This window comes from Andrographis paniculata, unplaced genomic scaffold (genome assembly GCF_009805555.1).
Source record: "Andrographis paniculata isolate CXL003 unplaced genomic scaffold, ASM980555v1 Contig82END, whole genome shotgun sequence".
Lineage (NCBI taxonomy): Eukaryota > Viridiplantae > Streptophyta > Magnoliopsida > Lamiales > Acanthaceae > Andrographis > Andrographis paniculata.
In genome coordinates, this window is record NW_026137620.1 from 1,139,769 (window position 1) to 1,260,670 (window position 120,902).

General features: G+C 30.1%; 7 protein-coding genes, 3 long non-coding RNA genes and 1 other non-coding gene across 18 annotated transcripts in view; 7 read left to right on the forward strand and 4 right to left on the reverse strand.

The window, feature by feature from the left end:
• LOC127241404 (agamous-like MADS-box protein AGL9 homolog) overlaps positions 1-3,187 on the forward strand; it is a 12,023-nt gene extending 8,836 nt beyond the window's left edge. For all 3 annotated transcript variants that reach the window (XM_051260434.1, XM_051260436.1, XM_051260433.1), the window contains exons 3-8: positions 1,043-1,110; positions 1,204-1,303; positions 1,386-1,427; positions 1,541-1,582; positions 2,557-2,705; positions 2,884-3,187. In XM_051260434.1, coding sequence (XP_051116391.1) covers positions 1,043-1,110; positions 1,204-1,303; positions 1,386-1,427; positions 1,541-1,582; positions 2,557-2,705; positions 2,884-2,965 — 483 coding nt within the window. In that variant the 3' untranslated portion in view covers positions 2,966-3,187. The remainder of the gene's footprint in view (positions 1-1,042; positions 1,111-1,203; positions 1,304-1,385; positions 1,428-1,540; positions 1,583-2,556; positions 2,706-2,883) is intronic.
• A 10,344-nt stretch (positions 3,188-13,531) lies between these two features.
• LOC127241379 (MADS-box protein EJ2-like) lies at positions 13,532-44,690 on the forward strand. Of its 2 annotated transcripts, none has more exons than XM_051260401.1 (7): positions 13,532-13,944; positions 40,380-40,458; positions 41,542-41,597; positions 41,673-41,772; positions 43,091-43,132; positions 44,190-44,231; positions 44,341-44,690. In XM_051260401.1, the coding sequence occupies exons 1-7, from the start codon at positions 13,760-13,762 to the stop codon at positions 44,425-44,427; spliced, it is 591 nt and encodes a 196-aa protein (XP_051116358.1). In that variant the 5' UTR covers positions 13,532-13,759; the 3' UTR covers positions 44,428-44,690. The 2 variants fall into 2 exon arrangements, with proteins under 2 accessions (XP_051116358.1, XP_051116357.1); XM_051260400.1 differs by having other exon boundaries at positions 13,535-13,944; positions 41,536-41,597.
• LOC127241382 (uncharacterized) lies at positions 23,665-34,665 on the forward strand. Its single transcript, XR_007836512.1, has 2 exons — positions 23,665-25,028; positions 25,275-34,665. It is a non-coding gene; the product is annotated as an uncharacterized LOC127241382 (long non-coding RNA).
• On the reverse strand, positions 44,393-66,080 carry LOC127241380 (uncharacterized). 3 transcript variants are annotated; one of them, XR_007836509.1, is made up of 5 exons: positions 65,725-66,080; positions 54,200-54,295; positions 53,379-53,620; positions 53,088-53,186; positions 44,393-44,629 (listed from the first exon to the last, which is right to left on the reverse strand). It is a non-coding gene; the product is annotated as an uncharacterized LOC127241380 (long non-coding RNA). The 3 variants fall into 3 exon arrangements; XR_007836507.1 differs by having other exon boundaries at positions 53,088-53,620; XR_007836508.1 differs by lacking the exons at positions 53,088-53,186; positions 53,379-53,620 and having other exon boundaries at positions 65,725-66,072.
• On the forward strand, positions 54,058-61,725 carry LOC127241381 (uncharacterized). 2 transcript variants are annotated; one of them, XR_007836511.1, is made up of 3 exons: positions 54,058-54,126; positions 54,227-54,326; positions 61,415-61,725. It is a non-coding gene; the product is annotated as an uncharacterized LOC127241381 (long non-coding RNA). The 2 variants fall into 2 exon arrangements; XR_007836510.1 differs by having other exon boundaries at positions 54,064-54,134.
• Positions 66,081-73,762: 7,682 nt separating the features above from the next.
• Positions 73,763-76,314, forward strand: LOC127241166 (uncharacterized). Its single transcript, XM_051260084.1, has 2 exons — positions 73,763-74,453; positions 75,955-76,314. The coding sequence occupies exons 1-2, from the start codon at positions 74,065-74,067 to the stop codon at positions 75,998-76,000; spliced, it is 435 nt and encodes a 144-aa protein (XP_051116041.1). The 5' UTR covers positions 73,763-74,064; the 3' UTR covers positions 76,001-76,314.
• A 13,917-nt stretch (positions 76,315-90,231) lies between these two features.
• LOC127241350 (calmodulin-binding transcription activator 4) lies at positions 90,232-98,562 on the forward strand. Its single transcript, XM_051260360.1, has 12 exons — positions 90,232-90,473; positions 91,119-91,244; positions 91,359-91,474; positions 92,010-92,098; positions 92,341-92,386; positions 92,703-93,093; positions 93,175-93,300; positions 93,385-93,608; positions 94,861-95,501; positions 96,321-96,918; positions 97,835-98,125; positions 98,243-98,562. Exons 1-12 carry the CDS (start codon positions 90,464-90,466, stop codon positions 98,315-98,317), a joined length of 2,733 nt encoding a protein of 910 aa, XP_051116317.1. The 5' UTR covers positions 90,232-90,463; the 3' UTR covers positions 98,318-98,562.
• A 1,048-nt stretch (positions 98,563-99,610) lies between these two features.
• LOC127241509 (nuclear transport factor 2B) lies at positions 99,611-102,161 on the reverse strand. The gene is made up of 2 exons (XM_051260600.1): positions 101,747-102,161; positions 99,611-99,942 (listed from the first exon to the last, which is right to left on the reverse strand). The coding sequence occupies exons 1-2, from the start codon at positions 102,041-102,043 to the stop codon at positions 99,868-99,870; spliced, it is 372 nt and encodes a 123-aa protein (XP_051116557.1). The 5' UTR covers positions 102,044-102,161; the 3' UTR covers positions 99,611-99,867.
• A 157-nt stretch (positions 102,162-102,318) lies between these two features.
• Positions 102,319-102,400, reverse strand: TRNAS-UGA (transfer RNA serine (anticodon UGA)). Its single transcript has one exon. It is a non-coding gene; the product is annotated as a tRNA-Ser (tRNA).
• Positions 102,401-104,190: 1,790 nt separating this feature from the next.
• Positions 104,191-105,677, forward strand: LOC127241328 (uncharacterized). The gene is made up of 3 exons (XM_051260314.1): positions 104,191-104,323; positions 104,955-105,111; positions 105,372-105,677. The coding sequence occupies exons 1-3, from the start codon at positions 104,321-104,323 to the stop codon at positions 105,416-105,418; spliced, it is 207 nt and encodes a 68-aa protein (XP_051116271.1). The 5' UTR covers positions 104,191-104,320; the 3' UTR covers positions 105,419-105,677.
• An 815-nt stretch (positions 105,678-106,492) lies between these two features.
• LOC127241327 (F-box only protein 6) lies at positions 106,493-109,960 on the reverse strand. 2 transcript variants are annotated; one of them, XM_051260313.1, is made up of 2 exons: positions 109,742-109,877; positions 106,493-107,959 (listed from the first exon to the last, which is right to left on the reverse strand). In XM_051260313.1, exon 2 carries the CDS (start codon positions 107,888-107,890, stop codon positions 106,715-106,717), a length of 1,176 nt encoding a protein of 391 aa, XP_051116270.1. In that variant the 5' UTR covers positions 107,891-107,959; positions 109,742-109,877; the 3' UTR covers positions 106,493-106,714. The 2 variants fall into 2 exon arrangements, with proteins under 2 accessions (XP_051116270.1, XP_051116269.1); XM_051260312.1 differs by having other exon boundaries at positions 106,498-107,948; positions 109,742-109,960.
• Between the last annotated feature and the right edge of the window lie 10,942 nt (positions 109,961-120,902).

Below are 120,902 nucleotides of genomic sequence, written 5' to 3' on the forward strand. Positions count from 1 at the left end.
TATATTTATTTAATATTTCAACACTTTTGATGTTTTTTTTTTTTTTTTTAAGATATTTATACTTATTGATGCTAAGCAAAGTCTGCCTTTATTTATGTGTAATGACAATCTGCACGCCTTATGAATTCAATCAAGATAAGTACTTGAGATGCCTAATTAAGGATGTATTTGGACAGAGGTTGAGAGATATAAATAAATATTTAATGTGATATTTTGAATAAAAAAAATTATTTTTAATGTAAATATTTTCTCCGTTTTGTATGTATCTATCCGCTTACTTTTCGTATATAGATTTTAAAATTTTTGTATTTTATACGAAAGTAGTATTTTCTCTGTCCCAAACAAGGTGCTACATTTAAGTTGGGTACGAGATTTTAGGTGAGAAGTATTAAGTACGATAATTGAATAATTAGGTGATGTGATTGAGAGAGAAGTGTATATTTTATTTTTTTATTAAAGTGATGTGATGGGATAAAGTGCGGGGATATAGATTAAATATAATTAATTATTTTCTAATTTAAAAATATTGCAGGGTGTTTGGGATATATCAGAAAGAAAATGTTGCACGGTGTTTGGTGGGGTGGGACGGAGGGAGTACAATTGAAAGATAAAAAGTCAAATTTACTAATAATAATAATAAAAAAAGACAGATTAGTTAAATGAGAATGATGATATTTTTGTAATAATATATAAGTTGCATGATATATATTTTTTTAATACTTTCTAAAGTTGCGTGAGAAGTACAATTCTTAAAAAAATTAAACAAATAGATTGATTTTGGACATATCAAAATGACAATAGAAGAAAAAAAATTATAAGTGTTCGATTTGATATATTTTAAGAAGACCAAAAAAATATGGTTGGATCGAAAACATCTTGGGATGTTTAATTTTATATATTTTTTATAACAAAAACAATAAATAAACTCAAAACAAGAACTGGATATCTTTTATGACAACTAAATAAATCCAAAAGCACTTCATATATGTCTTAATTTATGGTTGGCTTTTTTTTTATGTTGTTATGGTGTTTAATTTTATAGGAACTGAGCAGTCAGCAGGAATACTTGAAGCTGAAGGCGCGCTACGAAGCGCTGCAACGGTCACAAAGGTTTTTAAGACAAACATATCCTCGGAAATGAATCCAAGCAATGCATATGATCAATAACATTCGATCATACATAGGTTGTTTGTTCTTTGACAGGAATCTTCTTGGCGAGGATCTCGGCCCTTTGAACAGCAAGGATCTTGAATCGCTTGAGAGACAACTCGATATGTCCCTCAAGCAGATTAGATCAACACGGGTATTATGTTCTATCCATTACATCAATTGAAATAGAAATTTTATTTTGTAGTAAGTTAAAGAGCTGAGTTTATAATATGCAGACCCAAGCAATGCTGGACACTCTCACCGATCTTCAAAGAAAGGTATATATGTATATAGTTATGTATCTATATATTTTTTTCCTCGACTCTCTTACCACCTTAAATTTCTTCGCAAGTTTCTACATTTACTTATTCCGGTATTTTTACACGGTTAGGAGCACGCCCTTAATGAAGCTAACAAGAGCTTGAAGCAACGGGTATGGAAATACATTCATTCTTTAATATTCCCGTTTGCATAGAAGTTTTTGAAATTTTGAAAATTTTGAAAATAGTAAGAAATAAAGTATGTGATGTAATTTTTTGAAGAAAAAAAGAGTTTTTTTTTTTATGTGATATTTGTTAAGTTAGTATTGATAAACAGTTTTAAATTTTCAACAGTGTCTATATAGGTGTTCTTTTTATTGGTGGTTTTTTTTTTTTTTTTAATGTTTGTGTGTTTTGAGTTTTGATATTTTTTAAATAAAATAATTGATAGGTGTGATATTTTGTAAATCACTAAAAAAAATTATATATTTTTGTAGTGTAAATTAGAGACATATACGTTAGCTACAAATTTTAGAGACGAATAAATTTCATTTTATTTTGTGTTTCTAATATTATTAGTAATGAAAAAATTGGATTTAGAGAGAAAAAAAAAAAATTATCACAAAAATATTATTTTCCTAATGGATGTAGTATTTTCAATTTTTTTTTTTTAAAAAAAGTGATTGTATAGGGAAAAAAATAAATCAAAGAGGGGTGTTCTTGTTTTTGAATTTGAATTTTTTTTTAAAAATGAAATATACATATATATATATAGTGTATACGAAAAAATACTTTTTTTTATTACATGTATAGTGAAAAATATATATTGGAATAGGCATGTAATTGTAATTGGCTATGTGTTTTTGTTTGGGGGTTTGGATTTTGAGTTGGGATTTGAATAGTAAAAACTTTGAATTTGAATAGTTTTATGATGTGATATAAATAAGTGTTGATGTGATGTTTTGAATATAAAATTGATTTTTAGTATAATATAAAAAATAAAAAATAAGTGTTTGATTTGATGTTTTTGGGAAAAAAAAATTGGATGAATAGTATAAATCCAATCCAATCCCCCAAACAAACACACCATTAGAAATGAATTATGAGAAAGTGATTATCTGTTATATATATATATATATGGATGCAGCTGATGGAAGGAAGCCAAATAAGTCTGCAGTGGAACCCAAATGGGCAAGATCATGTTCATGTTGGCTATGGAAGACAACCCACAGCCCAACCCCACCCTGCAGATGGATTCTTCCACCCACTCGAATGTGAACCCACTTTGCAAATTGGGTAAAAAATCATTTATTTATTTTATTGTATTTTATTTTTTTATTCAACAAATTAATTAAACAAGAGTAAGACTACATTATTATTATTATTATTATTATTATTATTATTATTATTATTATTATTATTATTATTATTATTACATTGTAAGAATGATTTTGTGGGTGAATTGAATTTTCAGGTACCATGGAGGTGATCCTATGGCAGTTGGGGGTGGTGCAGGGCCAAGTGTGAATAACTACATATCAGGGTGGCTGCCATGATAATAATGGTAAATAATTTTATTACAGTGGTCGGTAATAAGTAACGTTGTCGCGAACTTCTTAAACTGTTAAAAGTGTTTGATTTGATGATGTTGGTTCTTGTCTTGTTGGTCGTTATATAAACAACTTTCGACTCTCTATGTCATGGAATTTCAATATCGAAACTCTTTCTTTTTATTTTGTGTGTATGTATTTATGTTTGTGTAATGCCATAACATGCTTGTTTTAACTTGATGCTCGGGACTCTTACACGTGGGCACATATTATGCTTGTTTGTCATAATTAAGTACACGATAATAATATACACAATATATGATTGGAATTATAATATGTATCGTGTGTTTTATTACTATATGTTCTATTACATACATTGTATTTTACGTTAACATGGGATGTTCCGAAATTAATCGTGGTAGTTGTTGCATGGATTATTACTATGTGATGTTAGAATTTGTGTTATATTAATATAAAATGCAATTTCGTGCTCAAAGAAATTATAAAAATTATTGTAATATTGTGCTGATTAATCCAAATCAATATTTTAACCTCGTCATGCATATATATAAAGCGGTGGTATTACTAATTATGATGAATTTTTATTTTTTATTTTTATGACAAAATTATGATGATCTTTGGTACTATGTGGTATGGAGTTGATCTTTTGTGTGTTTGTTTTTCGTCCATTTAGAATTAATTTGACTTATAACAACATAATAATAGTTCATAATTGTTAAATAGACAATGAAGCTAGGAAGAGCTTCAAGATGTGCTCGTCTTGTTAGATTGTTGGAAATAATTTTTTTTACGTGATGTATAGAGAATTGTATAGTGAATATAAAAATAAAGAATGAGTATAGTATATTCAATTAAAAAAAAAAAACGTGTAAGAGAAAATTTAGAAAGAACAAAGTTGTAATAACCAAAAAATAAAAATAAAAATAAAAATAATTACTAATGGCGGCGACAAACAAAAGTGTTTTATTTGTCCCTGAAAAAAAAATTATTATTATTTATGTATTTATGAAAAAAATTTGATCTTTAATATTTTTTTCAAACTAAATACCATTTTTAATTAATATCTAATAAAAAAACTTAAATATAAATACAAACCAAATAAAATTTAATATATAATATATATCTTATAGTTATACATACATAAATATATATATATTATGAAAATGGGCTTTCAATAAGTCCCAAAACATTTGGGCCCTGAGTGTGGCCTAGGCTACCCAAGCCCAAGAATGACTTTACTTGAAACGGTTCCAAAATTTAGTACAAAAAAAATTATGTTTGAAGTTGAAAAATTTCAGATTATACTGACCCGGCACGACCAAATGAACAGTGCTGATTCCGGGCCTATGAAGGTTGGGCCGCGCCCGTCCAACTCAGTTTAGTAAAATTAAATATATTTTAAAATAAATACTTTTATAAATATATTAACAAATGGAGGTACGGTTAAAAATATAAATATAGAAATTCTGGGCCGGTCCGAAATTGTCATCTCCACTAGGGGTGGGCAAAAAAATCGAACCGAATCGTCGAACCGTTGAATCGAACTGAATCGAACCGAATTTTCGGTTAATCGAGCAAATTCGGTTCGAATACAAATTCTGCATATTTGATATTTGTTCGGTTCGGTTCGGTTTCGGTTTTTCATATTTTTTTCGGTTCGGTTAACCGAACCGAATATATTTATGTATTTATAATATTATATTTTAAAATTTATATTAATAATTATATACGGTTCGGTTTCGGTTCGGATATTTGAAATATTTGTAAATATTTTTTATTTAATTAAAATTTTAAAATTTTTTTATATATTTTTTCTTAATTTCGGTTCGGTTCGAGTTATTTGCAAATACTACAAATATTTTCGGTTAATTGAAAATTCGGTTAACCGAAATTTTCGGTTCGAATACGGTTCGCGGTTTCGGGTATTTGTTCGGTTCGGTTCGATTATCAAATACCTGCATATTTGCAAATAACCGAACCGTGCCCACCCCTAATCTCCACGTCGAGCAAAAGGAATGTAGGTAAAAGAAGAGGCTAGGACTTGAGGATCAAGACCGACAAAGAGTGGAACATATTAAAAAAATAAAGAACTCCAAAATATATATATATATATATATAATGCTATTTATTTGTATACAATAAAATATAAATAATTAGATAAAATAATTTTGTAGAGCATTTTTAGATGCAAAGTTTTTAATAATAGTATTAATATTAATTTTATCTAAAATTCCTTTTTAATGCGCCTCACACACACACACATAAAAAATTTTAAAAAATTTTAAAAAAATAAAATTGAAAATGAACTCCAAATTTTTAAAGAGTGGATAATATTTTTTCCCAATGTATATACTGCAGTCATAATTAACATAATATTATTGTTAATTTTGGAAAACATATCTCATAAAAATATATATTATTGCATCTAATATGATAACATAATCTTTTTTAATATTTTACAAATATAAAATAAATCTTATATATAAAAATAATATATAATGGTCCTCTGTTTATATTGGATCTTGGATGATGACAATCCTAGATTAGATAAAAAGGTTGAAATTATGCAGAAACATAATGAACTATGAAAGTTTGAACAATAATCAAATTTATATCTTTATTTTTATATTACAAACATCAAAACAAAAGATTTCAATTGAATAGACTTCTAAAGATTAGATAATAAATACAATAGATGCATTTTTATTTTATTTTATTTTATTTGTAATTTTTTATGAAATAATTATTAAATTTGATGTTTCATATAAAAAAATATATATTGTTATTGAAAATAACAAGATTACACAATAAAGAAAAATATTAAAATATAAAAAAATCATAGCCAATATTTTTAAAAGAAAATTTTAGATTATTATAATTTATATAGTCTAAAAAGAATATATATACATATATTTTTTATATTTCAAATACCATTCAAAAATTTTCAAAGTAGAAACCCATTTACAATTTTATATTTGTATATCTCTTAAATAAACATATATATTGAGTCGTTGATGTTTATTTAAAATTTCATAGATATATATATATATATATTTTTATATAAAACTAATTTATATTATCTATAAATATATATATTTGTATTATACTACAAAATAATAAGTAGGAGTGTATGTTAAATATATTTATTTAGGTAAACTTTTTTAAAACACATAAATTTAAGGATTTGTTTGTTCAAAGGATTTGAGGGGATTTACACTATTAATACAAAAGATTTTTCGAAGAAATATAAAATCAAACACTTATTTTTCATTTTTTATATTATATTAAAAATCAATTTTACATTCAAAACATCACATTAACTGTTCTTTTAGTCTCATAACTGGACCCCCTTATCATTTTAGTCTCGTAAGTGGAGCCTGTCGCAAACTAGTTCCATAAGTGAAAAATTTTCGCTGTTTTAGTCCTCCGGCGCCGGAGACGCCCGCGTGGCTCGCCGGAGGTAACTTGTCCGCCAAGTGTCCCGCCAAGTCAGCGACACCTGGCGGACACGTGGATTTTTTTTTTATTATTATTTTTTATTAAAACTTATTTTTATTTTTTATTTGCATTTTTTTATTTTTTTATTTGGTCCAATTAAAAAAATTAAAAAAATTAAAAAATTAAAAAAATAATAATAAATCCACGTGTCCGCCAGATGTCGCTGACCTGGTGGAACACCTGGCGGATACGTCACCTCCGGCGACCCACGCGAGCGTCTCTGGGGCCGGAGGACTAAAACTGCAAAAAATTTTCACTTATGGGACTAGTTTGCGACATGCTCCACTTACGGGACTAAAATGATAAGGGGGTCTAGTTACGGGACTAAAAAACAGTTTACCCTACATATTTATATTACTTAATACAATTATTCCAATTAAAAAAATTTTACTATTCAAATGTCAATCCAAAATCCAAATCCTCAAACAAACACACCCTAAATTTATTTTCTTTCAAAATATCTTATTATACATTAATGTTCATTTGTTTTTATATTATATATACACGATTTATTTTCATTCAAAAATCTAAGGGCGTGTTTGTTTATAGATTTGATTTTTGAGTTTGGCTTTTTGAATAGTAAAAGTTTTGATTTAGGGTATGTTTGTTTGAGGATTGAATTTTAAATATACTATTCATCTCATTTTTTTCACAAAAAAAAATCAAATCAAACACCTATTTTTTATTTTTTATATTATACTAAAAATTAATTTTATATTAAAAATATCACATCAACACCTATTTATATCTCATCATATACCTATTCAAATTCAAAATTTTTACCATTCAAATCCCAACTTAAAATTCAAACCCTCAAACAAATACACCTTTAAATGGTTGTTTGATTTAATATGAATTAATATTTACTCGTAAAATTAATTTTTAATATAATATAAAAATTAAAAAAAATCATTGAATTATATATTTAAAACAAAAAATAAATAGTAAAAATTTTGTAAAAAATCTACAAAGAACGCAGCGTAACATATACCAAGGGTGTGTTTGTTTGGGGGTTTGGATTTTGAGTTGGGATTTGAATAGTAAAAATTTTGAATTTGAATAGTTGTATGATGTGATATAAATAGGTTTTGATGTGATGTTTTGAATGTAAAATTGATTTTTAGTATAATATAAAAAATAAAAAATAGGTGTTTGATTTGATGTTTTTGGGGGGAAAGAATTGGATGAATAGTAGAAATCTTATTAAATCCCCCAAACAAACACAACCCAAGTATATTCAAATAGATTTCAATAGATCAAAAGTCAAAACAAACCTTTAGGTTGCATTTGTTTGAGAGTTTTGATCAAACTTTTTACTCTCCTCTAAGTATCTCATTTACGTTTTGCATCGTTGTACTTAGCATTAAAAGTATCATTAGTAATATAATTTTTGCATAAATATTGTTATAATAATATTATAAGACACTAATAGAAGTATTTTTGCTATTTTTCTCTTAATTTGTACTATATTTTTATATAATTCAAATATCAATATGTAAAAAGTAAACTGAACCCTTAAAACCGGACAAATGTAATACTATTTATTAAAAAAATTCTAAAAACATCAATAGTCCAATCTATTCTAATTTTTCTTTTTAATATATCCGTTAAATTCTTAATACTTTAATTATTACTCGTCATTCAATATTTATTTATTATCATTGTTACTGACTTTATTATATTCACTTTTCATCATCATTAATTACTAATTAAATTTTTAAAAATAATTTCAAATTACCTTTTTGTTTTTTATTTATTTTTTTAATCTTTATATAAGATACAAATAAACTATTTTTACAAAACATAATATACTTTTAAATTATATTAAAAAATTATTTCAATTCAAAATTTTATTTATTTTAACTTCTAAAATTCAACCTTCAATTCCCCGGACAAACACACATTGTGTATGCCTATACTATAATATTAACCACAGTATTAGTTAAATTCAGAGTAACAAAATGAAATCCGCACCACATATTTATCATCAATTTCCTGGAGTGTTTTTGTTTGGTCACGTTTTCAACATGCTATTTTCACTAATTTTCAACAAGAGTATATATATATATATATTTAAAATATTACATCTTACATTTATTTAATACTTAATATACTTTTGTTGATATATTTTTTCAACAAATAAAAAGTAAAATTTAAAGATATGGAAAATATCTTTAAATTTGATAGATGAGTGTTTGAAATTAGGAATGCTATATAATACATAAACAAAATAAAATAAAAGACTGGAAAATAAAGTGGTGATCCCCAAAAGCAATTCTTTTGAATTTGATGTCGATTGAAGATGCTTTTTCAGAACAGACCGGAATCCTTAAATAACCCCTTGAAAAAACGGTTTGAACCGTCGTTTGGTCGGTTGCAGCAACCGCTGTTCAACGGCCCAGAAAATCCTCCTCTGTCAACACGTGTGTTAACCGACTTTCAACCGTTCGCCGGTTGCAATTTCCTCCAACCGCCCCAGAATTGCCTCTCACTACTTGAACCGTTCCAGAAATGCCTTTCGTCCAACCTGCATATCAGCCGACGTCCGTGTCGTCCAACTCAACCGACTGCGGACCGCCCGACCTGCTCAATCGACTTTGGACCATCCGACCTATTTAACCGACTGAGAACCAACCAACCGCAGACCAACCAAATTGGTCCCGACCACAAAACAACCGACTGTGGTCCCGACCACAGAACAATCGACTGTGGTCCCGACCACGAACCAACCGACTGTGGTCCCGACCATAGAACAATCGACTGTGGTCCCAACCACGAACCAACCGACCTCGGTCCCGACTGCAGGCCAACCGAATATGGTCCCGACCACAGAACAACTGACTGTGGTCCCGACCTCGGTCCCGACTGCAGACCAACCAAATGTGGTCCCGACCACAGAACAACCGACTGTGATCCCGACCACAGAACAACCGACCTCGGTCCCGACTGCAAACCAACCAACTGTGGTCCGGACCACAGAGCAACCGACTATGGCCCGACCACAGAGCAACCGACCGGCTCTATTTGCCTTTATCTACTTAGAAGGACAGACTGTCATCTTGACAGACCTCCGCGTCTGTTCATACTTCTTCCTTGCCCGACCTTCCTCTTGACAGACCTTCGTGTCTGTCCATACTTCTTCCTTGCCCGACCTTCCTCTTGATAGACCTCCGCGTCTGTCCGACTTCTTTTTTCCCGACTTCTGGGCCGTTTGGCTTATATCTAGACCCATTCAGAATCCTACTGCTATTATTTATTATTATTGTTATTATTATTATTATTTTTTGTACTCAACAACTTTATTTAAAAATATTTTTATTTTGAAATCACATTAAATATATATATATATTTATATAACATTAAATTATTAGTTCAATATTTTTACTATTATTCCCTCCGTCTCAAAATTATAGTCTTATTGTATTGGAAGCGAGATTTATGAAATATTGATAAAAAGTATGGATAAATGACTTTTTTGTCCTTGTGAGTATATTAGTGTAAAAAGTAGTGGCAATTGTGTAATAATAATAAAAAAGGTAAAAATAATTTTATGGTGATATGATTATTTATGAAAATAGGACTATTGTTTCGAGACATACAAAAATAATAAGTAAGACTATTGTATTGTAATGAAGGGAGTATTATTTTGAAGACATACCAAAGTACAGCGAAACAAACATCATCCCCACATAAGATAGTAGCAAGGCAAACAGAGCCTTGGTGAGCTGTCTGCTTACGTGTACACCCCGACAGAGCAGTACAGTTCCAAAAAACAGAGTTCACAATTCAGAACAGAGCATCTCCAAAGTTTCTTTATAATGATCGCAGAGCGTGTTTATTTGTGGTTTGTATTTATTCGAGTTTTTTGTTTTGGTTTTTCTTTCTTTCTTTTTTTTTTAATAAAATTTAAATAATATTCCAATGTCCCTTTTCAATAATTGCTTTCGAAAATTTATAATAGATTAATAAATAATTATATTTTATTGGTTAATAAAATTATGTAAGAGATTTTGATATTTTTATCTTTAAATTTTATGTATAAAATAATTGTATATGTAATGATATATTTATAATTCAAATAAAATTTTTAAAATATTTTAATATTAATGTATAATTACTTTTATTAAATAAGAAAAATATATTTTGAATGAACGGACGAAAATATTTAAAAATATCATTTGAATGGAGAAGAGTGAGTGAGTAATAATAATATAGTTGATGATTTTTATAGCTTTTGATTTTTTGTTTTTTTCTAAAAAAATTATTAATCAAAGTTTATGTATTTTTAAATAATACTATATCCAAAACAATTGAAACATTTGGAATGGACATTATAATTTAGGAATAAGGAGAAGTTTGGTATAGAAAATGGAATTGCAGATAAATTAGAGTGAAAAATGGAATTGCAGAGAAATTAGAGTAAAAAATGGAATCGGAGAGAAATTGAATTGAGCAGAGAATGTGAATTAATTCTCTGTAAAATAGAGAATTCAGTTAAGAAATATAAAAAAATACAGCTATGTGAATGATCAAACAAAAATAAATGATTAACATGATAAAAAAAGAGTTTTAACAGATGAGAATTCATGAAAAATATTTTTGGTAATTTTGTTTATAAAAATTATAAATTATATAAGATGTTTTTTAAAATTATATTTTAATACAATTTCTTAAAAGATCGTAAAAATTAAATAGTTTAACAATAAATTAAACTTGTTTTTTATAAAATTGAAATAATATAATTTTAAAAAAATTACTATAAAAATTAAATAGTACCAAAAACAGAGAAATAAAAATAGAGAAATGAAAATGATTTATTTCTCAAGTTCCATTTCTCTAATTCGAACAAATAAGAGAAATGATACAATTTACATTTCTATGTTCTCATTTGTCTGTACCAAACACAACTTAATAGTATTACATTAATAGTGAGTGTAGAAATATTTTTAAAATACCAAAATATCTCTGCTTTATGTAATTATTGTGGAATAGTGAGGATAGTTTTATAAAAAGATAAAGAGCTTGTTATGAAAAATAGAAATGAGACTATTGTTTTGGAACAGACAAAAATAACAAATGAAAATATTGTTTTGGAACGAAAAGAGTAATACTTCCTCCGTCCCAAAACAATAGTTTCATTTTGCCATTTTCGTCAGTCCCATAACACTAGTCTCATTTTTATTTTTTTTGTAACAAGCTTTTCACTTTTTTACAAAACTATCCTTACTTTTTTCACATTAATTACACAAAATAGAGATATTTTGATCGTAAGAGTATTTTACTATAATATATCACTTTTTTTGAAAAAATATGTTATTTTTAGAAAAAAATTCGTAAGAGTATTTTAGTATTAATATTATATGATTATTTTTTATTATAATAAAAAATATTCTCTCCGTAGGTTACCATTTTCTATTTTCATCCGTCTCAAAATACGATTAACATTTCCTAATTTAGTAATTGTACTACCTATTTAACATAATAAATACCCTTTCAACTTACAATATATTACACAAATATCATTACTTTTATATTACACCATACTAATAGGGATATTTTTTTTTTTTTTACTATAATCTAATATAATACTAATATTAAAAATCTACGTGCAAAAAGCAAACGCCACCCTTCCAACGGGACGGATGGAGTAAATATTTTTTAATAGAATAAACGAAATGATAAAAAATTTATTTCAAGTAAATTGATGAAATATAATTTAATTTTCTCTTAATCGTGAGAATGCACAGTAAAAAATAAAAAAAGTAATATAAAGTAAAAACAGAAAATATATACTTATTTAAATAGATATGAATTTAAAAGGTAGAAGTAGAGTGTGTTCTTCTATTATTCTCAAAAAATACATTTTTGTAAAAAAAAATTAATATTTTATATACTCATAAAAATATATTTAAAAAATATGTACTCTCTCCGTCCCATATTTATATATCTATTTGCTTTTTGTATGAAATTTTAGAAATATTAGTATTATATTAAGATAAAACAGAAATAAAGGTAAAAAAAATAAATTATCCCAATTATTATTGTATGATATAAACGTAATGATATTTATGTAATATATTGTAAATTGAAAGGGTATTTGTAATGTTAGATAAATTGTACAATTACTAAAAAAAAAATAAAAAATAGATACTTTGTTATAGGCCAAAATAAAAAAAAATAATAAATTATTAAGAAAAGAAGGGAATATTTTTTTTTTAAACAAATGGAGATTAAATAAAATAAATAAATAAAAACTAAAAAAATATACACCAATTATTTGCTGGTCCAACTCATCAAATACTCCCTCCATTCTCGTGACTGTAAATACTAAAATTTAAGGAAATTATAATTAATAAATAATTAAAACATTTATTAGTAAAACTAATTACTATATAATAAAATAATTATAAATTAAAATTAATATAATTAAATTAAAATTAAAAAAATTATAAATTATAAACTTTAAAATTAAATTTAAAATATATAATTATATTTTAAAAAAAATATGACAACATAACATGAAGACGAATAAAAATAAAAAATTATAGACAATTTATAGAAACGGAAGCACTATTAATTTTACTTGTTTACTTTATCATTTACCATTTAAAAAATCAAAATTATTAGTATTATTATTATTATGATTACTTATTTTTGCACCACGTTTACTTTTTCATTTACCATTTATAAATCAGTTAAAAAAATATGTATATATATTCCGGCGAGTGAAGCAGCAGCTTTTGTGGTTCTCCGACGGCGGCCGAGGGTGAGGCGGCGGTGTCAGAGGCTTTAAACCGCCCAAGCAAAGGTAATCTGAACCGTTGAAATTGATCCACGAGTACACAGCGTAGGCGGATGCGTGTCCTGCACTCTCGTTGCGCCACGTGTTCTTCTACCGTTGGTGGGCTACTAGTCGGCAGTTATCCTCCTTTCTCATCCCCACTTATATTATTTATTTAAAAAAAAAGAAACATTTCTAATTATTTAATTAATAATTAAATATATGTATATATATAATATATACAGAGAGTATATATGTGAAGAAATTCATGAAAGGGGCACAGGAATGTTTGTTTGTGTTTTATATATATAACATTTACAGTGCTTACGCTAAGTGTACTTAAAAAGGAAAGGGCGAAATACAGAGAGAGAGAGAATAGCAAATAGCTTCAAACCCACCACAAACCCTGATTCCGATTCTCCTTCGATAGGGACGGCCTCCGCCCGATTCACGCTCTATATATATACATATAGCGGTGGCGAGGAGGATTTGGAGCAAAAATGGGGAGGAGGAAGCTCGAGATTAAGCGAATCGAGGATAAGAGTGCGCGCCAGGTCACTTTTTCAAAGAGGCGGAACGGATTGTTGAAGAAGGCAAGGGAATTGTCGGTGCTCTGCGATGTCGATGTCGGCGTGATTATCTTCTCGAGTCGAGGGAAGCTCTACCACTACTGTAGCACCAACAGGTTGGTCGCTGATTTTTTTTTTTTTTTTTGTTTTTTTCGATTGGTTATTTCTTAATTTTGTTTTGTAAAAAAAAAAAAAAAAAAACATGGCAGAGATCGCATCTCGCGTTTCCCCTTCTTCGTTGACTCATTTTAGGGGAATTTAGAACCCTAATTTTCGTATACCCAAATTAGAAGTTTTCAAAGCGCTGATTTAGTGAATAGAACTCTCTTCCTATCTTCCAATTGCTTTCTCTCGTTTTCTTCTCTTCTATAACAGCAGATTAGCGCCTTCGTATTCGATGTTCGTTGTCCTATGCGTATTTGGTGGTTATCCATTTTAGTTCTTCAAATTAACAAATATGGATGGACATGGCTAAACAATTGAGTTCCATACTTGATTTATAAGAAACGTTTTGGACTGATCTTTGAATTAGCACAGTCTTTAGTGTCAGTTGGTCAGCAGATATTAGTTCCTTCCCATAGAAGGAAAAAAATATTTGTTTGCTTTCTTTTGTCCACACATGACTTTGGCAGAGGCACATAGTTGATTTAAGACGGTGCCGTTTTGAGCTACTTTCTGAGCATATCTCATACCGCATAAATATTTCACACCGTAGCGCTAATACCATAGCAAAAGATTACATCATACTGATATACATATATATATAATCATTATTTAATTAGTTAACACTTTTTATATATTTTTTTAATATTATATTTTTTTGTACTAGTCTCCTATTGGTTGTGTGATTCACCAGACAGGCTTTTAAATGTTTAATGGATAACTGTTGAAATAAGCTAAACTTAGATAACCAACCCAACCCAAGCCCTCATTTCTTGAGGGAGATTCTTGTTTATGTTATTAAATATTCTTTCTTTCTTTATTTTTTAAAATATATGGTATTATTATATGATGTTTGAATTACTGCTGTTGGTTTAACTTAACTGGGCCTGTTACTTGCTTACTTCTTGGTACTATTTCACCTTGAGCTTTTGCATTTTATTTAGTATAATTTTTCATTCACGACTGCTTTTGTATTTTGCTTTTGAGACTATATATTTGCTTTCTATGTTGCTATATTTTATGTTGCCTTTATCTTCGAAGCCGGGCTGTTCTTGACTTCATTACTGACCGAAATTTCGTGCAATTCGTAGATGATTATAAATGAACAGTAACTAATGTCCCTACATGAAATATAACCATTTGTTATATTCTTAGGTGCAAAATCCGAAGATTTAGATCAGTTGTAGTCATGAACTAACTTTCATTGGTCTGTCATAACCTCCTTATATCTATTTGGCTAGAAATTTGGAAGTTTAGCTCATTAATGAGAGATTTAAGTGAGGAGAGTTAATCTTCATCAGTAGGATTTCCCTTTTTAAATTTAACACTTAGCTATTTGATTTTGGGATCATTAACATGTCTTGACACACCCCTTTTATTAACCGCCTAAAATTTGGAGTCTCTTAATTAGACTATGTTTACATACATATTCTTGAAAAATTTGACATTATTTAATCAACAATATATATATTTTTTATTTTTAAAAACATGACATTAAATACTCCATCCGTCCCACCACAATTGACACTTTTCATTTTTGTGTGTCCCGTAACAATTGACACATTTCTATTTTTGGTAAAAATTATTAATTCTAAACATATTTAAAAAATATAAATCAACTTAATTAATTATATAACATATAACATCATAAATGACGTAGGACCCACTCAAAATCCCTTTGTTTCTATCTCTTTTTTCAAAAAAAAATATTTTTATCTATATTTGAAACCACACATTTTTTATAAAATTGATTTATGTTAATTATAAATAAACAAAAATATTTTTTATTTACTTGTATTATAGAAAATTTTATTATCTACAAAATAATATTCATATTACATATATTTTTTAATTGTTATAGAATTTTTAAATATTTAAACATATATTTTGATTTTTTTAATCATATATATTAAATTTACTTTCAAACTATAAATATTATTAATTATATAAAAAATAATATCATAACTAATTATTATTAATTAATTAAATATCCTTACCTTAAATACCGTGTCCCTAATCAAATAATTCAATTTCGATGGGACGGAGGGAGTATTTTAGAATATAACATCCAAAGGTGTGTTTCTTTTCCTTTTTTTTTTTTTTTATTTTTTTTATTTTTTTATTTATTTTTTTCCTTCAATCTTTTCATATTTGAATCCCACATTTATGAAGAAATATATATTTTTTCTCACAATATAATAGATCAAACAATATTTAATAAAAAATCCAAACTTCCAAACCCAATATAGATCGAAAAGAAAACACTTTGAAAGTCTTATCTAGAGGGAGCCTATTGGTTGGTATACTTAACATTTAATCTATATAAATACACACACTCAATCTTACTCCCTCCGTCCCATGTAATATGGGTGTATTACTGTAGACACGGGAATTTAGGTAAAATATAATTAGTAAGTAATTAAGAAATGTATTAGTAAAAATAATTATTATTTAGTAAAAATAATTATAAATTAAGATTAAAATAACTAAATAGTTTAATAAGATTAAAAAAATTTAAATTTTAAATTTTAAAATATAATTAAAGTTTATAATTAATTTTTCAAAAAAGGAAAGGACAAATTATGTGGGACGGACGAAAATAGAAAATATGGACAAATTATGTAGGACGGAGGAAGTAATATTTAATCTATATATATACACACACTAAATCTTAACATTTAATCTATATATATACTCCATCCTTAAATGTGGGGCCAATCTATAGTTCCGACATGTCTTAACTTTGCGTGGCTTCGGGCTGGGTGTCACACTTTTGCTCAAGCTCTGTTGGTTTTGAGTTTACAACCCCTTGCAAAATGTGTGGGGGAAAGGTTGGCTTGTACCTTCTCTCAAACGAAATCCAAGTCAAGATCAAAATGCTTAGTTTGATCATAGTGAGCAGGGTTCCGACTAATGGTGTGGAAGAACCTTGTATGCCCAATTCTGGTAACATATTTTGAATCCATATGATTTTACACAAATATGGCTCACAATATTCTGCTTCAGTAAAGCTCCTTGCTACCACAAATTGTTTATTGGATCTTCAATTGATCAAGCATCCTCACAAAAGATACACAATCCAATCACCGATGGCGATCTCACCGCAAGCTCCACAATCACTATCCGAATTGCTTGTTAACTCCAAGGTTGATCCAGTTGGAAAGGCAATCCTATGCTAGGGTTGCATTTCCAATATCACAACACACACGGGACAACCTGCATGTGTTCACACGATGGTTTATGCAGTCCGTAGAGTGGAATTTGACCTATGTAATATCAACTGTGGTCAAAGTGAGCTAAAAAAGTTCTCTGATGAGTTGGTGATAAGCATAGGTATCTATAGGATTTTACACACATAATCATGTAATAAATTGGATAGATATTAAGTTTACCTAATCAACACTCCAAGTAAGTTCAACACCAATAATAAGTGAGGTTTCCTTAACTGAACTAAGCTTGAAATAGAGAAATAGTATCATCGATACCCTTTTTGCAGTTACCACCAAGAATACGATCATCAACATAAACCAATAGAATAATAAACTTTCCATCATTCAAGGTGCACATGAAACAAAATGCAGCTGTTGAACCTAATTTGTATCAATGCCTCGATAAACTTGACATTCCATTGTCGTGAAGTTTGTTTCAAACAATACAATGCCTTTGTCAACCGAAAAACATTTTTGGAATTTATAGTGTTTCCAGTTAGCCTTTTATATCCTTTAAACACCACCATGTATACTTCATCCAACTTTATTTAGAAAAGCATTGGGAACGCCAAGCTATTCCAACCGCCAATTTTGGGAGGCAACCAACACAAATATAAGATGAACAATAGTATGGTGCACTCCCGGGCGGGAGATTTTATGATAGTCAAAGCCTTCATGTTTATTGTAGCCTTTTGCCACCAGTCGTACCTTATATCATTCAAGTGAACCATCAGCCTGTATCTTTGTTTCAAAAACTCATTTGCAACCAATGGTTGATCGATTATATAACAATGGAATAACCTCCCAAATACTATTGTTATGTAAAGCTTCCAACTTAGCATGCATTGCCTTAATCCATTCAGTGCCATAGTATTCGCAAAGGAACCAGGCTCAGGCAGAGGAAAATGGCAAGAAGCAGAGGAAAATGGCAAGAAATAGTGGCCTTGTGTGAGGCTGATAGGGTACTTGGGAGGTCTAGGATATAATTGGAGAGATGAGAGGGTAGATGTTTGTTTTGGAAGGTATGGTATTGTGAGTGACAGAAGGAAGTGGAGAGCTATGTAAAGGATCATCTGTGAAAGGAATATGCAACACATTATGTTGCTCTTGTAATGGATCAATTTGTGGCGCTTGGTCTGAATTAGAAGGAGATGGATAGTGAGACGAAGATGCAGAGGAATAAATAAATGGATATGTGTAAACTTTGAACAAGAAGAAGAGGGTCAAAACTACAATCATTTGAAGAATATGATTGAAGATAGTGACTAGCGGACTTTGTTCGGTTGTGAAAAGGGATTATATTATATGAAAAAATGACATCCTTGGAAACAACCAAACACCCAACTTCAATGTCATAGAACTTGTACTTTTTTATACCCATTGGATACCATACAAAAACACAAGCACGGTCATGATTGTCGAATTTATTTTTTTGATGATGTAAAATGGTACACACATAAACTAAACAACCGCAAACTCGAAGGTGGTCCTATATGGGTGGAGCATGATGAAGTAAAGTGTATAGGGTGGCATAGTGGATAACTTGACAAGTAAGCCATTGATTAGATGTTCGCTCCAAAGTTTAGGAGGAAGTGAGCCATGGAAAAGCAAAGCACATGCTACAAATGGCCATGCTTGCGTTTAACAATAACATCTTGATGTGGAGTTGCCACACATGAATGCGGGTGAATGATTTTAGTCTCATGATCCTTGATTAAATTTGGCAACCATCATCCGATAATAAGACTAATAATGATTAAACTTGTGTAATGACAAAACGATGGAATTTTGCGATGTGTAGCCTTCGATTGCATCAAATGAGTCCATGTAAAGCGGGAAAAATCATACAATAGTAAGAAAATACTTATGTCCTCATAAATTCTCTTCTCGATAAGGCCCTTTATATATCGACATAAGTAAGCTCGAATGGGTAGTGGTGTTCTTGGCACGCACCAGGAATTCTTTTCTATGTTTAGCCTTGCGATAAGCTTCACATGCCACGGGTGTGGTGTTGGAGATATTTTTTTTTTTTAGGTGGAAGAGTACTTAACCTAGGGCATGACCAAGACGATTACGCCAAATAAGAGAAGAACAAAATAGGCATTGTAGCTAAAGTTGGGAACAAACAAGACATAATCAAGAGTAATGGTGTCAGTGAGGATGATTGTACCTATGTGGGTGACTAGAATGGATGTTCCATTAGGCATGTAACAAAGCAACCAATGATAGCTTAACGATGGAAGAAATAAAGATATATCTTTTGAAATATGGCTTGTGGCTCTAGTATCCACAATCCATATTGGATGTGTCAAGACAATTAAAGAAATTGATGGATTGAAAAGAGAGTAAGTTTGCAGAAATGAGGTACCAAAAAAGACGAGTTAATGTGCTAGAGCCCTTCCTCAGCCATTGCATGTGGTTGTCCCTACTTGGAGCTTGGAAAGTGAGCGGCATATCTCTTATCGAGTACCTACAACAGTGGTTAGTTGTTATGAAGTCATACTAGACTATTTTGATGTTGAGTCCACAATTGTGTTGTTCGCGACATGATTGGTGGCCGAATGAGCATTAGGAGATTTTGTGAACTTCAAATCCTTCGGGAAGCCGACCAAATGATAACACATCTTTAATATGCTCTATTTTCACAATGAAAACAATTCAAGTGCTTGCATGACGAGTTGATGCTCCCATGACTATGGAGTTAATCCATGAAGGTTGTGTAGTGTGTTTATATTGAGACTCATCTCAAATGATAACATTGTAGTGATGAGGGTAGGTGTTGGTCTTTGATTGAGCAACTATGACCTAATGAGCTCGTAATGCTCATGAAGTCCATTCAAATTTGAACAACATATCCTTCTTCTATTGAAGGTGATACGTCCGGAAACACTTCTAATTGCATAAGCCACATTTGCAGTGTGAAGGACTGTAGTGATGAAGTTGTTCTCAAATCATCATCATGTTTGTGTAGTAGACATCAGTTGTTCTTGTACCTTGAGTGAGAAAGAGGACAATTCCCTTCGTATAAGACATTTGATTATCATACGAGACTAAGAAATAAGTCTGAAGCACTGACCATATTTCACTTGTTCTATTGTAGAAAATGGTAAGACACTAAATTTAGTGAGATTGCTTTGGGTAGCCATGCCCCAGTGAGGTTGTTCCATTGGGTCCAAACACTTCGAGCAAGATAAGTGATTTTGGGTTCTAGGATGGAGTTATTAAGGAATCCCCTTTTCTTTCAAATGGATACAACAAGCGAAAATAATCTGCTTCAAGTGTGATAGTTTGAATATGTGAGCTCGGGTTAAATGTCAACTTTGGAATTATTGTCGTTGGGATTTATGTAGAAAGATGAAGCTGAATTTTCATCAAATGCCTTTTTCAACCATTGAAGGTGCCTTAAGCTCTGATATCATGTTAAGTGAATATACAAAAGTTGAGAAGCTTCTGGAAAGCAGCGGAATACAGCGGTTATACCAGAAAAAACTATCAAGGAAAACAAAATCCATAGGCTGCGTTCTTTTGTGAGTTTTACCAATAATTTTTACTATTCAGATTTTCTTTCAAAAGTATCACATCAAACAATTTTTTTTTTTTACATTATACTACAAATTTATTTTACATTCAAAACATCACAATCAACCTCCTTCTATATCACATCAAACAACTATTCAATTCAACTTTTAATTATTAGAAAATTCAAACTTAAAAACTAAAACCCATAAACAAACACCCCTATAGTTTCTTAGGTTGTTGCTTGGACTTCTGCTCCAACTTTGTTGGTTATGCGTGTAACATCCAAAAAGGTCTTTACACACAAGAATATTATAACTATTATTATTTAAATACTACTCCCTCTGTCATGTAAATGTATGCTCATTTGATCAGACACGAATTTTAATAAAAGTGAATAATAATGATTATTTTTTCTTTTTATAGTAAAAGAAAGTACATAAATATAATTATTTTTTATTTAAAAAGAAAACAAGAATATTTTTCAATGACAACCCAAAAAGAAAAGTGGGCATAGATTTGAATGACGGAGGGAGTATTAATTTTGTGCCAAAAAATAATCCTCACCTATTAACCCAACAAATGTATAGTGTTATTTTTCTTTAGTTCTGAGACAATTCAAGTGGGATGGAAGTAGTATATGAAATAATTTAACATTACTACATTAAATAAAAACATATTAAAATGTTCAATTCAAAATATTAGTTGTGTGTGGGGGCCAGCATATACACTACATGGGAAGGTGCTTATTTAGCACCAGCCTGACATTATTCTCCCTTCACGGTGGTCTACTTTATGAGCTTGCAAGCATTCTCTATGAGCACCTTCAGTGCTCATGCTTTAGAGTTGTCTATATTGGCAATTTTTTTATTGTAACTTCTTATACTTTAAAAAACATACGAGTGGGGAGGAGTATAGATTTTTCTACATTTTATTATTTTTTTTTTATTTTATATGTTGAAGAAAGTCACAATGCATTATTATTATTCAAATTACGAAAATACTAGCCATTTCACATACATGAAATATTGTATAATCATTTCGGAACATTCATTTCTTTCGTTTATTATTATTATTTTTCATTTTTCTTTAAATCGTCTTCTGTTTTTCTTTGTTATTTTTTATCTTTTTAAAATAACATATAAGTAGTTTAATTGATGACAAATTAATAAACTAATGCTTGAAGTGATACTTTATAACTTATTGAACACAATTAATTTTAACATAATACTTTCTATTTTCACTTTGGAAAAGAAAATAAAAAAAATCTACTTGATTGTGCATGATACGTGAAAATTTTATTATTTAAATAAATCATTAAACCTTTAATGATAGGATAAAGTAATCTATTCAAACGGTTCCAGAAAATTATATCCCGTTTCTAAAAGCAAAGACGATGCTAGAAAATATTTTCTTTAGTGGATTAGATGGAATGGAATTATTATATTTCATTGATTAGTTTATTACTTATTATTATATTCCGTTAATTAGTTTGCATACATAAAAAAAATTATATTACGTTTAACTGAAATATTTGTTCTTTGCATGTAATTATATCCTTGTACCTTCACCATACTATTAATATACTAATATACTAATTTCTTTAAATTTAGTAAACATGGTCCTTACATATATCAAACAAAAATTGCCACTATACTATTATTTTATTTTACAATTTATCCCTTCTATGTTTAAAGATATTATGCTCAATAATTCTTGCATTCTATCTCGCACTACAGGCAAGATGTAATAAATATACAAGAAAACCACATTATTTTTTTCTCTCCCTTTTCTAATAGTTGCATTAAATAATTGAGGAAATGTTACTGATGAAAATCGGCTTTTGGATGACTAGTGCGTTTTAAGCCGTCGAAAGGCTAATCACATAGGTTCCCGGTTGGCTTAAGAAAGCCTCCCGACAAGTCTCGAGCTAAAACAATTGAATAAACTCGAGCATGGACTAAAATTGATAAAGTAAGGTGCAAAATAAGAATAAAGAATAAAATATAAAAAGAAGGGAGAATAAATGATAAGAGGAACCTTGGGATGTTGTTGGTTGTGTCCTCTTTCTTCCTTATTAATTCTCTTTAAATCCTACATATCATTAAATCATTGAATCCCCTCAATTATTTGCAACCTCTCATTTATCACACACTCATTTGTTAAGTTTGCGGGCTCTTATAGATTTCTTGAGTATTTTGTGGGCCTTCTCTTTGACCTTGAAATAGGACTTCTCAAGGTAGCTTCTTGTCGTCGGAATGAGGCTTCTCACAAAGTAGCCTAGTCTCCTGCTCGACTCATTGGGCAAAACTTCCATTAGACTTCGTCAAACCTTTGTAGATCAAGCGGTGAGACATCCCTCGCTTGAGGGTTGGGTCCCAGGTTCGATCCTGGGTGGATGCGTGTGTGCATGTGTTGGGTGAAATTCTCTTGGGGGTGTGAGTGTGTGCGGTGTGTGTTAAAAAAAAAAACTTCCATTAGACTTCACAGTTGATTAATCGGCTTCAACATTTAGACTAGTGATAACCTAAAGCAATGTAAACTTTCCCTTGAAAACCATCACCACAATTCTTTGCTAAATTTCATAGCATTATGAGTATATATATATACATATAAATTCCCTGCAAACCAGGCCTTACGGGAAAGTCACACTAGGCGAACCATGTGTGGCAGGTGACCTGAGGCGCGGGGGTTTGAACCCATGACCTTACGGTCACAAATCCAACCCCTACACCACCAGGCCGTCCCTTACGAGACTCAATAAGTTCACTATTCAATTAACAAATCTATTCAATTAACAAATGTTAGTTCAAGAGTAATATTTTGATCCAATAAGTTCACTATTCATTGAAGTCATAGCTCAATACACAGATATTTGCACCATTTCTTACTTTTTATCCTTCTATAATACAAGACTGTTGTCAACTAAAATGCTTTAACAAAAGGTAATTATGTTGAGTCAATCTTCATATACCCTATAACTTGATCATGACTTATAATTAGTATACAATATAAGGTAATTCTAACAAAATTGACTTACAATGCCCAACAATATAGACAATTTAGGAAATATCCAATATCATAACCAGGGGCAATAAGACAAACACACCTATTGTTTTAGCTTAACATATTTCATCTTAGGCATTCTTAGTAATCTTGATATCATGAAACATCCAAGTGCCCCAAGATTCTTATTTTCGAAATGTAGAAATAAACATTCTTTTAGCTACCAAATTTCATTCTAATCATTCATAGTAATGACGATATCATCAATGTAGACAAGCGAGGTACAAAACTTGACAAGTGAGTTACAAGATTTCACTTTCTCAACTTATAAATGACCGAAAGTTAATAATTCTATCCCTTCCATTGTAGCAATAAATCATTCATTCATAAATACCGTCTAGATTAACTCACTTGTATTTCTAAATTAGTTGTGTTCTAATTAATTGCCTATTCATGTACTCTATTTATACCTGAGGAATCTTTGTATTCTCCCAATTATTTTCCTATTTTAAGATATAAATGTAACACCAATTTAGTCTTTCCTTCTCCTTCTACTCTCATGGGCGACATAAACATAACGTATTTGCAGCCATTGGTGTTGCTAAGATGTGGAGGTTTGATGTGGTTGCCAATACTCACCGTCCATAATATCACTTTTGCATTATCCACGATCAATGACATGGACATAGAACACAAACAAGAAAATAGAACACAAAGAATTATGTGATTCGACCGATAAAGATTATCGACCTACGTTCGCAAGGGCAACAAAAAAAATTCTTATTTCTACAATATAAAGAGGCACACTTTACAAGTACAAGAGATGGCATTTATAGACTAAAGTTTAAGGTTAATCGCGATTGGGCCCAAACTCCAATAAGCCCATTAGGGTCAATTACCCCTAAAGAAGTCTACACTTAAGAATGGATTCATCAATGGCTTTAAAGTGTATTTATTTTATACTAGCTAGTGTCAGTGTACTAGCCTGCTCCAATTGGACTGTCTTCGTCCTTGTCATCGTTTATCATACCTTCTTAAGATTACTCACTAGTCTATAGAATGTTCGTACAACAATATGACAACACTTGGTATATGGACTTCGGTGTTCCATTCTTACCTTAACACCTTTTATTCTAGTACATTGTCTCGTATATCTTGCTCCACTTGGCTCAAGGGGATATAGCTCAATTGGTATAGCTCCTTGCTTTTTCAGGATAAAAAAGGGTTGAGAAAATGCCTCGAGCTAATGTTTGAGCGCCAGGCGCTGAAGTAACCACACCATACTTATAGGAGAAGTTCGAAAAAAGGTACAAGAATTATCTAAGCGGGTGCCGAGGGCTAGGTATAAAGAGTTCATAATTAGGCTACCATCCGCATATGCAAATGTCTTTTATTTGCCAGCATTTATGGACTCCAGGGGTTGAATATATCGCGTTGGGATATTACACTTGCATGATAGAAGAGAGAACACAGATAGGAAACCAAATTGCACTGCCCTTTTTTTAAGTAGGTGATTCACTATTGGAGCATAATTTTTCACTATGCCCCTGCAGGGATAGTGCAATAGAAGTCTCGAGAATTCAAGAGAAGGTCACGGAGATGGGAGCCGTTTATCATTACAATAGGTGTCAAGTGGAAGTGCATTAATGTATGCAAGAATGAATACACCAAAATAAGTTGAATAGAGTTCCCCAGAGAATGAACTATAGGAAGGCAATCGGAATGACTAAACTATAGGAAGGCAATCGGAATGACTATGAGAAAATAGGCTAAAGTAGTAAAAATAAATGAATGTTAGACACAAGAAAGAAGCTATCGAATCTCATTTAAGTTGGGCCAACCTATCCATACACTACTAATTCTTCTTCTGCTTATAAAAATCAAAAGGTGATCACTCACACTCGGCTAGATAAGAAACTAAAAAAATGATAAACCTTACGGGTTGACGCCACAAATTCGTGATTGTCTGATAATGGGCAGGAATACCCTCTTTTTGCTAAACATGATGTGATGAACTGATAATCCAATATATACTTTTTATGAATGTCAACTAAGTATGCAACACTGTCTCATTTGTCTTGTTCTTCTCATCTTGTCATCTGTGATGGCACACTACCCATCATATGTTCTCCAAGCTTATAAAATGTCCCAAACTTGCAAATTTTGTTTTCGTCCTTAAATCGACAACCGACAATGAATTCCATAAAACTTGACCCTGTTAGTTTATTAAGGATCCCCAAAACACACAATCTTCTTCGCAGCAATAGCTTTGATGATTTGTACCCACTTTGACTACATTTCTCACCATGTGCCATCCTCGTCCAGCCTTACACGATTACTATATGGTTCCGTCTCTTTGGTTGCCCAAATTATTTAACTTGGCATTATCATATTCTCTATTTAAAAGATTGACACCAAAATTTGTCATGCATGTCAACTCGAAGAGTATGTTACTCATTTTCTCCTTTTTTTTCCCACTCGGTATCGATTGACATAATACAATGTAATCTACGGACATTCCCCCTAATATGTGTGCTTTAAATATGATCATGTTTGCTTGGGTAATCACAAGCACACATTACATGGGACATTTTTAACAAAATCAAATTTGAAATTACAAATGCACATTACATTGGACATTTATTAACAAAATCAAATTTGAAACCTTTCAAGACTTCGTAAATTCTCATTCTTAAATTGACTTACATTCACTTCTCTCTCTCTTTCATACAACGTGACAATAATAAAGAATGCAAAAATATTGCTTGAGATTTCTTATTAACACATATCTGCCTTCGTTTCTATGACTCTTGCACATTGCAACAAAATGGCAATGCCAAATGCATCTCCACACCATTAATAACATTATGTGCATTTTACTCTTTCAAGTCAGCCTTTCCTTTCTTTTTGGGTTAAAGCTTTACACATAGCCACAACCCTAAATAGACTCCATATCATTCACAACGAAATCCCTCATTAATCTTTGTGTAGCTCACTGCTAGACTATTCGCATATACATGTTTTCACTTGTTATCTTGTCCATATCTAGCCACAAACTAGCACCACATTCCACCAAATGAACTTTTCTTGTTTATCCAACCAATCACAAAGGTTATTGTTACCTCAAATTTGTCTTTAAAATGTATCATCTTTAGGCATATTTTTATGAAGATTATTTGTTTGATATGCTACTCACTATCTCAGTAGTTGTCCTCTGATAGGTTCCTCTGATAGGTTCCTTGACTATCATATCAGCCATACAGAAAAATATTCTTATCATCGACTTCGTTGGCTGGTTTGGCCACTTTTGACAATGGCATTAACCATCTCGTATGCTCAAATTGCATGGAAGCCAAGCACTGGCAAGCATACCGTGACCTCTACCAATGCAATACCTACATTGCTTCATGCTTTGCTCAATAAGAAAGTTATGTTCTGGTACCCGTTCATTATGTAGATTTATCTCTGATGGATATGCACTAGACTTTCTTCTTCGGTCGATAACTGTCCGTACACCTCGACAATGACTTTGGCTTCCATGGTCAATGCTGCACTTGTTGGCATGTTCTACTAACTGATGGGACACGTCCACCCCAACAATGAGACATCAACTAATGCAAACTCGAGAGAAGGAAGACATTTAAGTTCCCTAGGATTTCCCCGCCTATATAGCCTTAACAACCAATTCTCTTTTATATGCCCAACAACTGACACGACCGGCCACTTGGCCTCGCATGCTGTGAAAGCCAGGATAGCCATCCCTTGTGCGCAACAAGCTTGAGGATTGCTGATAATGAGAGATATATGCAGGACACATAACTATACGAGATATAGGTATATGGACAAGGGTTCACACACATGGAATAGATTATGGCCAAAACTTGGGGCAAATTTGTCAACCCGTGAGAACACTCCCCCACCTCACGCTACAACACCATCGAGCATATTCCCTCCCTAAAAATTTACAATAGAGTTGCATACACAAGGGCAGTATCACGGGCCTTTTGAGTATGTGAGATTATATAGTACCAAATTTCCTTTAACCTATTTAAGAACCTACAAATGTCACTGATTGTTGGGCCCATGGAATCCCGTCAGGACATAATCATGGAAATATCCTCATCCCATGCTTTAATTGTTGGATCATTTTTTATGGTCCAAGTAGGTGATTAGGTATGTGTATTCAATTTGGGACTATTTGACATAGTTCTTCCCACTAAACCTGTTGAATGCCCGGATATTTTGCATTTCCCCAAATTTTTGAACAAAATTAAATTCTTTGAAAGGGTTGGAATTAATAAAGATGGGAGATTTTTGACATTGACTTGGTGAAGAAGAGAAATTCACCGCCTTTAAGAGTTGAACAAAAACACAACAATGAAGGTTGTTTGAAGAAGACCATAAAACCTTTAAAAAATTCTTAGGGTTGTATTCTTTTGTGGATTTTACCCAATTTTTACTATTCAGATTTTTTTTTCCTCAAAAATATTAAATCAAACAATTACTTCTCTTTTATTTATATTATACTACAAATTTATAGTATAATATATTACATCAACTTATATTTATATTACATTAAACAACTATTCAAATTCAACATTTTACTATTAAAAAATCCAAACCCACAATTATTTTAATTGATAATACACAATGTAAAATAGAAAATTTTAAGGAAAAAAAAAACAATTTAAGGGAAAAAAAAACTATTTAAGGGACTACATAATGATTCTATTAACATAATTACAGAGCTATTTACAGCACAATTATTCCTTGACATAGTTCACTAAGCATTATTCTAGTATTTCCTTAACCATTGTCACTTGTTCGAATAATAGTTAGGTGTGTTAGATGTCAGAAATGCAAATAGTTCACGAAGCACTATTTAGTATTTCCTTGACCATTGTCACTTGTTCGAATAATAGTTAGGTGTGTTAGATGTCATAAATGCAAATAGGGTAAGTCCCATATTACTTGTCTGAATTGGAGAAATTTTTATTTTTCATAATTTAAATCCTCAATATGGAAGATGTGACTTTCTGTGTGGTTTCCTTGACCTTTGTCATTGATACCTAGTAAGCGAATGAGGTAGACGTCAACAATGCAAATAGGATAAGTCCTAAGATAATCATCCAAATTGAAGACGGTCTTTATCTTTTCTTAGCTTAAGTCGTTGATTAAGGAAGCATGACTTCAAAAATTGAGGTTTCCTTGAGCCTCGTCACCTGATTGAATAGACAAATGCAATTGAAGATGTCACAAAAGTAAATTGGGTAAATCCCATAATATCTTGATCTTTACACCAATTTATAGGCAAATAAGGTAGAAAACCGAAATGCAAATAGGGTAAAACCCATGACAATTGTCCAAATTGAAGACAATCTTGATTTTTGCACAACATAGTGCTCAATTTAGGTGTCCGTGGTTGATTTTATGCCTATAGAGGAAAATAGCTTACTCCTACATATTGTTAGATAGGTTGAGGAAAATGGACTATAGGAAGATCCGATTGAGCTACCCTAACGTAGAGTTTTAATCTTGATTCGAAAATCCATAATTATAAGGTAGAAAGTTCCCTCAATAGCATAATGATTGATCCCCAAACATTCTAATTCTTGAAAGTGGCCACTAAACCGTCATGATCCCAAAACGAGCAACAAAGAATTCCATGGTTATGTACTTATCTAGAGCATAATTTTGATATGAGATTTAACCAACGATTGTAGCACTTAATTTGCTAATGTTCACAGAATGTGTATATTCTCCAATCACAATTTGGATAGAGGCGCACATTGATTCCCATTAAAGGGTAAGGTAAAAGTGTTGGTAGAAGCCATCCATTCTCCGAGAGAAGTCATACTGGACTAGACTTAAAAGGTTTGGATGCTAGTCAAAGTATCTTAAACATCAGTAAATTGGAAGAACAAATTTACTACTACATAAAAACCACATTGTTTGGTCTTGTTTGGTTATAAAAGAGATTCAACGAATCTGTCATTGTTTGAAGAAGTTTGATAAGGGACTAAGAATGAGAGCCTATCCTCAAGGGTAGTTCGCTGTGAAGTATCCACCAAGAAAGATGATGACCGTGTTAGTCAATGGTGAAAGTTGTTGTAGAGTTTGATAGGCGAAGAGGAAATGAGTGTTAGCCAATAGTGAAAGTTGTTGGAGAGTTTGATAGGCGAAGAGGAAATGAGAACGCATTGTTAAAGAAAGCATTGCATGAAGGGTCAACCCATGGAAGTGACACAACTGATTGTTGACGTGTGTAGAGGTTTCTCCACATCGCAACAAGCTTCTTAAGGACTTAGTAAATTGGGTTTTAAGTTTGATTTAGGGGCTTCTTAACAATTAAATTGATTTCAAAGGGTAGGAAATTTGTGGTGCAACAGCATCCAACCAAGGATTCTTTAACTTACTTTTTTATCTACACTTTATCAAGGTACCTAAGATCTACACATAACAAGAAACATCTCAATGATCAAATTATTTGATCATTTTGTTTCACATAATTATTGCAAGAAATATTTGACTTAGTACCAAAGTCAATTTATAAGAGCTCCGTGTGCCTTGTAGCCATCTCATAAACATGCATGTTTTCAAATTTCAGTAAGAGATCTTTATTAATATGCCGATGAGATCTAAGAATAGTTTCTATTGCATCAAATGGCAAAATAGTGTATAGTGATTTTAGCACTAACATGACATCAGATGGCAAAAATAATGGATAGTGACTTCTTGTAAAAGTTCTATTGCCTTGTGTTTGTTTGGAGGTTTGGATTTTGAGTTGAGATTTGAATAGTAAAAATTTTGAATTTAAATAGTTATATGATGTGATATAAATAGGTGTTGATGTGATGTTTTGAATGTAAAATTGATTTTTAGTATAATATAAAAATGAAAAATAGGTGTTTGATTTGATGTTTTTGGGTGAAAAAAATGGGATGAATAGTGAAAATTAAATCCAATCTCCCAAACAAACACACCCTTAATAGTGAATCACATCAAACACATTATTTTCCGTAGTATTTTCCTATCAACATGTACAATTGTATAGTAAGAACAAAATTTCTAAAATAAGAATTATTACAAACACTTAATCTAGTAATAAGGTAATAAGATCTTTTGAGTCTCTCGTTATGTAGTTAATCCGGTACTTAATCCGGTAATAAGATCTTATGAATCACCGAGTCTCTATGTAGCCCAAAGTTCAACTATAGTAGCCTTTTTCTTGTCAATGTTAACTCCCCCATTTTCTCCATCTATTAGTAATGTACATGTACTTTATTAACACGTGCTAATGAAAGCAATTCAATTACAAATTAAACTTGTTGGAAATGTATAGTTTCAATTGGAATGTTGTTCCTTTAGTTCTATTTCATGTAGCCCCAAGCCAACCATTGTATGAAAAAATATCTAAAAAAAAAAGAAAACCTTCGCATTTTGATAGAGCAGCCATCTCATGTACAAGCCAGGGACACTACACCTTTATTCTTTGTGCATTTTTTTTACAAGATTCTACTATTCAATTTTTATTTTTCAAAAAAATTAAAAATTAATTTTACTTTTAAGATATCACATTACTATCTATTTATTTATATCACATCAAATAACGTTATTCTAATTCAAACTTTTACTATTAAAAAAATTCAAATCCACAAATGCTATTTTCCATGACAAGTATAATAAATAGTCAAATAACAAAAAACATATTTGATTTCAACACATATTTGATTTCAACTATATATTAAACACCCTCTCATGAACAAGCAAACTTTTCTCTACGGGAAAAGAAGGCCAATGTTATTTGGAGACAAGAATTTTATCAACACCAAATTCTTCCATAGTTTGGTTGCAACTTCCCAAGCCTCAAACAAAAATTTCGCTTATTAAATGGGTCATAGGTTAATTCATTTTGAGATGCCAAAATAGGAATGATTTTGTATTTTTTAGTGTATTTTTTGAGTTTCAAAGTCCAATGGTTATCTCTGGTTCGGTTAAGAATCAAGTGGATTCTTCCGAAGAACCGGAAGCGAAGCGCTATGCTGGGGCGGGGGGACGGGAAAAGAAAGGGCTCCGAGATCCCCGAGACAAGTTTGTAGCCTCTTGTTCGGCCTTTTTCCATTGAGAGAGATTAAAAAGGCTCGTTTTATGTTTTGGAGACAACCATTGAAATAGGTAAAAGTTAATTTGGACTTCTTTGAAGCCTTTACGGAGACCTTTAAAGAATGATGCCATTCAATTTTTTGAGATTTTTAAATTTAGACTACTTTATACCCCATGGAGTGGGCGATTTGTTTTTCGTCCTAATAATAGTAAGATCTCATGCCCAAAAAATGCATAATTCTTTCATCCAATATCCGTAATTGACACATATTTAACTCTTAGCCTAGACGCTTTCCAGATGTTCTTAGTTTTATTATTAGCCCCATATAGATTGGTCACACATCATATGCATTGGATAGTGCACTTATTGCTAATAAAGTTGTGAACAACCTTAAGCATAGTAAAAACAAGGGTTTTATTGCCTTTCAGATGCTCTTAGCTTTATTAGTAGCCCCCTCTAGATTGGTCACATATCATATGCATTGGGTGGAGCACTTATTGCTAATAAAGTTGTGAACAATCTTAAGCATAGTAAAAGCAAGGGTTTTATTCTTAAGTTGGGCATTGGAAAAGCTTTTGATATGTAATGGGATGCCTTATTTCTCGTCCTGAGCAAAATGGGTTTCCAAGATAGGGTTTACTCATCTTATATGCAACTTCATTTGTGTGAATCAAATGTGTAGAAAGATGTTACTCACCAGCCAAAACTTAATTTGTCTAAAAATGAAGTTTCGTGGCCTTAGGATGATTTTCCTTGAGTCCTTGAATAAAGAACTTATAAAGTGGGCCGGGTGTTTCCAAGATAACTCAACCCTCTAAAAGGCCATTTTAAACATGACATCTTTGCCAATTCAACTCGGCCTTACCTTTTCTTGGATGTTTCATGCTCTAGTCTTATATTTAGATTCATTTCATTTATGAGATAACCCTTCATTAGTTCTTAAACTCCTTGTTGCACCAATCATCTTAATTCTAAATTAGACACATGGATTATAACTATTATCATGTCATTTTCTGCAAGCACCTGTGAGTGTCAAACCTAGAATTAAAATCATTTAAGTACGGTAATGAGTGAAAAACAGTCATTTTCAAACACGGTTAATTTTAATGATCAAAATGATAAGTGGGGCAATTTGCGGACCAAAATTTATCTTTTTTCTAATAATATAGAATAGCTTGGATAAAAGAAATCCCTTTAATTGCGGCCAACTTTATTTCCATTGGTTTTTAAGTTCTTTTGTTTCATGGGTTATGAGTCGTGCCATGTCTTAAGTTCTACAAAAGTTATATATCTACATATTGCAAACTAGTCTCATTCTACAATGGTAACACTCAGGCCCGCAAGTCACGCAAAGTCGGGCGTGCCGGGATCGTAGACTAACTTCACAGGTCAACACGAGTCATTTTAGCGTGCTTCTGTCTTCGCTGACGCACACTTGATTTTATAGTGTTTTTTTAGTAGATCTACCGGAAAAAAAATATGCACATTGTTGACATGATTCAATCCATTTAACCTTTAATCAACTTTGGATGGTCAAATATCGATTCATCCACATATGATAGTTGGCCAAGCAATGGCCCAACGCTAGGGGTATCACATCCTCCCCCACTTAGAATGCAAGTGCCGCATTGCGCTAAAAAAATCGTCAACTACTAGGCCCGTCAACAGTCCGGTCAAGGACTATGGACTATCGAAGATCGGCTCTAATACCAATTGTGACACCCCGGCTCGCAATCCATACAAAGTCGAGCGTGTTGGGATCATAAACTAGCCCCACAGGTCAACACGGGTTCTTTTAGCACACTTCTAACCTCACTTACGCGCATTCTGAAAAACTTACCAGAGTATCACTCATGTTCAAATTACTTTAAAGTAAGTACGCTTAACTTTAGAGTTCTTTCAGTATAGCTCCCGAAAAAAAATATATACATTGTTGACATGAGTAATCTATTCAAAATTGTTATATTCAAGACGGCATGTGTATATATGATGGCTTAAACGTAGATCTTTCTATTTGGTTAAGATTGGTGTACGATTTTTCCTTGATGTTCTCCTACCTTACGATGATACTATTGCTCATGCAACCAGTCTAGAGTCACAATAGATAAGCCATGCTAGTATGAGCTGGTGATTTTTGGCGAGATGAATTTGCTCTCATGAATAATTTATGACGACTTGTTTGCAAGGATTATCTGCGACCTCTTCCAAATATCAACTATAAACAACAATAGTGGCACGTACAAACATATAATATTGTAAAAGTACTACAAATTATAATGCATTATAAATATTTTCATTAGATCATATAAACATAAATTAAAATATATAAAAGTACCAGAAACTAAAGAACAATACCAGAAACTAAAGAACACAATAAACCAACTTTACACATTCCATATAAATAACTACTATAAATTTTACAATTTGCTAAAGGTTCACATAAAAAGCAAAGCTATTTCCCCTCGCATGGGATTGTAACTTAAATAGTTGAGCTACTCTCATTAGACCCTAGAGGATTGGGGTTCAGTCCACAATTGGATGCGAGTAGAATAATAAATATGACCTCTTAAATGGGAGAGTACTTGAAAGAATTGACCCAAGTTGGGTGACGGTAACTTGTGATCAACATAAATAATGATTTTCTTTATGAGTGACCCCAACTTTTGGAACTTTTGATATCATTCATTTACAGTAACTTTTTTTAAAAATAAAACATCAAATACATTATTTCTCATAAAATATTATTCGGACACTAACTTTTTTACTATTTTCAAATTAAAGCCTAGTTTATTGAGATATGAACAGCTAGGATTGCATTCTATAAACATGCATGTATATAAGCATCACAAATAGAGACAACTTGCTCTCAATGGTTAGTCTTGGCAAAAAGAAAATTGAAAGTAAGGTATAAATGAAAAAAATGAAAAAAAAAAAAACCTCTCCCGTCCCATTCTTGATGAAATATTTTTATGCATGATGAAAACAGTTTCTTTGAACCAAACTAATTGTTACAATAATTGATGCTGGAAATATGTTCACACGTAGTATTTATCAAGGTTTATGTTATACGATGGAACGAGGAACTATCCTAGGCTTCTATCAGTAAATAAAATGTTAATAATTATATTATTAACTTATGATCAATGAGTAGATGTGTTGGGTTTGTTTACTTTATCCTTTTAAGTGTGTTTTTTATAGTAAGTATGAGAAGTTGCGTTGATAATATAAAAAAATAATATTTTGTGTTTAATTGTTAAATTTATATTTTTTTAGAGAAAAAAGTGTATATTATTTATAATATGTGAATGTATGTATATATTGTATTTTTTAATAATATTTATGAAGAATTGTTCCACCTAAAAATATTAGGTGAACAAACTCAAAATTTGAACATTTAACTGCCACAGTCTATAGATCTAAAATTCCACAAATGTAATGTTGATCATAAATGTTTAATGACTTTCTTTGTCCAATCCCTCTTTACAATATATATCTCATTTTTCATTTACTTGTTATGTTTGAAATTCTTGCTGTCACATAAGTCCCCTCTTTCCTCCCTTTTTCATTTCAAATGTGAAACTGTTTAGGTAATTGTGTTTCTTTCTTCCTCAGTAATTATTTTAATGATAATATGGATCTATACTCTCTTTTATGTAACATTGTTGTGTGATATACCTGTTTTTTTTTTTTTTTTTTTAGAAATTCATGAAACATTATTTCTTAAAATGTTTTCTACTTCTGGCGTGACAGCATGAGAACTATGAACTCTGCATCATGCAATTACCTAAATGCTAATGGGGTTACGTAACAAAAGAGTCAAGATGGGCTCCAACACCAAAACCCTCGTGCAGATTCTCTAATTGAATTAAGCATGGTGTATCCGTGGTAGCTGTTTCACTACATTTAAATTTTATGTGTAGAACAAACAATATTAGTAGAAAATAGAGTTAGCAGATTTTGGTTATATGTAGCAACGAGTTAAGGCCTTATATTTTCTATGCAACAATATTACCACTACGCATGACAAATTTTATACAAAAATAGATTTTGTAGATTTTGGTCATTGTAGCAACAATTAAGACCTTATATTTTCTGTGCAACCATATTAACACCTTGATGAAGCATGTATATCTTATTTCATCGTATTATTTTTAGTGAGAATCAATTGTTGTTACATTGAATAAAATTTGTCATGCATAGAGAAAATATAATTAAATTGGACATAAAAATGATGTGTTTTTAGTGTGTGTGTGCTAACACGTGTATGTTAACAAGATTACAAAGTATACACGTATAAATATAATAGCAATGATCATATATTATGAATTTAAGTTAGATTTCTAAATAAATCCATAGCAAGTCACACATTATTTAATGGTAAATCTTTAGATATGTTGTTGCATGCATGGCTTTTGGTTTATAAAGAAAAGGAAAAACGGATAGGCTTGTGCACAAAAAAATTTTTGCTTTCAAGATTTCAAAATTTAGTGAGAAGTTGCGAAGCAACTCTCTCCTACAAAAAAGGTACATTTGTTTTACTATTTTAGTTTATCTACCAAAAATATATTTATACCATGTTTAAAAAAGGAAATTATTTTTCTTTAAATTTCTACCAAATATTTTCCATTTATTTATACCATCATTACTGATGAACCCCACACATTTCTACTCTCAACTAATTTGATCCAAGAATTACATTGTTCACCGTATGAAAATCCATTTTTAACCCTATAAACACCAATTTTCTTGATATTCCTGCCTAATTAAAAATTTTGAGCACACTTCTAAAGATTGAGGGAGTATACTTTTTATGAGTTTCAAGATATTAATGGATATGTATAAGAACCAACAAAAAAAAGAAGTTGCTTGGTGTCACTTTATTTTTTTAGGTAGAAATAATTGTATCGATAGAAAAATGGATGCAAAAAGGTGCAAGGGAAAAAGAGAATAAAAACGAATTGTAGCTAGACAAATAGCTCTACCTTTTTCCTTGCAAAATTATTTATTGCCTTTGAGGGATGCGCTAAAAATAAATACAGGGGAAGGTTTCAATAGCAAGATATAACTTGTTTATGTCGAAACTTCAATTTCATTTGAACAAGGGCAACTTTCTTTCAATTCTTTGATCATTTATATGACAAGGTTTAAAGCCCATGACATAGGTACATCTAGCATTCACTCTTATCTATTGATGGTTGACTATTTTAAGGTAGTGTAGTACGCGGAGATACTCTAGTAACTCGTAAGCAACTTTACCTTAAGCCAGAAGGAAATTTGAAAGTCACGATCACAATTTTAGGAAGGGGGATTTATGTTGATAGAGCTTGTTTATGTAAGAATTCAATTTTGGACCAAGGGCAATTTTCTATCAATTCTTTGGCCATTTATACGCCGAGCTTTAAAGACAATAATGTAAGGACATCTAGTTTAGTGTTCTCTCTATCTATTGGTAGTTTGCTATTTTAAGGCCTTGTAGTATGTGGAAGTACTTTAGTAACTCGAATGCAAAAATTCAAATGAGTCACAAACACCCACAATTGTAGGGGGGTTCATGTTGATTTTGCAAATTTGCATTGAGAGTGCATAATTCAGCCATCTTCAACACCAAAAAAGAATCCTACTACCATTACCCAACCCAAAATCCAATATTTTTGGAAAAGCTGTATTCCAAGATTTGTATGTGTTTGGCCAAGGTACCCAAATGTTCACAGACAAATTATTCCCATATTTTCCACAAATCACGATCTTCCAAAAGGCTGAGTACTCTTGAAGGCTGCACCCATTTAGTAAGAAATGTTCCTCTTAAAGCATAGGGCGAAAATTAGTCTTGAGACCACAACTTTTTTTGAACAATTGATATCTAGTTGATGAGATGCATCTTCCAACAATAGCTCATGTCTATCTAAATAAGACTTGGGAATTACAATATCTAGGTTGTGAATATGTGTTAAGAAGGCAAGTTTGATCGAGCCGACTTAAATGAGTGGCAGGACCACTAAACAACAAGAGTTTGCCTTCCAAACCATAGTCTAAAGTCAACTTGGTCCCGAACAAGTTAGATAGCCTTGGCATGGACTCATCTAACCAAATAGGTTGAAGGAAGCTCCTCAACCAAATAATGGATAGGAAGTGGACCAAATACCTAGATAGATAACTTTTATATGAGAGTTTACAAAGGAGTTTCCCAATAAATAAAGAGGGCAAGAGAGTATCACCTTGTCAAAGACACTTTCAAATATTTAACTTAAGAAGATGGAGATCCATTGATCAGAACAAGGGAAAGTGTTGAGGACATGCAAGCAAATGTCCAAGAGATCCATTTATCATTAAAGCCACTATGCTCATAATGAAAAACAAGGTAGACCAATTACATTATCGAGTGCTTCATTGGCAATGAGAACGCAATCTACTTTTTTTTTCTTTAAGATAAACTAATTTGTTGAGGGCTAATAATATGACAAAAAACTTCCCAAAGGCGGGTTGAGTCTAAGTTAGAAATTTGTGTAAATCTCCAATTAAGATGGGGGATATTGAGCATGAAATCTTTTGGACAAGATTATAAAGATACCTCAAATGGGTAGAGGAATGTACTATTTCATACCTCAGTATTAAAGCTTATGTTAAATTGGCCCTTTGTACATGTGGATGCAACCTATCTACCATATTTGCATAATCCTCTAATGTGCAAAGCTTTTTAAATATTATGGTTTTACTTTTAAAACATATCATATGTCAAGTTGATGGCTATCAATAGCTTTGTCAAGCTTGGTGATTGATAATTAAAGATGTTAAAACCTTAAAAGATTTATTAAGCGCATCTATATGGAATAAATCATTGAGAAAGTTAAGTTGGCATTGCTTTGGAGCAAAAGGGGAACTTCTATGTAAGGACAGAGAGCCATGTCTAATTAAGCATGCTCTAACTTTATACTACACCCTACAAAAGCTCGAGTGTAAAACCCCATACTGCTCCATACCTCTTGTGCAAGACGAGTGTGCTATATGATTGTAGACTTATCCTACATATCAACCATGCTTTGGAGCAAAAGGGGAACTTCTATGTAAGGACAGAGAGCCATGTCTAATTAAGCATGCTCTAACTTTATACTACACCCTACAAAAGCTCGAGTGTAAAACCCCATACTGCTCCATACCTCTTGTGCAAGACGAGTGTGCTATATGATTGTAGACTTATCCTACATATCAACCAAACTTTGCATACTTTATCCTCACTCATGTGCGCCATGAGAAACTGCCCATGAATCATTTATTCCAAGGCCCCAAATGGTTGGATAGATTTGAATTTGATTGTGGATTTTAAATGAATGGATTTGCCTTACTATGAATTTGAAATATTTCAAGGGTGTGTTTGATTTGAAATTGAATTTTCTATTTAAATTTTGGATTAAATACTACTTTGATATGTTTTATAAGAGAAAATATTGTATTTTTATCGGGAACCATATTGGATAATGTTTTTTTTTTCTTTAAACATAAACAAAACACATCCTCAGTTCCATATATGACTAAATAAAATAATAGGATTAACAAAGTTGTACGAGTAAACTTGTGGAAATTTTGATATTTTACATAAGCCAATTGTCTATTTATTTGTTGGAAATGTTCTAGCCATGCTACTCATCTAATAACTAGATATTGACAAGTGTTTTTTCATTTCTACAAGATCCACAAATCCTTTTAAGAATATCTTCAAAGTTTGAGTTTGTTTCTTTAAGTAGTTTTAGGATGCCTAAGTCCTCATGAAATTATCACATACAAAGCATACAAGAAATTTCCAAGTGATTTTTTAGGCTATAGTCTTTGATGTGTAATTCTCTTAAGTGTGTTGTTTGGGGATTTGGATTTTTAGTTGATATTTGACTACTAAAAATTTTGAATTGAAATAGTTGAATGATGTGATATAAATAGATATTGATATGATATTTTGAATGTAAAAATTGAATTTTAGTATAATATTGAAAACGAAAAATAGAAGTTTGATTTGATATTTTTTAGGAAAATTTTTTTGGTGAATAGTAGAAATTTGGAGAAATTTAATAAAGGAAACACACCCTTAGCAATATGCTAGAAAGGTATATAGATAAAGCCAAACTACCTTTTATGCATTTTATCTAGCTATTGTCATATGTTGTGAATGATGATGTTTCATTTTATCCATAGTTAAAGCATATTATTTAATGGAACTGTTGTCAGGGCTTCCAGAGCAGTCCCAGCTCATAACTTGTTTGTGTTACTGTTTGTCACCATCAATTTGGTGTTTTATGTCAGCTACTTGTTTTTGTTACCGTTTGAAACACCACGTTGACTAACCGTCAATTTGGTGTTTTTGTCTGCTACTTCATTTACTTGTGTTGCATTTGTTAGTCAGTAGCATCATCTTCTAGACCTGACCCATGGCTCACAAGTTATATATTGAATGTTCTAAAAGGGAGCAGAGATTGTTTTATATGCCTTCAGAAACACATTTAACCATTATAATTACTGCCATTATGATTTAGTATGGTCACTAACTATTTGTTTCCTTGATATACAGCCTGACTGAGATCGTGCAACAATATCAGAGCCGTGTTGATACAGAATCAGGTGCCTCTAAAGGAGGTTGTGGTACACAGGTAATGTGTTGTAAACACATTAATTTAACTAACATCTCATTTAGTGAGATTTGAACGTTGACATAGTTGTAAATGGCGCACATGGTGTAGACTATAAATACTACTATACTTTTAAGGTACATAATACACATGCCATTAATATCACACATTTTGAGTAAACATCTTATATATATATATATATATATATGCAGAACATAAAAATAATAAAACAATGTTAATGTACTAACCAGAACATAAGAATAATAAAACAATGTTAATGTACTATCGAAGAAAAAAAGCAGAAAAATAAATAAATAAACCGCTTATGTGAATAACTAAAACAGTGGCTGTAAGCTGCATTAGCTTCCATAAGATTTGCAGCTCCATGGGTGACGGATGAGGGGGGGAAAAGATGGAAAACAGGAGGGCAAATGGTAATAATTTAGCATATGTTTTCTATGTAGATTGTAGAATATACCAAAATCCCAGGAATTTTCAAACCAAGTCATGAATTGATTCTTCCAGGTGGTTTGAGTTCTTAGAAATATTGTGCATTTCATATGTTAGCTTGTGGCACTATCATAAACGACAATATTTTACTCTAAACATAAACGTCATTACGGAATAGCCTCTACTTTCTTCAGTGAAAGATGATGTTCCTGATACATACGACAGTAAAGCAAGCAGGTTTTATCATAACCTCCTCCCTACTAAACCAATACTGAAGCACAGCCAAACAAATGTAAATTACTCGGACTCCATTAGTTCTATGATGGGTAAATGCAGTTTCTTGCAGAATAGGAATGTCTATCTTCCCCAATTTGTGTGGAAGTACTTGGGGATCTAGGGTTACATATTTCTTAAGTCATTGCCATGATAAAAGATGGGTATAAAACTATTGCTATTGAAAATATCAAATGTATGACCTCACTTCGCAGGTAGGTAGATGAGTTTCCACTTGACCTCTAACAGGTCCGGTAAAATCATTTACTGTAAATGAAGAACTATGTTTCATTCCATTACAGATAATGAGGAATCACATTTTCGCATATGGGGTACTGCTCGAGAAAATTATTAGTTTTGCTGGTTGTCTGGCAGGAACAGAATTCTAAATATGCAGGTTTTCTCACAAGCGGAGAGCTCCTCCAAACTGTTGAACGGTACATTCTTAGCCTATTAAGTTTTGTTGGCTTTGCTGGTGAGCTCAAACTTAAGATCTAATTTGTTATTTCAAGGGAACTTGGGGAACAATGTGTTGATGAACTCAGTGTGACAGACCTTGTACATTTGGAGAAACAACTTGAGTCAGCACTCATACGAACAAGATCAACAAAGGTTTTTCCTTCTCTTTGCCCATCGTATCATTAAAGTTTCATCTCCCGTCCTAAATTATTTCTTCATTTGATCATTCTTAGCAGTGTTTTTTGCTATCACCAATGAAATCATGTAGGTTATGTCAAATGAACTGGTCGAATTTCTAATTTAATATCATAATGAGGTTTGTAAATAAGAACTCGGGAAAGCAGACTAGAGTAAATTGTGTTACAGATTTGCAGAATATGAAGCAAAGAAATACCTTAGGAGGCCTCCATAGGTTAGCTGAGAAATAGATTACTATTTGGCAAGTATAAGCATGTAAAGTACTAGTTTTGGAGATTTTGAGTTGTCATATTAATAAGCTCATTGAAACTACTCTAGGTGTATATAGACATAACGTCTTCAATTTCTCTAACTAAAATGTAAGCATGGACCTGTGCATCATACTATTGCCAAAGGAGAAACTCAACAGTGTTAATTTTTTATTAGAATTATAACTAGACTGATTATGGGTGAAATTCAAATTTATTGAAAAACTAGTATTACTTATAGCATTGCTATCCCACATAGCTGGATACAGTCTTGGATAATGATGATGATGATTTATATAGGGTGTGTTTGTTTGGGGGTTTGGATTTTGAGTTGGGATTTGAATAGTAAAAATTTTGAATTTGAATAGTTATATGATGTGATATAAATAGGTGTTGATATGATGTTTTGAATGTAAAATTTATTTTTAGTATAATATAAAAAATGAAAAATAGGTGTTTGATTTGATGTTTTTGGGGGGAAAAAATGGGATGAATAGTAAGATTTTGTAAAAATCTTACAAACGAACACACCCATAACTTATTCTATAAGGCTATTGCTCATGCATAGTCGGAGTAAGTTGACTATCTGCCCTGCCCTATTATCATGTCCTCTGAGTTTTGGGCTATAAACAATTAGACACTAATGTTTTGAAACCATGAAGTTATTGACCTCATATTTACCAAATATTTTGTGAATTAAAGTAGCGTGCTGGGATTTTTCGTAATATTACTAAATATTAGTGTTATCAGATGCTAGTATTTACTTATGTTCTCTTGGTCACCATGGTTGATAAAAGAATTTTAGAACTATTAAACATTTGGTTTGCTACCTACAGAAAATGCATTTTAGAACCATTCAACATTGGTTTGCTACCTACAGAAGAAAACAATCCATACAAAAGCCCGTTAGTGTCTAGCTGTCTCTTGTCTATTTATCAAATTCTTCACTGACAAGTAACTCAACTGCTAAACTCTTAGCACACACAATATCTCATGTTGAGATTTATTAATTTTAATTGGTGCAGACGCATATGCTGCTGGATACCATATCAAGCCTTCATGAAAAGGTATGATGTTTTGTGTCTTCCATTACTTACTCTCACAACAATGAAAAAAACATTTATTGCGCTTCAGATTGCTAAAGTTTAAGAAAATGATATACCCGATTAAATTCCTCTGATCTCTTGCCCACCAGACACATATATAGTAGCTTCTTAGACAACTTGCATCACATCCTCACTCACAATCTTTAACTAGATGAGGAGCTAATGACATATACTGATAAAAGAGTTGATTCTATTTAGAAACTTTCAATATCTTAATTTCTACACACAGGTTGTTAGTACAATCATTTCTGTGCAATATAGGTTTCACATCAGTACTTGATCTTTCCTGGCTCAAATATCTGTACTTCCTGCACCTCAAGAGTATCAAAAAAAAAGAAAAAAGAATAGACCTATTTGCCAGCTAGATTGTCTTTCACATAACTTATCTTAGAAAAGCTGAGATCAATCTAAAGATCAGCTTAAACCCTCTAGAGTAGATTAATCATCATCAAGACATTGAGAACTAAGATCCGGGTATATTTACAATGTCTAAGAACCTCAAAAGGCATTTCTCCAGTTCCATGCCTATATTGCATCTTCTTATGATCAGATAAATAATTAAACATCAAAAAAACATACAGCATCAAACCTCATATTGAAATAGTCTGGCAATCTATGCAGTCTCCAAATGTATGCATAAGGAGATAATGCAAATTAATTCATTTGGGTGTGTTTGTTTGGGGGATTGGATTAGATTTCCACTATTCATCCCATTTTTCCCCCCCAAAAACATCAAATCAAACACCTATTTTTCATTTTTTATATTATACTAAAAATCAATTTTACATTCAAAACATCACATCAACACCTATTTATATCACATCATACAACTATTCAAATTCAAAATTTTTACTATTCAAATCCCAACTCAAAATCCAAAACCCCAAACAAACACACCTATGAATATAAGAATAATGGCACAGAAACTATGAAAATGTCTAAATGCAGTGTGTACCCTACTATTTTTATTGATGCATTCCGCACTGGTATTAGAGCACTGACCTGTTGTCTTGGACAGGAAAAGACGCTGGCCGAAGAGAAAAAGTGTCTGGAGGAAAAGGTAATCCACGTCACAGCCATATCTAAACACATAATGACAGTATCAGTCTCTGCAAACGGTAGAATAAAGTCTATCCTTTTATACATATCACTGTTCATTGAACTTATAGATTGCTGGAAGCAATACCGGCAGGAAGAAAAATATGCTGATAATGGATCTCAATGTCCGTGCCAGTAGTGAAGTGCTCGAAAAGTAAAATAAACTGCTAGGCTTTCCTGGACTTTTGGCATGTTGTAATAACAACTCGGATGGATGAGACACACAGCTCTCTCGCACAATATCGTCGTTTGTAAGAAGACATTGTGGACTTGACTGCCTGGTGTAAGCTCCTCACCCCATCTCTTTAGTTCTGACTACTGTAGCATCTTTAACGAATGCATGCCCCTGGTGTCTTCTACCTATATGTAAAAAGTATGAACAATATTAGTTAATCTGAGTATCTTATGTGTCTACACAGCCTACACCATTTTCCTCGGTTGTAGTAATAAAAAGATGACTAAAATGCTAATAAGAAATCTCCAGTTATCTTAATGAAAAAAGAGCATAGAAAGTTTACAGAGATATACGGTGAAGAAAACTAGAAGCATAGAGAAGATGGGGTTATGGATGTGTATTGGCTCCCTTTAGATTCTTCCAAGAAGTTTTTACTCTTAAGTAGTACATTTGAGGTTATTATAAGTAATCAAATATTTTTTTCCTCTGCTCTAAAGTAGAATATATTGCGCTTCTCTGAAAACTACAGAATAATAATTTCAGCATGTTTGCTACTTCTAGTTCTTAACTTCTATGCATACAACATAAAAAATAATTACATTATTTACACACACACACGAAGTAGCTTGTTTGCAACATTTTATTTTTAACATATAACTTTTTCTTTACTTCACCTTTACATATTTATAATTAATACTTCCTCTATCATTCAAATTTATATTCACTTTTCTTTTTTGATTGTGTTATCTAAATTTATTTTTATTTTATTTTTTAGTAAAAAAATTACTATTTTTTCTACTTCTTTTTTTACCCTAAAAAGTAAAAATTTCTATTTTTATCTATTTTTCTTAAAATTTGTGTCCGGTCAAATAAGCACACAATTGAATGACATATATAGCATAGTTTTTGTTAAATCACAATCAATTTTATACTGGGTACATTTAAGCAATTTGGTATGATATCAATCTATCATTTAAAATGGTCTTTGGGATGTGTTTTCAATATTGTGTTTTGAATATTAAGACTGGCGTTCTCTGCCTATGTATTCCTCCTTATTTTTATATAAATAAAGCGTTTTATTTCTCCCCCAACAACCTAAAATAACTATATAAGTCTTTGTGCTACATCAAGTCACTCAAACTAAACAAGAATTCTACTACCTTATTGCAATTTTTTATTATTTGGATGTAATTGTGCTCTTTTATCCTTCTATATTACGATTTTTACTAATGTATAAAGTATTTCAAATAAAAATTTAAAAACTGGCAAAATGGACAAAACCTATGTAATTATTCCATATAAAAAGTGCGCAATAATTAAAACAAACATCTTTAGACAGATTTTTGAAGTTTTGAAAAATAAAAATTTGGGAATAGTAAAAAGATAATATTTGATGCGATGTTCTCTGCGAAAGGATAGATATTTGAGGCATGTTTTCTCAAAAAATTGTTGATTAATAACGTCAAAACTTATGAGTGTTGTGTAAATGGAGCCATCAATAGGATAATATAATATTGCATTTATCTAAGAATAATACAAAAAATTAGAATTACAAGAAAATAAGTTTGATTGTTAGATCGGGAATGGTAGTTGCTTCATATTTTAGGACAACCCATGGTTATTAATCTATAAATCTTGTTTGCTCGAAAGAATGGGAAAAAACGGACATTTAGAGACTTGTGCAGGAATCTTCATGTGAAAGAAGTAGACAATTGCATTGCAAGTTAGTGCTGAATTTGTTCCTACAAGGGATTCGGGTGATCTATATAATAGGTTGGTCATTTCCTAGGTTTGGCCTTTTTTGGTGTTTATCTCATCATACAATGGAAATCCCTCACCAATCCCCACATGGATCGCAAAAATATAGAACAAACCATACATTGTTGTTCTTTAAGGACTATGGAAAGTCTACAACACTTGGTTTATAATGGTGAGGAATTCTTAGTGAATGGGGGTTAACTTTGGTCCCACCTTTCCGTTGGCAATTCGTATAGGGTGCAAGTCCCCCTTACATTCTCCTGTCCATTCTTGTGAAAAAATTTCAACAAATTGCCCTCATGCCATGACATAGGACATTTATGAAATGTCCATTAGCTTGTATGACTCTAGAGTTGGGCTAGTGAAAAATCAATACAGATGACACGGCTTGTGAAAACCCCAAGCTACTTGGTATCATATTTATAATTAGAGACCACTTTGGCACATATTTTTCAATGTGACAAAGCATATAGGCAGGGTGGACTTAAATGAATGGTGAAGAATTCCTAATGGATGGGGTATGTTTTGCTCCATCTTTGCCTTTAGCAATTGGTATAGGGCCCAATTTCCCCTTACATTCCCCTAGCCTTTCTTGTTAAAAAACTTCAAGAAATTACCCAAATGCCATGACATAAGACATTTGTAAAATCTATATAAGCTTAGATGCCTTTGAAGTTACGTTGATTGAAATAAATACAGATGGCATGGCTTATGGAAAAATAAGGCTAATTGGTATGGGATCATTAAAGACCGGTTAGGGCATAGACTCATCTATCATTCTTCGGAATACGTAGACCCGCAAGGATGTAGAGAGATGGATACTACCTTCCGTCATTTGTTGCTATCCATGCAAGAGAATTTCGACTACAACTTCTTGTTATCCAAATTTGGCTTATTGTTGTTGAATCAGAATGTGTTTGGTGTCTGTCAGATTCCTTTATAGTTGTGCCCCCAATTGTTGATTTGTCTAATATGCAAAGAAACTTTGGGGGGCACTACCTATTGCTTGTTGTTGCAAGTTTATGTGGTTGTTGTCAGATTTATTTGTTCTTGTTGTCTTCTCAATTAACTTGTAAGTATTGAGTTGGTGATTAATTTGAATCAATATCACCTGTTGGATACAATTGGATTGTTAGTTGGTCCAGTTGTTTGGCCGTTTGGGAATCTATTTGGTCACACATTCTATTTGAAAACTTCATTTGATTAATGGAACTTCTTCATATTATGTCCATGGATGTAGCAATTTATCTTCAACCACGTAAATCATGCCTCTTTACTTGTGACATTTTGGTTTTTAAAATAAAAATTTGATGTATGAGTGCCATAAGTTTAACGACAATTGAAGCAAAAAACTTCACTATTGTTCATATTCTAGACATCCTTTCACAAGATCAATTAGGCACCGGCTCAACACCCTTTCCACACTAGCTCCACACCCTTTCCCTTTTGTAGTTTGTTATATTAATAAGCTAGCACCATGATTGTCACGGCGTCGCCACGGCGTTCTGGCGCTCATTGGGGAGCGCCAGGCATCACCGCCCCCGTCTTATGACATAAGGCGGTATGGCGACGCTGCGGCGACGTTGCGGTGTGTAGCCTTAAACCTGAAATCAAGCCCTAACCCGATTTTACCCTTAAACCTACCTAAACCGGCCTGAATATAAAGTCCTTCTCAAATCTTTTCTGTTTTGTTGCGCCGAAATTCTTTTCTGCGAATCTTTCCCTCCACTCCAGTCCGCCAAAGCCGCTCCAGACCACCGACGCCGCTCCAGTTGCCGAAGCCGCTCCAGTCCGCTATTCCTCATCTTCGATATTTGGGTGAGTGGAATCTTAATTTTGATTTCTTAGTGGAATTGATCTTTCACGCACAGAATTGATTGAAGTTGCTTCATATGCTTTATTTTTATTTTGCAACATATTTTCTATATTTTTTCATTTTATAAAACAAATTTTTTATTTATTTTGTATTATTTTGACATATTGATATTTAAATATTTATAGGATTAAATTTGCTATGGCCGAAAGTGAAACAGATCCATCCAAAGATCCCAAAAGAAAAGCCAAGTCAAATGATCCGGGTTGGAAATATGCTTTTTGGCCGGACTTGGTAAATATAGATTTGATAGAATGTTCTCTTTGACATAAACAAGTACAATCGGGAATAAAACGATTGAAACAACACTTGCTTGAAAATTCTGGAGATATAGAGAAGTGTTCAAAAACTACCGATAAAATCCGGTATGAGATGTGGGAGTTCCTAAAGAAAAAGACAGTAGGAAAGCAGCCCAGTCGTAGTCGTGTTGAATTAGATGACGACAACGATGTTGATGTGAATGTTCAAGGAGCAAGGCAAGGGGTATCGTACAGCTCAGTTTTTTATCCTAGCTCGGGTACTTTGAGCAGGAGGCTTCGTTTGCAATTTGTTCTAAATTTTCCATTGATGCCGTCATAAGGTGGAAAAGAAAGAAAGTTGGTTGTCTCAATGTTTAGAAAAACTCCGGAGGAAGTCATTGAGGAAAGACATAGCAAAACGAGTAGTGGAAGTCAAAGAACATTGGAAGCGTGTACAAGGAGCAAGGAGGAGATCAAAAGATTTCATGGACATATTGCCAATTTTTTTTTTACGAAAATGGCATACCATTCAATGTGGCAAAGTCTCGAAGTTTTGAGATAATGATTGAGTCAGCGGGGCAGATGGGACTGGGTGTAAAAGATCCAAGTTATCATGAATTACGAGTTCCTCTTTTGGAGAAGACGGTAAAAAAGACGCAAACATTAAAAAAAACATGTAATTGCTTAGAAGCGATACGGATGTTCATTTATGGTTGACGGGTGGATGGATAAAAGAAGGCGGCATTTGATTAATTTCCTCGTCAATAGCCCAGAAGGTACATTTTTTTTTGTAGTCGATTGATGCATCAAGTCAAGCTCAAGTTGCATCACTATTGGCGTATTTACTTCAGGCAAAAATTGAAGAAATTGGAAAAGAATATGTGGTTCAGGCAGTAACGGACAATGGTGCTAATTTCAAGGCAGTAGGTAAAATGTTGGAGCAGCGTATACCCACTTTATATTGAACTCCTTGTGCAGCTCATTGTCTTGATCTTATGTTGGAAGATATCAGGAAATTGTTTGTTTTCCGGGAAAAGATTGACAATGCAAGAAGAGTTACTAGCTATATCTATAAGCACGTAAGGCTCCTTAATGCGATGCGGGAGAAGACGGACGGCTGTGATCTTGTGAGACCTGGGCCTATCCGGTTTGCTACTTCATTTTTTACTTTGCAAAGCTTATATAAGCATAGAGATGCTTTGAGGAGCTTATTTTTTAGCGAGGATTGGACTGCATCGAAATTGGCTAATATAAATGCAAGGAGACTAGTAGCAAATACGGTATTGTCTTCTCCTTTTTGGACTCATGTAGAATATTGTATAAAAGCATCGCATTCACTTCTAATTGTTTTGAGGATCGTTGACGGGGATGAGAAGTCAGCGATGCTGGAGCTTGCAGTAGCGATAAATGAAGCTAAAAGGAAAATAAAAAAGGATTTTGAGAAAAAGCCAAATTTGTTGAAAGAAGTTATGCATATTATTGATTGTCAGTGAGATGATCAAATGGAAGTCGAGTTGTATGGAGCTGCATTGTTTCTTAATCCTTCCAAGTACTTTGATCTCAAGGTGAGTGATAATCCATATCCTCATAAGGCACGAGCTATGTTTAATGATGTTCTTAAAAAAATGGTCACTGATAATGAATTGCAAACAAAGATTTGTGATCAAGTCGATGATTATGATAATATGCGCGGAAGCTTTGGAAAACAATTGGCTATTAAGCAACAAAAGACAAAAAGTCCTCGCAAGTGCTTAATATTTATAATTTCTATTTTATTTATTTATTTTTTATTTTTCTTTAAAGTTCGAACTAAATATATTTTTTTTTAATGTTTTACAATTTTAGTTGATTGGTGGAATGCTTTTAGAGAGGCCTTCATTTCGAGCTTCAATCACTTGTTTTCCATATAATTAGTCTTTGTTGTTTGTCCTCCGGGTATGAACGCAATTGGAGCTCATTTGAATTTGTAAGTATTTAATTACTTATATAAATAATATATTAGGCATTATTGCTATCGTAGTCATATACTAATATATTATAATTTATTTTTTTTAGATTCACACAAAAAACGAAGTAGATTGAAACATAAAAGATTGAACGATTTAGATTTCGTTCAATATTATCGAAAAATTGCGAATAGATTTCAAAAGAGACGCGAGGAAGGAAAAAACTTCAATCCTTTGGTATTGGAGAAATTTGAATGGGCTAACGAGTGGGTTCTCGACACCAATAATGTAGTTCTTTCCGAAGAGGATCTTACATGGACTTATGTTGATGAAGCTATGGGTGCATCGGCCAATCTTGAATGCCGCAATATTCCTAGAAAGGGAAATATCGGAGATACATCAGGTTCATCAATACAATTATACTCTAGACGTCCTAAGAAAGCGTCAACTTCGGCATTGATGGAGCAAGAATTAGACGATGAAGATGTATCGTTAGATGATGACATTGATGATGATGATTTGGAAGATATTCCTAGTGGTTGTGGTGGACTTGAGCTCTTTGATTGTTGAAATTTGAGATGATAAAATTGGTGGTTTAGAGATTTATGGATAGTATTTTGTTTTGTTTGATAATTGAAATTACATTTTTTATGGTATTATATTTCTCTTTATGATTTAAGGCATATGAAGCTTTGAAGATTAATAGGAAGTTAATAATGTATTATTTTTACGGATTTATGATATTTATAATTATATATATCTATTTAATTTTATACATAGTACGCTGCGTTCGCCATTTTGTCGCCATGGCGGTATAGCGGTCCCCTAGTGCCGCGCCGCAAAAGGGCGCCGGACAACCATGGCTAGCACTATATCATCTCTAAGATTCACTGAAGTCCCATTTGGTTTGAAGGATTTGGGTTTAAGACATTTTAAATGACTTCATCAAATTCATTAGTTTCGTTTGACAACACCCTAAAATATAAGATTGCTTTCCAAATTTATCCCCTATAATATTTCAAATACTCTAATAATATGTCATCTTCAAGTACTTCCTACAACCAAATAATAGATTTTAATCTATTAAATATTTTAAATTCGAGGTAATTAAAATTCATTCATTTATAACTCACCATTCAATTCAAATCCACCCAACCAAACAAGCTCTAAATAATTATCAATCATAGTGCAAATGAGTGGATCAAGATTCTAAGGGCAAAATAGCAAAAAAAATACCCTTGTGGTTTGCGAAAAATGCTGAGAAAATCCTACGGTCCTACAATTCTGTTTTACCCACTTGTGGTTTGAGAAATGTTGCAAAAAATACTTTTTGTTAGTAATTAACGCAGATTATGAGGCACGCGCTTAAACTGCAATTGGTATTACAAAATCATATATAATGCACTTAAACTGCAATTGATATTACAAAATCATATATAATGCACTTAAACTGCAATTGATATTACAAAATCATATATAATGCGCTTAAACTGCAATTTAAACATGGTATTTTTTTTTTTAACTTCATACTCTGTTATATATGAGTTTGTAATATCAATTGCAGTTTAAGCATGTGCCTCATAATTTTCGTTACTTACTAATTGATGCAATAATTTTTTCAAACCACAAGTAGGTAAAACGAAATTTTAGGACCAAAGTGTCTTTTAAGCAATTTTCGCAAACCACAATAAGATATTTTGCTATTTGTCCCATTCTATGCAAAAGAAAACAAACAGAATTTTGTTAAGGTGTAAACGATTTTTCTCAAGAAGAAAATGAAAGAAATTATTGTGTTGATTTTATAGTCCTTTTTTCACCAAGTTCTCAATTTCAACATGATCTTTTTTATTTTTTTTGAGCTAGCCATTGTAGACCTCCTTTTATCTTCTTTCCATTTGTGGGTTTTTCCCTCCCTCGGGATTCTTACTTATTACAAAGTTTCCAGTATCCCTAATAATCAATACTCATCGACTAAAAAAAGGGTTCAGTGTGTAAACAATGCAGATTGGCTCAAACCTTAAAAAGCTCAAATGCATAATTACTATTCCCTGTTGTTTATTTACATTATTAACTAATAAACTTCATTTTCACTATACAACAAAATATCACATCCAACGCTTATTTATATTACTTTGCAAAAATATTTTGTTTTCAATTTTTATTTTTTCCAAAATATCAAAATATTTTAAGAAGATGTCTAAACACCCTTCATAACTCTATCAAATGATATAAACTATAAATATGCCTTGGAAGCATACTCTTAAGCTTATAATCTAATTTGTAACGAACAATCCTAAAGAGTTGATACAAAAGATACAACTATGGTATTGCAAATAATATTCAACAACTTTAATTGAAAATTGAAATGATTTAACTGTAGAAAAGGATCATGGTTCTTTGACACATAAGAAGTTGAAACCGAACATAAACAAGCTGTCTTTTGATACAAAAGATTCTTTTTTCATCATTTTCGCTAAACTCTTAACATAAAAAGTTCTTTTTACAAGTCCTACTGTCTATTTAATTCTATCCTGTTTTGTATTCTCAAAAAAGATAAGTCCAGATAAAATTGCATAGGCCTAATATAACTTTAATCATGTATGCATCAATATCCAAGCATTTTAGAAAGAAGGTTTCATTACTGAGTTTTAAATTTAAAAGATAAAAAGGACACACTATCATTCCATAGGACAGGGTCAAAGAAATTACCACTACCATTCAAAAATGAAAATCAAACAAAGTGTCTGCAGTACAAAATTTTGCTTATGCAAAATTGTAAGTGCAAAATAATTGCTTTCTATAATTACTTTTAGACACTATACATTACCTCAGATTCATCTTTTTTTTTTTTTTTTGGACGACGTGGGAACCCGCAGCCGCTACCCGAAAGTGCGCACTGGGTAAACCCCCGGCCGAACCTAATATCCTGCAAACCAGGCCCGACGGGAAAGTCACACAAGGCAAACCATGTGTGGCAGGTGACCTGAGGTGTCGGGGTTTGAACTCATGACTTCACGGTCACAAATCCAGCCCCTACACCACCAGACCATCCCTTACAGGACCAAATTGATCATCTTTACTTCCATAAAGAATGGTTTCAGATAGATATAACATTTACCTCAACGATGAAATACAAATTCTATACTTAGCAGAACCTGTAAATGCTTAATTAGTAGTACATTCTGGTTCTACATATCCATCCCATCATCAGCGCATTTCATTAGTAAAGAAACTCCAGTCCACAGCAATGTGACTAGGCTTCCAAGGAACAAATGCATTGCACCTGGATCCCCAATGTGCTTCATTTGTGAATTCTCTCGACCAAGAGAGCAATGCTATGAGTTATGGTTTGCTCTAGTTCTGTTAAGTTTCCATAATCCAGCTTTTGATTAGAAAGTGAGGAAGACTTAAAGGGTTAATCTTAACTGAAAAACCAGAAGAAAGCAAATGGTTTTCTGGTAAAAAAAAAAAAGAAAAAAAAAATCGAAAGTGGTAGATTATGAGATCGAGAAGACATGGTATGGACATTAGTTAAGATGATGCCCACCACTTAAGTTGGATAAGAGTACTGCCAAATATTCTCACCTTTCTAGTGCTCTCCATCAAATAACAATAGGAAAAAACTATCAGTGCAGAAGGAAATGATGGTGACCCAAAAAAAAAAAAAAAGAAGGTAAGAGACTTTATGCATCACAACAAAGAAGGCTGTTTTCTGAATCCAGCATCAGAATTTGATTATATCCTTTTCTTTAATAATATTCAACCTAAATCTAATGATATAATCTTTATCAGATTCTCCATGACCCAAGACTCAACTAGGTGAACCACAAAATTGCAACGAAGTTATGTCCTTCCTATGGATACGAGTAAGGAAGTATGATATTTTTTTACTGGATTCTTTATCTATTAAATTTGGTATGTTAGTTGCATATCTTATACCTGCATTACTGGGTTCTCAACAACAAGCTCTTTGAAATGGGCTGAAGGAGAGAAACTCGGGTTCTGTGTATGCCTTGGCTACCCAAGCTCAAGTTTCTGGCAGGAAATCATATCAAAATTCAGTCAGGTATTGCAAACCACTTGCTCACCTGAATTACAAGAACCATGCATGCACACAACGCACATATACAGTTCAACAATATATGTATACATACAAATATCTACCACTTAAGCATAATCAGCCTAGTTGCATTTACCCAAGCCATCACGCAAAGTACATAACCATCAATTTCACTAGTGAGTCATTGCTTATATTATGTGCTCTAAAACTATACTTTGGCTTATTGAATTCCTTTAAGTTAATGTAGTTTTCACATTGTATGGGGTAGTCATTTCATTTGAACATTAAAAAAAAAAAAAACAACAACAGAGCTTTCAATATATGCAGTTATACAATAAACCTATTCTGATCCTGTTTGTTACGACAGCAGCACTAGAATTTCGTGTTACACATATCAAAGAACACACATCTATACACTATTTTCATTTTTATTTTTTATTTTTATATTTTTGAAGAAATACATAAAAATTCTAAAGCAGATGCCTGTCTCCAAAAATTTTGCAGTTTCTCAAGATAGCCAATTTTAGTAGTAAATTCTGTGACAAATAAGAATTAAAACATGCAGAACTCTAGAGGTTAATGCAGTGCTATATTTAAAGAGATCCTATATCACAGCGTGAAAATTGGAAATCAAAATCACTTCCATTCAGGAGACATCTCCAAAATCGTCATGATTCGACTTTTTAAATCTGCATTTAGATCTCTAATATTTGAGATAACTGCACCTATTCAATGCATTTCTTCAAAAAATTTAGAAACATGCTAGAAATCTCCAACGTGAAGGCACGTCCGCTCAATAAAAAGTCTATTCTCCAAAGCTATTGAGCTAATATGAAATTTGGTATGCTAATGAAAAATACAGCCAAAGAAACATTGAGATGTTCTTTTATTGTAAAATGTAAAAATCAATTGGAAAATAGTTTGCTTCTATGTTATGGGGCATGACTTTTCTTATACTATTCTGTCATTTTCTTCCTTTATTATCTATGGTTTCTTTGTACACGCTATTTCATGACGTTAATTAAACTAGTTAGAAACATCAATCACTTATGAATATAGCATGTTTAGGTATCCTAAGGTTTAAGATAACATAGCAGTAGGGGAGTGGGGAGTAGTAGGTGTTCTACATTTCCTCAATTGACAATATACATACATGTTTTAAAAGTGATGGAAGTTCCTTGTATACCTCCAGATGAACTGTGAAATTTGGAGAAGACTATGCAAGGCGGGTTTTTGGGAATTACAGAGTGATAAGTGTTCTTCAACAATAAGGAATATTATGGCTTAACTAGGAATAATTTGCTAGCAGCTATGTTTTGGAATTAGTATAGATAAAGGTTCACACTCATGGATATTCTCGCCATTTTGGTGATTGACTTTCAAGATATATCATGCATCCACCTTTGCCTTCAGCAAGGCATACAGTTTTGCATATGGCTCCGAAGCCAGATTGGTGGAAAATAAGTATGGACAGATTGAACTTTGGGAATCCCAACCGAACTAGTATTGACGCTGTTATTAGGGATCATCATGGGCATGTTCTCTTAATCCTATCTAAATCTATTGGTGTTGCCATGTCAAATGATACAGAAATTTTGGCCATGAACCAAGTTTCCGATTGAATATTGAAAATTCAGCTTGTACCTAGGATTGTGGTTGCAATTTTGAAAATGACCTCGATCAAATCTATGGTGCATCGCCTCGATAGAATTTATTTATGATTATGGAATCACAAATCATGTCACTCCATCTCTAGAGGCTCCCACGTCATTGTTCAACATGTTCCTATGAACACTACAATTAGTAGACTTTCACAAAACAAGGTGATTGGTGTTGTGAAGATTTCTCTCTCTCGCTATAGCTAATGCTTAAATTGTGGCTTTTTCTTTGCAAGAAAAGGCTCAATTATTTTCTCTTGTAAAGGCTCAATTGTTCTCTTAAAAAATAAAAGGAGAAATAAGAATGTCTAGAAAGTGAGAATAATGTCCTTCATATGGCGCATGTGACTCGTGCGATACCATTTGGGCAAATTGCACATGAAGGCATAGTGGTGTGCTAGAAGGCATGTGCCCCTTGCTAGTGAAAGAAACATGTTTAGGGTGTCAGGTACAATGTCTTTAGCATGGTGCATGTGGTTCGCGCCATACCATATGGGAAAAATGGCACATAAGAGCATATGGGAAAATGCCATTTCCTAGCAAATGGCCCCATGGTGCACCGTTGATATATACACACGACTCACACATATGGACATTCTTTGACATATTATATGTATTAAAAAATGTTATAATAAGAGAGACACTTGTTTTACTAGCCATAATTGTGAACAAGCCATATGTTAGCTATAAATTTAGACTTTTCCTTGGATAAGATTATGCATTTTACTTCTTTTATTGAATTGGTCACCTTACATGAGATGCCTTTGGTAGCTCGTAAGGCTTGATTAAAATATTTGTTAATTATGGCTTTTTTGTTCTTGTCCATGTTTGCTACTATGTAACATCAACGTCAGTGGAGTTTTAAGTTTCCTCTCAACTATTGTGGGCTGTTTCTTAGGTAACTACAACCATTGGGTCAATTACAACATTGTGAAAATTGTCATAACAAGTCATCATGTGGATTCTAATCTTTATATGGAGTTGCACTTGACAACGATCTTAAGAAATAACTAATTACCTATTCAATAGATAATCAACATGCCCATTGTAACCACTCATTACCGCACTAATGCCGACTTGCATAGGCTTACCGAATGTTGAACCCCCCATATTTATCTTCCACCACCCTTAATCTGGAGTCAATCATAGTGTTGCATTCCAACTTCACAGATAGAGAAGTGATTAGAATTTCTTGTTGGTTATTAACTAGAAAGGTGAATGGAGCATCTATGAGTGGTAACTTTCCTATATTCCATTCCATTAAAAACGGAAGTTGCCTATTTTTCTAAGAATTCCTGTCTTGTTGAAGATGATCCCAATGCAAAATTTGACGGTTACCAAAAGGCAAAAGTATCACCGTATTAAGTGTCCCAGATCTCTCAATTCGTATCGTTGCCTCCCAAGAACTTCCATTGGAAATAAACTCATCGATTCAAGAAGTACACTTATACGAGATACTAAAAAGCAATGAAGAAAAAAATGAGATTTTTTCTAAGATGGCAAAAAGGGCAACATCGACAACCAAGCAACCTTGAGCGAAAGACATATAACCCCAAGATCAATAACCATATTTACCACTTTGAATGTTTTCCAACCCGTATCTAAATCACTTCAAATAAAACCTCTTAGTCCGTCTCAAAGTGTTTAAGAATAAGGCCAGGAATCTCAAAAATTGACAAGGCTAGACAAAGATTTGACAGCACAAACTAGGCAAGAGACACATTTTAAGAAAGCACTTAACCCTTCCACCAAGTTCGGTATACATCTTGTCCAAAGTAGGAGTCCACACTAACAACTAGTTACACATTTCACCTACAAAGACTCTAGAGTAAGCTAAAAGAATATGGCACACCAACCGTTTGCTAAGAACATAATGATGGAATCCGATGTCTTTACTCGTGTAAAGCACTTTTCTGAACAACAATATAAAATACAATGTTTTTTCTATATAATTAAGAAGGAATGTTTTTGTTACTAAACTTTTTTAATTGAAAAAAAAAAAAAGAAAAATGAACGTTATCAGTGATATGTTATAAAAAAATGATTGCTTTTATCCATGTCTATATTCCTTACTCTACCTAGCCATACCTATAGTGTTTCTACAAGCCTACAATAATTTGGAATTTTTTAACTTCAACTTCGAAAGATAGGGTTACCTATGTTTCTACTTCAAACAAAATTATAATTGATGTGATTTAAAAATAAAAATAAACCGATGTAGTTTCATCCCAAAAATAAATAAAGAAACAAATTTAGTTTACAAATTTAAACAGACAAAAGAAGTTATGATTTATTTACATTATTGTCAAACAATGGCCTTATATGACATTTAATCTCCAATTATAATTTTAGCTTTTATTAATTAATTTTGTGAAAAAACATGTTTAGTGTATATACCATAGATGTGTAAAAGATTGTTACATGTACAAACGATTGCCACCCTTGCCCATGCCCTGTAAAGTAAAAGCATCCAAAAAGTAGGTTTTTATAAACTTCCAATCCCACAATATTCATTAAAATATTTTTTTCTCCTAAAATCAATCAAATCAAATATTTTTTATTTAAAATAATAGATCAAAAACGCAATTTATATATAAAAATTATCACATCAAAATATTATTTTAATTCAATTTTTTTATTTATAGATCTCATGCTCAATCACAAACCTTTGCCCAAACAAACCTCCTTAGAAACAACAATATTTAAAATTTAGAAAATAAAAAATAAAAATAAAAAAATTGTACCAAGTAAATGATTGATGGATTTCAAATTTTATAGGTGCAAAGAACATTCTGGGAGAGGCACAAACTGGCATTGCTTTCGTTATCTGTCATGTATCAAAAGTTTATTTAGCTATATCATTTTTGAGTGAGGTATCTTACAATTTTTTTTTTTTCCTCCTCTTGGTTCTCTTTGTGACGAAGAATCCAACAAACATCAACTAAAGAACCTTTGTCATTTTTAGAGCTTATTTTTTATCCTTCAATTTTATTCATTATTTACACAATATTTTGATCAAAAATACTAGTTAGAGATTGTGTGTGTTTTAATTTAAATTATTTCATAATTAACACTATACATGTACAATACCTTCTCCCCCTCCCTGGCCTAAACAAAAATTACACCTATTTTTTTATTAATATATCATACAAAATATATTTGTAATTAAAAAAGGTATATTCAACAACTATTTCAACTAAAATAATAATAATTATTATCCAAAACACTAAAACCTAACCCAACAAATATAAATATACTATTTTTACAAAGAGAATCATTTCATTATTAGTTCAAAGTTTCATTATCATGATACTATTCATATGACTTTTGGTAATGGAAACAGTTTTACTATTTAAGTAATGGAAACTCCTAGCAATAAACATTCTCATACACCCATGTATACATATCCCTTATTGAAGCTCTTATTTTAAACTCATCCTAAAACTAAAAAAAAAAAAAGTTTATGATCATCCCATGGTATTCTACTGTATGCTTTTATGTTGTAGGGTTTGGCCATCATCTATGACTTGCTATAGGTTACAACTATATGGTATAATAAAAAAGTAGATAGCTTAGTAAAATGTTATATTAGTTGCATAAGAGTCAGTATTATGGATTGTTATTAGATGTATATAAAATCGAAGTTGTCAACCATTGTCATTTCACTATCAAAAAACATAACAAATACTTTCGTGAAATCAAAGGGTTTTATTTACTATATCTTTATGTTTTATATATGTATTTTTGCTTAAATAGTTGGAGATGATGTTAATAAGAGGAAATAGGTATATTTTTAGAAGGAAAAGTAGAGGTGCATAGTGTTAAAAATATAAAAATAAAAATTACAAGTAAAATAGTTGTAACATTTGCAAAAACTATGCCTAATATTTAGGTAACGCAACTCCTAGTGCATGATAAATTTAATCTAAGTGACTTGCGCACGTTCCCATCAAATATAACAAATTCTTTTACCATACATTTAATTAAAAAAAAAAGAAAGAAAAGAAAAGAAAACGGCTAAATTGTAAGCAACTTAAATATAAGGCATAATATCATATTATCTAATTTTACAAATATGTACTCTTAATATGTCAAACACCATACGCAACAAACAATAGAATTTTTAAGAATAAAATATAAATAAACTTCATATAGTCAATAAAAATATATAAAGAAAAAAGGCCCATAACAATCATTAAGCACACGATAAGAGTTTTTGAGCAAAGCTAAGTATCATGGTAAAAGCATGGACTATATTGCGGAAAATTACACTTTTTGTCCCATATGTGTGCCTAATTATCAATTTTATTTCAAAAGTTGCTATTCTTCAATTTTAGTTGTCATAATTTGGTCTTCTAAGCTGCTATAATTGCAATTTTAGTCATGTAAACTCCATGAGCCTCATATGATGATATTTGAATGATAGGACCAAAAAGAAAACTATTTCAACTTACAAAACAAAAAATACAACATTACAAAATAACATAACAAGAAAATGCAATTTTCCTAATTCCTACACTATAGTGTATTCCTAAAACTATAGACAATTTCAGCTACTCGCAACTAATTTTGAACTACAACAAAAAAAATATTTAGCTTTCATAAGTCAACTCAAGTTTTTATGTATAGCAATTAAAAAAGATGATCAATATTAAAACCAAAAATATTGCAATGTTACTTTACAAGTTTCAATCGTAAGTAGATCACAAATAAACCTAAATTCTTTAAAATATTTACTTAAAAAAAAAAAAACACACCACCTAGCAACTCATGTTAAAAATAATTATTACTAAAAGTAGTAATTATTTAAAAATAATATTAAATTATCTTCAAAAGAAAGATCTAACCAAATATTATTTCAAGAAGAACTTGAGCTTATATCTTAAAAAGCCATTTAGCTTGAGCTTGAGCTAAGTTGAGCCTAATATACAAAGATATAGAATATATACAAGAACAACAATTCTAAGATGTACATGATCTTTTGTCTAGTTACATCCATTAAATTCCATACATCAGTGCATTATTAATTCGGCAAAATGCGTACTTCTTTCACTAGAACAATTAGCTATCACCATTTTGAAATATAACATAAAGGACCGATTGGATAGATATATTTAGGAAGCTCTACCTCTACATGGTGTTGGTGCATAATTCCTAGGATTTTGTTAGGACTAACATCATTGGTATTATAATTTTCTCGTTTAGATGTTTGGAGGCTAACAATCTACTAGAATCCCGTCATCTACAATTGCACAAGTGAAACTCACACGTCTCTCCACACGAGTATGTGACATTGTTTCCCAAAAAACATAAAACTTTTTTGCCTCCACTATTGGACTCACCGTAGTATCTCATAGGGCAATTATTTTCGAATTTTGATTATTGTTCTCACCTTTTTCGAATTTACCAATATTCACAAGCTAATTTACTTTTCAGGTCTTGCTCACCATGGCTATGGCTGAGAAGGTTGCGGCTACAAAAGACGTTCCAGTAATATTGAAAATTGTGGATTATAATGAAATGAGCATAACAATTTTGAGTAGTCTAGAACCATTTTGTATTTTATCTTTAGAGTACCTTGCAAGTTGTCATGATTAAAGATCATCCCTCCACAAAAGGTAAAGGTCACAACGATTGGTTGTAATGACTTTATTGTTGTTTACATATACGAAATTCAATTGTCTATTCACTCTTCTCTTGTTGATCTTGCTTGTAAAATAGAACACTTAAATTAGAACAATTCAAGAGATAACATGTTAGTAGAATAAGAATAAGAATAATAAAGAAATGCTTTGTGACCATACAATTATGTGTATTTAAGGTATTACTAAATTTGCTTGCAAGTGAGGAGGTGTAGTTAGAAGTTTGGTTTTTTTGTCAAGTAATGAAATGTTATGTAGTTGAAAGTTGAGTTATGATGTAGTATATATTTAATTAAAATAAATTTCAAATATTTTTTGAATATTTTAAAATATGTACTTCAATAAAGTATATTCAATGTGAATGTAAAAAATAAAATTTTATATAATACAAATAAATAAATAAATAGTAACTACATTTATACATAATTAACATATAAATTAGTTTTTAAAAAATTAAATATATATAAATATATTTGTTTATTTAGAAGAAAAAGAAAAACATAAATAAAATATTACAAGTGGGTTTCACCTTTAAAAATTTGGGAAAATAATAAAATTAAAAATGTAAGTATAGTACCAACCCCAACTTATAACATTGTGTACATAATTTAAACAATAAAAAAAAATAATAATAATAATAAAATTAATAGATATAAGTATTTAAGGAGTAGGCAATAGAGTTTTTTAAGTATAAATATGAAATATAAAATATAGAGGAATCAAAATGGTTGTGCTTGTCGGATTGAGCAAGCTACATTCTACCGTAAATAAGGATTGAAAAAAATAATTTAACCTGGCCCCACCGAGGCTCGCCGTGTCAAGATTTGTTAAATTGTACAATGTGGGCTGACTCATCCCGGTTATCTCTCTTGATAGTTATTGTCAAGTATAGTTCGAAATTTTGTGCTTAGGCTTTGAATATGATTTAAAACTCGGTAAAGTATGTAAAATTTCTTAAAAGTAAAACAACTATTTCAAAAGTATGAAAAGTTGTCAAAATAAATTGAGCCTTTGGATTGGCCCACCCCACCCCTTCTTAAAACAAGGTTGAACTAAACAATTTTTAACCTGTCAATTTTGTAAATCAACCCGCCAAAATCCACCAAATCAACTTATCTCGACAATTCTAATAGAATGCTGATCAATAGTAATTAAATTAATAATAATAATAATAATAATAATAATAATAATAGTAAGATGTTATTTTTGTAAATGTTTTAGGTGGATTATGTGGAATTTGAAAGCATTCAAACACAATGAGTTGTTGGTAGTTTATAAAGACATCTTATGACAAGTGTAAAGATTATTTACTTTTGTTTAAGGTCATCTCCAACCCTTCAGTTCATTTTTCAATTCAACCCTCCACTTTATTTTTTAAGTAACTAAAGTAATGCAGTTGATCTCCAATAATTTTATTCTAACCGTAAACTTCAATTTTTATTATAAAAAGTATATTTTCTATATATTCTTTTATATTACTTTGTAATTTTTTATATTTATAAATTACACCCCAATTTTAATTTATTTTTACATTATAATCCATACATATATATTTTATATTTTAAAAAAAATAAAATTACACATTATTTTTAAAAAAGTAAAATTATATATGGCTTTTCAAAAAGTAAAAAGTAAAAGTATATATCACTTTTAAAAAAATAAAAATTATATATCACTTTTAAAAAATAAAATTATACATTATTTTTTTAAAAAGTAAAATTGCATCACTTTTTAAAAATATAAAATTATATATCATCTTCTAAAAATATAAAATTACACAATACTCTACAAAAATATAAAATTACACAAAAACTCCACTCCAAAATTGGAATAGAAGTACAATGTTACTCTATAACTGTTGGGGTGGGTTGGAGCCTCCCCATTTTTGGGATCCACTACACGTGGGAGAAGGCCTAAGAAGGTTCTACTTAATATATCTATAAATAAATATGAAAAAGGAAATGTGTGACTAGAAAGACGTTATACCATAGTCTTAATACTATATATATAACCCAACACTTGTATATTATTCAAGAGATGAGATCATCTAACTACACAACAAAACCCATGTCTCTGTATGTGATGATTAATTTCCTATTTTAAGGATGAGTGATTGTGATGAATAAAATTATTTTATTCAACCTAATTACTTATTTAATATTTTATAATTCGGGATTGATTAAAACCCGATATAATAATACACTAATTAAGAATAATTAATCCTGTTTAGATGGGTGCTATTAATTTATCTAAATAATATTTGTACTAAAAATTATAATTATCATATACTTAATTAAATAAAGTAAACATGATATTGATAAATCACATGATTATATACTCTAATAAAATAATGTTATATATTATAATCATATCCTTCAAACGAAATACAGCCTAAGAGTATGAACTCCCATATTCGAAAGAGAACACCGAGTTGGAAAGAACAAAATTCCTATTAAAGTACTTAGAATCCTAGTAATATTACCATGATTTAGAAACTAAACGTAAAGTAACATTCTGCTATATATTGCTGTCTATATAAACTTTGATTTAGATTGACTGCTTTTTTAACCCTTTTTAAGCCCCACTTGCAGTTCATCCACTTGCCTCCGACAGTGCCATATATTCTAATTTTTTCCGACACTTGTCAAAATAAGGAGACGACAACAGTTCATATCATAATCCCATAGTCAAAAAGTATCGGAGGTATTTTAAGCATGATTGAAGAAGTAAGGTTAAAATAATCATTCCCCTTTAAAGGACCAAAAAAATATTAAGTGAGCTACTATGGTGTCTTGGAATTGTTTATTATCAAATATTGAAAGTGGAGAATTCTATAAATAGTCATCATCAAAAACCATAACTTATCTAATTTCACATATGGTATTTTCGGCCAATACTTATCACGTCTCCTTGGTACTCGATCAAATCCAAATATCATGCTACACTATCGACAACCTTAGATATTGACACACATAATGGATCCTATGATTCATGAGTTTCTAGTGTATAAATAGTTTAGCAGCCACATACAATGAAGGTTCAATCTTAAATCATCGGAACACTCAAGCCCGAGATGGAGCGGTAACTCTCATATGCATGGCCGTGAATGCAAAATACATTTTTAAACAGTACCCACTAAGCTCATAAGCTGCAATTCTCTTGATTTCAATCACCTTAAAGGACTCCATCAAACCGGAAATATGGCGGCACGGTATAGTGGTATACTACTACCAACTTATATATGCTTCTAAAACAAAACCAAACAAGGTCGATTATGCGAAAACAGGAAAGAAAAAGAAGAATCATTCTACCATTATCAACTAGTTCATATAAAATTAATTGCCTGTCCCACACTTCTCAGATGAACCTAAAATTGAAACACTTGCAACTTGAATCATGTAATCACCCCTAACCAAATTACAAGACAAATATGAAACATGATATAGCTGAAGGAATTCAAGTGGGGCCATGTCTTATTCAAGAAATAAAGTATCAGCCATTTATTTATTCCTCCAGTCAAACCAACACACAAACAGTGGCATATATCATATATGAGTGAGATAAACTAGAGAGAGAAGAGTATCATTTTATAATTTTATTATATGAGTGAGATAAACTAGAGAGAGAAGAGTATCATTTTATAATTTTATTATACGAAAGAAATAATAGAGTTTCTATCACAAACAGCCCCAAGCAATTCCTTAAGGATCTATACAAACTATTCTATATAATTTTTAGCATATAATGATGAATACAGATATTGACAATAACCAACCGCCTTACACTGCCATATCTATACCCGCCGCCGACTAAATAATGCCATATGGAGCTACGAGCCCTAATTCATCAACAACAATCTTCAATGCGATTATATGACTCCACAAAAAGGCAAAAGATGAAACAGCACAACTTTTTAGATGTTTTCCGCCATAGAAGCGCTCGCTCTCCTATTCTTAAATCTCAAATACATTAAGTAAATCTACAAAAAACAAAAAAAAAAAAATCACGAAGAACAAAACAATCACAGTGGCGGAATGCATTAATCATAAAAAAATATACTCCACATAATATAATAATAAAGTAAAAAAGCTGTGCTCGACTTACAGAATCTGCAAAAATGGAGTTTCGTCGGAATATCTCCTACAATTCGATCCAGTTCCGATACAAAGCAGCTTTCCTCGAAACTCAACTTCTCATCCCCCTTTCAACACCACTCGAGGTTTCCTTTTACCTCCCCCATTTTTCGTGATTTTTTATCGGGTAGGGTTTCAGATTCAATCCATATTCTCCATATCTACAATCTCCACAACGCGAAAACCACTGCGAACCAAATCTGCAGAGATCGAAGAACACCGAACTAACTCCTCGCCGATTTTCCGCAATCAGTTTTCCGTAAAAGTTCTCGAGAGCGAAACGGAAGAACAGAAAAAAAAAATGAAAAAAAAATAATGATAATAACAAGCTCCGGAAACGAACACGAATAATCCGACTTTTATCAATCGCTGGCAGCGCCTACAGCCGTTCAAAATTACGAAGAGGACCCCACATTATTACTTGGCTACATTGATTGCGTGCCACGCCAGCAACCGAGGAGTACCAGCAGTTGACACGTAACCCCCACCCCAACCCACCCCCCCAACCCAACAAAGCAAACCATTTATTACTCTTTCGAATATAATAATATTAAAATTTTGCCTGAACCGCACTGAACCTCGAGTCGGTATCGTCCACGTAGATATCAAGTTTTGTTTTATAGTATTGAGATGATGATGAATGATGATACTGTGCTGTAAAACATGTGACGATGGAAAGAAGAAACATCGACTAACTTCTAGTCTGATTCATTTACCAAAAAAATAACTTCTCGTCTTATTCATTTATAAAAAAAAACAAATTATTCTATTCTTTCAAATTATTGTCGAAATATTGGGATTGTCCATTTTGTATTTTAGATACATATATTTTTATATTTTATCAATCTCAATTCAAACTATTTTTTTTCCATTTTAAAAAAAATAATTATACATTACTATTAAAATAAATTTAATTTTTATATAAATTACAAACATATCATTACACACTTCCACTAATTAATATAATATTCCCTCTGTTTCATTGAAAAAGGTTACCATTTTCCATTTTCGTCCGTTTCAAAACAAGGTTAACATTTCCTAATTTAAGTAATTGTACTATATATTTAACATAATAAATACCCTTCAACTTACAATATATTACACAAATATTATTACTTTTATATTACACCATACTAATATAGATATTTTTGTTTTTTTCACTATAATCCAATATAATATTAATATTTAAAAATTTACGTACAAAAAACAAACTTCACGCTTCCAATGGAAATGAGAGTTTATTAATCTACTATATAAAACTCCAAAGCTTCTTTTAATAAGGGAGGGAGGAGTATTAGATATAAAAAAAAATTATTATATATTTTTTTTCATAAAGTATATATATTATATTAGGGTGTGTTTGTTTGGAAGTTTGGATTTTGAGTTGGGATTTGAATAGTAAAAATTTTGAATTTGAATAGTTATATGATGTGATATAAATAAGTGTTGATGTGATGTTTTGAATGTAAAATTGATTTTTAGTATAATATAAAAAATAAAAAATAGGTGTTTGATTTGATATTTTTGGGAGAAAAAAAAAATGGATGAATAGTATAAATCCATTCCAATCTCCCAAACAAACACACCCTTAATATATATTGTATTTTAATAAATAATATTTATGAAAAATTATTTTATTAAAAAAATATTAAGTGTACAAAATTATTCTTCTGAACATTTATTAGTACTATTTTGCATATGTTCACTTACTTAATATTTTTTAAAAAATTTCTAATTAATTTTCAAAAAGACAAAAAATTAAATATTCGATTAAATATATCATTCTTTTCATTCACTTGTTAAGTATATATAGTATCATTTTTATTTAAATATAAAGTATCTATTTTTCTAATGTGTATAAATTTATTAGACGTTACAAATATTCTCGCAATTATATTTAAATACAAAATATCTATTTTTCTAATGTATATAAATTTATTAGACATTACAAATATTCTCACGTTTATATTTGTTTAAATCGATATCATAAATAGTCTTTGCAAACCAAAACAATTGAATTTAAAAATATTCTTTGTTGTTTAGGACATTTATAAATAAAAATAAAAAATAAAATTTTGTAACTTGCTAAGTGAATTTTTTAACATATATTAATAAGATATTTCTTAAATTTTACATAACAATACTACATTCTTATTTTCAACCTACAATTTCTTATTAGCTTTTTATTCTTACAACCCACATAATTCTTTATCAATTTTTAATCCTTACAATTTTAAAAATATCTTTATTTTTTTTATATCTACATACTATTTAATATTTTTTTCGTCCGTCAAATTTACTCTTATTTTTTTTTTAGTTTATCCGTTAAATTTACTCAATTACTAATTTTGGCAAAGTTAACAAATTAATATTAGACTATTATACATTCAATATTTATTTACAATAAATATCATTGAGTTTATTACCTTCTCTCTCCTCATTTTTTTTAATTTATAATTTACTTTTCAAAAATACCATAAACTACCTTTTTATTTTATCACTTTTTCAATAAAAATATTCATTTTTCTTAATCTCCGTGGACCCAAATATTCTAATTTTAACTGACGAATGAAATATTTATTAGACCATTCGATAAAATGTCTTCTTTATTATTATTATTATTATTATTATTATTATTATTATTATTATTTTTTAGTGTAACAAAATTCATTAATTCTATTAATAATGTGTTCGTTTGTAGGATTTGTTCAAAATCCTACTATTCATCCAAAAGTTTTCCCCCAAAAACATTAAATCAAACACTTATTTTTCATTTTTTATATTATACTAAAAAACAATTTTACATTTAAAACATCACATTAACACCTATTTATATCACAAATCATATAACTATTCAAATTCAAAAATTTTACTATTCAAATCCCAACTCAAAATCCAAACCCAAAAAAAAAAACATCCTAAAAAAACACAACTATCACTCGCATGTTACTTTTTCCAACAAACAATTACTATAATATAATTAATTAATTAATTAACAATCAGATTCTGAAATTTAATGAACTCTATAAATTTTATAAAATAATAAATATAATAGATTGAAATTTATAAAGGATGTTAAAAGTAAATAATTTGAATGATGTAAATGACAAAAAAAAATAATAAATTTAAAGTAATAATTACAATGCATGTTCTCAAAAACTAGAAAAATATTATTTCTTAATTAATATATAATTTACATTTTTCTATTGTGTGTGTTTTTCTTTTGTTAAAGAAAAAATATTAACAAGTTCTTTCAAAAAAAAATTACTCTATCGATCTCAATACAATAGTGTTGTTTACTATTTTTGTTCCGTTTCAAAACAATAGTCTCATTTTCATAAATAACCATATCACTATAAAACTATCCCTACTTTTTTATTATTATAACACAATTGTCACTATTTTTTACACTAATATACTCACAAGAAGGGCAAAAAAATTATTTATCTTACTTTTTACCAAATACCAATATAATATCAATATTTATTAAATCTCGTACCCAACACAATAAAACTATACTTTTAGGACGGAGGGAATAATATATTACATATATTTTTATTATTTTATATTATTTATATAATTTTTTATAACTCACATAACAAAAAATATTTTTTAAACTATCTCACAAAACAAAAATGTGTTTTTTTTTTAAAATAGTTTGAAGAAATATTTTTTAATATTTTAAATTTTGATATTTTGGTGAAAATAATAGTGAGAATAAATGTTAATTCACTTGAATGTGATTTTTGAGTTAAATTAGTTTATATATATATATATATATGGAAAAACTATCTATTATTTCCTCCGTCCCACGTACCATGTCCATGTTGTCGTTTCTGTCTGTCCCACATATCATGTCATTTTTTTTTTGGAAAATAATTACACACTTTAATCTCATTTTAAACTTTTTAATTTTTTTTTTAAATTTTAATTAAACTAATTAGTTATCTTAATCTTAATTTATAATTATTTATATTATAAGATAATTATTTTCACTAATACATTCTTAATTATCTACTAATTATATATCTTCTAAAATACCGTCTCTATATTATAACAGATACGGTATGTGAGTCGGAGATAATATTATTTTTATACCAATAAGGTGAGACATAATCTCATGTAGCACATAACGCCAAAAAAGCATGAACTGACTTTTAAAACTATTACAGTACATTACAGAGATACAAAATCATTAATAATACAAAAGGTAATTTTAAAAGTATTTAATTTGTATTTTATGTAATAATTTAATATTTATAAAAAAATAATACTTCATTCGTCTTAAAATTATAGTCTTATTTGAGCCGGATTTAAGGAGTATTGATATTATATTCATAGTTGGTAAAAAAGTACGAGAAAAAGACTTTATTATCCTTGTGAGTGTATTAGTGTAAAAAAATAGTGTCATTTGTGTAATAATAATAATAATAAAATAAGAATAATTTTTTTATGGTGATATGAATATTTATGGAAATGAGACTATTGTTTTGGGACAGATAAAAATAGTAAACAAGACTATTGTATTAGAACGGAGGGAGTAATAAATTTTTTAACAAACAAACTTAAAAGTGTGTTTGTTTAGCTTTTCATTTTGAAGTATTTTTATATTAAATTTGAAAAAACATATTGATATTATGAAAAACAACATTTTTTTTATTAAATTGTTTATTTTTATAAATTAATAGAATATATTATATATTGTGTGCATATAATTTATAAAAAAAAATCCAAAATTGTGTATTTCTTATTGAATGAACAAATAAGACATTGTATAGTTAAAATATTTATAAAAAAATAATAAACTCAAAAAATAAACCGTAAATTAAAGGAAAAAAAACTCATATTTCGTTTTGAATTCAAAATTTGTGCAAGTAATAATTAAAATCAAATCTATTACTCTCTCTCTGTCCCAAAATATGTATTTTTTGATTTTTTTAAATATCTTATGAAATAATTATATTTTATTAGTTAATAAAAATGTACATAATAAATTTAATATCGTTTGTTTCTTATATTTCATATATATAATGATATATTTGTAAATTATATAAAAAATAAAAATATTTTGATATTAATATGTGTTTATTTTTATTATAATAAAAAAATACTTTTATATATGACAAATAAAAATAATAAAAATATACTTTCGATTAAAATAAAATGAGTATTGTATGCTTATGTACATTGTAACAGAAAGGTAGATTACCCACCACTAATTGTACTACTAATTAATTTGGTGTAGTATTGGTCAACTAATGACCGAATATGACATTCCTATAAATAAACCTATTTGTACTTGATTGAAAATAACAAATAATAACTAGAATGTAATTAGAGGTGACCAAAATATCCGAAATCCGAAAATCCAATTTGAATCAAACGGAAATTTAAAATTTGGTTCGGATTTTTCGGATTTTCGGATTGGATCGAATTGAATTTTTAACAAATTTCGAATTTTCGGATCGGTATACTTAAAATCCGAACCAATTCGAAATCCGAAATATAACATTTTAATATATTTTTTTATTATACATATTTAATATTTTATTAGAAAATATTATATTTTAATATAAAACACTCAAATTTATTAATTATATTTTAATATATTTAATTTTTATATATTATATATATATTTAATATTATAAAATAATAATAAAATATAAAAAATTTTAAAAATTAAATAATAATAATAATAAAAATATTTAGAATTTCGGATTTTTCGGTTTGGTTCTAATTTTTTAGTTCGGATTACGGATTTTCGGATTTCGGATTTCGGATATTTCGATTCGGTTCGGATTGATTTTTTCAAAAATTTCGGATCACCAAATCCAAACCGAAAATCCGAATGCTCACCCCTACATGCAATTGTATGTGTTATGTATTACATATGATATTTAATTTGATTATAAATAATAAATTAATGTATGAAAAAATAAGCTATAAACATAAATTTAATATACTACAATTTTAAAAAAATAAAATAAAACAAAAAGCCAATGAAATACAACAATTTTAAACACAAATTTAAGGATTCATATGTTTAAATACATACAATTTTAAGTATCCGATCAACCACTAGAACTAGTAAACATGAACAATCGAATTAGACGATCTATGTATAACTCAAATCATAATAAAAAATACTCCCTCTGTCCCACAACTATAGTCTGTGTTAGATTTGACACGAAATTTAAGAAATATTGATATTATATTGGTAGTGGGTAAAAAATACGGGTAAAAGACTTTTTTTCCCTTGTGAGTGAATTAATGTAAAAAATAGTGACAATTGTGTAATAATAATAAAAAAAGAAATGTAGTTTTACACTGATATAGTTATTTATAAAAATGAAACTATTCTTATGAGACGGATAAAAATGGTAAACAATACTATTGTATTTAAATGAAGGGAGTATATGTTTATTCATAAAATCCAAAAAAATATATCGGAGTGTACCAAAAAAATATTTATCCCTTTTATGCACCAAATTTATAAATTTTATTTTCTTTGTCTATAAAAATATGCATTTTTCATTTATAATAGTAATAAATAACTTTTACAAATTTCAATTCATTAAAATTTTTTATACTTCATTAACTTACTTATACTTTTCAAAATATTCAAATTTCTTTTTACAGTTAAAATATCTTTTTTTTTTCTTTTTTTTTTTAATAATCAACCAATATACTACTATATTTATTAAAGTTTGTGTCCGAACAGAGGTAATAATCCTTCTATCCCTTAACAATAATCTCATTTTGTCATTTTTGTATGTTTAAAAAAAAGTTTTATTTTTATTTTTAGTAACTAACTTTCACGTTTTTACAAATTTATTTTTATTTTTTTTACAATAATTATATAAAAGTAAAGACATTTTAGTCTTTTAAAAATACTTTTACCTCACTATCAATATAATACATATTATTTTTAGGGAAAAAAATTAATTTTGGTCCCAATATAAAAAAAAATAAATTCAACAATTTTAGTTTCAATATAAACAATTTCAATCAATTTTTGTCCCATTATAAACAATTTCAATCAATTTGGTCTCACCGTTAAAAAACTAACGGAAATTGCTGACGTGGACATAACGAAAGTGACATGACAGTTGACCTGGAACTACACGGTCATGTTGTTACATGACCATGTATATTTCAGTGAATAATTATACATGGCTATGTTGTTACACGACCATGTACAATTATATACAACCATGTTGTTAGATAGTCATGTATATTTCAGTGTATAATTATACATGACCATGTTGTTACACGACCATGTATAATTCTACACGACAGTGTACCTTTATGTTATATATATATATTTTTAAATTTAGAATAATTAATATAGTTGAAATGAGAAAAAAAAAATCCTAATATAATTAAAATGTGTCAATTTTAGTTCAAATATAAATATTTATCAAGTATGTTCTTTTGGAAGATTTTCTCTAAAATTTTATTATTTGCCAAAAACATTCTCTTACAAACATTCAATTACTGTATTTAAATAATAAATTAATTTTTAATACTACTATAATATACAAAATTAAAAAATAGTTGTGTAATTGGATATTTTTTTAAAAAAATATATAGCAAAAAAATAAAATTTTACACTAAAACAGAAATGTACACCATTTTAACAACATGACCATGTAAAAAATTGTACACTGATATATACATGGCTGTGTATAATTGTACATGGCCGTGTACTTTCCAAGTCAATTGTCATATCACCTCGTTATGTCTAATTTCCGTTAGTTTTTAATTATTTATAATGAGACCAAAATTGATTGAAATTATTTATAATAAAATTAAAATTGATGAATTTTTTTATATTATGACCAAAATTAATAAATTTCAGTTTCACATGTCCATATTATTTTGAAAATGAATGAATATTATTTTTAAAGAATCGAAATTTAAATAGTTAATAAATAAATAAATAACCAACCCAGCAAACAAACAGACCCTTGATGTTATGTAATGTTCGATTCTTATCCAAACTTGAAATAAACCCACAAAAGGGCTGTGATGAAAATGAACAACTGCAGAAACGATCGAACACCTCTACCTCTCACTTTATCCATTTTCCCCTCTCCCTCTTCCTCTCCCTCCCCAGATTGATTTCTACTCCTAAGATTGAAACAAGATTCTTCCCAAATCTCCCCACGGATAAATAGTGCTCTGTTTATCCGTCGATTCTCCCGAATTTTTTTGTTGCAAAATCCTCTCAATTCCATCCCCGCACCACCGTCGGAAATTTCACATTAATCAGAGTTTCGCCGCCGGATTTGGAGCCGTTTCTGGAAATATGATGCGAAGGCAGCTGAATAATCAGCCGGATTACTATTCGAAAATTTTCTACGACGTCTCCGCTTTGGTTCTCAAAGTTATGCGGTCTCCGCCTCCGCCGTTCGATTTCGCCGACCCGGCCGCGGTGGCGGTGCATCGCCGGGGGCGGGAGGGACCGCCGTTTCACCAGATTACGCCGGCCGGGTTCGCGTCGCTGCTGCTCGGAATTTCCTTGGCTTTAATGCTATGTGGTTCGGTTACTTTTTTTCTAGGGTTCTTATTGATGCCTTGGGTACTTGTGCTGGTGGTGATTTTGTACGTTGTCGGGATAGTTTCCAGCATCTCGATGATTGGGAGAGCCATTTGGTGCCATAATTCAGCCCCAATTTCGCCTAGAAAAGATATTCCGTGTAAGAAGTTTTCCCCAATCTTCGTTCGATTCGATTGATTTTTTAGGATGATCATCAATTGGTGCTTGCTATTTACTTAATTGATATTTCGTTTAGTCCTCTAATTTGTGTCTTTCATTGGATTTGATTACTAATCTTTGCTGTTCTTATCAATTGGAGTTGGGTTTTTTTCTTCTTCTTTTTTTTTTTTTTTTTTTTTGTTATGGATTTACTTGGATTTGTGTTGTTGTTCTAACTTCTAAGTTAATTTGTATTTAGGGTTTTGCATTGGTGATTATGACAATTAGTTTTTGGATATGCTAAGACTTGGTTGTAGTGTTACTATTAGTTTTTTCAAGTAGTCGGCCATTGTTGTTTATGTTAAAGTCAATGTTAGTTAGCGAATCTAATTTATTTCAACAGCACGTGTAATTGATTGGAACTCTGTAATGGTGGTGGCTTGATGAAACTATGTTGCGGCCTGCTTTTTTGAATATAAGTGTCGAATAAACTACTCTATTAAATGTGTTCGGAGGTTGAAACTGAAAAAATCGTTTAAAATGCTATTGTTATCGATTCATGGCTGTTGTAGTTCCTTTTCTTAAGGTTTGAAGATATCTTTCACGTACGGTTAGGAGGGTTTTTCGAGGAGTCTTGTTTGGACTATGGCCAAACTTTGCTACATACAATCGGTCGCTAAAATATTTGAATTTGTTTGTTTAGTATTTATAGTTTTGGGTGTGTTTATTTGGGGATTTTGGAGGATTTTTACTTTTCCTCCAAAATTTTCTCTTAAAAGACATCAAATTTTATATTCAAAACATCACGACATTTATTTATATCACATCAAACAACTATTTCAATTCAAAGTTTTACTATTCAATGCTCAAACCTGAAATTCGGACCCCCAAACAAACACTGCTTTTGTTGTTAGGTACGAGGAATTGTGATGGTATTATAGGAAATGCTATTTTATTTGTTTGAATTATTGATTTGTATTGAATGATATGTATTTATTGGGTAACATTTTTTGAGAACGATGTTGTTTGTTTTTTGCTTGGAAGAACACAACCTTTGAATTTCATTTACGAGGTTGTGCCTTACATTCGAAAACACCATAAGAACATTAAGGTTGTTCATTTTTAAGTTCCTCGAATTGCCCTTAGGACATTTATGTTGGGAGAATGAGAATCTCTTAGGGTGTGTTTGTCTGTGGTATTTGAGGTTTTGGGTTTGGATTTATGAATAATAAAAAGTTATGTGATGTGATATAAATATATACTGATGTGATGTTTTGAATGTAAAATGAATTTGTAGTATAATATAAAAAAAGAAAAGCAATTGTTTGATTTGATATGTTTGGAGGGAAATAAAATCTGAATAGTAAAATTCTGTATTTAGACCCACAAAAGAACACAACCTTACAGAATCATCTTTCTACATGTCTCATTATTTTTTTCAACTCTTAACAAACTATACTTTAAACGATTTACTGATTCGACTTTCGCTTTGCGCTGCAGCTTGGAAGCTTTTGTAGAAAGGCTTTCTGGTTACCGGGCATCGTAATGATGCATTCTGCAGCGACGCCTGCTTCCTGCAACAGCCCTTTCGACTCCCACGCCGTGGCAAATGTGGATATTTATATATATATATATATATATATATATTTGTCGGCTCGATCCGTCGATTCGGGTACTTGAAAAAGGTAATGTGTGTATATGGTGACATTTCTATTTTAAGTAAATGAATGAGGGCTTCACTTACATCATTTGAAGATGGAACATTTCTTCATTTGCCTGTTTTGCTGGTTGTATTTGGAATCACAAAACATTCTCTATTTATGTTGGGGATCAGGGTGTGTTTGTTTCTATATTTTGGTTTTGATTTTTTTCTTTTTTCTTTTAGTAGTTAGAGTGAGATAAAATATTGTAGTTTTATAGAAAATTGTAAAGAAACTGAAAAAAAAAAAAAATTAACAATAATCCCAGTATATTTTTTTGGAGTTTGGTTTTGAATTTTGGTTTTGTGTTTTGATTAGACAGTGAGAAAAAATGTTTTTATAGGAATGTGGAAATGCGTCTAAAAGAATGTTTTTATTTATTCCAATTTCTAAGACTGTTATTTTAACAAAAATTTTGAATACATTTTCTCAAAAAATTAAAATATCACACATACTTCATCGTGTCATGGTAATTGACACTATTTCTATTTTTGTTTGTCCAATAATAATTGATAATTGACACTATTTTTATTTTTGTTTGTCCAATAATAATTGATATATTTTTATTTTTGATAAAAATTATTCAATTAAAATATATTTAACAATTTAATTCACTCAAAATTTTTTTATTTTTATAGAAAAATTTATTCTCTAAATGATATTGCTATATATTTTTAAATATTTAAATATATATTTTAATTTTTTTAATCATGTATATTAAATTTACTTTAAAATTATAAATATTATTAATTACATAACAAATAATATAATTGTTGATGCAGATTTTTTTCAATAAATTAAAAGTAAAATCCGAAAAAGAAAATTATTTTCGAATTTGATTAAAAAGATGTCTGAAATTGAAAATCTCTATACAACTATACATAAAAAAAAAAAAAAAAAAAAAAAAAAAAATTGAAAAGAACACTAAAGACTGGAAAAGTAAATGGATGATCCAAAAAGAAATTTTATTGAATTTGATGTCGATTGAAAATATGTATTTTTTGGGTCGTGAAAAGGCTTATTTAAAAACCCATGTCAACTGTCCCAATGTCGTTATCGGGTTGTGCCACAACCACTCACTAGTTGTAACTCCTTCCAACCGTTCTAAAACTGTTATTCAACTGCCCCATTCAACCAACCAACCTGAACATCCATCGCCTCGTCTTCCTTCGCCCGACTTTCACTTGTCCGACCTCCGTATCGACTGGCCTAAACACCACCGCCTTATCTTCCTTCGCCCGATTTCCCTTTGTCCGACCTCCACACCAACCGACCTAAACGCCTACGGTCTCTTTTTCCTTTGTTCGACCTCCGTATCAACCGATCATCTAGTCGAAGGTCCTCATGAAAAAGCCCATTTCTTAGTAACGTCTTGGTTGTTGGGCCTACCCATTTAAGACCTTAATATAATTGACAGGCCCATCGAATCATAAACCAATCCATTGCCCAAAGTACAAACCCATTCTCGAAAACCTTACACATTGATTTTCTTCGCTCAACAAAAATAATATCATAACTCATTATTATTATTAATTAATTAAACATCATTACTTTAAATACCGAGTCTCTAATCAAATTGTTCAATTCCGGTGGGACGGAGGAAGTATTTTTTATTTTTATATTATCTATACTGTTTCTTATATCACATAAAAAATGTCAAAATAATGAATATGTATAATACTCCTTCCGTCTCATAACAAATTATCTATTTTTTCATTTTAGTATGTTCCATAACAAAATATTCATTTCATTTTTTTTTTTTAGTAATTGTACTATCTACCTAACATTACAAATCCCCTTACAACTTACAACATATTACACAAATGTCATTACATTTATATCACAAAATACCAATAAAGTTATTTTAGTTATTTCTATTTTATTCTTACTATATTCTAATATAATATTAATATTTCTAAAACTACGTATAAAAAGCAAACGGATATATAGCTATGGAACGGAGTACATTAATTTTTTGGAGATATAATGTATTTTTTTAATAAAAGAACATACTCGCTTGCTTACTCCATTTAGCATACAAAATAGGTAGATATAACATATTTTTATTTAAAACAAATTTGTGTTAAATAAATGTGTTGTCGGTTTATACTTATAAATATATTGTATAAATATATTAATTTTTAGTGATTTTAAATTAAAATTAATATTTATTTTATATAATTTTTAATAAAAATATATTATTTTTTATTATTAAAATAATAAAAATTCAAATATATATTTAATTTCACATTAATTTCAAATCACAATCAAATCCTAAATTATTTATTGTCTTTCTTGTGTATTATATTTTGGGACTGTTAAAGTTTATAATTGAGTACATTAATAGCAACCAAAAGAAAGTTGGTGTGTATGGAGTGTTTTATTTAAATTTCACTGTATAATTTATACTTGTAATAATAATAATAATAATAATAATAATAAGTGCAACCTCAATTGATGTATGCTATTGAATTTGGAGGGTGGTTTCGTTCAGGTATCTATTTTAGTGCCTTAGAGCACGTACTGTGGCTCTTAAATAGAAGACTTTATCTCGTATTTCGATGTCAGTCTTTCTCAATTTCGAAAAATCTCATCCGTAATGGCCTACTTTTCGACCCCATCATTTCGATCAAAAATCGATAGCACCATCGTGCAGGCGAAGCACGTCTCGACGTCGTCTCTTCTCTCTCATTCTCTCCGTTGTCCTCCCTCTCACCCTTGTTGCTCGTTTCTTCTTCCCCAAACTCATCTTCCATCCCCATCGCCGATGACTGTTCTCCCTCCTCTTTTCCTCATTTCACAGTCGACATTGTTGCACTTTTCCGGCGACCGACGGGTAAATTTTGGGGATTTTCTCATTTTTTTAGGTTCTAATTTTTATTTAGTGATGAGGGCTACGCCTGTGTCTGTTTCTAGAAACAGATTTATTTTCTCTCAACAAATCCCCTCTCCTTTCCTCTACAAATTCCAATGTGTTTTTAGTGTGAGTGAGTGAATGATTCTTCGTAAATTGCTGTGTTTTCACACCTCACATTGTAATTTCTTACATTGATTCAATTCTTTCACATGTTCGGCATTTTGCATATTCAATTGACTCTCAGTTCTTGTTGAACACCTTATGTTTATGTTTGGGAGATTTGGGTTTACACGAGAATGAATATTTTGTGTGAAATTTGGAAGTGATGAAAGAGAAATATTTCTTAAGAAAATCAGAAAGAGAAAGAGAGTCGTTGTGGCTGATTTTAATTTTTAAATCGACATAGATGAAAAAGGATTGGACACATAGATGCCAACTAGGCAATAGAGGTTTTTATTATTAAGAGTCATTGTATGTGCTCTTAGTTTTGAGGTTTTAGGTATTTTTAAATGAAATAACCGTTTAATGTAATCTTTTATATGAAATAAATATTTCACATGATATGTTTGGAACAAATTGTAAAATTGTATAGTAAAAAAATAAAAAAAATCAAAGAAAATACAGGTTTAGCAATTTTTTTAATGAAATAATTTTTTCTATATATTATGAAAAATTGTACTCTCTCCGTCGTTCAAATCTATTCTTGCTTTTCTTTTTTGGTTGTCATCCAAATTTATTCTCGTTTCCAATAAAAAAAATACCATTTTTTTTACCAAAAAAAAAGTAAAAATTTATATTTTTATATATTTTTCTTAAAATTCGTGCCCGGTCAAATGAGCACACAATTGGATGACGAAGGAAATATAAAAAATATAAAAGATATTATTTAGATTATATAATAAAACTAGGCGGCAGAGCTGATCTACAAATTAAAGAGAAGATGGATGAGTTATTAGGAGAGTTAGACACCGATGCCAATCCAAAAAGATAAGAAAATTTCAAATAAATATATAAAAGATGAACAATAAACTTACTTGAATGTAAATTTTGTATTGAACTTTTTTAAGATAGAAAATAACAATTAAGGGTGGAGTCACTGAGGGCAAGAGTTGGCTGCAACCCCTTTGCCCCATTCCGCCCCTTACTATTATTATTATTATTATATATATAATATATTAAGTATTGAATGGTTTTTCTTTTCTAATGAAATATCATGTTGTATTAATGAAATATCATGTTGTATTATTTTTTATTTTAAAAATAAATATATGAATATTTATGAGTGTGATATTTTTGCAAAATTAGTATATATATTTTCTCAAAGAAATTAATATATTATATATTATTTTTATATTATATATATTTTTTCTTATATCTTACAGAAAATATATATATATATTTCTTTACATTATTTCACAAAACAAATATATATAGTTATAATATAGACATTAATGTTGTAATTTATTATTTTGTAAAGAAAAAAAAACTACATTATTTTATAAATAGAAAATTATTTTTATAATTTTTAGAAAATTTATCCACCCTCTAATTTTAATCTAGTTTCGTCAGTATGAATAATAATGAATTTTGATAAACAAGGATGATAAATTTTAATTTTTAGTGAGAAAAAGTAACTAAAAGCAACAATGAACAAAACTGTATTAAAGAGAATTAAGATATGTCAAAATATGTATAAGGCAAAACTACTTCATCTTTTATAGACTAAGGGGTTTAGAAATACTAATATTATAATATATGATGGTAGGTGAAGATTATATATATTATTTTATTTGGCTGAAAAATGGGACTCTTATTTAATATATTAATAATATATTATATATATACACTTTATATTATGATAATTTGTTTTATATGTAGTATTTTGAATTATATATGGTACGGGTCTTGAACCAACTGTCATCCGAATGGCGTTGATGGCGTAATTTATTCTTGAACCAACTGTCATCCGAATGGCGTTGATGGCGTAATTTATTCTTGAACCAACTGTCTTGAACCAACATTTCATAATTTGAGGATTTATTCTTGAACCAACTGTCAAATTTATTCTTGTTCCGTTTAGTGATAAATTTCGTAATTTGATGATTTTTTTCCCCCAACATTTCTATAAATTTGACTATATTTTTTCAATGTTTTCTTATGTGTGAAGAATCTTTGGGTCTTTTATCTTACTTTTGGAGTTGATGGCGTCTTGCTAGTCTGAGTCTTTATTGTTGGATTTTTGAGAATTTTTTTAATTACTTGTAGATGGAGCTTTCAGAATTTATTTAACCGTTTTCATGAATTTCTTTTCGATTTGAAAATAATGAGCAATGGCTTCCTGATTGCAATATTGAGTATAAAATTAATTCCATCATTTGATTTTGAATTCTTAATCCAATGACAATGAATTTGGATTATCAAATACTTGAATAACTTAAAATTACAACAAAAAATTAATGGCACTTTGAATTTTGAATAAAAAGAAATTGACTTTTGAAATTCTTCAACTTTTGACTTTTTGTTGAATAATTGCAATCTCATTTGTACTTTAGGATGTAAAACTTATTTTAGTGGACTATAAAATATCCACCAATGATAAAATCAAATTGGAAAATTTTTGAGATAATTTGAATGAAACGTCATAAACCATGAGTGACTGAATGGTTGGTAAAGAAAAATTTTGTACCAAGTCATTCTATAATTATGATATGAATACTTTTTTTGGTGAAAAATTGACTGAAAATGTTTTTGTTGAGAATGGAGAAGTCCACTCACTTTGTGAACAAACATTTTTTTATGACACATTTTGAATACGCAATACGATCCGAAATTTTTTTTATGACACATTTTGAATATGCAATACGATCCGAATTTTTTTAATCTTTGGTATGAACTAGTTCAACATAATTTGAATCGACAAATAAGTTCATAAATTTTTTTGAGTTTTTCCATTGAAAAAAAAAAAAAAAAAACTTTGAGTGAACTGTTTTAAAGTTCAATGTCGGGAATATATTTGAAACGAGTTAATGTAACGTGTTCAACAATATCTTTTATAATGTATAAAAAATGAATAGGTTGTTTAGATAGAGTTGAAGATTGGACTTTAGACACAATTGGATTTTGTGATTTTAAAATAGCGGTCTAGTTTGAGCTATTTGAGTGTAGGTTAGAGGGGAAAAACATAAAAAGATTGAAATCTATTTTGAGCAGAAATCACAGTTATGTGAATAAATTTGTAATCTTTGGCATTTTGAATAATGATTTGATTCGATTGATTTTGACAGCTCATTTTTGCAAAAATAAAAAATAATAGTATGCAATAAAATAGTTTAATATTTTTTATGTCATGTAATTCTTGAAATATAATTTTCTTTTGCTTTTATTGTAATAAATTTATTTGCTCAAATATATATAAAAAATTGAAGTAATCATAACTCATTTTGTTTAACTGTTCAAAAAATGAAATGAAAATTTTGATGAATAATTAAATATATTGGATCATTACAATATTAGTTTAAATCATGACTAATAATGAAGTTTTATATCTTTTTGTATTTTTGGTACCAGAGGAATAAAAAAACATTATCTTTAATTTAGCAGTCATTTTTCTCTTAATATGCATTTTAATTAATCATGCTAGTATAGACGGGAATAACAATAAAACCACACTAGGACCACCTAATCACACAACTGACCAACAGATTTACGAGTTTACTAGATCTTACCAATGCTTATGCAAATAAATTAATCAAAAAATACACATAAGATGAAATGAACTTTTAAATAAAAAATCATACCTTACCCCTGACTTAAATATGAAGAATTAGATTGGCTCTCAACAAATATGTAGATACGTATAAAATTAATAAATATATATACAAAAATTAGAAAAATTAATAAAACAAAGAAAGTGGATTTATTGTGACTATAAAAATCTATAAAGATATCTTCACTATAATTAAACTGCAAGAACTAAATTTGAATAGAGAATGAAAAAACTTTGAAATATTTTTAAATCAAAAACCCTATTGATAATACAAAGAATAATACTTCTGCAATCATATACATACATATATATTTCTATATGTGTCTTTAAATTTTTATTTGATTATGAACAAAAAAAAATTCACTTTATTTTTGCAATTTATATATTCAGAATTACAAACTCTATTGATACAACCAATAATATATGCATATTTATACGTTTGTAATTTATATATTCAGAATTACAAACTCTATTGATACAACCAATAATATATGCATATTTATACGTTTGCAATTTATATATTCAGAATTACAAACTCTATTGATACAACCAATAATATACGCATATTTATACGTAGACACATTTTTTGTGGGTGTGTGTTTGATTTTTTTAATCATTTTTTAAATTCAAATAGCTCTTAATGATTCTTATAATTTTATTTTTAAAAAAAAAAATTAAAAAGAAGACAGTGGAATTCAATGCAAATATAACTATGAGTAAAATATGAACATTTTTAGACATCCAAATTTCTAGTATAAATTAATTATATATTAATGATTTTACTGCTTAAATTGTATTATATATTAATTATATATATAATCACCAAAAAATAGCTTTCACCATACTCCTGCACCACTGACCATTTGAATGCAAATTTTGAGAACAATAATATTATTGATTAAAATTCGTATCAAATTCATTTGAGCATATATTTGATGGATAAAGTAAGTAATATTTTAAAATTATAATAAATATATTTTTTACAATCTATTGAAATAGTTTATGTCAACAACATATATTGCTAAATAAGTGAGAATGGGGTGCTCTGGAAAAAAATAATAAATTAATAAGCAATTTTAGTTTATCAATTTAAATATAAATGTGATACATGGAGCTAAAAATGATAGATTCTAATTGCATATAAATGTTGAACAATATTATATGTATAATAGAAATTGATTTATTGAAAAGTAAGATTTTTTATATACATATTTTTAATAATAATTCTTAAAAAATATATCATATCAAATAATTATTTTCTTATCTAATACTATATATATTTATTTTCTTACAAAATTTTTGTAATCCATACATATTTATATTATAATAAATATTTAACTTTTTTTTTATTTTTTTATTTTTATCATTTTTAAAACTCAAACTTGTATAACTTTTCTTTAAACAAAACATATGGCTTTGTATGATTGTAGTAGTTTTTAACAAAACATTTACTATTTATTTAAAAAAAATTCAAAAATATGAAATCAAACACAAATTTTTAATTTTTATATGATATCAAAAATAATTTTACATTATGTCACATTTATGTCTATTTATATCATCTTAAATAATTATTTTAATTCAAAATTTTAATATTCAAAATCTAAATTCCACAAACAAACATACTCTGTATTTTTATATATAAATGTTATCGTAACAAAAAAGGAATGATGCTTAATAGACAAATAAATGCATAAAGTAAATATATGGCTAGAGTTACTTACTGTCTAATTGCAGTTAGTCATCACATTACCGACAATACACAAATATAAGTATATAGAACTCACAAAATAAATTTGAGCCCATTAGCCGGTCCAACTCACTCGGGGCTTATGTTTAATTGAACGTCAATTTTTAAAGTATAAAAAGCTCAGTCGAAAGAACTCATAAAATTTTCAAGTTATGGCTAAAAAGCTCTGTTATTGACAATTATTCTTTTACAGAGAGAACTATATATATATATATATATATTTATAAACCAAACAAACTAATATGATCGACTTTGCGGCGGTTACAGTGTTCTCTGTGATTAATCATCACCATACTGACAGAACATAAAATATAGACTGAAAGCACATGAAATATGTATCAATAATACCGAATGTATGTTAATATAATATAAATATAACATTTGAATTTAAAATACATGACAATATTTCATATAATACATAGTATAATCTTTAACACAAAAAGTATGTTAAAACAAAACACATATAAATATAAATTTACAATACATTATAATAATATGAATAATACATATTATATCAATGTAAGTTATATGCTGATAACCTATATTTTCTGTAGTGATTAAACTAGCAAACACTTTAACTATCCTTTGTATGATTTTGTTCGTGAAATTTATGCATAATCTATTTATAATAAATAATTTTATTCATTCATAATTTTATTATTCTTACTTTAACAAATAATAACCAATTTGTCACTATTTCTTTCTTTTACTTACCCGACTATTTTTTATTAAGTTAATATTAAAATATTATTATTCTTAATTTATTTGTCCAACCAAACTGAGTCAGATCCACCATTAGCCCAGTGTCATGTGCCACCAATAATTTTATTTCATCAAATATATATATATATATAATTTAATAACTATGCTACTATTAAAAAAATTGTACTATCCCGTCTCATAACAAAGTATCCATTTTTTTATTTTAGTCCGTCTCATAACAAAGTATCTATTTAATTTTTTAGTAACTGTACTGTTTACATAACATTACAAATACCCTTACAACTTACAATATATTACACAAATGTCATTACCTTTATATCACACATACTAACAAGGTTATTTTAGTTATTTCTACTTTATTCATACTATATCTCAATATAATACTAATATTTCTAAAACAACGTGCAAAAAGTAAATAGATACTTCTTTTTGGATGGAAGGAGTATTACTCTACTTAAAATTTAAAGCTACATCATTATTCAAAAAAAATTAGGCGAGTTCTCTTAAAATAAAAATATCACCTAAAATAAAAATATCACCAATACTCAAATAATTAATTTACATTTTAAAGATATAAATAGACAAAAATAATACTCCCTCCGTCCCAAAAGAGTTGTTTTATTTTTCCATTTTTGTCCGTCCCAAAATAATTGTCTTGTTTCCCTATTTAGTAACTGTGGTCCTCACTTTATAATAAAATTATTCATACTTTTTCAAACTACCTCTAATTATTACTCTAATTTATTTTTTAAAATCCTTAAAAAAGTAAGAGCATTATAATCTTTTACATTCTACTTTATACCCACTTTCAATTAAATACTAATATTTTTTAATTTTCGTGCAACTCCCAACAAGATATTTTTTCTGGGACAAAGGAAGTATTATTTTTATAATTATTTTTTAATGAATTGATTTTTTTAATTTATTTTCTTTTTAAAATTTGATAGTCCAATAACAAATTTTTCTAAATCCAGTGCTGCAACCAAACTTACACAATAGAATATGCTACTATTATTAAATTTTATATTATTAAATTTGACATGTTTTCCATGCCAACTCATTATTTTTTTCCTGCTTAAAGTTAAAATGAATAATATATTCTTCACTTTAATTTTAATGATTAAATTAATTATAATGTCCAGTTCTGCACATGCAAATCACTTACAAATATTGCCTCATCTTTGGTGTTTGTACAAGACTGGACCCCACATACCCCACGAGGTTATTTCTTATTCGAGTTATTAATAATGGAGAATGTGTTTATTTTTATACTTCAAATAAAATTTCAATAAATATATTATTATTTTTTAAAAGAATACTTTATTTAAATTAAAACTAAGCAAGGGGTTTGTTTATAATTTTAAATCAAAATTTATATTATTTAATCCGTTTCTCAATAAAAATATATTTTCTCCATTCCATTAGAGATATTTTATTGGATGTTGGTACGAGAATTAAGAAATAATAATATTTAATTGAAAGTGGATATAAAGTAGAATGTAAAAGACTAAAATGCTTTTTTTTTTAAGAATTTTAAAAAGTAGATTAGAGTAATAATTATGGATATTTAAAAAAATATGAATATTTTTGTTATAAAGTAGGACTACAGTTACTAAATAAGGAAACAGATAATTGTTTTGGAACGGACAAAAATAGAAAAACAACACAACTTTTTTGGGACTGAGGGAATAATAGTTTTTTTATATATAAAATATCATATCAAAATATTATTTAAATTATATTTTAAATTAAAATTATAAATTCATTAATAAAAAATATTAAAAGTGTTTAGTTGGTAATTCTTTGATTTTTATTTTCTTTTATAATTTAGATTTTGATAGTTTTTCAGATAAAATAGTTGTTATACACTATAAGTGCTTTTAAGGATTGATTATAATACATACATTAGCACATTAGTGTAACAGACTTTAATTAATATCGGATTTTAATTCATTATAGTAAACATGTGATTAGCCTAAATAAAATAATATTATTCACCCTAATTAATATCGAATTTTAATTTATTATAGTAAATATGCGATTAGGCTAAATAAAATAATATTATTCACCCTAATCATTCAAAGTAAACCCACCATATGAGTTTGTTTATTTCCTAATAGATAATATTTTGTGTTGAATCATTTACTTTTGTGTGGATAAAATGTATATGTATTTTATATATTATATTAATGTATGTAATATATTTGTAATTTTTAACACTCTATCCGTTCTAATTCAAAATATATTTTTTTACCATTTTTTGTCTGCCATATTTCAAAGTATTTATTTTCAATTTTTTTTAAAAAATAATCATGCACTAATATTAAAATATTTTTGATTTTATTTAAATTACAAACATATCATTTCACATATAATTACTTTAAACAAAAAGTTAGATGACAAAAATATCAAAATCTCTTACACTAACTAATAAAATATTATTATTTTTTAATCTACTATAAAAACTCCAAATGACTTATTTCAAAATAGACAAAAAGAGTAATATTTATGAAAAAATCGTTCCATTTAAAAATACTAAGGAAACAAATTCTATATATTTTATATAAATATGTTGTTAAATATCATATTTTAAAAAAGTATATTAAATAATTAGTTTACTTAAATTTAAATTAATAAAAAAAGTACATTATCGATTACATACTATATTCATGATATTCAACAATACTAATAAATTAAAAACGAAAAAACAAAAGCCTATTTATTTTAAAAACTTTTTAACTGGTAATAATAATAATAATAATAATAATAATAATACCCTAAGTAACATAATTATATAAAATATAGTTAGCAATTTTATTTTATTTTTATGTATAATATAATATAATATTTTTAATTTAAATAAATTTATAATATATAAGATGTATTTTTATGTGTTTACTATTATTTTTTATTCTCTCTTGATTCAAAATTATTTTTTATATGAAATATCAAATAAAATGATTTTTTTTAAAAATATACTCTAGTAATTCTAACTCAAAGTATTTTTTTTATCATTTTTATTTGATGTCACTCAATTATATGTATTTCATATTTTAATTAAAGTAATTATATACTAATGTAAAAAATACGATAATTTTTATTTGAATTAAAAATATAATATTACACACAATTATTTTATACATAAAGTCAAAAAATAAAAATATCAAAAATTTTTACACATTTTCAGTAATCAATAAAATACAATTATTTTTTAATTTATTATAAAATTTCAAAATATATATTAAGTGGACCGAAAAAAAAAAGATATATTAAAATAAAAAATACGATACATATAATAAAGTAAATATCAAAATATTTTTTTTTTTGAGTATTTTTATTTGTATGATTCAAAGTATCTATTAGAAAAAAATAATCAATATCAAAATACTCCTTCCGTCCCATTGAAAGTTTACCGATTTTCATTTTCGTTCGTCCCAAAACAAAGTTATCATTTTCTAATTTAGTAATTGTACTATATACTTAACATAATAAATACCATTTCAACTTACAATATATTTTGTTATTTTTATATTACACCATATTAATAAGGATATTTTTGTCTTTTTTTTACTATAATCAATATAATACTAATATTCAACAATCTACGTGCAAAAAACAAACGTCACCCTTCCAATAGGACGGATGAAGTATTAAAATACTTCTATTTTACAAAAATATTATTTTCCATTATATTTATAAAGGTAAAAATATTAAAAAAAATTATTTACTCTCTCAATTCCAACTAATTTGTCAACTTTAACTTAGTAAATCATTGTATTAGTAAAAATAATTAGTCTCTCTGTCCCACATACCATGTCCACGTTGCCGTTTCTATTCGTTCCACATACCATGTCACTTTCTTTTTCTGGAAAATAATTACACACTTTAATCTCATTTTAAACTTTTTAATTTTTTTTAAATTTTAATTAAACTAATTAGTTATTTTAGTTTTAATTTATAATTATTTATATTATAGAATAATTATTTTCACTAATACATTCTTAATTATCTACTAATTACACTCCTCCTAAAAATATCGTGTCTACAGTGTAGCAGTATGTGGGACGGAGGTAGTATAATTTAATAAAAATAATTATAGATTAAAATTAAAATGACTAAATAGTTTAATTAAAAAAAATATAAATTAAAAATTTTAAAATATAATTAAAGTTCATAATTATATTTATAAAAAATGATAAATTATGTATATATTTCTAGTTATGAATAAAATATTTAAAATATTACTATTATTTATTAATATAGTGTAATAATAACAATAATAATAGTAGTAGTAATAATAATAATAATAATAAACGGTAAATTAAATGAGTCACATTTAAGGGTGTGTTTGTTTGGGGGATTTGTCTCCAAATTCACTATTCATCTAAATTATTTTAAAAAAATATTAAATTAAATATTTATTTTTTATATTATATTAAAAATCAATTTTACATTTAAAATTTTTACGATTCAAATTTCAACTTAAAATTTAAATCCTCCGGACAAACGCACCCTCCAATCATTCGAGACAAAGTGCAACGCAGCAAGGGCATTTTTGTCATGTGACTCAATAATGCAAGGGTATTTTGGTCATTAGATTCGGGTCATTTGTCGTGATGGAGCGCAGGGCAGGCGTCCGTTCTCCGTTGGATGCTCTCTTGATATAATTATACTAATTTTTAGTGTAATATTAAGTACAGTGTAATTAATAAATAATTAAAAAATATATAAATAATATAATTATAATTTAATAAAAATAATTATAAATTAAAATTTAATAATTAAATTAAAATTTAATAATTTAATTAAAATAAAAAAATTAATAAATTATAAATTTTAAAATATAATTAAAATGAGAAATTATACAATAAAATAAAAATTAATTAATTAATTAATTAAATGAACAGATAAATAGAAGTATTAAATAATTAATAAATAAATAAATAGTCATTTGTATATAAGTATCATAATTATCGCTGGATGCCTTCACATGAGCGCGGCAGCAAAGGTCAAAGGTTGACCACCCTCTGAAGAGGTCTTCGTCTCCGGTCGTACGGCACCGCCTGAGTTCCAGCTCGCGGCGGTCGCGGTTGTTGCAGAGCGTTCTCTGATTACGCTGGTTGAAGTTTGGAGTGATCTCTTTGCAGTTTCTCCGGTTTGGATTTCTCGGCTGTGGTCGCAGTGATATAGTAGAGTCGGTGATTGATTGTACGATGCAATCAGGTGAGCGTGGCTTTATTTATTCCTTCTTTTTTCCCTTTTACTCCTTGATTTGGTAGGAAGAATGATGGAGGTGTTAATCTTGTAGAATTCGTGAGGATTTCTTTGTTGTCTACTTGAATTTCATGCATTTATGTGGATTGGTGATGACCTGAATTGATCATGTAAACTGAGGTTAATGGAAGGTTCTTAGTTCTTAATAACGAAATTGTTGCATTTTGTATTTGATTTTGATATTTGTTATTATTCGGGAGTGATGTGTGATGGAGTGACTATGTTCCGGTTTGGTAGAGGTGTGAGATTGTCCAAGGAGATTGATTAGGATCTGTTAGTCTTTTCTTCTTTGAAATGTGGAACTTTTTCAACATTTTGATAATTAATATAATAAGGATTTAAGCAGGTGTGGTATAATAATGTTTCCTAGCATAAACAGAACCAAGATCATTACGGTTTTTACATTTAAAGAAGTATAAACAGCAGAGCAAACGTGAAAAGACTTTTATACTGTGTGGATGTCTTCACTGAGTTAGTTTCCTCAGAGAAAGTTATGGTTCAAGTGCATCCAATTTATGTTTACATGATGCTGATCATAAACTGGCTAATTGGGGTTTACTGTTTGTTCAAATTTTTTTCCCTCTATTCTCACAGGACTTGATATCAATCATCTGGCTAGAGAAGCTCAAACCAGGTGGCTAAAACCCATTGAAGTGTATTTTATACTAAAGAATCATGAGGAGCACCAACTTATGCAACAAATCCCTCAAAAACCAACTAGTAAATTTTATTTTTATTTTTTAAAAAGCTTGTATTTGTTTAGACCATTCCAATCTGCAGTGAAACATCTAACAGTGTTTTTGGTTGCATATGACCAAATCATTCCGGAAACAGGTGGTTCTTTGTATCTGTTCAACAAGCGAGTTCTAAAATTTTTTCGTAAAGATGGTCATAAATGGCGTAGAAGGAAGGACCAGAGAACTATTGCTGAAGCTCATGAACGTTTGAAAGTATGATGATTTTGTCATCTTGATTTTAATTCAGCATTATTCTTTTTGTTAATGCTTGAAGTTCTTACAACATCATTGATTTTGGATATGATCCCTTTTAAATTACTTTCGTCTTTTAATCTTTGTAGTTTAAGCATTTGATCTGAATAATTTAATTTTTGAAGTTCTGGTTGGCCACAAACATCTCAACACTATTCCAAGTCATACTTTTTGTAAACCTTCCATCTTTCAAATACATTCCTGATTAGCATTATCCATCTCACTCTATAGTTCAGAAATGCAGAGGATTGTTGTATTCATTTTGGCATTTCTTGATAAAAAAAACCATTAACTCTCTCTATATGTGGATCTTATAGTATCAGATCTTTGAGTGTGGGCTGAAAGAAAAATCTTAGCAGGGAACAAAGAATCTGTATGCTGCTTAGAATCTTATTTCTCATGCCATGTTTTCACTGCATTAAGTGCTTAAACAGATAGGCTGCTTTTAAGCAGGATATTGATATGAAAGTATAGCTGACAAACTTCTTGGTATTAGGTCGGGAGTGCTGAAGCCTTAAATTGTTATTATGCGCATGGAGAGGAGAACCCTAGCTTTCAGAGGCGCAGCTACTGGATGCTGGATCCGTAAGTTGTATTTAACTGCTGCAACTGACTCCCTATTTTGGTTCACCCAAGTAATCTGAAATGTTTTCACCCTAACATATGTTGTCATGAGTTGGAGGATAGAAGTTGACTTTCTTTGGTTGCATTCAAGTTTCACAACCATTTCTATTCAATATTTGAGGAGGCTAAACATTATATTATTTCTAGTCTGTAATGATGTCTTATTATATATTTTGTTAAATGAAGCTCTTTGATTGTACCAGGGCATTTGAGCACATTGTTCTTGTTCACTACAGAGATGTTAGTGAGGTAAATCTCATTCAATAATATTCAATGTTCAAGATGTTTTAACTGTCAATATATGTTGATCAGTACTATGTTTTAACAACCTGATACTTGCGGGCAATGTGTGTGGAGATATATCAACATAAAACATTGTTTTTGCTTTAGTAAGTTGTATGTTTTTGTATTTTTTAAACAGGTATATTTCAGCCTTTTAATATTTCTTTATGATCAGTAGTGAATAATAATTATTCTTGATGTGCAACCATTTTCGGTTTATTTATAAAATCTGCTTGTCTTGTTTAAACAACTTAAAATAAAATTTTAACGTATGCCATTACAGGGAAGGCAGAATGCTAGGTCAACATCTGTATTCTCTCCAGCTATTATTAGTCCTAGTCCTAGCTCCTACACACACCAGCCAGAATCCTCATTTGTCATTGGTGAATTACATCACAATGAATTGAGTCCCGACTCCGTGGAGATTAACTCTGGTGAAATCAACAACAATTTTCGGCCAACTCCAGTGGTGAACAGTTTATCATCTCCTGATTTAAACCAGGCCTTGCAAAAAATTAAGCATCAGTTAAGTTTAAATGACGACGAGGTGAAAGATATTGGCTCATTCAACCATCAAGCTGGGGATTCAAATGATTTAGATGTACTGCATGATTATGAATTGTCTGGTCAACTTTCAAATGACTCGGACATTCTTCTTTTTCAACAACACCCAGGTACATACTGTTCATCAGTCTTTCGGTGTTAGGATTAGAACAGGAATCAAAAGAGGCTGCTAACTAGGCATGATATTTCAGGTGTCAGGATTGAACAACAAAATCACTTATCTGGTGTTGAAGTTGATATTTGGAGTGAGATGCTAGATGGCTCCAAAAGTTTGCCAAGTGTCGAGTCACATGCGCAGCAGGGCCACCAATATGCTTGTAAGTGTAAGCTTTCCTCATAGGGATCTATATATTTAGACTTTAATACTTTAAAAACCTCTGACAAGCCTTGTATTCTCTCAGCTTCCCTGGATTTTCTGCAAGAAGATGCTTCTATCGGATATCCTACATATTCTCCTCCTGTATTGAATCCTTATGGGATCATCCCAGACAACTATTCATCAATATTTAACCAAAATGAGCTGGAAATGCCACTTGAAGGCAATATAAGCTTGACCACTGCCACAAAGCAAAAGTTTACAATACGAGAGATATCTCCAGATTGGTGCTACTCGGAAGGTGCAAAGGTAAATTTCGTTAGAACTCAATCATTAGAGTGATGCAATAAATTCATCCTATCTGGGACTAAAATAATATTTTTCTGTCATATCATGCACACAAGTTTACTTCAGCAATGCTTGTGTCCAATCTAGAAATCCTTGTTAAGAAATTATCATTTAGTTCTATAGATAGGAATTAGTTTACTATCTTTTTTTTAAAAAAAAAAGGTAAAAATGAGTTGGGTAGAAACAATAGTGACCAAAATACTCTTCCCCAGCATCAGGAGTAGACCGTCACATTATGTGCTTGTAAGTACTATCATGTAGATTAACCTTACATCTGCCATGGCTGAAGTAACAGCAAAAGTTTCTTACAACTCCCACTGGACATTTTCTGTACGAAAAGCTATCTTACACACATGCTTATATATATTTGTGATGCGGATCATGATTTGGATTCTCTAATAACAACTTTACCTAATTAATTATTCTGCTCACTATGGTTCAAGAATGGTAGACTGTGAAAAACAGAGATATTGCTACAAATATTAAAATAATAATCCCTTAGTATCTATTGCACTGTTAATAAGTGAAAGGATTTATGTTAACTCCTCTGGCCAATCTGACTTTTGACATCACAGTTATAACAACTGATTTGTTGGTAGGAATGTCTTATTACAGTAATGAGATTTGCACCTCTATTATCCCAATGGCCGTTTCGATTTTCTCTTGTGCTTGACAGGTTTTGTCTGGTAGAATCTTTCATTTTCTTTCCTGCTTAGGAATTTTCTTGTTAGTACACTAATTAATTTGCTATAAGGTCCTGAGTTTGGGTGCATGTTTGATTAATGAAAATATGCCTTCTTGTTTATGATTGATTTATGAACAATTGTCACCCGAGACAAGTGAATAAAGAATGTTATGAGAGCCGGAGAGAGAATCAATGTGGAAAATACAAAGACTGTTTCTTGCTTTTACACTATTCTGAAACCTCCAAAAAATTTTGCCTCAACTATAAAATTCTTTAATACACATGATATATACACATGAAAATGTTCCAAATCTAATTAGTATGTAACTTAAGAGCGCAAGACACAATATCAGTATGTAACTTAAAAGATTTCTACCTAAGATGCATCATTAACATATTAAGTTTGTTAATTTTTCAAGTTTGTGTAATAAGAGTTCACACATCATATATTCTTTCATTGAATCTGTTTTGTAGTTTCTGGTCTGTCTTACGAGTTAGGTAGTGACTGATGTTTAAAACATATCTCAGATTGTTATTATCGGATCTTTTCTCTGTGATGCATCTGCGAGTACTTGGGCATGTATGTTTGGTGGCATTGAAGTTCCTATTCAGATCATTCAAGAAGGTGTCCTTTGTTGCAATGCTCCCCCTCTCTTGCCAGGAAAGGTCACACTTTGCATCACTTCTGGCAATAGAGAATCCTGCAGTGAGGTCAGGGAGTTCGAATATCGTCCTAAGCCTAGTGTTTGCTCACACAATATTCCACCTGAAACAAGTTCAGAAGAGCTCTTGTTGCTTGCTAGACTTGTGCAAATGCTATTGTCTGATTCACCAACCGAAGTAGATAACTATGGGTTAAGATCAGCCGACGACTCGCTGAACCAAATCGTTGATGCACTTTTGGATGGCACTTCAGCCCCTTCGACCACTATCAATTTGCTTGTACAAGAACTTCTAAAGGACAAGCTGGGAGCATGGCTTTCATCGAAGTTCCAAAAGAACAAGTTAAGTCACTGCTCTTTGTCAAAGAAAGAACAAGGAGTCATACACATGATTGCCGGACTGGGATTTGAATGGGCATTGCAACCAATTCTGAATTCTGGAGTTAATGTCAACTTCCGCGACTTTCGTGGATGGACTGCACTTCATTGGGCTGCTCGATTCGGGAGGTAAAAATGTGTTTCGATATTTTTCTTCTGCCTTTGTTTTGTTCTCTCTATCTGCATGCATATATGTTTCAAGCATTGTCATCTGTCACTTTTGTTGGCCAGGATATTGGCATATTAATCACACAAAAATAAAAATATTAAATAAATTATAGGGTGAACTTTTTTTAGTTCCGTATCTGATCCTTTTATCATTTTAGGATTTTAAGTGACCATGAAAATAGTCTTGTAAGTAAATTTTTTCGGCTAAAATAGTCCTTCGGTGCCGGACTCTCCATGCTGGCCTGCCGTTGCTAACATGGCGCTGACGCGGCTGACATGTCATTGACATATAGATGCCACGTCAACGACATGTGAATTTTTTTTCTTTTACAAAATATTTTGGTAAACTATTTTTTTAGTCTAGTATATGACCTCTTTTATCATTTTTTTACATGTAAATCCTGTCCGAAAATAATTGTGCAAGTAAATTTTTTCACTAAAATGGTTCTCCAATGTGAGTCCGGCACGTCAGCAACGGTTGGCTAGCGTAGCGAATCCGGCATCGCATGACTATTTTAACGAAAAATTTTACTTACATAATTATTTTCAGATAGGGTCCACTTAAAGTTCTAAAATAATAAAATGGTCAGATACGGGAGTAAAATACAGTTTACCCTAAATTATAAAATGATCGGCATGCTAGAGTAGTTGCATCATAGACTACTCCTTAGGCAAAATTATTGGTATTGAAGCTCCTTAAATTTTAAAAATTCTACGGCTAAAGTTTACTTCACTTACTAATTGCTTATCCGAGTAATAATTAAGTTCTATGTATGATAGGGAAAAGATGGTCGCAGCTCTAATTGCATCTGGCGCATCTGCCGGAGCTCTTACAGACCCAAACTCACAGGACCTAACCGGTAAAACTCCGGCATCAATAGCTTCCATCAGCGGCCACAAAGGACTTGCCGGTTATCTTTCAGAAGTTGCGCTTACAAGTCACCTCTCATCCCTAACAATGGCGGAAACCGAGTTATCGAAAGGATCTGCTGCCGTGGAAGCAGAAAGAACTGTGAATAGTTTATCACATGCTAGCTCCTCCATTGACGCGGATCATGTTTCTCTTAAGCACACTCTGAATGCAGTTCGGAACGCTACTCAAGCTGCTGCTCGTATACAATCTGCATTCCGGGCTCACTCTTTCCTGAAGAGGCAACAGAAGGAAGCTGCAGCGACTATTGGCGGTGCTAGTGGAGATAATTATGGTATATTGGAAAGCGACATTCTTGGTTTTTCGACTGCGCCGAAACCACCATTCCGGACTCCACGTGAACACAATGTAGCTAATGTAGCGGCTTTGTCCATTCAGAAGAAGTACAGAGGCTGGAAAGGTCGGAAGGATTTCCTTTCGTTACGCCAGAAAGTTGTTAAGATTCAGGTACTTCACTTATTCTCAACTTCAATTAGCTTGGAAAGATAGAGATATAGCAAGATCGGCTGCAAAGTCACCTGTGCTTTCGCAGTCGATCTTGTTATACAAAGCTTGTCTAGCGTAGTTTACCTAGCTAGCGTGATTATTCAAGATAAAAAAATGATTGCGAATTTTATTTTTTATTTGGGGTAAGATTGCATAATGCATAATATACATAGATATTGTATGAAATTTTCTTGTGTTATATTAAAATATGAAAAAATACTCCCTCTTCGTCCAAAAGTGATGGTCATTATAAATGCTTGCTTGATTATAAGTGTTATACAAATAAAGGGATGAAGTGTCCTAAAGATTCTTCTTTGAATAAAATAAATAAATGAAAATTAATAGTAGCTTCATTTTTTATAAACGGTAAAATAAATGATTAATCAATTATTTATTTTATTAAAATAAAATATTTAAAACATTTCATTCTCTTTATTTGCACAACACTTTTGTATTTATAATCAACGTTAATTTTGGATGAAAAAGATATTTTCTGCATATTTTAATACTCCGTCCCAAAATAATAGTTTCGTTTTCATTTTTTATAATTAGTTCTTCATTTTTTTACAAAATTATCCTCATTTTTTCACAATAATTATATAAAATAAGGGTTTAAAAATATTTTTACATCCAATATCAATATAGTACTAATATTTCTTAATTTTTGTTTTCATTCCAAATATTCTTATTGTTTTAGGACGGAGCAAAGTATAATATAAAAAATTCTTACGCAATAAATAAATACCCATAATTTTTGCGTTTATAATATACACAGGTGGATATTATGCAATTTACCATTCTATTTTTATTTTTATTTTTATTTTTTTTTGTAGAAAATGCAAAATTGTTCCTTATCATTCGATTCTTGTCATGGCAGGCTCACGTGAGAGGCTATCAAGTTAGGAAGAACTATAAAGTTTGCTGGGCAGTCGGTATACTGGAGAAGGTCGTGCTGAGGTGGCGCCGGCGAGGGGTAGGCCTGCGTGGATTTAGACAGGAGTCGGAATCAGTTGATGAAATTGAAGACGAAGACATTCTCAAGGTGTTTCGTAAGACAAATGTGGATGTTGCTATCGACGAGGCAGTATCGAGAGTGTTGTCTATGGTCGAATCCCCCAAGGCCCGCCAGCAATACCAACGTCTTCTTGAAAAATATCGTCAAGCTAAGGTAATTAAAATCTTCTCACTCTCGACTAATGCAAGATAAACACATCCAAAGCATTTCTGTACTCTGTTGAATCCATACTTAATGCTCGGTTTATTTTTGGCTCCCTTAATCCGGCAGGCTGAGCTGAAATACTCGGAGTCGGATACTCCGACGATGTCGAATTCTTCGTCGTCTTACCATATCCCTTATTGACTGAAGATCGACAGGTACAAACTAATGGCTTTGTATTATTTTGGGTTTCATTTCATTTTCAGCATTATAGGGTTAATTAAGTTGAAGTACATGTTGGTTATATATGTGTTTGTGTATATTTAATGTTTGTGATGCTAGTGGTTAGGGAGGGTGGATTTAGAGGAAATTCTGAGCTCTAACTAAAAATGGTGGTATTGTTGATTGATTAGAAATATATGCACATGTCTTATGTGTGTTTGCTGTTTTGATTTTTTTGACATGAAAACGATAAAATTCTATGTAATGTATTTAAAAGAAAAGATAAAAAAATTAAAAGAAAACAGGTCAAATTATATCCAAACAAGTATTTTGGTCATGGATTTAAACTCCCGCGTCAACTCCCATGCCAACAGATGCACACATGTTCATGTTTGCATAGTGCAATTTGTCTTGTCGGATCTAATTTGTAGGGTATTAGATTCGACGTAGTTATCAAGTGCGTATTTTCGGATAGCAACTGTGAATTTTCACATTATAAAAAAAAAAAAAGGTATTCGGGTCGAGCAAAACAAATAAATTTTGCATTAGTTTAAAAATATCACTAAAAAGGGACAAAATATTGGGGCGAAGTTTGTATATCTCGAAATATAATTGTATTGAAAAATTATTCCCACATACAAATATTTTTAAACCAAAACCAAGGGTTTCTTTATTTTTGATTTCAGATCAAAATTCTCCTGAAATATACGTTCTCCTTTTTGACAGAAGTCGCATAAAAGGCTCAACTAAAGTAATATATTGAGATTTGAGAGAAAAAATAATTATCGGTATATAATTATATACATCATATAGTATATATACACTCTTTTTACACAAATAAATAAATAAATAAATAAATTTACATGATATAAAATTCAAAACACAAAACTAGAGCCACGTTTATGTATATTTTTTAAAGGTTTTGTATTATTTATCCCCAATAATTTTTTTGGCAAAAGATCGTAGCTGGTAAAATTCGCTAAAAATCCCTCTTAATTTTTAAAATTCCATTTTAGTTACTACAATCTTTTCAACAAATTTGTAAATTACAAGAAATCTTGCTATTTGCCTAATTTTTAAATCAATATCACATTATATATCAATTTTTATCACAACTGACAAAACACTTATCAAGCATTCAACTTCACTCTTCAAAAAATTTCAAAACTCTGAAACCTAAAACTATCAATAACTATCAAAAACATTTATCTAAACAAACTCTGTAGACATCATCATATATATATAATCCAAACACACCCCAAGAAACACATGGTCTAAAAGATCAGACAAGCCAAAATACCATTTTGCAAACGAGTTTCAGTAGTTATTTCAAATGAGAGATGAAAGAAAACATAACAGTTAGAAATGCACAATAAGACTCGACTCAGAAACCCCCCAAAGGCAAAGGCCACATTGGTGCCAATAAGTCTTAAACAGAAACCCAAAAAATGAAAAAAAGTTAAAAACAAGATAATCTTGTCTCGGACAATTATCAATCTCGGCAAGAGTAGGCCCTGCTGCTGTCTTGTTTCTTACGCATAATTGAGCCGGAAGATGTCATTCAGCACAAAAAAACTGCCCTGGGGAGTCGGCATCAAATGGAACATCTGAAAAACAATGCGACGGAACCATTCAATCGGTAACATATCAAACATAAAACATCTCACTCGCATGTCAGCCAAGAGAAGCATAGGTTTTAAATACATGCAATGATTGAAACCTATAGGAATTTTATAAGTTTCGGAGTTTCTAAAAATTTTAGGAATAGTAACATGTTTGGAATTTAATGTGATATTTGACATTATTTTTATTTTTGAAAAAAAATATATATATATATTGTTGATAAATAGAACAAAAAGTTTCAAAAGCATCTATGTAAAAAGAGTCTGTTCTTTAACCACAGCATACCATGCAGATACTAGGAACAATTTTTTCTTCCTATATGTTGCGGGAAAAAAACAAAAAACGAGTTGATTTATATTCATCATCAAAGTATGATAGGAATGGATTTAACCGCTCTTGTATATTACCCCAAATAGCATCGATAATCAATTAGAGCTAGCAGAAAAGCTCGATCAAGATTTGATAGTTATATTGAACATTTGAACTATTAGCCTTCGATTGGGAACCAAGCGGAAGAATAAACCCCATCTGATCTTATACTAAACAATTTGAATTGTTTAATACAAACAAGCATAAGCATTAACTATGCAAGTAATATTTCCAACAAACCATTATAATGAACAAGAAAACCATTTAGCGTATAAAAATAAAATTATGTAGCCGAGAAATGATGATAGTTGCATCCTTAACAAAAACTATATGATCATTACAACAAATGTGACCATAAAATGCCTGAGCTAAAAGATAAAAAAGATAACTCAAGACATGATCACAAATTGCCGTAGCTTTGAATACAATAGAAATTTATAATCTCATTGAAATATGGCGAACGTAACACCTAATGTTCAGTACCAAAAGGATGTGTTGTTTTACAATTGCAATATCTTCCAATACATTAGAAGTTTAAAATCTCATGAAACTATGGCAAGGCAACACATAATGTTCAGTACCGAAAGGTCGTGTTCGATTAAAATTACCTCATCTTCAAATACAGTAGAAATTTAGAATGTCATGAAACAATGGCAAAGGTAACAGATAGCATTCTGTACTGAAAGGTCATGTTCTATTAAAATTTCCTTATCTTCAAATAAATTAGAAATTTAGAATCTCATGAAATGACACTATGAAGGTAACATATAATGTTCAATACTGAAAGGTCATGTTCGATTAAACTTGCCTCATCTTTGAATACATTAAAAAATTAGAATCTCAAGAAACTATGATAAAGGTAACAGATAATATTCAGCACTGAAAGGATCATGTTCTATTAGAATTGCCTTGTATTCGAATATATTAGAATTTTAGAATATCATGAAACTGTGGCAAAGGTAGCACATAATGTTCAGTCCCAAACGTTTGTGTTTTGATTAAAAGGCTAATCCATCAACATTCCTAGTACGCAAAATATTTGATTTTTGAGTCCAACTTGGAAATTCATGTGCTGTGTCTAAGTGGTTACCGAACCATCGCCAGAAAATAAGATCGAATTCACATAAGACTCGAATAACCACGAAGAACAAGAGCATCAATCTGATATTTGCACAACACATTTGAAACCAAGCCAATTGATTATCCGATTCCCATCGCAACTATGCAAATCATTAGAATGACAATTAGGGTAAAACCAAATGACTCAGAATCAACTCCGCAGCATAACTAATTGATTTATTCCTAGATCGAACAATAAATTGGCATCGAGAAATCAAATCGTAAAAACAAAATAAATAAATAAAAAATAAATAAATAAAAAAAATCAACAGCATCGTAAGAGAATAGATAAACACTCGCCTGGCTAAACTTGAGAGAGTGCTGTTCGCCGGCGAGCTGAAGATTCCCCGATACGAAAACAAGCATTCCACCGGCTGGGCCCGATGGCTGGCAATCGACGGTTGTGATCGTATGCTTGCATTGCTGGAAAGGCAAACTGGTCAGTTTACCAGCAATATTTTGGACTCCAAGGAATTTCTCTCCCTCGAAGGTCAGCATCGAATTTTCCTGATACAGGCCGGCTAGCCCTGCCCGATTGGTGTCGAAGGTCGAGTAGTAATGCTCTACAAACGCCTTGGAAACTGCGTCGGGATCCATCGCCACCTCCGCCGCTACCACCGTCGAATTTCGTCACCTACAACTCGTTTGCCCTTCCGGCGGAGGACTTTTCGCTTCGAGGAAAAAAGAATGCTTGGGCGGCGGTAGGGTTTGGGGAAGGGTTTCCGAATATAAGGCCTGAGGGTAAATTTGTTAAATCACTTAAAGTCGCTATTAAATTGCCAACGCGATTTTCGTTTTCCTTAGCGACTTTCCTTACTTGCAGCTTTCCGTTTTTTCAAAAAAATAAAAATCACAAGAAAATTGCCAAAAATCGTCGACAGCAGGGTTCGAACCTGCGCGGGCGAAGCCCAACAGATTTCAAGTCTGTCTCCTTAACCACTCGGACATATCGACCAATTTGTAAGTCAAATCATTATACTTATATATATCATTAATTATAATTCATCTATTGACAATATATTCCCTTTGGATTTTATTTTATTTTTTCTATATTCTCTAATGTTCTTTTCTTTTGGTAAATTATATAGATTTGGTTGAATACGAATATTAAAAAATACTAACATTTTCTTTGTCCTTTTGTAAAGTATATATATATACTTTTTATTTTAGTTTGTTTAATTACAAAGTGATTCTTTAAAAATATCTCATTTTCTTTATTTATATTTTTACTTTATCATCAAATTATTATTTTTACATTAAAAAAATAAAAATAAAATTATCTTTACACTAGTTTTAAGTAATTTCTATTATTAAAATATTATTATTTGTTAAATTCTCCATAAAAAATAAATGTATAATTTTAAATTTGACGGATGAAGTAATTTATGTTAATGTTAAAATTAAGTAGGTAAAAAATAAAATGAAAAATTATAAGAAAATTTTAATAATAATAATAAAATAATGAAAATTGATATTCTATTGTGTATGAATTTAAGAAACGACCAAAAAAGTGAAAAATAGCGTGGAGAATGAAAAGTTACAGATTTATTAAATGACAAATTTAATACAAATTAAATACTTTTAAAATTACCTCTTGTATTATTAATACATACTAGTCTTTAGTCCGGTAAGAGATGACATGGTGATGTAAGAGTTGGACTTGTAATAATGAAGTCATAAGTTCAAACCTCTAACTCTTCGTATCACATGTCATGCCTAATGTGCCTATATATTTATACAGATTCTCTCTATCTATCATAATTATACAATTTTCTTTGTAAAATTTAATATTCATAAATAATAATTATGCTATTTTATTGGGTTGAAATGTTATTTATTTATTTATTTTTTCGTATTTAATACTTAACATATTTCAAATTAAAACTACAAAACAATTCAACCTCAATTTATAAGGATGTGGCTTTTTATTTTTAAGTAATTGTTTTTAATATATTGGTTTGTTCTTTTACAACTTTGAACCAAAATCAACTCTGTTCAGCCCGTTTTTATAAAAAAATACTAATTTATTTTACAAAATATTACATTAAAATATTATTTAAATAAAATTTAAATCCATATTTTATTTCAAATCAAATATAAACGACAATCAAACAAATATTTCATCAATATATATTTTTTTATAAAAATTTAAAATTAGACTCTGAAAAAACATAGGTCAAATCAAACAAAATTGTATTCTTTAATGCAATGGATTTGGTATTGAAAAATATTGATGAACCTTTCAACCAAAATACTTCGGTTGTCCCAAAAGTACAATGTGACTGTTATTGAACATGAGATTTAAAAAATATGGATATTATATCGGTAATTGGTAAAAAGTAAGGATAAATGATCTTTTTGCCCATGTGAGTATATTAGTGTAAAAAGTAGTGACAATTGTGAAATAATAATAAAAAATAGGAATAATTTTACGGTAATATTTATAAAAATGAGACTATTGTTTTAAAACGAACAAAAATAATAAACAATATTGTATTGAAATGGTGGAGAGTAATATTCTATCTTTAATTATTTTTTATTAAAAATTAAATAAACAATAATACCTCAAACAAATGTTTACGGAGTCAAACGCGCTTAATACAGCGTTGCCCACTATCCACAACGTTTTTACCAACCAATAAAAATATGCCACGTGTATAATCAACGTGTTTTACCCAATCAGAATTGAGGAGGTGACGTAGACGTCTCCGTATAAATAGCCGTGAATTGCTGCAATCTTTCGTGATACCAATTGAAGGAGGAATTTCTCGGTTTAGAGAAATAAAAGGTGATCGGTGTCACTAAACCGGCCGCCTGAGGTTTTTCCGGCGATTTTGTCAGAAGCTTTGTCGGATAATCGATCTCGCCGTAATAATGGTAAGTTCGTGCGTTGTTGATCTGTTTGCGGTTTTTTCGTTACTTCAATTTGTCGTTGGGATCCGCTGTCTGTTTTGCTCCGTTTTTCTATTGTTTTTGCATGTTTTGTGGTAATTTGCTCCTTCTTATTGCGCAACTTTTTTCCATGAAGCTTCGACGTTGATATTGTGTTCGAGGATGCATAGATTGGGAAATCGGTTGTTTTATGTGCGGCATAATATGTCAATCGGTTTATGAGATTAAGCTAAATCATAATATTTGGCACCGTGAATCGTATGCGTATGCGTGGTCGGTCAAATTTTGGCAAATGCTCTCGTGATCAGAGGTTTATCGGTTTACAGATCCTGTCAATTGAAATCATAGCGTATTGCGTTCGTATAAAATATTTTATTGATGTAATTGTATCGGAAGATACCACTGAATCGAAAGATTATCCTCATAAGTCATATCCTGTGATTCCTGTCTGTATTCTTTACGATACGATTACGAACGATCATACTTCAATTGAAAACTATGTAAACCAAATAAACAATATCGTTCGAACCATAGTTCATCTGCCTTGTAAAGTGATCAATTCTGGATTGAAATTTTTTGCTGATGGTGCGTTTGTTGATTGCTATCTTCTATGCAGACTACTTCCAGGAGGCTTGCAGACAGGAAGGTGCAGAAGTTTGAGAAGAACATAACCAAGCGCGGAGCTGTTGCAGAGACTAGCACAAAGAAGGGAAGCAATCTCTCTGTAGGTCCAATCCTGCTTGGATTTTTCATTTTCGTCGTCATTGGATCATGTAAGTCTTCCCCAAACCTTAACGATCAAGTAATTGCAATTGAACATCAAACTTAACTGGATTTCACGTCGCATTTTCTAATCCTTCCCAATATCTATAGTAAAGCTAAGAATCTCCTTCACATGTACATTGATTTGCAATCCTTCATATTTATCGAGAAATCATGACCAAACATGTTCTGTATCTTGAAATTCACTACTTCGTTCTACAACAGTGTTTTTTTTTTTCTGGAATTTTTGATTGATTTGTGTTTGTTGCAGCTCTCTTCCAGATAATCAGGACAGCAACAAGTGGAGGAATGGCTTGAAGTGTATGAAATTGGAATGCAATGAGGAGGTGACACACACACACACATACACCTTGATTTGATAGTTAAGGTGTAGCAATATATTACTATTATCATTTTCCCTTCATTTTATTCTTTTGAACGTTCTAATATGGTAACGGGCCGGCCGGGTCGGGTTGTGACCGAGCCTTAGAACCCGCCCTGCGCTCGACCCCCTCTTGAATTGAATCCGGATGGTTGTGTTTTGTATAAATATATATATATATGCATGGATTTTTTATTTTTTTTTCTACCGTATATAATATAATATGAAAAGCTTAAATATTGAATATATCAAGTCACATAATTGAATGTATGAAGTAAGATAATATATTAATTTTTTAAATTATTTATTAAGTGGCAAAAACAGTAATAATGCATATTTTTTCTTTTTTAACTGAAAATATTTTTTAAATTATATTTCCTTATGTTTCATTAAAAGGATATTTGTATTTTTTTACACTAAAAGTAATTGCAGGTACAGTTATTTTTATATACCATTTAAGAACCAAATATCAAAGGTGTCAAAATTATTTTTCATATTTTTTTATTAACTAATAAGATACTTTAATTTACTACAAAAATTGGGAGTATGTGTTATCATTTATTTCAGAAACAGCCCACACCCCGACATTACTGCTGCCATTTCTCGTCAAAGTTGAACAAATCAACAACAAATCCGCAATCCGCAAATACCCAAAGCAATTTTGTTGTAGCTTTTAGAGATTAATATGATATTTTATATATAAAATTAATTTTTAGTATAATATATAAAAAATAAATAAATAAATATTTAATTTGATATTTTTGCAAAAAAAATAAAATTGAATGAATAGTAAAAATCATATAAAATCCTTCAAATAAGCATTGGGTAAATTTTATCGTGTAACAACAAGGGCAAGACTAAGTGACATCAATTTGGTACCTTTTATAGGCCAATGCACCCAACTTATCAGTATATATACTATCATATGCTATTTATACTTGGTCCATATATAGCTAACTAGGGTTAATCTAACCGCCCATATCATCATTCACAAAATGCACATAGAATAACACTACTGGAAAGGATGGATCCTATTATTTCATTTCATATCATATCATATATGTCGAAGTCATAGATTTCAAATCGCATCCCATCCCATCCCATCCCATCCCAAACACATACACAAAACAATAACAATCCCGTAGAAAAAAAAACACAAAACACATAACAGAAAAAGAACATAGTAGATAGATAAAACAGTAGTCCATACCTAATCGATCGATCGAGCCCCGTCACGCCCGGGCCGTCAAGCACGGGTCGAACGCCGTCCCGCAGGCGATCCACTGCCTCTTCCTCCCCCGCGGCACCACGCAGCCGGGCACCTTCGCCCACTCCCGCGTCCGCATGTCGTACGTCACCAGCCGGTTCATCTGCCGCGCCCGCAGCGACAGCATCAGCACCCCCTTGTTCCCGAGGCACGTCATCCGCACGTGCTTCCCGTAAAACTCCAAGCACCACACGTTTGGCATTCTGTCGACCTCCTTCCACAGCACCGTCATCCGCTGCAGCTCCCACACGCACACGCACGTCGCCGCATTCCTCGTCACCAGCCCCGCCAGCATCACCCGCCCCCCCGCCTCCGCCAGCGCGTAGTCCCTCCCCCGCCCCCCCGGCCACGGGATCGCCCACTGCCCCCACACCCCCCGCTCCGTGTCGTACGTCACCACCCCCTCCGGTTCCGACCGCATGAAGTACACCGTCCCGTCCGCCGACACCGCCTGTGACCGGAAGTTGAGCGCCAGCGGGAGCTTCACGCTTGGCGGGATCGGCCCGGGCCGTGCCCACGAATCCCTCGTCGAGTCGTACACCTCGTACTCCCCCTCGGACCCCACCCAGACGACCTTGTAGCCCGATTTCCGGTCGAGCGTCATCCCAACGGCGACGCGCGACCAGACCTTCACAGACCTCGCCGGGAGCTCCTTGAACGACCTCGTCAGCGGGTTGCAGACGTAGAAGTTGCGGTGCCCGATGTCGAGGAAGCAGACAAGGCCGCCCGCCGATGCGACGGGCAGCACGATCAGCTTTGTGGGCAGGGCCGGGCAGGCCGGGTGGTGCCATTTCTTGAGCGACGGGTCGTACATCGCTCCCGTATTGACGTTCTCGTGCGTGATCGCGTAGAACCACGGCTGGGCTTGCTTCACTTGCGCACACTGCTGGGAGAAGCTTTGCGAGGTCAGCAACAAGTTCCACTTACGGCAGACCGATCGGAAGCGGAAGAACGTCGCGATCGGGAGTCTCGCTATCACGGCTTCGAAGAGGTCCTCCGGGAATTCTTTCCAGATATGCGGTTCCATGTTTCCGCTCGATGCTGCTGATTTTCCTCGACTGCGATCCTTGCGCGCCTTCTTTGCCGGGGGAGGTTTTCCGGGCTCAAGCATTTTCAGGTTTTCGGATTTGCCGGCGGTCATTATGATGTTGTAGCAACTGTCCTGTAAAGAGCTGCTTTCAAGATTTGGGAAACAACATCTGCAAAACAGCTGAAAGTATCTTCAGGTGCTTGAAATCGAGAAAATTGCAAGAAATAATTCGACGAGGTAAATTAGCAAAATGCATACGCTCGGAACATCAGTTGACAAAGTGAAAGTTCAAATTCGATTTCAGACACTACAGTCAATAGAAGATGATTTACCCGAGATCTAATGACCCGATGAATATATCAGCATACGTGTTTATTAGAAAATCGAAACATCTTCGACATTTGGTTAGGCAAAATAACTGAGCAGTTGAGATATAGGAGCAATAGAAACATTTACAAAGGACATCGAAAATACGGTACTTATAATGCAAGATTTCTCACAAGAAAATATCAAACAGTGTAACTAATGCCGTAATACAACTCTTATGGCAGTATGATATAGTCGAGAAAACTTTTGTGACTTAATCAAATGCCGATTTACACGGCACAACGAATGCGTATATAAATATGCTCATGTAATGCAAGATACATCAATTAACCATATTTAATATCTTCCAAGCTGATAAAATCAACGGACTCTATAGAAAGGGTAAGACTCTACTAGATAAGTAGAGGTCCATTAAAACTAATCTTATTATACCTTGCTCAGATATTGGTTTACCAACAAAAACATAAATGTAAAACAAAAATGCAAAATATGCTCCAAACATCAACAATCGGTAGACATTCTTCCACAAATTTCCGGGTCTCTAGATCATATCATTATTTAGAAACCTCCATTTAGTCTCCAACTACTGAGTTCTTCCAGAAACATCCTCTCCGGAAATCAATCGACAAACAGTGAAATCCATTTTCAGAAGACTAAATCAAGCAGATCTTTGGCACAAACCTTTACAACAATTAGATGGGTAACAATATGCAAAATATAAAGATGAATTGCTGCGTCTTTTAACCAAGTAAAATTTAAAGGCTTCAAAGGTGAGATTATCTAATCAAAACCACAAAATGGAAGAGGAAAAAGAGCTCTCAAACCAAATATCAGTCCAGTAAATAGAAAATTACCAAAAATCTTAGCAAAGCTCATACAGAATTCCATAAAGGATAGACTGAATCAGCTTTGATGATGATGGTGCAAGATTAATTAAGTGAAACAAGGAATACAATCAATCAATCCAACAAATGGAATCAAATCAACATGCTTCTGAAACAAGCTTCTACATCAAAAAGAAAAAAGTGATCGGACACAAATCATTGCCAAATTGCACCATCTAAAACCAACCTTTGGCTTTAACGAATGGGCAGAAAATAGGAACGATCATCCTAACAAGCTTCTACAATTGAAAGTAAGAAAAAGACAGTAACCTCGAAATCTTCGTTCCATCGGTTTAGAAAGAACAAAAATCGAAAATCAATTACCACCGCGGGCCAATAATTCAAATGCTGCCATAGGAAATTGACCTAAGCACATAAAATTCACAAAATTTCTCCCCTAATAATTGAAAGTTTCTCCGCCGACACCAATAGAATCAACAAATAGGTATAAAGAATCGACAAATGGCACTCACAACCCTAGAAAACCGTTTCGCTTAGAACAAAAACACACAACAGATGCAAATCGCGATTAACTAACCAACCACTAACCGAATCAAAAACAGAAATTAACCATAAGAAACAAACATCCACGCCTCGAAATCGATTCCAAACACACAAAATCCAAAAATCACAGCACCGATTCACGCACAACGACGCCCCCAACCAAAACCAAATAAAAAAAAAAAAAAAACAAAACACAACCAATAAATCAAACAATAACAACAATAAAAAAAAGAGTAGAGTTAGGAACCCGAGGGTTTGCTGCTGCTGCTGCTGCTGCGGTTGAGCTTCAAACTGAATGAAGTAATTCGACGGAACCGCAGACGGAGGAGGCGAACCGTAGTGCTCCAAAACCACCTGTAATTGTCCAATCAATTGCCTCAGCATCGCCACCGCTTCCATCATTCATTCCATTACTGCACTCCTCCTTCCCACCCCTCCCCCCCCTCGCCTCTCTCTCTCTCTCTCTCTCTCTCTCTCTCTCTTCGGCTTTCTCTCTCTCTCTCTATATCTATAGGTGAGACGTATGTATCCGTTAGTTTGTACGTACAATTTTTTCCTCTTAAACGGAGAATTGTTAGCTGTGCGCTGTGCTGTTCCGTATTTATTGTATTTATTTGTACCAACCAGTTAGGTTCCTCCACGTCAGCTCGCCATTACAAAGGCCTTGCGTGAAATGACCAAAATACCCCTTCGTTCTGCACAGAACTCATTTGCTATTAATATTTCCTCCGAGTTTATATTCCCAAACTGCCCTCCTTTTCTTCCGTATTTTTCCTTTTCTCCTCTATTTTTAATATAGTGTGATTATATACCATTTTCTTTATAACTTATAATCATTATTTTATCTATCATTTAAATCTATTCTTCTTTTTTTTTATCTAATTTTTTTTTCTAATTAAAAAAAATAACACTTTTTTTACTTTTTTTATTATAAAAAATTATTTTTGTCATTTTTTATTATAATTTATACCCGGTCAAATAGGTATAAATTTATATGACGAAGTATAATTTTTACGGTCATTCAAAAGATATATTTCCTCCCTATCTTTTTATTTATTTTTAAGTAATTTATAATATAATACTCCCTTCTTTTCAAATATAATGTCATGATTTATATCTATATTTGTCCTAGATCTATTGCTTTTTTATTATTAAAAGAATTATATATTTTATAACATTTTCATTTTATAATTTATATTTCTTATATTTTAATTATAATTTATAAATATTGTATTATATTATAATATTACTGATATATTACTATTAATTATTTATTAATTATACTCTTCTAAATTCACGTATAAAAATAAAAAATACATTCAAATGGGATTGTTAGAATCTATATTTACTTTTAACACTATGTTTTAAAAATATTATACTTAAATAATACTTTTTATATGTAAATTTTGTTTATCTTATATTTTAATTTATTGTAATTATATTAAAATAAATAAATATAAATTTAAGAATATTTCTAATATACAAATATGGTAGATAATAAAAAATTATATAAATAATATAAAAATAATTAATTTTTATAGTATATTAATTTTAAAAAATATATATTAATAAAAATTTACAAAACAAATAAACCCAATATATTTTATATTTGAATAGATGAAAATGACTATATAAATATAATTTAGATAGATAGTAATAGAAAAGAATTATATCCAATATTCAAACTAAAAACTTAAAACTAATTTAAAAAAAAAAAAAGCACGTCTCATTTTTGACAATTTTATTGAAAAAAATATATATATACTCTCATCGTCTCATAACGAAGTATCTATTCTTTTTAGTAACTGTACTATCTATCTAACATTACAAATATCCTTACAATTTATAATATATTACACGAATGTCATTACTTTTATATCACACATATTAATAAGGTTATTTTAGTTATTTTTACTTTATTCTTATTACATCCTAATATAATACTAATATTTTTAAAATTACGTTCAAAAAATAAATTGATATCTAATTATAGAACAAATAGAGTATTTAATAATTATTACATTCTAGAATATATATATAAAAAATAAATGATATTAAAATAACAAACTTATATGTGTGTATTTGATATAATGATAATAGTAATAATTATAATGATAATTTAGAAAAATCCTAAAATTGTTGTGAGAAATGATGTTGGTCCCACTTATAGAAACTTTTTCTACTTTTATGCATAACATTAAATCAAATGATGTGTACTTTGAGTTGCATGTGAATTGTGATGAGATAAATAAAGGATAACATAAAACATATTTTACATTTCTTTACCAACCAAAATTAACCCTAATTTTGGCTTATGCACTACTTTAGCTGGATCATCTTTTGATATATATATATATATATATATATAAATTAATGTACTCCCTCCGTCCCAAAATTATAATCTTATTGTGTTGGGCATGAAATTTAAAAAATATTGATAGTCGGTAAAAAAATAATATTAAATAATTTTTTCGCCCTTGTGAGTATATTAGTGTAAAAAGTAGTGGCAATTGTGTAATAATAATAAAAAGATAGGGATAGTTTTACGGTGATATGGTTATTTATGAAAATGAGACTATTGTTTTGGAACGGACAAAAATAGTAAACAAGACTATTGTATTCGAACGAATGGAGTATTTATTATGTAATATATGTGATTTTTCTATAACAATGTTTGGTTTGCTGACTTTTGTTTTATTTTTATATTTATTTAAATAGTAATTTGTATATGATACTCTCTGTTACATTTAATTTGTTCATTCTTTTTTTATTTATGTCCTTCCTACATAATTTTTTTTTTGTAAATATAATTATATATTTTAATCACATTTTAAATTTTTTAATTTATGTTTTTTATTTTAATTAAACTATTTAGTCATTTTAATCTTAATCTATAATTATTTTTATTAAATCATAATTATTTTTACTAATATACTTTTTAATTATTTATTAATTACACATTATCTAAAATTTTGTACCTAAACTAAAGTGAACAAATTAGACGGTGAAAATCTTTTTTATAAAAATAATAGTAACATATTTTTATAATAAAAAAAGTCGTAAAATTAAATAATAAACTTTTTTAAAACAACATACAAAATAAAAAACAAACCCAAAAAAAATATATATATATTTATCTCCATCACTGTTTTTATTGATATATGTATATATATATACTTGGAAATTTTCATATAAAATCATTGTTGAATGTAGTAATTTTATAATAAAATATGGGTTGAATATGAGTGTATTTGATCAATTTTCATGTTTGTAGTTTGTGTTTAAGGAGTTACATACAATATTTTGTTACATAATTTGATCAAATAGAATAAGACGAAATTTTAATTTGTAATGTTCTCATACATATTTTACCAACCAATTACATAGGTCGGTAAAAATGTCAAGTAAATGCAATTTGTGAGACAAGATATTACAAAATAATAATGTTTAGAAAATGCAATTTATGTTAATTATACTAAGTACATGCAAATTATTCTGATTACGTCAAATGATTACAAATTACGGTAATTATGTCAAATCTCTGTAAGTTTAGTTAAACAACACAATTTATTAATTTTCTAATTTCAACACTCTCTTAAACCGAGATCATGGTACTCATTCGTAGTTGATGTTCCAATTTAAGAAATATGCTGATCTTCAATTTTTGTGAAAAATGTCGGTCAATTGATCTTTAGACCAACAAAAATCGAGCACAATCTTTCCAGACTTCACTAGATTCTAATAAAGTGATGTCGTATATCAATTTGAACACTTGTTCAATGGAAGTCTTGGTTCTTGGCCAATGCGATTTGCTCATTTGTGTTGCACTTGATCAGGGTTAGATGTTTGACTTGTGTTCAAGCTCGGTTAGTATTTGATGCAATCAAATAGCTTGAGTAGCACAACGAGTTATAATTGCGTACTCGGGTTCTGCTTGTAGCCAATGTAATAATTTGTTACTTCTTTGAGAATCAAAATAATGATTCATTTACCAAATATAAAATATATCTGAAAGTGTTTTTACTATTATCAACTTTGTCTCCCCAATTATTATCAGTAAAAACTCATTAATTGAACATTGTGAGAATAACCATGATAGATTTCTTCAGTCCATGATGTAGCGAAGAATCTTCTTTGCTACTTGGAAGTGTGATTGCTTCGGAAATTTCATGAATCTACTAATCACTCTGATACTATAAAAAAAAATATTATGGTCGGGTGGATGTCAAATAACATAAATTTCTCACCAACTGTTTTAAGTGTGTTGGATTAAAGTCGAGGTTGCTTCCATCTTGAGCCAACCTCAACCTTTCTTCCATAGGTGTGCTCACCGGCTTGCAATTTGTCATTTTGAAATGCTAAAAAATAGTCCTAGCATAATTTTGTTGATGAACAAAAATTCTCTAGTCGATTAGTGAATCTCAAGCCTAAGGAAGTAGCTACGATAGAAGACCTATATCCGTCATCTCGAGTTCACGAGTCATGGCTGCCCTGAAATTCTCAATTATATCTTAACTATTAAATCATCAAAAGAGACAAATGATGAGCATCTCGCCATTTAATCCAACTTTAGCTTATAAATTAAAAATTAGTTCTCACAAAATATCATATTTTTCCTATCCAAATCTAAATAAGTCATTTGGAATTCTATAGTAAATTAAAAAATAGTAGTAGTATCTTATTAATTAGTTGACCTGTGTAAGAATATTTTGACATTTTTGTCTTTATATATAAAAATTAAATACTTTCGTAAAAATTTTTAAAAAAATTATGATAAACTCGAATCAACAAGGATATACCATTGAAAAATACCATACAAATTGCAACAATATTTATCTCTCACATACCAAACATTAATCATAAAAATTTACAATATACAGCTAGATTTCGCAAGTATTAGATTAATAAATAGCCAAAAAAGCTTAACAGCTACGCCCACAATCTCTACCATGCCCTGCAACGACCACGACCAAAAGATGTCTCTTTTATTTGCTTATTTGGCTTATTTAGAGTTTTCTCAGTAAGTAAAATTTTAAAATTTGAATTGTCCGAAAAATTATACTCCATCCGTTCCAGATACGGTATCTGCTACACTGTAGACACGGTATTTTAGGAGGGGTGTAATTAGTAGATAATTAAGAATGTATTAGTGAAAATAATTATCCTATAATATAAATAATTATAAATTAAGATTAAGATAATTAATTAGTTTAATTAAAATTAAAAAAATAAAATTTAAAATGAGATTAAAGTGTGTAATCATTTTCCAAAAAACGAAAGTGACATGGTATGTGGGAAGGACAGAAACGACAACGTGGACATGGTATCTGGGACGAAGGGAGCAGTATCGAATATTGTTACCACCCCTAAGATGATCGAGAGCAACAAGATTCTTTTCTTTTTGGGGTGTGTTTGTTTGGGGGATTGGATTTAATTTCCACTATTCATCCCATTTTTTCCCCCTAAAAATATCAAATCAAACACCTATTTTTTATTTTTTATATTATACTAAAAATTAATTTTACATTCAAAATATCACATCAACACCTATTTATACCACATCATACAACTATTTAAATTCAAAATTTTTACTATTTAAATCCCAATTCAAAATCTAAACCCCTCAAACAAACACACAGCCAATTTCATAGTCTTTAAGTGTGTGTTCATGCTGACATCAACACTAATAAGTTGTGTGTACGATAGTTTCATTGTTTAGATCAATTGAAGTCGTCTTGTTGTTCAATTTCATGAAGAATCTTACGAGCTTCATGGCTGCTTCACTACTCTGCAGCTAGGGTTCCAAAAAAATTAAAAGTGTGACAAATGAAAATAATAAAAATAATATACGTGTGTATTTTATTATTATTATTATTATTATTATTATTATTATTATTAAGTTGTCTTAATAGTATAAAAGAACATTGAACAACAAGACAATAAAAATCAGATCTTTAAATAATAGTGTTAAAATTGTATTTTGAAAAATAGAATCGAATACTTAAATCGAAATGAATAATTTAAAAACTATTTCATACGAATACTATTATAATATTTAAAACGAATATCGAATCGAATATTTTTTATTAATCGAATCAAATATTATATTTTTCGCAGTCGTAACTGAGGAATTATTAAATTACAATGTAATTAATATGACCACAAATTAATTTTTTATTTTTATGTGCATAATAATTTTTATTTGGGAGTTAACCGAGGGTATAAACGTCATTTCATGTAGCAATTACAATGATTCTCCTCGGTCTCGGTCTCGATGGTGTGTTTGTTCGGTGTATTAGATTTTAAATACACCATTCATCTCAATTTTTTTTTCAAAAAATATCAAATTAGACACTTATTTTGTATTTTTTAAATTATATTAAAAATTAATTTTACATTCAAAAGATTATATCAATACATATTTAAATCATATTATATAATTATTCAAATTTAAAATTTTTAGTATTACGGGAGTATTTTCTGGTCCGGTCCAGCGTTGATTAGTCAGCAGTTCCGACATAAATCAACGGCGGACGTTGCTCCCAATCCAAACAATCGACGGTGCAGATTCCTTCTCGGCGAGAGCTCTTTTGCTACCTTCCTTCTTTCCACGCAGATGTAGGGCCCACATCTTTTATCCTAATAAATAAATTATTATAAATATTATATTTACTTTAATTAATTATTATTTATATATATATGTTTGGCAATTTCTTCCCTTTTGAAATTTCTAATTGGTTAGTTGGATTATTGGCTTGGCAGTAAAGTTAATTCACTCGAAATTAAATTTAAGTATTAAAAGAAAAAAAAATGGAAATAATGAAATTCATACTCCCTCCGTCCCAAGTATCCTGCAATAGTTTTTTTTTAATATGTCCCAAACAACCAGCAACGTTTCTAAAATATGAAATAATTAATTATATTTAATCTCTACCCCACACTTTATCCCCTCACATCATCCAAATAAAAAAATAAAATATATATTTTTCTCTCCATCATATCATCTAATTTCTAAATTATCCTATTTAATACTACCCACCTAAAAAACTCGTGTCAAAAGTAAATGTTGCACCTTGTTTTGGACAGAGGGAGTATTAAATAAGCTTGAAACAAATATTTATGATAAATTTGTAATATATATAAAATACTCCCTCCGTCCCTTAACAATCTATCTATTTTTTCATTTTGGTCCGTCCCATAACAAAGTATTCGTTTTTTTTTTTAGTAATTGTACTATCTACCTAACATTACAAATACTCTTCTAATTTACAATATATTACACAAATGTCATTGCCTTTATATCATATAATACTAATAGGGTTAATTTAGTTTTTTTACCTTTATTTCTACTTTATCCCAATATAATACTAATATTTCTAAAATCTCGTGCATAAACAAAATGGATAGATAGATTGGGAACGGAAGAAGTAGAATTAAAGGGGTGTCTTTTTTTTTGCTAAATTTTTACTTTCATTTTCTATAACTTCAATATATTACATTTAATACTTTTATATATGTATATATATAGTGGACAAATTGAGTATTATAAGATATATTTAGGATTATAGTGAGATAAATTTCATCGTAATAAAAAATAAATAATTTATATATGCTTATAATTAATAAATATAAATGCTAATAAAATATTCTTTATAGCAGTTTAAAGGTTTTCAATTGTCCATACATAAAATATGTACTCCCTCCGTCCAGCTAGAAAGTATACATATTTCTATTTTGGGACGTCAAATTACAAAGTAACCATTTCATTAAATACTCAATTTTTCCCACAAATACCTCTATTTTACATCACATTATTACTTTTATACCAAAAAAGTAAGGGCAAAAATGTCATTTCACTACTTTTACCTACACACTATAATTAAAATAATATTATTCCTTAATCTCTGCGCCAAAAGTTAATGTATACTTTTAACTTGGACGGAAGGAGTATTTTATTTTTAATAAGGGTATATTTCACTCTATATTATTGATATTATCAAACTTACACTTAATTATATTGATATTATTACATTAAATTAAAATAAAATAATAAAATAAATATTTACATGCAAAAAGTACTACACAAACTATTGTAAAATGCAATTTTCATTGATGTAATAATTTTGACAAGGATTAGGTGTGAATGTTTGGGAGTTTGAATTTTAAGTTGGAATTTGAATAGTAAAAATTTTGAATTTGAATAGTTGAATGATGTGATATAAATAGGTGTTGATCTAATGTTTTGAATGTAAAATTTTAAGAAGGATGAATAATGTATTTGGAAAAAAATTCCCCAAACAAACACACCATAAATTAATCAGTATATCCTGACTAAATTGAATTATTGAAAGTTAATACTTGAAATGAAATGAGGGTAAATTGTTATTTATACCATCTCCAACTCATTCCCTCATTTTTGCAATAGCTACAGTAAAAAATGCAGTAATTTTACTTCAACCATAAACTTCAATTTTTCACTCTAAAAAGTATATTCCATGTATATTCCTCTTTTATATAATTTTTATATTTATAAATTACACCCCAACTTTAATTTATTGTTATAATATACCCTAAATATATATAATTACACATTATTTTTAAAAAACTATATAATTATATATCATTTGTCGAAAGATAAAATTATATATCACTTTCAAAAAATAAAATTATATCACTTTCTAAAAAATAAAATTATACATAATTTTTCAAAAAAAGTAAAATTACATATCATTTTCTAAAAAAATAAAATTACAAAAATACACAAACTCCATTAAAAAAATGGAATAGAGTAAGACTGTAGCAGACTGCAAAAAGGGGGGTGGATTGGAGCCTCTTCCCCCCTCCCTCCCCCCAATTTTTGCACAATCCAGTGCATAAAATGCAGTGGTTGGAGTTGCCATCAACTGATATTTGTTTATTGATTATTTCGTTTATACATATGTTTAAAAATATTGATACTATTTTCTAATAAAATTTATAAAATGTCATATTGAATACATATTTTTTTCCTTCTAAAAAATATATATCAAATGTTCATTTATTATTATTATTATTATTTCCAAAAACGTTTAACATTTAAAATCACTACTAGAGTTTTAAATTTTGTCTTCTTAAAGTTAATTTTATGATATTTTTACATCTATTATTTGAATTTTTTATTTGATTATTTATAATTAAAATTTGTTATTAATCTATTATTTTTACCTTTATTTAGCTAAACCAAATGGATTATCTAATTAATTAACTACACGGTCAAAGTTATTATTATAAAAATAATAAATTAAAGTAATAATAATAAATAAAAATTTGTGAATATAATGATGAGTGTGATATTGCACCCACTCGAGTGAGTTGATTTTATGTGAGAAAATGAAATAAAATAAATTGAGAATTAGGAAAAGGACAGAAGGAAGAAGCGTGTTTTGGTTCTACCATAATTTTTAGATTGACTGTAAGTTATAAGAAAAAGCGTGGTTTTGAATACGGGAGGCAAATGTAGAAAGCGTGTTTGAGTGATTTGGCGATATTGGTTGATAATGATGAATTAAATAAATAGGTTGGTGCATTGCCCAATTCCTACCCAATACTCATTGCTCTTCAAACGCCTTCAAGCAACAACTTCATTTTTAAATTATTTAATTACTAATAATAATAATACCAACAAGAAGTACTCTGCTAAAAATTTATTTTTATTTATAAGTTTTGGGAAAATTTTGATTTGAATTTGATATTCAAATAATGTATAATGAGATGTTTTGTAAAAAAAAATATATATATTTTTTAAAAAACACAGAGACCAAATAGTATAAATTTGAATTTTTGAATGTAAAAACACACACCCTGATATCTATTCAGCCACTGTTCTTAATAAATTGATTTTTGGTATATAATTTGAAAATTTGTGTCAAATATAAAAAAATATATTATTTTAAATTGAATATTTGATTTTTATATTTTTTTAATAATAAATATTTGATTTTTCTTTTAATTTTTTTTTAAGCTTTTGTATAAAAAAAAAATTATTATTTTTAAAAAATTACAATTAAAACATTGTTTAGGCGAACAAATATATGGAGAGGCCAAGGGGTTTTTTTTTTTTTACCTCCAAGTTTTTATAGTTAATTCAATAGATATTTCTGTGTCTAGTCACCGTTGACGCGTTTGGTTAATATACACAATATTTAAAAAAATATATTCTCTCTATCTTATATTTATCTATTTATTTATCTTTTGCACGAAATTTAAGAAATATTAATAGTTTATTGAAATGTAGTAGAAATAAATGTAAAATTTTAAGCTAACCTTATTAGTATTATATTATATAAAAATAATGACATTTGTGTAATATATTGTAAATTGAAAAAATATTTGTAATACTCCATCCGTCCCATAAAAAAGTATCAATTTTTCCATTTTAGTCAGTCCTATAAAAAAGTATCTATTTCCTTTTTTTTAGTAATTGTATTATCTACCTAACATTACAAATACCCTTACAACTTACAATATATTACACAAATGACATTACCTTTATATCACACCATACTAATAAGGTTATTTTAATCATTTTCTACTACGTCTCAATATTATACTAATATTTCTAAAATTAAGTACAAAAAACAAACAGATACCTAATTATAGGACAAATGGAGTATTAGGTAAATAATACAATTATTATAAAAAAATAGATAAATTATTAATAAACAAATGAAATTTAATTTAATTTTATAACGTATACTTATATCATATAGGACTCACTATTTTTTTTTTTAGTTTTATCTCTTGTTAATAAATAATTATATTTTTCTATATTTAATATATATTTTTTTATATAATATTAACTTACTTCAATCATAAAGAAAAATATTTTATTTTTTTTTATCTGTATTATATAAAATTTTATTTATGATAAAACTTGTTCATATTGTATATATATTATATACTCTTTCCATCTTACATAAATAGTTTATTTTTTCAATTTTCGTCTATCTACATAATTTTTTCATTTTTGTTTTTAAAAAATGATTATATACTTCAATTATATTTTAAATTTCATATTTTATGATTTTTTTTAATCTTAATCAAATTACTTAGTTATCTTAATTTATAATTATTGATATTATATAATAATTATTTTACTAATAGTTATCTTAATTTATAATTATTGATAAGTAGATTTATTATTATTATTTTAATTAAGGATCTAGAGTTTAAGGTTTAGACTTTAGAAAACTTATGTATTTAATACAATATTTGTTTTTTCTATTAAAAAATTCACGTATCCGTCAGATATAGTTGACCTAGCTGACACGTGCCTTCTGAAGAATTACGCGGGCGTCACGCAGATATTTTCCACGCCAAATGACTAAAAACGCAAAAAAATTTCATTTACGGAACTAGTTTGCAGTAGA

Excerpts from the sequence above, each read along its gene's own strand:
- LOC127241379 (XM_051260400.1), top strand. The coding sequence starts at position 13,760 with ATGGGGAGGAGGAAGCTCGAGATTAAGCGAATCGAGGATAAGAGTGCG. Across the intron at positions 41,773-43,090 it reads TACGAACAAGATCAACAAAG|ACGCATATGCTGCTGGATAC; the intron begins GTTTTTCCTTCT and ends TAATTGGTGCAG. Across the intron at positions 44,232-44,340 it reads AAAAGTGTCTGGAGGAAAAG|ATTGCTGGAAGCAATACCGG; the intron begins GTAATCCACGTC and ends TTGAACTTATAG.
- LOC127241166 (XM_051260084.1), top strand. The coding sequence starts at position 74,065 with ATGATGCGAAGGCAGCTGAATAATCAGCCGGATTACTATTCGAAAATT. Across the intron at positions 74,454-75,954 it reads TCGCCTAGAAAAGATATTCC|CTTGGAAGCTTTTGTAGAAA; the intron begins GTGTAAGAAGTT and ends TTTGCGCTGCAG.
- LOC127241350 (XM_051260360.1), top strand. Across the intron at positions 93,609-94,860 it reads GCTACTCGGAAGGTGCAAAG|ATTGTTATTATCGGATCTTT; the intron begins GTAAATTTCGTT and ends AACATATCTCAG. Across the intron at positions 98,126-98,242 it reads AAAAATATCGTCAAGCTAAG|GCTGAGCTGAAATACTCGGA; the intron begins GTAATTAAAATC and ends TTAATCCGGCAG.
- LOC127241509 (XM_051260600.1), bottom strand. The coding sequence starts at position 102,043 with ATGGATCCCGACGCAGTTTCCAAGGCGTTTGTAGAGCATTACTACTCG. Across the intron at positions 99,943-101,746 it reads ACTCTCTCAAGTTTAGCCAG|ATGTTCCATTTGATGCCGAC; the intron begins GCGAGTGTTTAT and ends ATTGTTTTTCAG.
- LOC127241328 (XM_051260314.1), top strand. Across the intron at positions 105,112-105,371 it reads TTTCGTCGTCATTGGATCAT|CTCTCTTCCAGATAATCAGG; the intron begins GTAAGTCTTCCC and ends TGTTTGTTGCAG.
- LOC127241327 (XM_051260312.1), bottom strand. The coding sequence starts at position 109,896 with ATGATGGAAGCGGTGGCGATGCTGAGGCAATTGATTGGACAATTACAG. Across the intron at positions 107,949-109,741 it reads CAGCAGCAGCAAACCCTCGG|ATGTTGTTTCCCAAATCTTG; the intron begins GTTCCTAACTCT and ends GCTGTTTTGCAG.